This window comes from Chelonoidis abingdonii, chromosome 25 (assembly GCF_003597395.2).
Source record: "Chelonoidis abingdonii isolate Lonesome George chromosome 25, CheloAbing_2.0, whole genome shotgun sequence".
Classification (NCBI taxonomy): Eukaryota; Metazoa; Chordata; order Testudines; family Testudinidae; genus Chelonoidis; species Chelonoidis abingdonii.
This window is the reverse complement of record NC_133793.1, coordinates 8364262-8501638: the sequence shown is the minus strand read 5'-3', so window position 1 is coordinate 8501638 and position 137377 is coordinate 8364262. Positions and strand designations below refer to the sequence as shown.

Here is a 137377-nt window from a genome sequence, read left to right as displayed (position 1 = left end):
CAATCGATTTCGTGATCCCACTGTGGACGCGCTAAACCGATTTTATTAGATCTGTTTTGTAATATCGGTTTAAGCTAATTCGAAATAATCGTGCAGTGTAGACGTACCCTCACACTTCAAAGCGCTGCCGGGGCAGCACTTTGAAATTTCTAATGTAGCCATACCCTGAGTCAAACTGAAGGACACCACCTAGCATCCCTGATTTGCAGAACAATGTTTCCCAGCTGATACCACACCTTCCCCCAGGCAGCATGCAGAATTTTAGAAAGAACTGTAGTAGACTTCATAGTTTTGTAATTTAAAACTGGAAGGAAGTTACAGATCAAGCCCTCCTCCATTACATTAACGGTTCACATTTCAGCCATAGTTTGCTTTACAGAACTCATTCGCTGTAGAAGATTCTTCCTGATAGCCATTAGAAGCAAAGGATAACTACACATCTGACTGAATAAAAAAATAAGATAATGGCCCAGAGAAGCCCTGTTTAGATTAGAAATTTCAGACCACTTTCAAATCGTTATTTCTTATTCATTAAGTCTGACAAAGTATACTGTGAACCAATACTATTCTTTTAACAGTGATCCTTGTCCTGGAATCAAATATTTAAGTCCTCCCTGGACTATAAAATGTAAGGCAGGAAATCTGCATGGAGACGGGCTATGAAAAGTACTACAGCCATACCACCAAACTGAGATGCTAGAAAGATTTTACACTACTAGCTGTTTTATAGTAGCAGAGTCCAATTTGAATTTATTGGCAAGCAGCATTGAAACCAATTTGAACTCATTGGCAAATCTAGTTATTTTTCACCTGCTAGAATAAGTAACAACACTGAAAATCTGGACAAAATAGGCTTTAACTACAATTGCACCAATTTAGATCACTATACCCTATGTACTCTTACCTTTTCTTCTTGTACCTCAAACACAGCTTCTGGCACACTGCAAGCAAAGAGTGAGGTAGGCAAGTCACTTAAATCCATCATCTCTTCCAAATCATCTTCATTTTCTCCAAAGATCATTTCTTCTTCCTCTTCTTGGTCACTGCTGTAAACGTCTGTCTGGCTGTCACTCCAGGATTTCATAGTGTCTCTGAGTATTGTCCACCAAAAACAACTCTCTTTTATGTGCCAGGGCTTCTAACAAGAATCTGTTAAGAGAGAAAACGGAGGATTACAAGTACTGAATTTACCAGTAAATCACATTTTCCTGCTACAGTTATTTTTTGAGATGAATCATTTTATGCAGAAAAGAGAAATCAGTGCGGAGGCTGCCTACAGCCTGCAGTACAGAACCATTTTATCTCATTCCTATAAACCTGAGACTCAACTGTTTGAGCTGTGAAAAGGAATATAAGAAACCATCCATTCTAACAAATGTAAACAATTTTTGTTAAAGTAACAGAAAATTAAAGTATTAGGAAACTGTTTTACAAGCTTTCCTCAATGCCATAACACTCTGCATTTAGATAGCAATTTTCTCTCGGAGTATGTCAAAGTATTTTATAAACAAGCTTCACCCAGCTAGCGAGAGTTGTAAAGTCTCCCCATTTTACAGATGGAAAAAACACACACACTGTAAAGTTAAGTGTCTTGCCCAAGCTCCTTGCAACTCAGTAGCACAGCCAGGAACAAAACCCAGTATTCCTGACTCCAAGCCCCTTTTTCTAACTGCTGGATCAATGGTGTCTTCCACAACAGACACTGTAGGAATAGAAAAAAAAAATAAAATAGTCTAATCTGTATGGGTAGTCTGCACAGTGCTATACATGCAATCCCCAATAAATGTGAAATGGAAATAAAATGCAATGCAAACAAGATATCACATAGCATACTAAACCAAAGACCTTAGAATATGAACTATTTTTGCATAAGCAACTGCATTTTATATAACACATGCTGTCAACTCTTGCTAAAACACAAGAGCACTTTTGTGGTGAGAAAGGAAAAGTTACATTACTGTATATTAATGTGTAATCTCTGGAAGAAGGGATATTTGTTTGGGGATGGGGAGTAAGTTCCGCAGAACACTGGAAAAACTGGCACCCAACGTATTTGTTTACTATCTGCAGTTGTTTGTTTTGAATATTTTATTTGCTTAACTAGCTTATTCCTTTGAAACAGTCAGCTAAAATGCCATTAACTGTAACCAGTATGTGCATGGGGGGGAGGGGGGGAAATCAATCCATGCTCACTCATGTGTTTGTTTAAAGCAAGCATAACTGACAATAGCCAGATACCCTTAGGAAAAATTTTTTGGAAATGAGGAAAAAAATTATTTGATATCCCCAGTTACTGATGCAGATATTTATAAAGTGCTTGTGCACTGCAGTACTGAGGCGCCACATCCATGTGATCACCACACTTCTAAACACATTAGGACATTTTTGAAACATACATGGAAGTTGGCATTGGAGTTTACATCCAATGACCTGATGTAAACAAGCCTGTTCACACACAGAAGTTACAAAGGTTTAACCAAACATGTGATGTTAACTTATTTAGTTAAGCCAATGAAACTGCATGTGGATACATTTATAAACTACTTAACGTTCATGCACAAAGTTGCATCAGCTCAACATCATGTCATTCAGTAAACCAATGCAATTGTGTGTGTAGATCGGACCTAACTTGACCAGCAAAAGTGAGTTTTACACATGATTTTCTGAATAAAATATTCCAAATGCATTGATTAAACAAGACCAGGGGAAAAGAGATGTCATGCCAGAACCTGCTTGTGTAACTGGTGAAGAATTAACGATTCCCTGAGGGCTAACTCATCTAAAAGTGAAGGAAAAAAAGTCATAAAGATAGACTAAAAAACAAAATACTGAGTGGCTTGGAAGCTCTGAATTTTAAGAGATCCTTCCAGGCCAGCCAGCCAAGGGTATTAAGAGGGCGAGGGTTCACCAAGTCAAACTGAGTCATGAGCAAATAGCACTGAAAATGCCAGCTGTGTTAGTCATAGAATGACAAGGGGACACACTCCTTTTACAAAAGGCTTAAACCCCAGGGACTCCGCACCTCAAAATTAACAATTTATCTGACAAGTACTTATCATGTGCAAAGGAGGAAAGAGAGGGTATTTGGCACAGAGAAATGGGACTTTGTAAGGGTGACATATGGGCAGACACACACTAAATATGGCTGAGTTACTGAAAGCCTTGAAAAAGGTCAAGTAACTTGAACTTGACACAGAAGAACCAAGCAAGCCAGTGAAGTCTGAGGGAAGGCAAAGAGGGTAATAAAGGAAAATTAACTAAATTACTGTAACACAGGCCATGTCTACACTACGGGATAATATTGAATTAGCTAAAATCGGTTTTATAAAACTGATATTATAAATTCGATTTCATGCGGCCACACTAGGCACAGTAATTCGGCGTTGTGCGTCCATGTCCGAGGCTAACGTCGATTTCTGAAGCGTTGCATTGTGGGTAGCTCTTCCGTACTATCCCATAGTTCCCGCAGTCTCCCCGCCCCTTGGATTCTGGGTTGAATCATTATTGTCACGGGTGGTTCTGGGTAAATGTTGTCAGTCATTCCTTCCTCCGGGAAAACATCAGCTGACAATCCTTTCGCGCCGTTTTTTCCCTGGATTGCCCTGGCAGACGCCATAGCACGGCAACCATGGAGCCCGTTCAGCTTTTTTTTTCCGGCACCGTATGTGTACTGGATGCCGCGGAGAGAGAGGCGATACTCCAGCGCTACACAGCAGCATTCACTTGCTTTTGCAACGATAGCAGAGATGGTTACCAGTCGTTCTGTACTGTCTACTGCTGGAGAAAACTGGCAATGAGATGACGGTTATCTCTCCCCCTCTGTACTGTCCGCTGCTGTCATGAGTGCCCCTGGCTGAAATCGGCCAGGGGCGCAACGCAAAAGCAAAATTGGGATTGACTCACTTGGGACTGAGTCAATCCCTCCCTTATGGTTTCTAAAAATAGAGTCAGTCCTGCCTAGAATAAGGGGCAAGTGTATTAGAGGACCAGTGTATCAGAGCACAGCTGCTCCGCCGTGTCAGTATTCACAGGGGGTGCCCCTGCAACAACCCCACCCGTTGCTTCCCTCCTCCCCAACCTTTCCTGGGCTACCGTGGCAGTGTCCCCCCCCCCCATTTGTGTCATGAAGTATAAAGAATGCAGGAATAAGAAACAGAGACTTGTTAGTGAGATAAAATGAGGGGGGCAGCAGCCTCCCGGGCTATGACACTCCAGGCAGTAACAGAATCTTTTTCTTTACACAGGAAAGGGAGGGGGCTGATGAAGCTCAGCCCCCAGTTGCTATGATGAAGACGGTTACCAGGCGTTCTGGACCATCTACTGGGAGTAACTGGGCGTCATTCCCATTTTCACCCAGGCGCCCCCGGCAGCCTCACCTGAGGCCAGCCAGGAGCACTCACGGGCTGATGGCGACGACGGATATCAGTCATATTGCACCGTCTACCACCAGGGAGGGGGAGAGGAGCGGATACTGCTCTTCACTGCTGCAGCATCGCGTCTACCAGCAGCATTCAGTACACATAGGTGACATTGAAAGAAGTCAAGAAATGATTTTCTTTCCCTTTTCTTTCACGTGGTGGTGGGGGGAAAACTGAGGAGCTATTCCCTGAACCACGCCAGACACTGTGTTTGAACCTACAGACATTGGGAGCTCAGCCAAGAATGCAAATACTTTTCAGAGACTGCTGTGGACTGTGGGATAGCTGGAGTCCTCAGTACCCCCCTCCATCCATGAGCGTCCATTTGAGTCTCTGGCTTCCCGTTACGCTTGTCACGCAGCGCTGTGTATCCTGGAGATTTTTTTTCAAATGCTTTGGCATTTCGTGTTCTGTAACGGAGCTCTGATACAACAGATTTGTCTCCCCATACAGCGATCAGATCTAGTATCTCCCGTACGGTCCATGCTGGAGCTCTTTTTGGATTTGAGACTGCATCGCCACCCGTGCTGATCAGAGCTCCACGCTGGGCAAACAGGAAATGTAATTCTAAAGTTTGCGGGGCTTTTCCTGTTTACCTGCCCGCTGCAATCCGCGTTCAGATTGCTGTCCAGAGCGGTCAGTGGTGCACTGTGGGATACCACCCGGAGGCCAATAACGTCGATTTCCGTCCATACTAACCGTAATCCGATATGTTAATATCGAATTTAGCGCTACTCCTCTCGTCGGGGTGGAGTACAGAAATCGATTTAAAGAGCCCTTTATATCGATATAAAGGGCATTGTAGTGTGGACGGGTACAGCGTTAAATCGATTTAATGCTCTTTAAATCGATTTAAATGCGTAGTGTAGACCAGGCCACAGAGAACATAAGAACGGCCGTACCGGGTCAGACCAAAAGTCCATCTAGCCCAGTATCTGTCTACCGACAGTGGCCAATCCAGGTGCCCCAGAAGGAGTGAACCGGTAACAGGCAATGATCTCTCTCCTGCCATCTGTCTCCATCCTCTGATGAACAGAGGCTAGGGACACCATTCTTTACGCTTCCTGGCTACAGCCATTTATGGACTCAGCCACATGAATTTATCCAGTTCCCTTTTTAAATACTGTTATAGTCCCAGCCTTCACAACCTCCTCAGGTGAGGAGTTCCACAAATTGACTGTGCGCTGTGTGAAGAAGAACTTTCTTTTATTTGTTTTAAACCTACTACCTATTAATTTCATTTGGTGACCCTAGTTCTTGAATTATGGGAATAAGTAAATAAAACTTTTCCTTATCTACTTTCTCCACATCACTCATGATTTTATATACCTCTATCATATCCCCCTTAGTCTCCTCTTTTCCAAGCTGAAGAGCCTAGCCTCTTTAATCTTTCCTCGTATGGGACCCTCTCCGAACCCCTAATCATTTTAGTTGCCCTTTTCTGAATCTTTTCTAGTGCTAGAATATCTTTTTTGAGGTGAGGAGACCACATCTGTACACAGTATTTGAGATGTGGGCGTACCATGGATTTATATAAGGGCAATAATATATTCTCAGTCTTATTCTCTATCCCCTTTTTAATGATTCCTAACATCCTGATTGCTTCACTTACTTCAGAGAACGCCTTCATTTTCTCTCTCTAAACCCCTCCTCCCATAACTTTTAAACAGTAAAAACCATCGTCACCAGTTAGGTTTTCTGCCGCGCTTCTTGCCTAGGAGCTGAAGGAGAAAATGCCAGCACTTCCAGGAACTGCCTGAGGTAAGCTCAGCCCAGAGCCCGCAACCAAACTCCCTTCCACACCCCAACTCCCTGCTCCAGCCCCGACCCCCACTCGCACCCAAACTCCCTCCTGCACCCGCACCCCTCATCCACAGCCCCACCCAGAGCCTGCTCCCTCAGCAGAGCCCTCATGCCCCCTGTACCCAGGGCCGGTGCAACCATTTAGGCGAACTAGGCGGTTGCCTAGGGCGCCAACGATTTGGGGCGCAAAAAGCGGCGCCCCCCCAAAATTTTTTAAATGGTTGCAGCGGCCGCTGCGTAGTCTGAGCTGCCGCGGCGCACCTGCCTGCAGCCCGTGGTGGCTGGCAGAAGTAGGGCTAGGCACACACGCCAGCGAGAGAGCCGCAGACGCGAGATGCGCGTGATAGCGGACCCTGTCCCCGCCGCGGACAGCCCGGGGTGCCCCCGGGGTCAGGGAGCCGCGAGACCCGCGCGGGGGGCGGCGAAATGTCCCGGCGCCTAGGGCGTCAGAAATCCTAGCGCCGGCCCTGCCTGTACCCCAACCACCTTCCCCAGCCCAGTCTCCCCTGTCACCCTGAACACCTCATTTATAGCTCCAACGTAGAGCCCTCACCCCCTTCCACACCCCAACCCTTTGCTCAGCCAGGTGAAAATGAGTGAGTGAATGGAGGGGAGATCAAGCAAGGGGAGGGGAGAGCAAGCAATGGAAGGAGGGAGAGTGGAAGGAGGGGGGGTGCCTCACAGAAGGGGCGTGGTAGGGGTGGGGCTTCAGGAAGGGGCAGGGCAGGGGGCTGGGTAAGGCTGTTCTGCTTTCTACATTCGGAAAGTTGGCAACCCTAACCACAGTGGTAAGAAAGCCTTCTTTACTCCACAGATTATCAACATCAGAGTCCATGACAGCTCCTTCAGAATGGTTACATTCTACTGTGTCATTTAAGGAGTTCTAATATGCAGATTACTGACACTAAACAATGTAATGACTGAAAAGCAGATGGAGTATTTAAATTTTCTCTCATATAACTAAGACAGTGTGCATGTGTTTGTGTATGCTCAGCATATGGACATATTAAACTGAAAGGAGGCACATGCAAAAAGGCATGGGACTGAGCAACAGGAGACCTAGGTTCTATTCCTACATATGCTAACACTCACAGTGTGATCTTAAGGGTAAGTCTACACAGCAAAGAAAAAACAGCGACTGGCCTGGGCCAGTCGACGTGGACGCAGGGGGCTGTTTCATTGTTGTGTAGGCTCGAGAACCTTTTAGGGTGTGAGGGTCCCAGAACTCTGTACCACAGGCTTCCATTCTGTAAAATATGGCTTTGTACGGAAGGGGCTTTGAGATCACGCATGAAAAATGCGATAAAAGAGCACATGTAAAAGATTGTATACAAAAGTAGTCACGGAATATGTACCATACCAGTGATTTAAAAAACTAACGATAGTTGTTTTAAATTTAAAAACAAAAGTAAATATCCTTTAAATCAATCTTTGTTTTTTGTTGTTGTTTTTAATTACAGGCTGATAAAAAAGCTTCTGAAAGTATAAAACTTCCTTTTCTGGCCAGGCTGAGAGTTTGAAACACACACACTTTCAGAAAAGCAGCATGCTACATTTACAATTTGATGCATATGCTGGGCTTGTGCAGTACAGCACTCTGTGCACTAAAACTGTCAACACAGAACGGTCGAAAGGAAAAAGACCAGATCTGTGTGTCCTGAAGAGTCCAAGAAGAAAAACAAAAAAGAAGCCTACATGTTGGTTTGATCACATCAGTAGGATAAATCATGTTTGTTAAAATATTCCACAAGGGTAATTCAAGCAAGCGGAAATTCATTCTGCTCTCTGGTGGATGGATATCAGTGGTTTCCTTCACAGAGGTAAGCAAAGTTGGTATTTGACTGGCTACATATTTGTAGGTCAACTGACCAGCAACTAGTGAAATATCTTTAACACACAAAACTTCCACATGGTTTAAAAATAACTATTGTCTCTCTTGCAGAGAGTCTGGATTTAAAAGAAAAGAATGGAGAGTCAGGAGGGCTTGGTGCTAATCCTGGTTAAACTCCAGATTTGTAGCGATACCTAGGGCAAGTCACTTCAAGCATTGTGCTTTAGTATCCTTAGCTGTAAGTGGAGATTTCCTACAACACAGTGGTGTTGGGACTAATCTATTACTGTTTGTAAACTACTATGAGATCTTTGAGTGGAAGGCACTAGAGAAATGCAAAGTACTTGAGAACAGATTTTTGCATATCATACATTATATAGAAGTCTGAGCAATCAAATCATGTTTTGTTTCTAATAAATGTGAAAGGTAGTGTTATCTGATACAAATCCAATTACAAAGCTGTACTTGTAAAAGTTACTTCATTCCATTTAAACTTGAAGTGATTTAGCATTATTTTACTAATCACAGCAAACTTGTTCATATAAAATCAATGTTGGTAAGTTTCATTATGTCTGAAATACAAACAGGAGTGACAAATTTAAAAACAAATGCCAAATATTTAGAACTTATTCACTGAAAAAACATTATAGCGTAGGCCACAGATCAACATTAGGCACCATCATCCCACTCTTGAGACAAACTCACTCTTACTCATTAAATTGTGGTTATTCAGATTCATAGGCATAAATCCTGAATTGGAGAGAAGATGAAGTGAATGAAAAATCTCCTTGAATCAAAATCACCACCCTCACATACTTTAAATCTTTGTATTTTTTAGTCTTTACTTTAAGAGTCAGGAGCTGGTGTCAGAGTTTAATCATCAAGCAACTCTACATTTTAACAAAGTCAGTAAAGAAAAAGCAACTGGTATGACTGGTAAATAGTAGGCATTTAAAATCAAATATAAAATAATCAATATGTCATTCCTAGCAGTCAAGTGGGGGGAAAAAAATCAACGTACAGAAGTTGAAGGACATGCATTCCAAAAGACACCTTTAAACCAGACTGGGGAGTAAAGGGGAGGGGGGAGAACCATCTACTCATGATTAGGCTGAATTCCAAAATTCCAACACAGACAAGTTTTAAAATCCTAAAAGTTGGGTTTTATAACTAGAAATAACATTTACTCCTTCACAACACTGATGTCATCAGACGCTGCAATAATCAACTGTGACAGTAACACACAATGAGGAAGTGTACTGTTACTAGGATACACAACAAATTGTTTAAAAGACAATCTGCACTATGTAAACAATGTATGTACATAGTAAAGCAACAAAGTATAATTTAAATACAGATAGAATTTTAGGGTGCAGTACAAAACAACACACAGTAAAGTGGTTGAAGTATAGCATGAAGTGATTCAGCTAATATGATGCAGATGGAAGTAAAACATAGTAGCTGAAAGAGGCTAAATGTCACAATGACCTTGCACTGTACCTAAACTGGTCTAGTGAAGTTTAACAATATCATACAATAAGTATCTTAACATGGACACAAGGACCCATTTGTAAGTGTTTTCACGTAAGACCGTCATTTAGCACTGAACAACTTAAACATGGACTGGTTCATCCTCACTCTGAGGTGAGGCAGACAATCATCATCCCTCTTCTGCAGATGGAAATAAAACAAACACATGCAGAAGTTAAAATCAGTTGCCCAAGACCAGCACAGCTCAGAATCAGAGCTGAGATTAGAGCCTTGGAGTTCCTGATTTGTAGATGTGCGCTCAGCCCACTACATAATCACATTTCCCCATTTACAGCATGAACACCTTTAACGTGAGGAAAATGCTGACTTTTGCTGAACAGCAATTTAAGAAGTTATTAAATATATTAATGCTATATAGATATACATTATTACTGCAGAAAAGGGAAGCTTGTTGACTAAAGCACAGTTGGGAGACTCCCAGCTTCTCTTTCCAGCTCTGCCTCTTGCTCAATTGAGGTGATGCCTTGTTACTCAATGTTTGTTACCTGTTTCCACAGCTATAAAATAGAAGATTGCCACTTACCCACTGTCACGAAGTACTCTAAGATCCTTGATTACAGGTACCAAAAAAGGCCGTGATCCTGTAAAGACAGGCACTCAACTTTACACACTGTGAATAGCTCCACCATCTTCAAGTGCAGCATTGTTATAAATGAACCTCAACATGTTGTGAATAGTTCGGTCGCAGCAACAAAAATATTATACATCATTTTCTGGTTTGTGAAGTGAAAGTTTAGCACCGTACTAAGTTATTCTGGGATGATGGTGGTAGCTTACAAATTCTAGTACCATGATGCAGATAACTAGTTTCCCTAAAACTGACAAAAAATGAATCAGGTATAAAATTATGCATCTGGTAAGTTCAGGTATAAAAGAGGATGCTTGGGTAGTTGTAAGCAGCAGAGGAGACCGCAGTTGTTCCCTTCAGCTACTGCAAACAAGGTCTGTGTAAATGAGGGTTTTCTACATTAGTGCCAATTCTAGCCAAAAACTGAGTTTTAACAAATCTTTTCTGCTCATTTTATTGGGCCACAAAGAAAACTCCTAGCAGCAGAGAGCAGCAGTTCTGCATTATTTGCACTACTACAACCTTCTTTGCTGGTGTAAAAAATAATCAGAAAGGAAAGTGTCAAGTAGCTTAGATCCATAGCTTGAACTATTTTTGTTTGAAAAAAAATAAGAATGCCTCCCCTAATTCTAGTTATTAAATAACAAACCTACGCCTCTTAATTTTTATAGGATATTTATTTTTTGCAGACTTGCCAAAAATATCAGTACCCAAACACCATAGCTGGCATTGCAGCAACCACTAAACTCTATAAAAGGCTAATCACAAAGCCATTCAATTCTCCACTAAAATTAGAGTGGGATACCCAAATAAACTAACTGATGTACATATGGTATTTAAGAATTAATTATTACAAGCAGGGTAGAGGGAAGTCTACCCTTTTAAAAGACTATATACAAATATTTTACAGCATTTTTTTAAGAGACTAGGCAAGACAGGAAAGAGAAGCACTGTGTAGTGAGTAAGTGGTCTGAGCACTACATTGAGACCATCAAAGCTCTAAAGCAGGCTTTGACCCTCATTCATTGAGTGACCTTGGGCAAACAGCAATCTCTATTTAGGTATTTTTAATGGGCTCATGAGCGTGAAGCACAAACTCTCTACCTCAGTTTCTCTTCTATAAAAAGGAGATAAAATAATCTTACTTACCTCATGGTTAGGCACTTCATTTTTGGTTTTTACCAAAACCACTTTCTTGGTTTTATAAAAGCTATTCTTTGGTTTTTACCAATTTTCGCCTAAATTTTGGTCCACTCAAGTATGTGAAAATATTGATTATGTTACAAAAATCCTACACATTAGCTAGATATGTTTATGTTAACAAATTAGTTTAAGTGTAAATGCAAGATGGTACCTTAGAGTAAGGCAATGTAATGGAAGATATATACATGTGTGTTATGTCCGTGCTCAACTCCTAACAAAATGAAGCCAGGACCAGAGAGATCTGGCTTCCTGTTCCAGAAGGAAAGATGGTAATTCTAGAAGGAACAGATGGTGGCTTGGTAACCTGAACAGGGAGCTGGGTCAGAAATACTTTTATTTTTCTCTGTTGTTGCTTTTTTCCTGTCCTTCCATCCCCCAATATTAACCCAGAAAATGAGAGAAATGCACAGTATTCAATACAGTTTGCGTGTAGTTAGGCATCCCAAACATCATATCTTCCTTTAGCTAATGTACATTGTTTGAATTCTCCCACGTTTTTAGATGCTTAAGTGATTTCATACACTAGGTCTACATCGATTCTGTGAACCAAACCAGGAGCCTTAGCCACTCAATTGAGCTTGACCTCTTATTAATTCCTTTATTCCAGTGAGAAGTCATATGATCTGGTTAGCACACTTAGATACCAAGGTAATAAGCACTTTTAGAAATACTGACAAGGTGTTTAAAAAAAAAAAAAAAAAACAAAAACTTTATACAGCCTTGTGAACAATGAGGATTTTTCAAAATTCTCCCCTATTGCTCAAGCAATAGAGAGAAATAACAGGTGGTGACCATGTACCACCAGTGCTTTTAATATTTTTTCTAGACCTGCTCTGAGCACTGTTAGATGATAGAATGGAAAGAACGCCAGCAACAGGTGATTTACATTAGCATCTCCTGTCTCCTACCATTACAAGTGCAATAGTCAGAAAATTTCCAGAAGTCTTTAATATTGACAAGGCTAAAACATTCATGGCACTTTACAGACAGAAATATCTGCTCCCAAAGTGTATAGCCTAAGACGAATCTTGCCAACACAAACACATGTGTAACTTTACTTACCTGAGAAATCTCATTTAAGTCAATGTGTTTGCAAGATCAGCACCGAAGTTTAGAAATAACATGTTCTGTTATAACAAACAAGAGGAAATGAAGAAATCAAGAATCAACTAAATGGTTAAGTAGGTTGTTTTGGTTCTCAGACCACAAGAGCATTTAAGACCCTTTCAAAACATACAAACACAGGAAGAAGCCAAACAAAACACCTTAGAAAACAGCACACTGAGCATGTGATGCCTAACCACTCCATGACTGTTGATAATAGGTTGTATTATATCACAGTGTACTGAACTAGAGATAAATAAATGTAACCTTACAACAAAATGCCTATTTTTATGTCTCACATCATCAATTATAGCTGCAAACAACAGCAAGTTCCGGATCTTATGAAGTGCAGTGCAGAAATTGCTTTGAATATGTTGCTTTGGAGCAAGAGCTTCACAAATAAACTTTGATTATTTTAGTAGTCACCATACAGGTGATTTTATAATTGTTTAAATTCTCTACACGCACAACTGAATATTGGAGCTCAAGTATTCCGTTTGCGCCGGAGACATCAGAGCAATCGGTGCCACAGGCAGGATGCAAACAGGCAGGCCATTCCCATTTGAAGGAGAGAAGCTTTGTGGAGTTGATCCACCATCGCATGCCTCCAGAAGAGATCTGCAAGCTTCAGAAGTTGCAGAAGAAAGCACAGCAAGTGCTGCATCAGGGAGAGGGAGAGAGATGGGGGGGGGGGGGGGCCTCCAAACTTTGGGCAACTCCTGCTCCTGTGCAGTACGTCGCCCATCCCCACCCACTTAACCCCCACACCTCCAGCTCTCCTCGGGGCCAGGCAAACGGGGGATCCGAGTGGGAGCAGGCAGCCCAGGAAGCTCTCCCCGCCCATCGAGCCATTCCCCCTTCACACCCAGGGCCTGCTGCCCGCAGCAGCACCGAGGGATATGTCGGGAGGGGGTGACACTCAGATGGGCAAACAGCCCATCCCCGCCCTTTAAACGCAGCGGAGACCGCCCCTTACACGGGGCGGCTGCGAAACCCACCGCCGCCCCAGGGCGGCTAACTGCCCGCGCGCGCGCGCGCGTCCGCCCCCCCCCGGGGAAGCGGCCACGGAGAGGCACGAGGCGGCTCCCCGAGGGGCAGTTGTGAGGGAGAGGGGACGGGGGAGAACATGGAGGGGGGGGCGGTCTCCGCGCGGAGGACTCACCGTCCCCGCCTGGGGTTCCCGTCGGAGCCGCGCAGGCCTCGCAGCCCTCTCGGAGGAGGGCGGGCAGGACGCAAGGCGGGGGGGAAGCTGGCAGCGACGGCAGCAGCTGAGGGAGCGGCCCCCCCCGTCCGGGCGCGCGCACCGTGGTTCTCCCCGGGGACGCGCGAGCGGGCGCGCTCCCGTCCCCGCATCGCCAAAGCTGGAGGGAGGGAGTGGGACCCGGATGGAAAGGAGCGAGCGGGGGGGACGCGATTCTTGCGCATGCGCCGGCTCTTGCCTGTCCGCCGTCGCCAGATATTCGCCTGACTGTGAGGAGCCACTCCCGTGGGAAGGGGTGTGTGGGATGGGATGTAGCCCCGCCCCCCGTACCCTCTTGGGGGCAGTGTGGGGGAGGGGCTGCGTTGAGGGGACATTTCCTGGGTGGGGCAGTGTGGGGGAGGGGCAGCGTTGAGGGGACATTTGGTGGGGGGGGGGGCAGTGTGGGGGAGGGGCTGCGTTGAGAGGACATTTCCTGGGAGGGGTAAAGTGGGGGGGTCTGGGCTATAGGAGGCATTGCCTTGGGGCGTAATATGGGGGATAGGCTGGGCTATAGGGGGCATTGCCTTGGGGCGTAATATGGGGGATAGGCTGGGTTATAGGGGGCATTGCCTTGGGGCGTAATGTGGGGGAGGGGTGGGTTAAGGGGGGCATTTCCTTTGGGGGGTTGGTGGAGGGTTCTGGGTTAAAGGGGGCAGTGCCTTGGGGCGTAATATGGGGGATAGGCTGGGCTAAAGGGGCCTTGGGGAGTAATGTGGAGAAGGGACTGGGGAGCTGGACACATTAGAGAGGGCAGAGCTCTGGCTGGAGTGATGGATGAAGCTGGGACAAGCTGAAGTTGCAGCAGCTCCATCCCTCGCCAAAGGGCTGTGGGGGTCCCTGGGTTGAGCCTGGGTCAGTGCTGAACACTGTAATCACTAAAGACGGGGTATCCGGAGCTAGCAAACCCTTAAAAATAATTCTAATGTACTCACCACACTGTTGTTGCAGTCTTTGGGACTCTACCGCAGTGCGCATACAGACACACAGGAAGATTTCTAGGCCCCTATCATATTCTGTGTATGTGTAAACACCCCCGCCCATATTGTGTGTTCATATACACACACAGGTTTCTCTTTCCCTCTAATCTGCTGATCCATTCTGACTTCTTCCCAGTTTCGTTATTTATTTATTTTTATTACAATACCATCTAGAGATCTGCACTAAAAACGTCACCATTGCCCAAGGTGCTGTACACACATCGTGAGAGTCAGTCCCTGCCCCTAGGAACTTAAAATTTATATTAGGCCTGTCAATTAATTGCAGTTAACCGGAAAAAAAAAAAAAAAGAATTGTGTTTTAAAACATTAATTGAGATTAATCTAAGTTTTAGTAACACTGTTAAACAATAGAATACCAATTGAAATGTATTAAACATTTTGATGTATTTCTATATTTTCATATATATTGTAACCTGTGTTGTAATTGAAATCAAAGTGTATATTTTTATTACAAATATTTGCACTGTAAAAACAATAAATAGTATTTTTCAGTTCACTTCATACAAGTACTGTAGTGCAATCTTTGTCGTGAAAGTGAAATTTAAAAATGTAGATTTTTTTTGTTACATAAGTGCACTCAAAAAGAAAACAGTGTAAAACTTCAGTGCCTACAAGTCCACTCAGCACTACTACTTGTTCAGCCAATCGCTAAGACAGACAAGTTTGTTTACATTTACAGGAGATAATGCTGCCCTCTTCTTACTTACAGTACCACCAGAAAGTGAGAACAGGCATTTGCATGGCACTTTTGTAGACGGCATAGCATAGTATTTATGTACCAGATATGCTAAACATTCGTATGCCACTTCATGCTTCGGCCACCATTCCAGAGGATACACTTCCATGCTGACGACGCTCGTTAAAAAAATGTTTTAATTAAATGTGAGACTGAGCTCCTTCAGGGAGAATTGTATGTCCCCTGCTCTGTTTTACCTGCATTCTGCCAAATATTTCATGTTGTAGCAGTCTCAGATGATGACCCAACATATGTTCATTTTAAGAACACTTTCGTGGCAGATTTCACAAAAAATGCAAAGAAGGTACCAATGTGAGATTTTTAAAGATATCTTCAGCACTTGGCCTAAGTTTTAAGAATCTGAAGTGCTTTCCAAAATCTGAGAGGGATGAGGTATGGAGCATGCTTTCAGAAGTCTTAAAAGAGCAACACTCCAGTATGGAAACTACAGAATCCAAACCACCAAAAAAGATCAACCTTCTGCTGGTGGCATCTGACTCAGATAATGAAAATGAACTTGCATCAGTCTGCACTGCTTTGGATTGTTACTGAGCAGAACCCATCATCAGTATGGACACACGTCCCCTGGAATGGTGGTTGAAGCACTACGGGACGTATGACTCTTTAGTGCATCTGGCACATAAATATCTTGCGACACTGGCTACAACAATGGCATGCGAATGCCTGTTCTCACTTTCATGTGACACTGGAAATAAGAAGCAGGCAGCGTTATCTTCTGCAAATGTAAAGAAAGTTGTTTATCTGAGTGTCTACTGAACAATGGAAGATTCTCTTTCCAGTTGAAACTGTGTGGGAAATGTTGCCAGTGCCCCTTTACTATATGTTTTAATATTTTCACTTTCATAGTTTAAAAATATAGTATGTAGCGACTCCTGCCAAAAGCCTTTTCAACACCAGGACATATGGCTTCCAGTGCTTTTTCCACTGGTATATGAGTCCCCAGTGTATGCATTTAATTGAGTATTCTCAGGGTTAACTTCTACTTATCCCTCTGGAATATGGATCCCATATGGTCAGGATCAATAGATTGGCAAGCATTCAATTAAGATGTATTCTAAATTTATCATCTGTATTTCATAAAGGCAGTGATAGGAAATGCTGATAGCTTTCAAGTTGGACTTGAAAATGTAAGACATGATATTCCACAAAGACGGCATCTCCAGTCATCACAGCAGGGTAATGGATGGGTACCACCTCAGAGACAAGAGTGCCACTTCCTTAATCCCAGTATTGCCAATCCCAAACACTCAAAAAATCATGACCCAGACCCTCAAAATCATGAGATTTAAAAAAAAAAAAAGGTCAAGAACCAGAAGTTAAATAGAACTCTGTAGTACACCTGAGTCACATTTTCAAGCTTTTCTCCAAAATCACAAGGGCTAGATTTAAAAAAAAAAAAAAAAAAAAAAAATTAAACTAACTTTCTTATGTAATTACATGAATCCAAGAGATAGGGCTTTCCAGCTAAATAATTCCAACCAACACCAAATATTGTGATACTTGGCAACACTGCAATTCCCAACCTAGTCTCAGTGCCATGGATTTTTTCCCCTATAAGTCACGCATCCAAAACTAGACTTTTTCTCTTTGAATGTATGTATCAGTCATTGCTTATAATGCTCCACTGTCATGATGTCTCTCTTAATATGAACAGAATACAATCATAAGTGTTATCTTATTGGTCAAGAAAGAGTTCCATATATTTTACTAGAACCTTTTATTAAGTCTCATTTTTGAAGAGCTTACCTAAAGAACAATTAAATAAACATGCAACATCTCTTATGAAAAATTAAGTTATTATAGTTCATAATGTAAAGCTCTTTATTTACATGTTTTAATGTGAACAAAACTTCACAGGCAAATCAATTTGTATATCTGCCAACATCAGGCCTGTATTCCACAGTATAAAGTTACAAGTGAGAGAGACATTTAGAATATATTTAAGCGCATGGTACATTGAAAAGCCACATCGTTTCCATTGCGGAGACAATAAGCGTCTCTCTCACATTCTGTAAAGCAGTTTTTAATTCTAAGAGTAAAGGAAGGAGTTAAGGGATGATTACAGGAGCAGTATTCCCACACACCACCATTTTAGTAAGAGAGAGAGCAGTCCACTCGTTTCTGTGCACACTTTAAGGGCTTGATTCTGAGAAGTTGTGCGTCAATGGGTTTCGAAAGTGCTCTCTACATCTCAGGGCCAAGCCCTGAATAAACTGAAGCTCCGACAAAAATATACTGCTTAAACTATTCTAGAATAAATAGACTATTTTAGAGATTGCAAGGAGGGTTGGGATGTGTGGAAGGTGAAAGTGAGGTGGAGATGTACTCCTTTTAAATTCTAACCGTTAGTTGAGCTCTAAATATTTGCTGCAACCTGAATTATAATCCGTGGCATCTGAGCCCTAAGAGTATTTTGTAAAGAAAGTATAAATTGAGATTAAAACCAATCTACAAGACCTGCCCTTGTAAGCATGCTCTAAGCTGCTAAGTGGGTGGGGGAAGTTTGGTTTGATACCTAATTGTGCCCTGTAACTGCTGGGGCTGGAAGACTGCTTAAGTGGAGGGCAGAGTTTCTGCAGAGATGGCATGTGGCTTCTGAGGGAGTGCCATGCACTTCTACTTGGTTAACAGGGACGGTGGCTGCAACACGGAATTGAGGAATAATGCAAGGGAGGCGATTTATGAAGCCATTTTAAATATCAAGCATTGAACACATGCAGCAAGTACTCATGAAGTACAATCTATTGGCCATGTTATGAGTTGCAATAGGACCAACATAATAAAAACAAAAGTTACACTGGTGAAGGTGCTGCTCCTATGTTAGTGTGTTTGGTCACAAATCTGCATATTGAGATCACCCAATGCTGCCTTAACATGGTACACTGGAGCAGCCCAAGCGATTATTTTTATACAGATCATATATACACACACATCACACCTTCACTAGAGCCATTTGTTAGAAAGTTTTAAAAGCGAGTTTTATTGAAAGCAAATGCTATGAACATCTAAAAATGCCCCATTAACCCTTGAAATGAGGCTGAACTGCTTAAATCTTTAGGGCAAGAGACTGTGTGGACTCTTTATACCCAGGAAAAGGGTCAGAGCTACATAAAAATCTGAAAGCCCCCAGGATCTGGCCAGGGATGGATTTCCCCAGTGCAGGATCCGCAGAAGACAGCCACATGCTGTGCCAAGAGTCAGGGGCAGGAGGGGTGTGTCGGGGTGTGGGTGCAGCACTGTGGAGATCTGTAGAAGTCTATCTATTATTTTTTATGCCTGGGGACAGTACAAAAGGTGACAAAGTCACCAGACCCCTTTTCTCTTGGGCTTAGAGTTCTGTGCTGTGTCTCTTAGAGCCACAGTAGAGAATCTCTTTCAGAATATCAGTGATAAATACAACCATGTACTAAAGAGCCTAAATATTTACTCTCCAGGAATTTTGCGTATTGCTCAGCTGCAATTTTTTATTTCTTTTTAAATACCACTAAGAAACCCCAGAAGCAGCTATGAAAACTACATCTGAGTAACACAAAGGGCTGTATGTAGCCTATGGCAGGATCAGTAACCCAAACACTGAAGTCTAGTGGTGGCTAAGTTACATTATTATAGTAGGATCAAACCTATTAAATCAGACACTAGTTTATGTCATTTACTGCAGAGGGCTCCAGGATAGAGAGAGTTTTAGAATGTTAAACATTGAATTTGCATGCATTTGTGGTTTAGTGCTGATCTATACTGAAGTAATATGTTTCTGTGGTTTAATAGCCACAATGTCAAAACACCTACTGCCTCAGTGATTAAAAGGGAAGAGATATGAGAAGCGAGCATTCTTGCCTCCTCCCACACACCTTCCCTTTTACCATTCTCCTTTGTAAATTTAAATGAACAAAAGCCCAACATACATTCACAAATCGTTGACTACGGGGATTGAAAGCCAATGGTATTAAATCAATGTCATGGGGAAATCTAGTAAGTTTAATGTTCTGGCAATACTAGTCCATTAACTTAAGCACGATGGGCAAAAAAAAAACCCCCAAAACAGACATTTCTCTAGGTTTCATAAGCTCAAATGTACAGGATGCCAATGATAAGCTCTGAACTGTCAGATGTGCCAAGTTAGTGAAGCAGCTCTGTGTAAAGTAAAAATATAGACAGTGGCTATCCACCCTTTAGGAGGTCTTTTATACAATTTTTTTCGAGCCGCTCAGAAAGTACCAAAGCAGTGGCAAGTATTTGCAGGTGTAAGTAGTGTTTATAGCCAACAAAGCAAACATTGTATCCAGAAGGACCAATTCTGTTCTTATTTCCGATATATTTTACCCAAATCAATGGAATTCTTGTAGATTTTTTGCTAGTGAGAGCAGAATCTGGCCCACTGTATATAAATACACAAACACGCTTTTGCAGATCCTAGGTCCTCTCAACCCAGTTTGTGTAGGAGTAACCTTGTGCAGTGCACAGAAAGCAATTGCTATTGACTTCAAAGCAGCTTCTGCTTGTTTGTTCAGCCACACTGCTATGAAGATAGGCTGAAATGCACAGAGCGGACTTAAAATTCCATTCTTTAGCAAGACAGATATATTTAGAAAGGAGACCAAAAAAAAAAAAAGTTAAAGTGCAACTGCTTGAAAAGCAGATGTAATTTACATGCAGCTGTAAGCATTATACTCTTAAAAACAAATATTTTGACCATGTCCCTTTAATCTGACAGAATTTCTCCCTACCTACTTCTAAACACCCTTTAGAAGATAGAAAGTTAAATATATTTTCCCCTTTATCATGAATGAATGCACACTGCTGTGTTACTGTTATCCTGCTCACAAGTGGTGACCCATGCAGGTTCATTTATTCTTCTTGGGTAGCTCATAAGTAATGGGCTGCTGCCTTTTTACTTTTGAAGAAAACAAAACCTCACAACACGGAGGCTGAGATTTTTTAATCTGCCAAAGGGATTTGGACCCCATTGAGCATCCAAATCTTTAAGGCAGCTTTGAAAAATCTCAGTCTGACTCTTTTGTTCAGGAAACATAATTGAATTTAGACCTTACAAAGAAATACAAGAACTCTAAGAAGTTGGTAAATCTAAAGTTTGAACAACTACAATGCCATTTTAATTTCTTGCACTTCACTGTGTCAATTTCTGCACCATCTAATCCAGCCTGTGGCAAATTCTCTGAAATCAGAAAAACTAGTGACCATCATCTGTGTCCTAAATTGATGTGCAATCTAACACAACGGTGCTACAAAAAAAACAACAACATGTAACATGCACATCTCATGCAACACTAGACACAGAGTGGCAGTTATTGAGAAATGCAACACGTTTATGGTCTGGGGTGGGGGAGGAGGAAGGTGGATCAGATCATTTACTTCCTTATTCTACTGTTTTATACCATTCCTAACACACAACCTTCTTTTGTTTTAGTTCAGTGACATTTTAATGCCATGTTAAAGAAGTGTTCATGAGGTAACCAACACATCATGGTCCAACTTTCTGGAACTCCTTCATAATGGATACATGAGAAACCAAATTTTGCCTTTCAGTCCTGTTGACTTCAGTTTGTGTTGTGCCTACTGCTGGCCGAGCTGAAAAGCGACGGTCCCTGTACTTCACATAGCTTCACAGTGCCAGCTGTCTGGTAAATATCAGAGAGCCACAATACTGCCTGTCATTGCATGTTCGAAGTTAGTCTTCCTTTTAAGGTGGCTATGATTTACTGCTAGCTTAGGACAAATGCTTCCAAGTTCACACCTATAGAGAGTCCTTTATTCAAATAATCCGTCTTGAAAGTTAAGTTTGAGACTAGTTTTAAACCATACGAAGTTCAGCTTTAACATACTCATTTATATTTTAATGGATCTAAAAACCAAAGCGATAAATAAATAAAGACCACACTCTTGTTGCCCTAAGTCAGTTTCTTAAAGAGCACTCACTCCTTTTTACTGTGCTCCAGCACACGGTAGGGCAGTGCAGAAACTCTTTTGGAACCATGCTCCTCCTGCACTATTGGCAGTGTGGCTGGAGTGTAGATCTCTGCCATGCTATCATTGTTCTCCAGGGCACCATAGGAAAAGGAAGCTTTGAGGTCAGGCTGAACTGCAATTCCTTTGTCGTGTACATTCTGCATGCCTGCAACAGGGGGAGGAAAGGCAGGGATTCAATAGTTAGGAAGAGAAGTCCCTTCTTCCTCTGCCCTGTTATTGACAAATCATACAATTTCAGGGCTAGCAATATGCCCTATTAGCTGTGTGAATGTTAAACAGAAAGACAGAAATAACCCTGGAAAATTACAGTGGCTAAGCTCCTTGTGGGCGGGTGATGGCAGTCACCTATCATTAATTTGAACATCATTTAGTCACAATCCTCTCCTTTCCCCAAAGTTTATTCTTACTTTTTTGAATTTCTGGAGCCCCTTTCATGAGAGGGGCATTGAGTGCTTGGAACAATTAATATTCAGGACCTACAAATTGATTACTTCATCCTGTGCAGTATAATTATGTTCATTTTTCAATAATGGCCTGATTTTTCAGAGGTACGGTGCACCCACAACTCTCCCTGTGGTTAGTACGAGTTAAAAGCATACAGCATTGTGCAGCATTGCGCCCCTACCCTCTCTGCCTCATCCATGAGGACAGAGCTTCTCCCTAATTGGCATTTGTAAAGTGATTTATAGGTTAAAAGATCTGGTTTTTATTAAGATTGCTTCAGATTCTAGATCCGATTCTTATAGACACTAAGGCCACATCACACCACTCTGGCAGGGATACACTCCCATTTTAAGGTCTCTTTACCAACTAGAACAGTGTAAAGCATCCTTAGCTTAAATGAGGATCAGACCCTCTGTATTCCTTTTAAAACAATTTGACGCCAAAGCTGCATTCATCATATCAACCTCATCGTGATCATTTACACTGCTGAGCTACCAAAGATATAGACGCAACCCATCATGAAGAGAAAAAGTTATGGATGCATAAACACTTTAACAAATAAAAATAATTAGAAAAAATACCACAGCAGCCCAACAGGTTGCAACACTGAACAAAGTGTTAAAATAAAATAAAATTTAGAGAGAAATCAAAACTTGACTTTTTATTCTGACAATGGATGTTTAAGAGGCAGAATGGCAAAATATTGGACTTTTCTTGTTACCTGGCATAGCATCCATGGAGATGTAGGGTTCAAATGGTATGGATTTCTTCTTGTTTCTTGTGATTAAGAAGACACCTAAAAATGCAACGAAGCACCTGAAAGAGAAGGAGCAGGGGAAGAAGAGGAGAAAAAAGGCCTAGTGAAGTGAGTGGAAAAAAAAAAAAGAAGTCAACAGTTGTTGCTTCTTCTGAATGTCCATCATGCACCAGAAGAACAGAACACAGAGCTGGAAGAGACTGAACCTGCAGAGCAGAGTTACAGCCCTACTCACCAGGAAGCAGTCTCTCTTAGTTGAATAATGACTGTGTTCACATTATTGAGATCCATGCTGTGTGCAACTAGTAATCAGAACAAGTCAACCTTTCCCTTGGCAAAATGCTCAGTTATTAATTTGCACTTATGGGAAGTGCTGAAGTCTTGACAAATTACAGGGGAATGGTAACAGCCCAAAGTTTGATTCACTTTTACTAAATTCCAGGATTCAACAGTATGACCTTTTAGGCATGTCTGTAGGTAAATGCACTGACAGTTGTCAGCCCTAATTTCTGCAGTATGCTAATGAAAAGAGACAAGGTTAATTAGTACTTTCAGTGAGTCTGTGTTTCTGTATTAATTTGTAAGATAGCTTAATGTGTCCCCTGCTTAGAGAGAGCTATTTTAAAAATCAACGCATTGTAACAAGACTCAGTACCGAGATAAGTAAGTAAGAGCTTTACTAATCCTGTCTGCACTGTAGGAGTACCCAAGCAGTACTTGACTGGACTCCCAAAACCCTGTCCTCAGCCCAACATAGGTTCAGCATAAAATGTGGGATGGGTTCTCGGAGGATGGTCATTTATTTGGTTGTTCTAGTCTTGCTTACAAATTAGGAGGGACACCTTTAGTCCCTTATGCTAAATGTTAAAGGGGATAAAAGGTAACTGGTATCAAGATTGATGCTTCAGGGCCTAAGCTAATCTCCACCTATGGTCAGGAAGACATTTCCCTGCATAGTATAGTTGTTGCACAAATGTGTGCACAATAGAGCTTTTATACTCTTCTGAAGCATCTACCTTGGGCCTATGTCAGAGACAAGATATGGACTTCATGGGCTATTTTACATTCTAGTAGGACAGTTTTCAGAGTCAGTTATCCTACACATCAACGGATGCTAGAAGACAAAGCAGTAGTATAATGAGTCCCAAACAGGTTTCAATAAAATAATTCCTGCCACAGAGGACAATAACCTCCGCCCTCCTTTTTTAAAAGTTTAGCCATACAGAGAAATAAATTTCAATTTGCTAACACAGTAAGCATCTGTGTAAATCAGCAAAGTTCCATTCATTTCAATAGCACCATGTCAGTTTACATCAGCTGAGGATCTGGCCTGGTATTTTTAAAAACATACCCTAGTGCAAACATGCATATATGGAGAACATCTTCACCAGTGAAGTCCAAGTAGAAGGTTGCTCCTGAGACAAGAGGAGATAACATGAACAGGTTTTAGCTTAAATTAGATTCCCTCCCCCATGTGACTTAGCAAGTAGAGGTACATCTTAAATCACCACTTCCTCCAGCAATCAAATCATTTTTAGAGAGGAAGGGAGGGAAATCATGAAAAAGACCCCAAAACTGAAAATTGTTTTGTTTATTTTTCCCCAAAGAAGCTTTTTTAAAAAGGAGGGGAAGTATAGGAATGCTGGCTCCACACTTAAAAGTTGTATAAACGTGTCAGTTAGGGATTGGATATTTTACCAAAATAGTTATACTGGTACAACACCCTCGTGCGGATGCAGTTACACTGTTATTATGGGGCGTTATGCTGGTAGAGTTCACTCCTTTTCCTGTACGAGAATAGCTCCACTGGTATGAGTCCCTTTAGACACCAGCATAACTCCATGCACACTACGGGCTTGTATCACTTTAACTACACCAGTATCATTAAAACAATACCATTTTTATGTTTAATCGAGACCCAACCCCATTTAAAAAAAAAAAAAAGCCACAACTAGGAATTTTATTCATCTGGGGTAAATCTTTCCCTTTATGGGCAGACACAACCTTCCTTGTGAAGTTTCCTTTACACAAGTTATATGCTAGGATGGAAAATAGTGATACTCCATTTGCCGCAGCCAACAATGATTTGTATTGCTATCAAACGTACTTCACAACCACCTCTAAGGCTGCTATGCCAGTGATTTGGTTGAAGTTATTAGCACTGAAGAGCAGTACCATATAAGCAATATTGAACATATTGCCCGAGCCCTGCCCTGAATGGCAAGACAGGTTGAGAACCTCTAATGGCAACAGGGACTGAATTCCCAACTAATTGCCTATGGCTCAGTTCTGCCAAGTGATCTCTGCACCCACTGAAGTCAACAGGAGTTGAGGGGACAGATCACCATTCAGGACTGGGCTCAAAGCGTCCTGGCTCCTACTCACTTAAATTGATCATTGAGGCATATCAAAATAACTTGCTGTGTCTGGTTGCAATATCTGTCTGGGAACCCAAGAGTAGAGAAAAATCAGGCAGAAAAACTGAGCCACAGCCATTCAGGATCTTGAATGAGACGTCCACCACCTAAGTCAATATGTAGTTTACAAAGGCACCAAAGACTGAGGCTCTGTCTTCTGGGAGGGTTTTACCAGCTATACAGGAATAACCCTCATAGTTATACAAGTATAATCCTTTTGTTTGGACTCCAGCATAAAAATGGCTTTCATTTTAGCTTAAATCCCTTCCCAACTGGCATACTCTAAATCAATCAATGAAAAAAGTGCCACTCTTGTAATAAAAGTGTCCACACACGGATTATATCTATACAGCTATATGAGTATCAATTTATACTTTAGGTTATGCTGATAAAACTTTCCCATGTAGAAAAGGCCTGAAACAGGAATATGTCAGCCCATAAGGATGGGAGCTGCAGCATCCTATATACAATGTGAACAAGAGCTTTGGAAAACGAATCACAGCAGACTCTTCTTGAGAAAACAAAAGCTCTTCTCAGTAGCATCAGTCCCACTCTACTGAGTGCTGGTGAGGTTTCACAAACAGTAGAGGAGTTTCAGCCCTGGACCTAAGCTACACATCTAGCAAGCATTCAGATTGCAAGACACTCACTCTTCTATACTTTAGGACAGAGTGAGTGATCCAGTCTCAGACATAAGCACCAAATCAGTGGTCAGATCTTAAGAGAAAAAGTTTTTTCAACAGCCTAATGGGAGAATTCACACAAAATGAAACTGACTACAGAAAACAGCAAGAAAATGCAAGTTATCTTCCTCAGCTAGAAAAATCAGGATTTTTCTCCAAAAGTCTTTTGCCCTTATTTTAAGAGAACAACAAACCTGATAACATTGCACAAGTGTTTACCTGCTGTAATCGCTGTTGCTGTGGACAGGATGTATCCTATGCTGGCAATCTGAGATGAGTCATACAGCTGCGAGGCTTGGGTTAAAAACCTTCAACACAATGGCAAACAATGCAGGTTGATTTTTTTTTCTTTTTTAGAAGAATTCTCAACATGTGTTTAGAAGTTGCTTCTGTAGGAGATAGTTCTTTCTCTGTTTCTTTCCACCTCTCAAAAGAATGCTCTCTAAAGATTTTAGAGCCTCTTCTTCCTCATACCTTCAGTGGAGTCACTCTATCACAGCAGTTTAAAAGGAGAGTCAGACCCCAAAGGGAAATCCTGGCCCCACTGAAACCAGTGGGAGTTTTCCTACAGCTGTCAATGGAGCCAGATTTTTAAAAAGTTTGTATTCATGTTGCTAATATCAGGGTCAGAGGAGAGTGCTGGTAACACTTCTTTCAGTAGCGTATAGCAGACTTGGTCCATAGTGTTAGCACAGGGCTAACAGTGTTCCCACTGAAGTCAGTGTCAAAACTCTCATAGGGTTCAGTGGGAATAGAAACAGGCCCTTAACGATGAAAGCTGGCGTATAGGTACTGGCAGACCGTCAGCATCTCGTTTTCATTAACATTATGGTTTCAGAGCAATGGCCACTCTTCAGTTTTTAATTACAACCTTGTACCTTTTTTTTAATTCTTAGTTCTACAGTTATTATGAAGGATGTGGTGTTTACATAGCAAAGAGATGAAGAACTTCCCTCTTTCAGGACCAGCCTAACAGTAAGCAATTTAATTACCTAGTCTTGTCCCTGTGGGTTGCTTTCTAAACATTTTAACTACATTGTACTGCACAGCTGTAAACCACAATAGGAAGAGAGACCATATCAACTCACCTTGCTTGAAATACTGCTGTTGCAACCATGCATACCAACATGATATAGAATATAGGGTAGCCAAGCTGGAGGCTTCCTTGTATTGAGACAACAATCATGCCTGCTATAGCCTTCACGGTCACTACAGTCATAGACCCTGTGAATATGTAACAAAGTTCAGTTGTAACATAGCAGCACAGATCACTGGATTGTTAACTGGAATCTCCCGCCACAACAGGTGACTGCTAACAAAACAAAAGGTGACAAGAGTCTCAGCCTTCCTTTTGCAAAGGACGGAACAGGGGAGGAGTGAGATTCCTGACCTCTATTCTCAGTTCTGCCACTGGTTCACTACGTGACTTTGGGTGAGTCACTTAACCTCTGTGTGTGGCTGCTTCCCCACCTGTAGAACGCAGGTATTTACCTGATCTCCATTAATGTTTGAACAGCGCCTTAAGATCAAACAAAAGGGACTAGAAAGGTGCAAACATGCCTTACTTCTGATGGTATACCAGTTTTATTACTAAAACGGAGGAAATTTCTAAACACAGCTCAAGAATTAGGATTGAGAAAAGCCAATTCTCTTCCCCTTTTCTGCAAGCACAAGTCAAGGCAACTCAGAATTACGGTAGTCACCCTGTCCATGATTTGGTTGCCCTGTCAGGCCTGTAGTTATTAAGCTAGATACCACAGTGATGGATATTACATCTATAGCAAAGCTTGAGGGAGTACTGCAGCACACTGCATACTGCTTTCAAAGCACTGGATCATGGAGCTAGTTATACACCAAGTGGAACCTTCAACTCCAAACTCTTTAGCATGTTGGTGTCTCTGCCTTTCTATTATTCCGTTTACTTGGTGTTTCTTAAGACGACAGATCAATAGGAAGGAAAACGCTAGGGGCGAAATCCTGGCCTTAGTGAAGTCAATGGCAAACTTCCATCAACATCGATGGAGCCAGGATTTTGCCCCACCTGCAGAGCTTCTTCTAGATTAAATGTGGATCTGTTGACATAGTATTGTCTTGGCGCCCCAAGAAGCCATAAATACAACTGCAGTGACAGTGTCGCAGCTCTTCCTTTAAAACTATGATGGCTCATATAACAGTCACAGTAATCATCTTCCAGCCTCCTCCAGCACCTGGCAACTGAGGAGCTCAAAAGCAAGCAATTCACAGACATTCATGATATTAAGTTTCCCCACCATCCCTGCCTCCCATTTTACAGATGGGGAAATGGACACGCAGAGAGGTCAAATGCCTTACAAAAGTCACACAGGGAATGAGTGTCAGAACCAGAAAGATTCCCGGACTAAAAATCCTGTATTTTAGCCACAAGATCATCCTTCCACCTCAGCTGAAGCCATAGGACACCTCCCAGTGTTTTGCATACATGAACACAACACATTGTCATTAGCAGGGTTTAGAATCTGACACATCCTCTATTTGGGGGACTAGATCCTGCCTCCATGAGGAGTGGACTGATGGGCCAGTAGGTCTTGTTCATCTCTGCTTTGAAATGCTATAGCAAGATTCCGGCTTTATTTGCTTTTCATAAACATTTCTGGAGTTAATTACTGTGATTAGCGACGTAAAATGCATTAACATTCCCCAGCGGCAGGAGCTCTTCACTCCAATTCACGGTATTAAACCACTGTTAGAAAATTTTAAGCACACATTTGAACTTACCCAGCAATGCTACCAGCAGAAGAATAACTACTATGTAGTTTGCATTTTTCCTTTTGTAAAAATATAGCAGCAGGCAGAACAGTATGATTTCCACAAGCTAGGAAAAAAAAAAAAGGCAGAAATAAATATTAGAAAGTGAGGGATGGCATGGGAAATCCTTTTTCTTGCCGTGTATGCGGCTTTGATGCTCATGTCGGCAATGGTAATAAGACCTAGCTCCTTTCACCATTAGAGCTCAAAGCTTTACAAAAGGAGGTCAGTATTATTATCCCCATTTTACAGGTAGGGAAACAGAGACAGAGGAAGTGATTTGCCCAAGGTCACCAAGGTAGGCCAGTGGCAGAGTTTGGAATAGCACCCAGGTCTCCGGAGTCGCAGTCCTGTGTGCTGCCCACTAGGCCACACTGCCTCCCATAAGCTTTGTAATACTATAGCTTTATTTGATGCCACAGAACTGCCTAGTCCCATGAAACTTGATGGATGGAAATGACACTCTGCACATCGTCTCATCTTGTGGTACTGCTAACATCCCTCAAAGCTGAGGCAGGATCTAGTAAGACCATGGGTCAAATCATCCCTGATCTGAATGGATGAGATCTTCAGTGACTTTTGCAAGAAGAGTGGAGTGGGATTTTTTGGGGATGCTGCGTTCCGTAAAATAAAACGAACAAAACAAACAGGCCAAATAATGCCAATTGTGCACCCAGGTCACTGTTCTCATTCAGCTTTTCCTAAAGCGATTCCTGCATGAGGACCTAACCCACCACCCACTGAAGTCAGTAGGACTCTTTCAACTGCCGTCAAGTGGGACTTGGATGAGGTCCTAATTATGAGAACATGAGGTTTTTTGCCCTTCTGGTAAAAGCACAGATCTGAGTCACAGTATATGGGCATCTTAGGCACAGTTGATGCCAATCTGCAGTCTGTTACCAGGGGTTAACAGTGGCAGGTTGGGGAGGGGGTGGAGTATTTTGGATAGGTTTGAATCCTGGCACAATAATTCAGAGAGGGAAGGGAAGCTGAAGACCAATCCATTCTAGAAAAAACACACCCTCTGCTTTAGATTGTGCATACAGATGCATGCTCTGAGCTAGGGAGACAATTATGGGAAAAGCTTTTAGAGTCATTAACAGAGCCAAGAAAGAGCCATGAGAATGATTAAAGGATTCAAAAACCTGCCTTGTGATAGACTCAAGGAGTTCAATCTATTTAGTGTAACCAAGAGACGGTTCTGGGGTGATGTGATCACAGTCTATAAGTACCGACAGGGAGAATAAATATTTGATAATGGGCTCTTCGATCTAGCAGAGAAAGGTATAACATGATCCAATGGCTAGGAGTGAAGCTAGACAAATTCAGACTGGAAATACGGCGTAAATTAACAGCAAGAGTAATTAACCTTGGAATAACTTACCAAGGGTCATGGTGGATTCCCAATCATGGACAATTTTTAAATCAAAATTGGATGTTTTTCTAAAAGATCTGCTCCAGGAATTATTCTGGGGGAAGTTCTATGTCTGTGTTATACAGGAGGTCAGACCAGATGATTACACTGGTGCTTTCTGGCCTTGGAGTCTATGAAAATGCAGCAAGTACCTATGAAAATCCATTTTAAGTGAAAGCCCCAGCCAGACAGATTTCAGAAAGCATGGAATCCATCCCATATTTTACGGGACACCTTACCATATACAAAAGAAATGGCCAGCTGACTAAATGCTTAGTTATATTGTCTCCTGTCATCATCTCATGACTGTTGGGTCCAAATGTTATCAGCAGGTAAGTTCCAACAACCGCCAAACCACAGCCTACGAAGGACAAAACATAACGTCCTTTGGCAAACCAAGGACAAGAAACAGAAGACATGTTAGTGGATTAGTACAGATGCATGGGTTACACACTGCACATGCATCTAACTACAGATCATGCTTCCCCCTGGAAATGGTTCATTCCTCCACCCTCCGTGCCCTCTTTCAAAATATTAGAGAAAACATGCAATATATGTGCTCTGAGCTGAGAGCCAAGAGTTAACTCAAGAGAAAAAGTCTTCTAAGCAAATAGGCGAGGGTGAGTGCTAAATCTTAGGCCTAGGCTACCTGGCAATGCCTCTTTAACAGTGCAGTGTTCATTCTGTCAGGAGGCAGAAAGTCTAAGGCCCCACCCCGCCCCCCAGCAAATACTTGCACATCTCTGTCGTTCCATTGAACTTCGATTGTGTTGGTGACAGACTGACAATTTCCTGAATTAGGTTTAATATCCTTTGGGGTCCAGCATATTAAACATGCAATTGTGTATGCATTACTGTGGATTGTATGTAACTTCACTAGGAGACTGACTAATGCACCCTAAGGTATCAGGAACTTCAAAGTTTAAAAAAAAAAAAAAAAAGACGTGAGGTACATTTCCTACAAAATATCTGGGAGTAAGGGGGAACGCAAATGACCCATTTCAAATCCACCTTTTTGAAGCTATGCCTAAGGAAGGAAAACCTATTGTCTATTAACTACCTGGTCCTGGAAACTCTCAATCAAAGACCCTGGAGCTGTATAAAAAGGTGAATTAAACACATAAGCGTGCTTGGCCTGAGCCAAAGCTGTGAGTCGCTTGAAACCACAAGGAAACCCCTTGGGTGGGGTTTGGAAGGACTGCTCCAGCCAGAGCTCACCTTAGGGTTGAGGGGACCTCTAGTAGACTTATTAGCATATGAGTAGGGTTTTTTATTGTTTTTAATAGGTTCTCTCTGTAATGCTTTTTATGTTAAGAATAAAATGGGCTTGCCTAGAAAGAGCTGTGGGCTACTTTATATTGGTGGGCAGTCAGTCTGTCAACTGTCTCCGCAGAGAAAGTAAGCAGGCCTACTTTGGCAGCCTGTCTCTGCTAGGAATAACACAGTGAAGGCAGGGAACTGTTCATCCTGGAGATACCTTGGTCAGAAGGGAGAGAGACATGGGTCTCCACCCAGGAGAGGTGATGACAGAAGCCTGAGAGTGGGAGCCCTTGCTGGACCAGACAAGGGGGAACACAGGCACAGTTAATCTGAACTGAGACAATATTTAAGGCAGGGGTTCTCAAACTGGGGGTCGGGAGGTTATTATGTGGGGGGGTAACGAGCTGTCAGCCTCAGGGCCGGCTCTACAGTTTTCGCCGCCCCAAACAGCGCGCCAAATTGCCGCCGGATGGCAGGGGCAGTCCGTGTGCCCTTAGGGCAGCAGACGCATTTCTGCAGGGGCGGCAATTCAGCGGCAGCTTCTGTGTTTAGCTGAAGCCGCCGCGGACAGCTATACATAGAAGCTGCCGATGAATTGCCGCCACCGCGGAAACACGCCTGCTGCCCTAAAGGCGCACGGACTGCCCCCGCCACCCGTGGCGGCAATTCAGCACGCTGCTTGGAGCGGCGAAAACACAGGGACTGCTGCCCCTTGTAGATTGCCGCCCCAAGCATCAGCTTGGAATGCTGGTGCCTGGAGTCGGCCCTGGTCAGCCTCCACCCCAAACCCTCCTTTGCCTCCAGCATTTATAATGGTGTTAAATATACAAAAAGGTGTTTTTAATTTATGGGGTGGGGAGGTTGCACTCAGAAGCTTGCTATGTGAAAGGGGTCACCAGTACAAAAAGTTTGAGAATCACTGATTTAAGGGATTTTCAGGATCAAGGCCCAAGGATGTGCCATCAGATTCCTCCAATAAACCCCACATCAAACTATTTCTAAGATCAGTAAGCAAGGAGGGGACCTTACAGGTTCATTTTCAACAATCAACCCAAGATACGGAAAATCCATTTGTAAAAACAGCATTTTAAGAATTGTGTCCCTTTAATAACTGTCATGCTATATACTATGAAGTAAAACTTAAGCCACATTCAAAGCAGAACTGAAGAATAATGGAAGTGAAACTTACTCAGAAAGTCTTTGGGTTTCCACTTTTCTTTAATGAATATAATTCCTATGATTGCGCTAGCTATTAAAAAAGACAAAAAGTTACGTGCATTGCATTTTTATGAGCAATCTTACATAAATATAGATACAAGAGTCCTTTTCTTTTACCTATAACAGACACCGCACTGAGTGGCACAATCAGTGAAAGAGGTGCAAAGGCATAGGACGAAAACACCCCCAGTTCTCCCAGCAGCAGAAAAAACAGACCACACCACCATGTCTTGGTCCTGAAATAGGCCCGAGGGTCTCTGGAACCTGCCAGACGGATGTGGCTATATTTCTAGAAAGGAAAAAAAAGCAGATACTTGGGGATCCTCACTGTTTTTCCTGTATAGGACACTTGGAAAGAGGTTCAATATTTGTTTCATGATACTCACCTGGAGGTTGAGTGCAATACTGATAACTAGATGACCAAATATAGCCAGTAATGCACCGATCAAGTTTTCCTGTAAAGCAAAGCAAACGTGCAGATATTAGATTTTCTCTGTGAAGCCAGTGGAAGTTTGGGAAGGGAGAGGCAATCCTGATAGAAAGCAGATTCTTGAATACCTCTCTCGGAGTCCTGTCTCCAGATCTAGATACTATTCCTATATGATCGTGGGCAAGTCATTTAGCCTTTTAATGCCTTAATTATCCCATCTGTAAAATGGGGTTAATACTTTCCTGCCTGACATGGGCGTTGAGATGCTTAGTTGAATGTTTATGGAGCTCCTTGAGATCTCCATCAGGAAGGTGATGTAGCCCTGCACCACACTCTTTTTTCAGTAAGCGGCACACCTAAAAATCCATTTTCATGGAGGATCTGAGAATTTGGTGTTCACCAGAGTACAGATTAGGCAGGTTCTTCAGTACCTTTCTTTAATTCCAGGTTCAGCCTCTAATAAATACCCTGACTGACCTCCAACTGTCACAACAACTGGCCAGATAGGAGCTTGCAGGAAAGAGATTTAGAATGCGCTTTTTAAATGAACCAGTTAGTCATTCCAGAGAAAAGCACAGGCGGTGGAAACCACTCCTGACAGACTAGTGTTTACAGCCCAGCAATACCTTGAACAAGCTAGAGGCAGAATTCAGAGCAACAATGAATGAAAGGATGAATCACAAAAGAGATGCACATCACGATGCTACCAGAAGAGCTTGAAGCGATCTCTCTGTGTCAAGTAGGGACATTTACCCTTTGCGTTCCTCTAGCAACAGTCTAAATCTCATTAAAGCATCATTAACAGTTTTCGTTTCAAAACACAGATATCCAAGGTAGAGCTGGTACTTCAGGGTGATTTATTTGGGATAGCTGAGCCCATGTTTGTCCCTCTTTCCCCAACTATTGATATTAAAGACATTGGCATTATTTTTCCATGCACAGTCAGGCATTTAAAGTAACAAATTACGTGTGTAAGTGGGACAGAAAGCCCTTTGAAAAATTGAAGGTGATTAGGGTGCAAAAGGAGTTTAATAAGCCACGAGTCTCATCAAGCCAACTTCTCCCAGAGTATCCAAGGGCATGTCTACACAGCAATGAGACACCTGCAGCTGGCCCCTGCCGGCTGACTCAGGGCTTGGGCTAAGGAGCTAGGTACATCGGCCAAACTGGACAGTCACTACGGAAAAGGATAAATGGACACAAATCAGATATCAGGAATGGCAATATACAAAAACCTGTACTTCAACCTCCCTGGCCACACTATAGCGACCTTAGGTGGCCATGTCCTGCAGCAAAAAACTTCAGGACCCAGACTTCAAAGAGAACTGCTGGAGCTTCAGTCTTTGACACCATCAGCTCTGGACTAAACAAAGACTGTGAATGGCTTGCCAATTACAGAACCAGTTTCTCCTCCCTTGGTTTTCACACCTCTACTGCTAGAACAGGGCCCCATCCTCCCTGATTGAACTAACCTCGTTATCTCTAGCTTGCTTGCTAGCATATATATATATACACCTACCCCTGGCAATTTCCACTACCTGCGTCTGACGAAGTGGGTATTCACTCACGAAAGCTCACGCTCCAAAACGTCTGTTAGTCTATAAGGTGCCACAGGATTCTCTGCTGCCTGAGCTAGGGACTGTGTACAGACATAGGTGAGGCACAGTCTCCCTCCCATCTCACAGGGTCCTTGAGCCTGGGCTCCAGCCTGTGCCCAAATGTCTACACTGCAATTAAACAGCCCCTTACCCCAAGCCAGCTGGCATGGGCCAGTCATGGGTTTTTAATTGCAGCGTAGACATGCCCCAAGAGAACATCCCACTGCAGACAGCAGGAGGGGACCAATATTATAACCCTACTGGATTCCAGGCTAAGAAGCTCAGCAGGTTCCACTGGTTCATCAACCAAACCTCAATTTAGAAAGGCATGGCAGAGGCACTGCCTCCACCACACAGCTCAGAGTTGCCAGCTCGGGAGGGCCAAACGTACTGAAACGTGCCCATGCCAGTTCTCTCAGCAGCACTTAGACTTGCGCGGCACCCAGATCTGCATCCTCAGCAAGACCCTTGCACAGTGTTCAGAGTCATTCTAGCTGGGATTTTCAAAGGGGCCTTTGAGTCAGCAGCCCAAATCCCCGTCCTAACTCCATCAAGATCCTCTGAAAATTCCAGACTCAGGACCAGTTAGAGAGGAAGGACGGGCTCCTGGTTAAAGCACTGGGTTCACTTCCCAGCTCCCCGTGTGACCTTGGGCAAGTTAGCATCTTTGGCCCAGCTCCTCAAAGTTATTTAGGCTCCTAACATCCAGTGAAGTCAGTGAAAGTTAGGAGCCTAAATATCTTTGAGGATCTGGGCCTTGGTCCCTCAGCTCCCACTGTACAAATTGGGAGGTTATAATCCTTCCTCTCTCACTTCCTTTATCTCACTGTTGGTCCTCAGGGAGGTTCTGTGCCTCACTAGGTCTAGACACAGCACCGAGCCCATGAGGGCCCCATGGCGCTGCTGTAATACAAACACACAGCACATGATCCAAGAGCTCAGCACACTCAAGACAATATTTATATTTCCAAGCCGGCCATAAATCCCAGCGCCATTCAGGTCAAGTTTTAGGCCTACTAGGCAGTGCCTTTGGTGAACATCTGACCTTGTAAGAATAGGGATCCTCATGGGGCAGTACAGATATAGCAGCTGTTGCGAGAGGAAGCTGCTGGAGCTGCAGATCTGGGCCATTCCCTCCTTCCATTTTGGTTTATTCATGCATCTCCCTTGCGGCTTCCTCAATATCCGCAACCGCTGTTTAGAGAAGAGACTTGGGCACAGCCGGTGCCTCCTGGCCCATTACTTCACACCACTTCTCCTTTTCCATCTTGCTCCCCTGAGCTAAAGAATGGGCTGGTCAGTGGAATCCGAGCATCCTCACAATTGCTGTTCTGCTGCTGTCTCCTTTTTTCCCCACATGACAAAGCAGGGACAATCCAGTCACTCCAGGAAGAGGTGTGGATCAATCCGTATTTCCAATAGGTCACCAACACAACAGCTTATCTTTCCCAAGATGTTAGACACTAAGAAAGATTTAAAAAATAAAAGGTAAATCAATGAACAATCACCACAAAACTTGCCACCTGAGGGCAGTGTATTTATAGCGATGTACATACACACGAGTCGGGGAGCCAGGTGGATGGGATGAGAAATTCTGGCCAAGTACACCAGGCAAACCTTTACTCTTATAAGAAAGTCCCCAGAATCAAACTGACATTCATACATATTAGACGGTACCTCAGTGTTCAAGGTTTTTCCTCAAGACACCCACACAGCACCAATTGCATAGAACTCAGTTTATCTGAGCCGATACTTAAACTGCATGTTGTCCTAAAAGTAAATGTTCCTTTGGGTGGTATTAAATATCAGGCCATCCCATTTGGAGAACTGGAGTCAAAAAGCTCTGTCCTCCAAGTTGTGTTTAATGCTCCTTTAGTGCCTAGTGTCCTTGTGTTGTACACTCAGGAGACACAACATCACAAGTCCTTCCACCACCACACAACGGAGATAATAGTGCCGCTTTTCATTTGCTCTAACCAGGGGGTCCGAGCCTGCTCCCATTTTACTGAATGGCAATGCTCCCATTGACTTCCATGGGAGCAGGATCGGGCCCTTAGAGACTTCAAGCTCTGGGGGCAAGCCCCACTCTAGCTGTGTGGGAAACACCATGCACACCCCAAGGACCTAGCAGTAGCCAGCACTTTGATAAGCACCTTTCACTGGAGAATGTCAAAGCACTTTACAAATACCCAGGAACAGAGACTCAAAGTGATCCCTTATTATAGCTGGGGAGGCTAAGGCACAGAGCAGTTTAAGGGCCTGATTTTTCAGAGCTGCTGAGCACCCACAGCTCCCAGTGAAACCACATGATCCTGAAGCCAATATGGGCTATGGATGATAAGCACCCCCAAAACTCAGACCCTAAGTGAGTTGCCCAAGGTCACAGAATAATTAAGTGGCAAAGATGGGACTAGGATCCGGTAGTTCCACTGCTCAGTCCCATGCTTGGCTACTAACCACAATCTCTTTCCAAGCCTCAGGCCTATAAAGGATTTGCCTGGCCCACCCCCAGTGATAGCGGTTAAAACAAATGCAGCAAATGCCCTTCACACGCCCAGCTGAGGAAAAGGGAGCCACCGAGCAAATCAGCTGTCTCGGGCTGCAGGGGGGAAGAGCAAGATTTTACTTCTGAATGACCATCCAAGCACAATCCAAATCCGGAGCTTTGCTACACGAACGGAAAGGCTCTTCCGTGTCACTTCCTGATTTAGGCAATCCACCTTGCCCTGGGTGGGCCACTTCTGAGCCTAAAAACGACACCGCTGGCTTTTCAGAGTAACGCCCAGCAGGAACACATCACAAGCGAACACAAAATACATTCCCAGCCGGACAGAAAACACGCATCAGACCAGAAATTACAGATCGTTCATGAACTTCCTATTGCCCACGCCAAGCCATTGATATCACTCACCCAGGCTGACTTTCCGCTTCGGCTCAGGGATCTCTGCTGATACCCTGCACCCAGGGATATGGATATACACAAATTGCTTTTAATTTCTCACCCAACTTAGGGCTTCCAGTTTGCTGCAGTGTTTTGCTCTTCTCAAGATACTGCGATTTGATGCTGGCCCTGCCAGTCAGCTGGGAGGCGCGTGTAGGATTGAGATTACTGGCTGCTAGGCAGGGGTTCAAGGCAGACCCAGCCTATTGGTTGGGAATGGTAAAGCTTGTTTGAAGTGCAAGATACTAACGAGAGAGAGAATGAAAGCAGAGGCCAGGAGCTGTGTTTTCCAGCCATTTAGTGGGGTGGCCTCTAGTGGTCACAATTTTGTATTTGCACGGAAGCCAACAGACTAAATGGGCTGATGGTCCAAATGTGCGAGATGCTGAGTACCCTCATCTCCTCTTCATTGCACTCAGAGGGGAGGACCCTGGCTTGAAGCTCTCAGAATACATGCAGTTTTCTTTGTTAGAGGCCCGATCCTGTGAGATGACGAGCACAAACAAACCCCAATGAAATAATTGAGAGTTACAGGTGCTTGGCATCTCTCCAATGCAGCCCAAGATGCACTGGTTAAATGCATGTGCTTTGGATTCAGCCTCCTAAAGCCAGCCTGCTGCACCAATGAGGAGGATTCTGTTGCCAGTGCATTGACTACCATACTAAAACAATAATCCTAGTAATAGTTAATGCTTGTTAACTGATCCGATGATCAAAGGAGTCTTAAGTGTTCTGTATCAGAGGGGTAGCCATGTTAGTCTGGATCTGTAAAAGCAGCAGAGAATCCTGTGGCACCTTATAGACTAACAGATGTTTTGGAGCATGAGCTTTCGTGGGGGATACCCACTTCGTCAGATGCATTAAGTGTTCTGATTATATCAATGTTAGACACCCCATGGGACAGATTTCCAAAATAAATCACTACCCACTTAAGTACTTTCATAAGGGTCAGATTTTTTTTTTTAACATGGCACCTTGGCAGCTGCTGGGTGCTGGTGAGCACTTTAAAAAAATCTGACCCTTATTTAGGTGCCTAAATGGGAGATGAGCAATTCTGACTACAGATGTGGATGCTGAGCTTTTATTTATATCACAGTAGCCCCTAAAGGTTCTAAGATCAGGCCCATTGTTGTAGAAATACATAGCAAGAGGCAGTTCCTGCACCAGAAAGCTTACAGTCTGAAGACCCAAGGAGGGAGAAAGAATATCAAGACAAAATGACTTTTCCAAAGGATACACAACAGGCATCAAACTCAAGTCTCCTGATTGCTAGGGCAGCATCTAGCTACTGGGCCAGCTGATGCTGAAGGCTTCTAAAAATCTGGCCCAGGAGCCTGCACAATTGCAGCTAGTGGATGTCATGCCATTAGGGTGATTAGATAGCAAGTGTGAAAAATTGGGGCCGAGGTTGGGGGGTAATAGGTGCCTACATTTAAGAAAAGCCCCAAATATCAGGACTGTCCCTATAAATTCGGGACATCTGGTCACCCTACACACCATTGACCTCAGCAGGAGCAGATTCAGCCCCTCTTGGCCAACATAAAACCTTGTTAACAATTAGAGCAGGGGTGGGCAAACTTTTTGGCCCAAGGGCCACATCAGCATTGCAGCCGTATAGAGGGTCAGGTAGGAAAGCCTGTGCCTCCCCGAACAGCCTGGTCCCCAGCCCTTATCTGCCCCTCCCACTTCCTGCTCCCTGACTGCCCCCCTCAGAACTCCAGACCCATCCAACACCCCCTCATCCTCACTCGGGACCCCTGCCCCTAACTGTTCCCGTGGGACCCCATCCCATTCAACCCCCACTGCTCCCTGTCCCCTAACTGCCCCGACCCCATCCACACCTCTGCCCCCTGACAGCCCCCCCCAGGATTCCCACACCTATCCAACCCACCCTGTTCCCCATCCCAACTGCCCCCCCAGAACCTCCACCCCATCCAATCGTCCCCTGTCCTGACTGCCCCCGCCAGGATCTCCTGCCCCTTATCCAACCCCCACCCCCTTATCATGCCCCTCAGAGCAGCAGGAGTTCACAGCCCCGCCACCCGGCTGGAGCCAGCCATGCCACCCGTGCTGCCCGGCAGGAGCAGCAGGCCACAGCTCTGGCGGCACGGCGCACTGCGGCTGTCAGGGAGGGGCTGGGGACTCAAGAGCTTGGCAGGACGGGCCCGTGGGCCACCGTAGTTTGCCCCCCTCTGCTTTAGAGTGATTAGTCTGCGGAATTGTCTGAAATCACCCGGAGTGGGCTTGGCTGGGCTTTGCCTGACAAGTTGTGTTTCTATCTCAGTGAAGAGCAGGCAGACAAAGGGGCTGCTCCACTCTTCCCTGCGATCCCTTTGTAACAGGGCCTGCGGGGGTGAGCACAGCTGCCTTAAGACCCATGTGCAGCAGCGGAAGTGATGGTACAGGACCATCTTAACTAGGGGAACAAACCAGATGCCATTTTGAAAGCTTTTCTGTGATTGGACGAGCATGTAAAGCACCAAAGTAACAAGCAAAATAATTGGAGAATAGCTGGTTCTGCTGTTGTCTAGGCAACCAAGTGTAAACTTTCTCAGAGTCCTTCTCTAAAGCAGCCCTGGCAGCCAGGTAGGCAGGGATGGCACCACAGGGGTGGTAGGGCCCAGCATACAATGCTTCCTCCCTGTGGCCCCACAGAGACTAGGGTCTCAGCATGCAATGCTTCCTGTCCTCTGGCTTAGCAGAGACAAGAGTCCCAGCAGGCACTGCTTCCTCTTCCTTGACCCAACAGAGACCAGGGTCCCAGCATGCAATGCTTCCCCTCCTCTGGCTTAGCAGAGACAAGAGTCCCAGCATGCAATGCTTCCTCATCCTTGACCCAACAGAGACCAGGGTCCCAGCATGCAATGCTTCCCCTCCTCTGGCTTAGCAGAGACAAGAGTCCCAGCATGCAATGCTTCCTGTCCCCTGGCTTAGCAGAGACAAGAGTCCCAACATGCAGTGCTTCCTCTTCTCTGGCTTAGCAGAGACAAGAGTCCCAGCATGCAATGCTTCCTGTCCTCTGGCTTAGCAGAGACAAGAGTGCCAGCATGCAATGCATCTCCTCCTCTGGCTTAGCAGAGACAAGAGTCCTAGCATGCAATGCTTCTTCTCCCTTGACCCAATAGAGACAAGATTCTCAGCATGCAATGCTTCCTCTCCTCTGGCTTAGCAGAGATGAGAGTCCTAGCACAGTGGTTCTCAACCTGTGGTCCGGGGCTCGCCTGTCTAAGGGGTCCATGAAAGACTTAGACTGGAAACTGAATAGAATTCAACTATATAGACAGACAATAGATTTCCAAAGAGATCTGCACCTCCATTTGAAATTTTGTAGGGGGTCCGCAAATAAAAAAAGGTTGAGAACCAGTCCTGGCATGCAACGCTTCCTCTCACCTGACCTAGCAGATGCTCTTACAACTAAACACAGTACCTGAGCTTCACACTCCTCCTCCAGCGTTATCTTTAAAATAATCTTAAAAACAGAGGGCCAGTGTGCGCCTTTAAAAATTAAAAATTCCCAGAGCTTTTCTCATAACAACAGGGCTTTGCCTCAATCTTTCCTGATCAAATCATTTCCCTCCCTCTCGGCTGTGAAGCTGGATTGGCATCATGTCACCCCAGCCCAAAGGTGGTAAAATGGTTGATGTTTATGTGTAGGGCCCGCACCTGCAGCCTTCATTCACCACCGCAGTCCCCCTGAGGTCAGGATTGCAGGGATTTGGGGAATTCTTGGTGACAGATTCTCTATGAATGTAAAATACGATAATCATAATCTGAACAGGAAGTTCCCTTGTTTATTAAATCTTTGCCATTCCAGCCTTGTTTAGAAATTCTGACAAGTTTTTTTTCTTCTAAATTCATATATATTTTGATATTTCCAATTGATGTTTTAGAAACAAAATGGTGACCCTGAGAAGAAGAGTATTTCCAGCCAGTGGGCAGTAGTTGCGTAACATGGCTGCCTGCTTTGAGAACTTTTCTGTAGCTACTAGTATCAAAGGAACAGATGCTGTGCAGATCGGGAAAGCGTCAAGAGGTACAGTACTATGAACAGGATAATAAGCACTTTGCAGTTGAGAAGGGGAAAAAATAGCCACAAATATGTTGTTCTTTGAAACTGCAGCATCAGTGAAGCTAATCAATAGGAAGTGAGATCCTGAACAATTTATATCCACAGCCAGTTCCAGTCATTTCAGGATCCAGTTCAGAATTGCTCTCCTTGGGCTACTTAAATCAGTGCAAGGTGAACATAAAATGACACCACTTCAGAATCTTCCACTATGCAAATGTGTAAATGGTGACACGAAGTGCAAGGCAGTGGACAGTCATGCCCCTTGCTTGCAAAACTTCAGTGGATTTGTATCATAGTCCTTGTGTCTCTGCTCCTTCAGCACTTGCCACCTCTCCCTCCACACAGCCTCGCTACTGTTGGTTTGAGAGCATTCTCCCTTCTGCAGTTTCTCTAGAACAGACCTCTTGTATCTCTTCCCTTCTTTGCTCTTCCCTTTAATTTCAAAGATCATCTTAAAACACTTCCTCCCTTTTCAACAGCTTCTCATTGTTGCTCTACTCCTGGTTCAGCTCCACTATAGATTGCAGTAGAGGGAGCTCTAGAGTAGACAAAACGCTGGCAGTTTTACCACGTCAGCTAACATTACTCAGATGGCACAGTGGTAAAAACACAGCAGCTGCTGGCTCCTGGCTCCTCTAGACCTCCCAGCTGGGCTACCAAAGTAGGAACTGGTGGGAAATGTCAAGAAAATCTCAGGGTATGGCTACACTGGCACTTTGCAGCGCTGCAACTTTCGCGCTCAGGGGTGTGAAAAAACACCCCCCTGAGCGCTGCAAGATACAGCGCTGTAAAGCCTCAGTGTAATCAGAGCTACAGCGCTGGGAGCATCTGGGCTTGAGTGTCTCCTGGGAGGTTCTGAGTAACCTAAACTGTCATTGTGCTCAATAGGATCTGAGGGTGTGCAGCATCTTCCAGAAGGCGCTCAGCTTTTTGCAGGATCAGGCCTATGAGATGGGCTGCTAAAATGCCCCACTTCAGGCTGTCTCAGCAAAGGTCTAAATAAGAAGATGTGGCAAAAGTGATTTAGCAGCACTGAGTGAGCCCTACAGCTCTTCATGGACACTGCAGCACCTTTAAAGTGCTGCAGCGATCGTTTTTTCTTTTCTTCTTAAATAAAACAGGCAAATTCAATGCAAAAACAAATGATTTCTTGCCCTGAATATTGCATTAATGATAGATTTGCATTTCATTTCTGTTTCCAATTTAAAATTAAATCTGGTGCTACAGTTACATATTTCCTGTATCTCCACATTCAGGATCTTGTTTTTATCGGCTTTACCTTTTAGGTTACAAGGTCTCCTCCATTCCTTATAAATACCAGACAAGAATGATCCCAAACTCAGAAAAAAAGGGATTTAATTCTCAAGCAAAGCGGTTTCAGTATAACCAGGTAGGTAGAAATATTTTGAGATTTATGACCTTTGCTGTAAATCTTATGTTCCTGTTATCTCTTGGTGATCCTGTTTATAATAAGTTTGGTTAAGTTGAACTGGACACACAGCGTGTATACATGTTTTAAATAGGATTCCATGGATCAGGCTTTGGGGAAAAAAACCCACTAACAGCAATGCAAAACAGAAGTGTTATTGAAAATCAGCTAGGAAAATGCTGAAGTAGTTTGATGAAAAAGAGTCATGTGACCTTGCTGATAAAGAACTGCATGAAACCACTTTTTTAACACTCAAGAGCCTGATTCGCCCCTGAGTTACACTGTACAATACCAGTGGAGCTACCACTGAATTTCAATAGGATTTAGGTACCTAATTCTCTTAGGCTCCTTTGAAAAATAGCTTTTGTGCTTTTTTTTTTCCCATTCCACCCTTCCTATCTCCGGTGCTAAGTGTGAAAGATACTGTGTCTCATCACTGAATTGAATTGCCAGTTTGTTTTCCAACCTAAATATTATTTACACCTAGTCTCTTATTGATTCTAATACTGCCAGACCACCAAGACCCCCATTCTACTCTCATTTACACAACTACCAATCAGGAATGATTCCACTGAAGTGAATGGTGTGAATGAAGTGAAGATTTACACTGGTGTAAATGCATGCAGAATATGACCCAACTTTTTAGGACTTCTTTCTTTAATCCTGAGCTCTTTGTGCATAAACTCGCTAATACTGACTAAAGACTATGATGTCTACTCCTCTTTGGCCAGAAGGGGGAAGCAGTAAGATACTGTAAAACTGTACAAGTCAACCAGACAGCTACATGAATTCATTTTCTCTAGCCAATACAGATGACCCATCCTCTGTGTGCAAGGGGCCTGTTGTGGCCCAGCTTCCTAACTACTTCCTCTTCTGATGGGAGGAGAAGTCTCCATGCCTCCTGCAGAAAGTTCCCTGCTCTCCATCTGGTGAATAACACTGCTATGGCTCCTTAGAATGCCATGAAAATTAAGTCAGTTGAGGATTTCTGTAGCTTCGTGAACCCTCTTCCAAGTGGGTAGATCAGAGTTATTTGGTATCTTCTCTTTTTCTTATTCTGCCTTTGATCTCTTCCTTCTTGCTTGTCTCTCCCATCTCAGCGATATCAAGAGCACATTATCTCAGGCCTGAATAATAATAATAACCATTGACATCAAGGACCAAAGATGAGGGGAAATGATCAAGGTGGAGACATTGCTTAACTGCCTCATGCAGGCGCCGTCTGTCTGGTCAGCTTCCAAGAGTTCCAGATGACTTGATGCAAAGTTCTGACTAAAAAAGAAGAGGTAGAGTCTTAAGGTAGTTCCACAAAACACTCCCTTCTACTCCAAGCATTTCCTGCCAGAAGGATGGAGCAGCAAGTGGGTCAAACCACAAGCAACACAAGACCTTAGTAGACTTTTGCTTAAGCGTTATCCCCAGGGAAAGGTTACTGCATCAAATATTAGCTCTTTCTAGGGCTGCTTTCTGAGCTTCTCCTTCCAAATGCGCCTGATCATGTCTCCACAGAACTTCAGCACTACACACTATAGAGTACATTAACACGTACAGGGATTCACTCCCCGCTAGAACTTTTATGTATATTATTGGGTGTTGTATGCAAAATATTTCTGATCAACTAATACTGTGACCTAGTGGCCTTCCATACTCCTCAATAGAATATGATCTCAAGGAGGAAGAAGGGCCTAATGGTCTGTAATCAGCTTGAGGAGTGGGGGGTAGATTTTCAAAGGCACAAATGGCAATTAGGTGCCTAAATCCCTATGTATCTTCCATCCAGGAAGCGTTAGTCATGTAGTGACCTATTGAAGTCTGGTGTAAGTAGGGACAACTCTATTGAAATCAATGGAGTTGCACCACTTATATCCGTCCTCAGCGCATCCTATAGTTTCTGTCTACAAAGAAAAGTTTGACGAATGTTTACATGGCCATTCACGCTGTAACTCTCATGCCCTTGTTTACAAGGAAGGCAGTGGAACTATACATGGAAATAATAAGAACTAAAGTCTCAGGGCCTGATTCCCATTTTGTGACACCAGTTTTATACTTGTATTATTAGCATTATGGTAGTGCCAAGTGAGATCAGGGTCCCATTGTGGTAGGTACTGGATGTAGAAGTGGTAAAAAGCAGTTCCACCCCAATCTACATAGGGTGGGAGGGGAAATGGATGAACGGAGAGGTGAAGTAACTTGCCCATGGTCACACAGCAGGTCATCAACAGAGCCAGGAGTAGAATCGGATTCCTAGTCCAGTGCCACAGCCAATGGACAACATGGTCACTCGTTGAACTCAATGGGGTCACACCAACTTAAAACTGGAGTAATAGAGAGGTGAACCAGGATTCCCCCCTCATCTCCTTAAGGAAAACGGAATGAAGCGAATACAGGATCTCTGTTGGGACTGTCAGACTGGATTTGACCCATTGTTATGAGGATTTCCATGATGTGGATGGAAATAGTGGATGCTCCCCACTAGTAACTGGATTGTATCCACCAGCACACAGCAAGCAGCTAGCTGTCAATCAATAATGCGTTTCATTCGTTATTCTCAAGGCTCAGATTTGACCTGGTGTCCTTGTAAAGCTCTTCACAGCCAGTCCTCTCTAATCCGTCCTGCCTCTTTAAGTGCCCATTAGTATCTGAGTTCTAACTTGCCCTCCCCACATACCTCCCTGTACCATGCTGCCTAGCCTTATAAGTGAAGAGATCCTGTCAATGCCATTCCTAAACCAACCACGAGGGCTTAGGGTTAGGATCTCTCGCTCCTCAGGCCAATCAGACCTGCATAGCTCCTGGCTGTGGCACGAAGGACCTAGATCAGGTCCCAAAATGTGATGTCGTGCATGGTAGCACATTACCACTGGAGTACCAGTCTGACCACTTGGAGTGGTAGCCTAAGAAGATGATGAGGTCATTCCTTACTTGCCTCTGCCTTATTGCCATTAATGCAAACTCTGCTTGGATGCTGGGTTTTATTATTTATATATTCCTCCTACACCCTCTCCCACTGCCTGTACCTCTCCCACATCTCTTCTATTTTCTCCCTTTATCTCCTTTTCCCAGTCCCAGCTTTGTACTTTCTTTCCTGTTGCCCGAGTCCTGCATGGAAGGGGTTGAGATGCCTGCACTCAGGTGTAGCTCATTGCAGGATTGGGGTGTGTGGCTGGAATTGCTCCTGATGTCCTCTGCACCAGCTGCCATCTCTCTCCTCTTCAAACCCATCTCTTCTGTGTTATTCCCACACTATCTTCTCTTGTGTATTGTATATCTCTGTCTGAATCTGAGCATACAATCCTCAGGCCAGCAACCGGACAGGACAGGACCTCTTTATGTGCTTATAAAGTCTCATGTACTTGCCCAGTGCTCCATCCAAAATAGTTTCCACTGGTAATTGACAGACAAGGTCACATGACGATGATATGCTCTCCGGGGTCAGGAGTCTCAGATATTTCCATTCTTACATACCTAAATCATTTAACATTTGTGTTGACGTGAGGCTATATTTCTCTCTAGGGGTCTCATCCCATACAGTCCTGAGCCTCCACAAATCCCATTGACATCCCTTGGATTAGAGGGAGCCCAGCACTTTACAGAAGGTGTTCAGTACTTTACGGGACACTGAGCCTCAAGAGGTTAAGATGTCATCACATAGAACTGAGGCTGGTTTTGGTTTATTTTGCTCTATAAATAGAATCCCGCCCAGTTCTCTTTCTGAAAAGCCCAGGAGGAGAGCTGAGTCATATGCTGAATTCAGTCAGTCAAGTCAGATGTACAAGTGAGATTTCAGACTTGCAGTTGCTTTCAACTCCCAGTCTGTATAAATTGCCTGTAGGAAACTTAATCTCCCATTTCATATTCATTTTTCTGTGCAATTTGAGACTCACATTAAAATAAGATTATTATTCTGACACAATGAAAACATCTGCTCATTGCACAATGACACCTACTACAAAACATTCAGGTGTCCAAGGAATGGAATGGAAAATGATACTGAAAATATGAGAATGCCATTATTTATGTCCAGGGTACGCCTTCACCTGGAATGTTCTGTTCAGTTCTGGTTAGCCTATCTCAAAATGAAAGCTGCAGCACAAACAGAGGGGGCTCAGAAATAGCTGACAAAATGATTAGTCCTGGAGAGAGACTGGGATTGTTTAGTTTTGAGAGGAGAAAATTAAGATTTGATCTAATAGATGTGTGTAATAGAGGAGGTAAATTAGGAGCTCTCTCATCACGTGAAGACAAGGGCCAGTCAGTGAAACTGAAAGCTGATAAAAGGAAATAATTGTCTACACAATGCACATTCCGTGCTTGTACGGCACTTAGCACGATGGCGTCCTGGTGCGTATTTGGAGCACCTATGCACTATGGTAATAGCAAATAATACCGATAACCTGTAGAACTCACTGCCACCAGATATAATCAAGGCCAAGTGTTAGTAGGATTTTAAGATGTTTAGATCCTTTCACTGATAACGAGAATATCAATAGTTACATTATGGAAGACAATATTTATAAGGCGTGCTTCACTGTGATAGCTCAGTGAGGGGGGAGGGATAGCTCAGTGGTTTGAGGATTGGCTTGCTAAACACAGGGTTGTGAGTTCAATCCTTGAGGGGACCACTTAGGGATCTGGGGCATAAAGAAGGTCCTTCTGGTGAAGGCAGGGGGCTGGACTCAAGGTCGCTTCCAGTTCTGGGAGATTGATATATCTCCAATTATTTGGGGGGAGGGATAGCTCAGTGGTTTGAGGATTGGCCTGCTCAACCCAGGGTTGTGAGTTTAATCCTTGAGGGGGGCATTTAGGGATCTGGGGCAAAAATCTGTCTGGGGATTGGTCCTGCTTTGAGCAGGGGGTTGGACTAGATGACCTCCTGAAGTCCCTTCCAACCCTGATATTCTATGACTGTGTAAGACTCAGGCCTTGGCTACACTGGCGCTTTACAGCGCTGCAAATTTCTCGCTCGGGGTGTGAAAAAAACACCCCCCTGAGCGCTGCAAGATACAGCGCTGTAAAGCGCCAGTGTAAACAGTGCCACAGCGCTGGGAGCATGGCTCCCAGCACTGCAAACTAATCCCCACGGGGAGCTGGAGTACATGCAGCGCTGGGTGAGCTCTCTCCCAGCACTGGTGCTGCGACCACACGGCAGCGCTTTGAACTTTCGAGTGTAGCCAAGCCCTCAGTGACATTAATGCTGGTAGCATCCACCTCCTCTCCAGCATCTAGTGCCATTGTCTGCCAAGGATGATCTTCCAGCTTGAGGGCATGGCAACCTGGTTTACATTTGGAGTTCCATCTCCTAGGCCGGCAGCCTACCAAGGCTGAAGAACCCTCACTCGCCTTTCACACCCCCACTTTTCACAGAAACACCTCTGCAGCATGAATGCTAGTGACGGGGTGTCTGGCTGTCAGAGGTGATTGATTTTGCTCGCCATTTGGGGCACTTCCTAGGAGCTGTGAGTTCATCCCCAGCCCAGCAATATCAGCCCTTTTCGGCTATTCCATAACTGTCCATTAAGGCATTCTTGCACCTTTTCTGGATGCATCTGGTACTGGCCACTGAAAGAGAGGATAATGGACAAGTTAGATCTCTGGTCCAATCCAGCCTGACAATTCCTACGTTCTGCTGTCACAGCTCTGAAACTTCCTAAATAATGTTTTGAGTGTGTTCAGAAGGATGATTGTTGCTAAACGTGTTATGTTTCCTTCTTAGAATGAAATTCCAGGCCCAGGATTCTATAACGTCATTCACCAGCCTGCAGAGATTAACAGCACTTCACTGTCGAAGAAGGGAACGGGCTACTTTCCTTCCATGGTAAGGGAAAGAAGTTGTATATTTTAGAGCCTGATCCACAGCCCATTAAAGTCAATTAGGCCTAGATCCTCAAAAGTATTTAAGTGCCTAACTCCCACTGAAATTAATGGGAGTCAATTTAATTTAATTTCCCTTTAATTTCAATGGGAGTTAGGCACTTAAATACCTTTGAGGATCTGGGCCTAAGGGATTTTCTATTGACTTCTATTGCATCAGGCCTTTAATGATCACATCTTATTTTTCATCCCTTGCTGCCTAAATTTAGGGCACCTCAAGTCAGAGTCTTCACTTGGGGTTAGGTATCTAAATACCCTGAAGGATCTGGGCCTGAGATACAACAGGGGTAGGGCATCTTACAGCTATACCAGTCACTGGAAGACGTTGCTATAATTAAGGCTGAATTCCATCCTCCATTTTAACGTTCTTTTGCAGTTGCTCATATAACATTTAAAACAAATTCCTCTGGGGCTACCGTTTTCTAAGCTTGATCTCAATCCAAAGGTGTTTTTTTTTTTCCTTTGGAGTAGAAAATTGGAGCAAAATTGGCTGAGTTGTGTTTGAGTTGTGGAAGCGTGAAGAAAAAACCCCACATTTCCCCTGAACGTGGGCTCACTGAAAATGTTGCGCTCACCCTAGCTTGAAAATGGCTAAAGCTAGTGACAACCAAGTGAGTTCTATAAATCTCAGTGAGTTACAAATCATAAGACGAATTAGAAGAAAATCTGCTCAGTCCTTTTAATGATCTAATTTTGCACAGGATTTTAAACCCATTTTCAAATCATCACAATGGAGGATAATCTAATGCATTAACAAAGTGTTCTGCTGAGCATCTTCTCCCAGTGAAGCCAATGGGAATTAATGGTGCTCAGCACCTCACTGGCAGGATCAGACCCCTTGCAATGGAACTTCCAACCATTCATGCAATTTAGTGGTGTTCTGCTGTATGTAAAATACAGAGGATATCCCCTACCAGTTATAACAATATGTAAAAGACCAGAGGTCAAAGATTGGATCCAAGCTGTTCACCAGTCTCCTTCCAGCACTGCTGCTCAGCTGCTATTGATTTCTTTGATTTGTCTCTTTCTAGGATGCTCGTCTCCCACACAACAGAAAACCCAGCTACCCTGCCGCAAATGCCTACAACCTCTCGTTGGCATTTCAATCCAAGCAAGATTTCAGCACTGGAAACTCCAGCATGTTTCAGCAACCAATCGCTAAGAGGAGAGAGCAAACCTCCACCCCAGCGCCCAACCAATACAACGTAAGGGGCAAACACCAGGAGGTTAAAGCCAATGTAAAACTAACTTGAAGGGATATATGGGGAATTATACGGAAATCATTGTCCTGTGTTTAATCCTGTTTGGACTAGAGCATGGCTGGCCCAGCAAGGGTGTGCAAGGAGAGGAGAGGGCGTTTCTCCTTGGGCACCTGTGGCTTCCTCCTGCTCCACTGAAGTCAGTGAGAGTTGTGTCATTTTTCTTCACTGAAAGCAGATCAGACCCCCGTGCAAGGAGCCGTCTCAGTCACCGTGAATCCGGAGCACATGGGTCACTGAGACAGCCAGTAGGCATCCAGGATCTGCCACTGCAGCAACCCTCCGTCTTCCCACTACAATATAACCTGAGGTATCGAAAGACCCCACAGGATCCCTTGGGTAAAATCCTGGCTTCGCTGAATTCAACAGGAGTGTTGCGGCTGCCTTCAGTGCAGCCAGGATTTCACAATTTATGTTTTATTTCCAATAGATGTGTGGTCTGATGGTTGAAACACGGCTGGAAATCAGAGCCAGATCCTCTACGGATGTAAATCAGCATAGCTCCACTGACTTGCATGGTGCTCTGCCAGTTTACACCAGCTGAGGATCTGGCCTTGAGGTTCTGTTCCTGATTCTGCCAGTGACTCACTGTGTGATCTTGAGTAAAGCACTAACCTTTCTGTGCCTCCTCCTCCTCCCATCTGTCACCTGGTGACAATAATACATGCTTCACTGGGGTGTTGTAAGTCTTACTCCATGAATGTTTGCAAATTCTTGAAAGGAAGTTATTAAAGAAATGTGAAGCATTATGAATAGCTGCCTATCAAAATATTATCCCTATTGGTCATGGATTTCACTGTTCCCTCTGTGCTTTGCCAGTGCTGATTTATTTGTCAGCTGTCAGATCATTGTTACTTTAACTCATTCTCTCTGTAATTTTTTCTGCAAACCATGTCTGCTGTAGTTCCCTGAGTGTCTGTCACTTAGCACAAAAATCTCTTATATTGACACAATGCTCTTTTCACCAGGGTCTTCTCACACTATATACTCACTTCAAGTGTGAGAAACATCCAGTGGGATGCTGGGGTGGAATGTGTCTGGTCTCAAATCTCACAGTAACACCATGCAACAGTTTAGGCTAGTGGGTGAAGAAGAAAACTGCAAAGGAGTTTTAGGTTGTTTATGCAAAATATAATTACATTTGAATTTGGCGAGGACACTGTAGTTAACTCCACTAGTCCAGTAAGGAGAGCCAGAGGACTGTTAATGACAGTAGCTGGTCAGGATCATCCTGTCTTATTATTTATATTACAAATAGTGCCTAAAGATTGAGTCCCCATTTTGCTAGGTGCTGTCCATACACATAGTAAGCCTGAGTCCCTGCACCAAAGAGTTTACCATCTCAGTAGACAAGATAGACCGAGGGAGAATGGAAGTATTATCCCATCTTACAAGTGGGGAGCTGAAGCACAGAGGTAATAAATGACTTTCCTAAGATCACACAAGAAGTCTGTGGCAGAACTGGGAATCCAGCTCTCTTGAGTCCCAATCCAATGCCTTAACCATACACCATCCTTCTTCTTGGAAAGACAGCCCTTCCGCAGCACAGCCACTGCGCTGGGGCATTGGTTCAGAATTCACTTACAGCGATGAGTCCTATGCACAGAATCACTCAAAGCATTTCCCCCGTTTTCCTTGATTGTCTCCCACGCAGGTACCAATCACGCTCAATTCTCCTCCATGCTTTAGACGTGACTAACTCCCCACTTAAGGTGGCATGGCTGAAGATTCGAAATGAGTTTCCATTGATGTGATACATTTATAGGCTCGGTCAGAATCAATGATCATGTGTCTTCATTGTTTATAAAGGGATCAGATCCTCAGCTGGTGTAAACCAACACAGCTCCACTGACTTAACAGGATTTTGGTGATTCTGTACACTACCCCCCTTTCCCCTGAGTGAATTCTGAACCAATGCACCAGTATAGGGATCGTGCTGTTGCGGAAAGGCCGACTTTCTCGAAGATGGCCTCTGGTTAAAACACTGGACTTTGTCACAATGCCTTCCAGCTACGAGGATCTGCTTCAACAAGTTTTCTGTTGTTTAAGCTAGTTTGCAGGTCATAATTATTTGACATATCATAGTATAATGGGTTCGTAGCATGTTATTTCTAACATTGTAAAAATTTGCTTCTGGGATTAACCTTCCTGGATAAATTACTGTCTTGTGATTTACTGTAAGTGATTGTGTCTAACCTTCAAGAAGCACAACAGGAAACAATCCATTTAAAAGATGGCAGTGCTTGATAATTTATGACCGTAGGCAAAGAGACGGTCTGGGAAGAAACAGAGGGCCCAATCCTGTGCACAGACAAAACTCGCACTAAAGTCAGCAGGAGTTTTTCCTTAAGACTGCAAATCAGGCCTTATGTGTAATCTCAGCTGAAATTAATAAGTGTTGATAAAACCCAGGCTTGCAACAGAAAATAAAGCTGAAGCAGTGTCCGAAACTGTATGCAATAATGTTTTCAGTGTATGGGCCAAATTCAGCCTGTCACAACATGTGGTGTACACCATCCAGTGCATTAAACGCCCCAATAACAACTATGTGGACAAACCCAGACAATCACCGTACTCCTAAATGAACTCACAGAAGGAAAATGATAAAAGACAAAATGCCACATCACTTGTGGGCAAACACTTTTCACACAATGCTTGCTCTGCTTCTGACCTCTCAGCACTCCTCCGCAAAGGAAATCTGCAACCATCTTCAAAAGATGAGCCGTGGAGCTTAAATTCATAACTTTGCTAGACACTAAAAATCATGGACTGAAGAGAGATGCTGGATTTATGGCTTATTAAAACAATCTATAACCCACTAACAACCCCTGCCCCGGCTGCCTTCCCCCCCGCCCCCGACTTCTTTTCCCCCCTATGACTGGAGGGGTGTTACGTGGCCACTTCACTGTGAATAGTCCCTTGAAATATGTGTTAACTACTCATGCTTAACAATCTTTTCACCTTGAATTTAGTTGTGACACTCTGAGGTGCTTGTCTTCAGGTACACGGCCCAGCTGTAGCGCTTTAGTGAAGACACAACCACGCCAGCAGGAGAGCTTCTCCCCAGTGTAGTTAACCCACTTCCCCAAGAGGCAGTAGCTCTGTTGACGGTAGAAGCTCTCCTGTTAACATAGTGCTGTCTACACAGGGTGGGGTTAGGTCAGTATGAATGTGGATTTTTCACACCCCCAAGTGATGTAGTTATCCCACTCTAGGTCTGTAGCATAGACCTGGCCTGAGTACATTTCCCAGTCCTGAGGAAGAGCTTCCCAGTCAGCTCAAAAACTCGTCTCTCTCACCAACAAAAGTTGGTCCAGTAAAAGATATTCCCTCCCCCACCTTGTCTCTCTAATATCCTGGGAGCAACACAGCTGCACCACCACTGCATAGAACAATGTATTTTTTTTCAGACTGTTGAATTTCAATTGATCTCAGTTTTGCAGAACTATGTAGGCGGCAGGGCTAATCCAAATGCCCATTGAAATCAATCGGATTCCATGGGATGGAGCAGGCCTGGTAAAGTTAGCCTGATCCAATTGAAGTTGATGGGAATTTTGCCATTGGCTTTGAGGCATGCAAGATTAACCCCTAAATGATAGACTTGATCTCTTTGAAGAGTGATTTGGGGCTGGGTAGAAAACTAGAGGCTACATTTTTGTCATTCTAGTCGACCCTGAAGGGCAAAGTTGCAACTGTTTGTTTATGCTCTTACAGGTATTATCATGCAGATTACCCTTTGGGTGTACTAGGAGCACTACTCCAAATGCCATGCTTGATTCTGTTATTTGAATGAGGCCAGGCACTTTACGATCAAGCTGATGCAGCAAAGACTGGCTGCAGCCACCAAACAAATGTAACCAAATTTTCAGTGGGAACTGCTGGTCGGCAGCACCTCTGATAATAAGCCCTCACAAGTTGAGCAATCAGAAACTGAGACACAGAAAACCAGTGCACTCTCCTGAACATTTGGCCCTAATATTGCGTACATTTGTATCATTAGAGCAGTTCTGATTCACCATGGAGACTGGATCTAAAAAACCAGTTTTTGTTACGTTAGTAAATACCCAGGAGGAAAGTCAATTCAAAGGAATTCATGGAGACTTCATTTTGTACAGGCCTGTCTAGATTTCTGCAAGCAAAGGAACAACCTATGTGCCCGGGCGGTGTTTTTGTCCAAAACGGCAAGAGGATTAAGCACTGATAAAACAGAAAAATGGCCTTCTCCGTGTAAGTGAGCTGTTGAGATGGGAGGAAAGGCATCACCCATGAGTCTGAGTCGGATCTTATCAGATGCTCACCACTGTCACTGACATCCATGGCTACCCAGGCACTCAGTATATCACAGAGGATGCGCAGCACCTTGCTGGTTTCAACCCATTATGACATTTTGCATATTAGTAGGTGACACTTCTAAGTTCTACAGGATGGGGCCCTGGGAATTATTACTAAAGCACCACTCAGATATAGTCACACCCTGGTAGATTTATGGAACTTAGGGGAATTGCCAGAACATACTCGGGCTCCCTCCAAGGTGCCAGGGGCTCAGGGAGTGGTGTGACGTAGCACACCATAATACACCTAAATCTGTCGTGCTACCATAGAAGGAAACTTCTTCCTGGCCTCATGAAGTTTACACCCTGAAGCATGAGGATGGTTGGCTCTAGTCATTTTTACATTTGGTGGCGTCACTGCAAGTGATGTTCACAGTCAACATCTCATCTGGTTTTTTAATTGCTAATTTTCCTACCTGTATGTCCTCCCTGGATGCTCCCGTGTTCAGGATTAAGTCGCTAGAGTAGTCACTCATCTTCTATGCCCCAGGAAGCAGTTTTTATCATCTCAAGAAATGCTTTCCCCTCCAAACACCCTGTTGTACTGTTTCCTTTTACTTTCATTGACTTGTGCCCCTTTATGCCTACCCCAGTGCGATAGCTGAGACATGGTTTGGTTTTCATATCCCTTTTCTTGTCGTATTATCAGGCCATTACAGAATCAATGACTCCCTCGTCAAGAAGTCCCCCAGGATTCTAGTGTCTTGCTTCAGATCAAATACTCATCGTGAAACAAAGGTGAACACAATAAGCCCAGGGCCTGCAGCGTATCAGCTCAGCAACCCCCCTAAAGCAGCAAAGAAGACCCCTTCCACGTGAGTCCTAACCTGTATGCTTTTCACTGCCAGGCGTTGCTTGTGAACACATCAGATTGCAGGAGGGTCCAGCAGCTGCAGCAGAGGAGCTCACACTTGGCTGTCTGCAAAGTTCTTCCACCGTAGCACAGTCAAACCCGTACTCGGTTGCCTCTGTTGCCATTGGTTTACAGCTGGGGTAAAAGATGGCTCCCTTGGGAAGTGAAAGATCAGGCTGCTTTGCCTGAAAGGGGAGGTGAGCTGATAACACTGAAAAGCAAAATACACAAACTGTTATCAATACCACTGGGCAGTAGGTATAATATATGATCCCCATTTGACAGATGGGGAAACTGAGGAAAACATGACCCAGTGGCAGAACAGGAAATAGACCCCACATCTCTGTTTGAATAAAGCTTAGATGCTTCTCTGAACTTCATTGAGTCTGCAAAACTGAGGTGGACAATAGGCCTTCTTCCTGCAAGGTTTCAAGCACTTGCTCCTTCAGTTCAGGCCAAAACAGCATAAAGGAAAAGCCCCTTTCTTTCCCCTTTGGCATCATTCTGAAAAGGCAGATAAATCTGCCTATCAGCAGGTTATTCAAGTAGATTTATTATGACCACCCAGTGACAGTGACATTGGTTTGCCTGAGATAAGATTAAGATCAACAGTAAATTCTTGACCAGGGAAAGGTATGAGGAGTATATGGGCAAGTCTGCTGCTCTCTGCCCACAGGCAGGTGTATCTTACCACAGAGGTTTTGTGAAAGGAGGGGAAAGCTATAGGGAGGGAGAATTAATGCCAGACGGCGTGTGCTAAACACAGAGGGCTAAATTAACCCTCAAGTGAGAGAATCATCGATCTACATTATCAGCAACCATCAGAACGATCCATGTCCAGATGCCCAAGTTAGATTGTGGCCACACTACACTGTCAGGTACTGTAGCTACACGCTCCAGTGAAAAGCACGTTACAGTCTGTAGCTTCACGTGTTAGTGAAAGGGGCTGGCGGGGAAGGGACAGTGGTGAAAGGCTCCAGCAGCAGGAAGCTAGAGGAGCCTTTCCCTGTGGCCTCCCCCTTGCCAGAGCCTTTCCTCACTGCCAGGGTCTTTTCCTGTGCTGGGGAAAGGCTCCACCAGTTGGAAGGCAGCAGGACACTACAGTGCTAAACACAGCAGTGTAAATGGGGAGGGATGGTGTGGGTGAATAGAGAGCCAGGGAGGGTATGTATGTGAGTACATAGCCATGCCCTTCAGGTGTGTCTTAACTCACCGAAGCTGTGCTTCATGGTCTCTGCTATTTCTGTCTGTGCTAAGGGCTACTCATGTATGTACCGTGTAGTGCACCCCAGTTCCCATTTAAAGCACCGATTTATGCATATGAGGCCACATGCTCAGCTGGAAAAAACTGGCACAGCTCCATTGACTTCAGGGGAACTCCCCTGATTTACACCAGCTGAGCATCTGGCTCTTGCTCTCAATGGCAGCAGGATCAGGCCCATCATCGAGTCAGTCTATTTTGCAATAAAGTGAAGAGACTTGATACGTGGCTTTGTACATGTACCCAGATTTGCAAGGCATGTGATCCGAGAGGCTCCGGATAGTTCTTTTCTAGGTCATTCTTTAAAGCTTTTAACTGTGATTTTTGAAAGGATCCTATGTGATTTGAGCACTTACCACCTCTTGAATTTCATTGAAATGTCAGCACCTAACACCATTAGACATCACAGCTTTTATGCTCAAACTTCAAACCCCATCAATTTACAATGTATCTCAATTCTCTTTTCTTCTGATAGGCGAAAGCAAAACTTGAATTTCTCCGCCCCTGCCATACCACCAGCTAAAAATCCACCTTTGCCTGGGCCAGGGCAGTATGAAGTAGTGGACTACGAAGGCCCACCAAAGCATTACATCTCTATTGCTGTATTTGTCTCAAACACGGGGCGGTGGAGAGGGGACACAGCTCAGCAAGGGATACCTGGGCCAGGTAAAAATAAATATATAGATAAATACTTTGTATTTACATAGCGCTCAAAGCACTTTCCATAACTGATTAAGCAGTATTATCCACCTTTTTACAGATAGGGAAACTGAGGCACGGAAAGGCTAAGGGTCAGATGTACAACAGTATCTAGGACCTAAAGATGCAGCCAGGTGCCATAGTGGGATTTACCAAAATGCCTAAATGATTTGGGCACCTAACCTACTTAGGAGCTGTTATAAATCCCAGTAGGCATCTATCTGAATCGTTAGGCACCTAACTTCTGTTGTAAACATGGAACTAAGTGACTTGTCCAAGGTTACACGGAGAGTCAGTGTCAGAACTGGAACTAGAACCGAAATCTCCTGCGGTCGGATCACTAGACCATTTGTTTAAAATATTTTGAGAATAGCACAGATGTTTGCACTGCGATTGCCATTCAGGTATCGCCAACTGTCAGCATGTTTGACAAACAGCTTATGGGAGCTACGTTTTATTTGAAAAACTACCATTCAACTCTTGTTATTACAACCAAAGTTTTACCTGTCCTGCCTTAAAGCCATGTGTGGGCGGGGGGGGGGGGGGGGAAGAAGCAGTTAGAGGAGAAGGAAGAAAGCTGACTCATGAAACTGCAAAGCGTTTGCATAGCCCAAACGGAAAGCAACATTACAGGGCATCATAGCCCTGAATCTCCTCTGGTCTAAGTCTGACACTGGTGTAACTCCGCTGAGTCCAGAGCAGTTGTTCCTGATTTACATCAGCTCATGTGGGAGATGAAGCAGGTCCCATAATTGTATCCAGAAAATGCTTGGAGAAGGTGGAAGGAGGGACCTACTCACAGAGACGCATGGGTTAAATGTACTAACGTTTCCATGAGTGTGATGCACTTTGCTCTAATTACCTACCAGTATATCCAGTGTGCATGTAGAGGAATAGATTGTGCAGTCCTTACTCACACATGCAGTCCCAAAGGGCCCGCTCACCTCCCCGTGTGCTCAGCAACGCTGGGGATCCAGAGCTGCCCCTTTTGGCATTACGATTGCTAACATACAGGGAGACAAACAAAGGGCCAGATTCTGCCACCACTTCCGGATATTCCCCTCACTCTGCAAGTGCATGTGGAGTAGGGAACTGCTGAGGGTGAGCAAGGCTAGTGGAATCTGGTCCCGAGTGCGCTGTGTGCAATTAATAATAATTGCCATGAGTAACACTATTTTCATATAGTGAGTAAGTTAGGTGTATTCAAGGAAGTAAACAATACAAGAAACATGACTCTAAGTCCCTCTGACAGATGAATGCCTGGTTTGGAAAGCAGACAATAGCAATTTTGCTATTATTTACAGTAGAGTATATGGTTTTATTCATCTGTAGAATTTGTACATCCACAGTGTAATGGGGAATGTCTACCAGGCTAAAATGGTGCCATCATTTTCCCCAGGGGTCTTATGGCAGCAGAAAGAGAGAGACCGATTCTCTTAAAGGATTGCCTGATAACCATTGTCCATGTTACATCTCAAAGGCTGAGCATGCCAAGTGCTTGGGCATAAATGCTGATGTCCCTAAATACTGGTCTGCTTCTTAGATGTTGGGCCAGATCCTCAGCTGGTGTAAATTGACGCACCTTAATTGAAGCCAATGAAGCTGTGCTAATTTACGCCAGCCGAGGATCTGGCCCAGAGTCTCCCAGAATGGTTAAAAATGAATTAAAGATGAAGTGAGTGGGGCTAGAAATACTTTCAACAGAAGGTAGTAAAAGAGTCTAAAGTTTCTCCTTCCCATAGTATTAAATTGAAAACCGTGCACGTGTATTGTTAACTTGTGAAAAGTCAGGACATCTCCCATAATCACAAATCCACTCAACCCTGCCAGCGTCCTTTCTGGCATTAGAAAAGATCAGATCCCATTCTTTTTAACCTTTTACCGCTAGCTCTGAAGTCACAAAAGAAACTTCATTGGGGCAAAGCTCCCTGCAATGAAATCTAAAGTAGCGTTAGCCCATGTGCACTATTAATATATAATGCAAAATCGCTCAGTACTGTATGACCTGCATGTAATACAGATCTGCAGTGCTGTGCATGTACTTTGTAAGGAACAATGACATCAGGAAAAGAACAATCTAAACACTGCACAGTTTAATTCGTAGGGCTATGTTTTTGCAGTAGCCATATTAAAGGATGGTTGGATACAAAGTACTTGTCTGGATTTTAGGACGCCAGATATTTAATAATATTTCCAGGGTTTCTCGTTTATCATTTAACCTAAAACCCACCGATAAAGATACAATCTGTCAATACAAAAAACAATCACAATGAACTTTGGATCGTGGTAAATAGTAAAGAAAGGTCCAAACACAGGATCTGGGGCAAACTTTGGAACTAGATCCCAGTGTCATAACCCAGACTCATCTCTAATTGCAGTGCACGTTAATAAGGATGTTAATGAAAGCACAGCTTGCCCATACCTCTGTCATGTAACAGCAGATACACGCATATTAGCGAAAGCCCAGGAGGCCAAGGCGGCTCGCTTTTATCTCACTGAACTGACATGTCATACAAATTTGAGGCGATACTCAAGGAGGAAAAAAATATCTTGCTGTCCTCACTAAACCTTTCAACACTGTGGGCCACCTTGGGCTGGCTTCACTATCTATCTAAGGTGCTTATATGGTCTCATTACCATAGTATCTGAGCACCCCACAAGCTTTTATGTATTTATCCTCACAGCACCCCTGTGGGGTAAGGAAATGCTGTTCTTCCCATTGTATTGATGGGAAATGAAGGCAGAGAGAGACTGAGGCCCACATCCTTAAAGGTTGATTGTTCAGTGGGAGTTAGGCACCTAAATGCTAATCTGGGCCTAAGTGACTTGGCCAAGGTCATACAAGAAGTCTGTGGCAGAGCAGGGAGACTAGCATGCTCTCCTCTCATCTCCTTTACTCATGCTGAATATGTCCTTACTCCTCATGCAGTACCATTGACTTCAGTGGCAGAGCTTGGTATGAATAAAGGTATAGGAATCTGGCCATTATTTATTAACAATCAGGGGTGAAAATAACTTAAAGGACTTAACTTAAACTGAGCAGGGGCGGGGCCTTTCCAGATTTAAAGGCCCTGAGGCTCCGGCTGTGGCTGGGAGCCCCAGGGCCTTTAAATCACCCTGGAGCAACCAGCTGCAGAGGCAGCTGGGAGCCCCAGGGCTCAGGGGTGAATTAAAGGGCCTGGGGCTCTGGCCGTCATGGAGCTCCGGGCCCTTTAAATCCCCACCCGAGCCCAGCTGCCCTAGCTCAGTGGCGCTTTAAAGGGCCTAGGGCTCCCCACAGTGGCTGGAGCCCCGGGCCCTTTAAATCACTGCCATAGAAGCTGGTCCGGTCCGGCACAGCGTCTTGGCTCTTGCCGCTATACCGGACCGGACCAGCTTACTTTCACCTCTGTTAAAGATGCTCTATGCAGCCAATGAAAAATACAACCAAGAGTTTATCACCCTTTCTCTTATCCCCCCGCCCCCAGCAAACAAGACACCATAGTTCCTACATTAGTCAATAATCTGAAATTTGCATTTAGCTCATTTATGTACCTTTCTCGTTATAGCAGCAAAGAGTCCTGTGGCACCTTATAGACTAACAGACGTATTGGAGCATGAGCTTTCATGGGTGAATACCCACTTCGTTGGATGCATGCATGTATTCACCCACGAAAGCTCATGCTCCAATACGTCTGTTAGTCTATAAGGTGCCACAGGACCCTTTGCTGCTTTTACAGATCCAGACTAACACGGCTCCCCCTCGGATACTTTCTCGTTATAGGTACTTATCTGCCAGAAGTACCAGGGAAACAGTCCTTTATCTACAATGTTGATAACAAGTGGATTCCAGTACTGTAGGCATCAGAGCCACCATATTTTGGAGAAATTCTGCAAAGACTGAACCTCATTCAAAACCAGCAGTGCAGTCGCTAACGCATGGGCAAGCTATGGTGTCCCCAGCCCTCATGCTTTAACTGTCCTTACAGTCTGGCATCTGCGACTGGTATTGTGCACATATTGCAAACTGAAAGATGATCATTAGGCTGAAATTGACCTAAGATCTTCCAATTAAGTTGAACAATTCATGCAAATATTGTTTGATTCTTTTTTACCCTATGTAATTAGTGGTCATGTATCTTTGGCACTGATAAATTCTGGTCATATATTGGCCAATCACATGAAACACAGTATACTGGCAGTAATCTATATCTTACTTTTTATCCCCAGTTGTCTTGGTTGGAACTGCGGTTCCCCTTATCCTCCATTTCAACCTCTGGCTTTTAGAATGCATGTGTGCTGCTGGATTAGGTGCACTCTCTCCCTGTAAACACAAAATAAATCTGGCTGTGTCCTAGGCCTGACATAATACAAATAATAAATAATAATAGCATCATCTGTGGAGCAGTCTCAGCTAATCAACACCACCACAAGGAGGTGGGGGTAGGCGCAGCTGTCCAATACTGAGCATTCGATCAGAGGTTTGGAAATGCTCCTGTCTGTCTTCACCTGTTTCTCCTCTTACTCGCACAGTCATAAATCAGGAAAAACTCCACTGAAGTCAATGAAAATATGCAGATTTACTCCAGCTCAGAGGCTGGCACCAAAAGGGCCCCATTTGGTACCCACTTTGCACTGATGTAAATGACAGCATACGCGGGCATAATGGCCAGGCTGCCCCAGAGAGTATGCTACCCTGGCCCAGTGTCGTGTAAGTTTCATCTCTCCAGCAAAGCCCTGGGCAGTCTGGGATTTTAGGAGATCACATTTCCCGTAGCAACAGACAAATTACATGTAAATAAACCTACAGTGACATGAAATTAGGGTGAGGAGGGTAGATGAAAGATACATGGAATTGAAAGATCCAAGGGAAAGCAATGAAAGTGACAACATTCTTATCGGCACTCTGCAAAGAAACCATGGAGTGGCAGACTGACCTTGTTCCTAGCAGATGGTACAAATAGCTAGGGTGACCAGATGTCACGATTTTTTAGGGACAGTTCAGATATTTAGGGCTTTTTCTCATATAGGCTCCTATTACCCTCCACCCCCTGTCCTGATTTTTCACTCTTGCTGTCTGGTCAGCCTACAGATATATAGCTCAGTGGCATTCAGGATTGGGGACATTGGGAGGGCAATATGGGGAAAAGTTTGCATTTCTGTGATGTTCCTTCTCTGAGGACAGAGCACTTCAATTTGTCACGCAGTCAGGTCTTGGCATGTGTCCGTGTGATGCACTTGCAGAATTTGTGCAATGTAAACAGCAAGCTTTCAAAATGAACAGACAGCTGTGGGTGCATTTTTCTGATCTGGAAGTGAGGATAAGTCAGAAACGTTTGAATTAATTGGTTTGGTTTTTGTTTAAGTCAGTACAAACCAGCCATGGACTAGACCTAGCAGAATATTGCTTCAGTGGAAGCTTCTCTCATTCATCATCATGAACTCCAGGCAAACACAAGTGGATTCATACTTTCACATGACCTTTATCGACCCTCAGGACTTGCTGCCCCAGAGCCTTTTCGGTTGCACTTTAATCTTTTCAAGGTGCTGGTGGGCTCTGGGTGACGAGTCAAGAATGCTCTTACAGGCTTGTGAGCTGTGCTTTGCACAAGCTGTACGGCAATTCGCCTTTGCTGGAAGGGATGAACCGATACTGAGCACGCCAGCAACGTCAGCGAAACACCCACCCTGTGCAGGACGGCGGAGGTGGGGGGGCTGGGCTTGCTCTCACGCTGTTGTGAATCAGCTGGCATTTGCTGAAATCAGTGGCGTTTCCTCGATATGAAGTGGGTGTGAGATCAGGATGAAGGCAGGTTCACATTTTGCTTGCATCAAAATAGGCTCCTGATCCTCCCCTGCCCTCCACGTCGTGTGGCCACTTAGACCAGCACAAAGCGAGTGTGAAATGTGGCCCACTCAGAATAGTGGAGCTTTGGCTGCTCTCGTGCAAAGGGCTGCAGCAGCTCCAGAAGAAGCAGTTCCCATCTGGCAAAACTTCAGGCCGGGTTCCCAGCTGGTGCAAAGTGGCACAACGCCGTCCAATTGCTTGCAACCTTATTCTGCTCACTCGCTGGTGAAAAGCACGAGGAACCCCACTGGAGTCCATGGAATTGCACTGGTGTGAAGAAGAGAATCAGATCCAAGGGCAGATTCATCCCTGGTGTAACTGCATTACTTCAATGGATTTACACCATGGGTACATTTGACTCCTAGTCTCAATTTACCTGCCACAGGCATGGGCATAGCCAGTATGGATGAACCACTTCCCGCCATTCTCTACCCCCCTCCCAACTGAAAAATGGCTCTCCCCTTTCCTCTGCGCCATTCTGGATGGCAGGGGTACACCTCCGCGTGCCCACTGCCAGTCAGTTGGGCGAGAGGACGGGCAATAAGGAAACACGCTGCACTCAGATGGTGGGCAAAACTGGATTTTCCAGCAGAGCAACTGACTCACTGAGGGATTTGTGATAATCACAGAAACCTTGCAACATTATGGGTGGGAAATAGAACCATGTTTTTCTTGCAGCTTCCAGAAATCTGTACTGTGCCTCTCAGCCCAGCCCCTAACCTGATCAGGCAACTTCTCTGCAGGCTCTGAAAACTCTGACCCCGCTTCCACTGCCTCTGCTCCCCTGATCTGCACATGGGTGTATCCCCTGCCCCTCTCCACAGGTGATGGCAGCTATTGAGAGTGCAACTGAACTACATGGGAGACTCATGTCACCAGTGGAAACTGAAGGAAGATGGTAACCACTAAACTAGAATTAAGGCAGGAGAGTCAGTAGCTGAGGCTCTTTCATGGCCACAGGAAACGTTCATTGAGACCCAGCATTACCACTGACAAGCTCTGACCCAGGGAGCACGGCGCGCTCCGGCACCTGGCTGAACGTTTTCCATGGTTCTGCCTGTTGTTCTTACTGATGATCTGCATTCGGATGCCACCTGAGTCAGGAAAGAGACAGCACCTACCCTGGACAACCAACAGGCCAAATTAATCCCTGGGATAAAGGAACCAATAATCCGAGAGTCCACAGCCCTCGCCCCCCCCCACACACTCCTGCCTGGCCCACAGGGTGTGTCTGCCCAACCCCCCAAACTGCCAGAAGCTTAGTGGAAACAAATTGGGCATTTACTTTTTTTTATGCTTAGTTCTTCTATGGCACTTTCCAGCTATGAGGCCACACAGCCGTTTCCAAAGGCAGGATTAATGCTCACTCCCACTTTACAGGTGGGGAAACTGAGGTAACTAAGCCAGGAAGTGAGTGAGTTATGGGCAGAGCCAGGCACAGAACCCAGGAGTCCTGACTCCCTGTCCGGTAACCAGGATCCACAGAAAGACGCTGCAGAGCTTTAGAAACCTGGTTGATGGGCTGGGGAGGATTTATTCTAGACTGCTCCGGATCCCCGCTTATGCCCCTCTTTTCCCACCGCTCACCCACTTCCCCCTCATCCCTCTCCCCCGCTGTACCCTTTTATGCTCCGCTTCTAACTCACATGGGAGAGGGACGGGACTAGATGGGACGGGGCTGGCAATTACCAAAAAGCAGTTTTTGGAGAGACAGAGCTGACTACTATTCACACGGTCCCCCACCTCCTACAGGCTCCCTTATGGCCAGCTCATCCTCTTCTCCAGCTGGGCCCCACTCAAGGCCCCATGCCTGTGGGCCCACTTGCAGCAGCAGGGTGCCTCCCCTCCATCCCCACAAAGACAGGGACAGGGCCAAAAGCCTCATATGCCCCACCCAGGAGTGGCAGCAGGGGATCTCCTCACCCTCCATGTCTGGAGCAGCAGCAGTGCCCCCCATCCCCACTGGCAGAGGCCCTTCGGTACTTACCTCAGCAGCTGGAATGTAGGCAGGTTGGGCCTGCTACTCACTCCTGATGCACACTGAGCCCTCTGGGGAAATGGTGGCAGGGAGTCTTGGAGTTAACACCCCACTGAGATGCATATGGGCAACTCATGTTCCAGGCTCTCAGCAGACTCAGATAGACATTGCTGCCTGGGTTACACTTGGGTCATGTTTTCACACTTTCCTTCCGAGCCACAAGGACTAGACATTTATGTATTTTTTTTTAATGAATGCTGAGATTCTGATACAATAATCACAGGACTCCAGGAGCTGAGGCCCTGGGCATGGGCCTATGACTTCATCTGGCACAGAAGGACCCTACTGAGGGAGGGCTGTTGTCTGAGGATGGAAGACCATGGAGCCTTGTGAGGGTTGGGGAGAGGAAGATAGTGGAATTATCCTTAGCAGGAAATAAGTAGGGCTGATGCCTCAGTTTCCCAATGCATAGAATGGAGATAATCCCCCCATTCGACCCCAGGGGTGTGTGAGGGTTACTGAATGGTTCTAAGCACACTTTGAGCTCTGTTCAGGAGCTAAGTGTTAATTCTGTAACATGGACTTGGAGGGAGGCGCACGGGTTGCAGGAAGGACAAGTTTGGAGGAGACACCTGGAAGTCAGTCTGTGACCATATGGCTAGAATGCTGGCTGCAGCCTCCCTGTGAACTGTCCTCTTAATAAAGAACCAGTTCAGTTTTACAAGCCTGAAATCTTCATGTTATTACCCAGCACGTGGCCCATGAAACAACTTCCAATCCTTTCTGTGCCTCCCTCCCCCTTTCCCAGTGGGTCCTGCCTAGTCCTCCCAAAGCCCCACAAGCCCCACCAAGTTTGGCAAGAACACATCCACTTTCCATCTCCGAACCTTTATTGCTATGGAATATACAAAAAACTCAACACGGTTATAAAAACAAGTTCCTGGGGAAACGTGAAGCAGCCCGGTTTTGAAATGTTCTCAGTGTCCCGGTGCTGGGTCAAATATAAAACGAGGCATATTTATACATATACAAAATATAAAAGGAAGAGTACATTAGAAACATATAAAACAAACGGCTGACGCGTGGTATTTACATCCGGGGTGAGGTGGAAGGGCCGTGCCCAGAGCCGGCAGCATCTGTTTAGCAGCCATGTTTCAATGCATCTGAGAAAGTCTCTTTGGAGTGAGGAGCTGCCGGCCGGGATCAGCCCTGTTTGAAGGTTCTGCATGACTGATGGTTTAGTAGAAAGCTGCTGCCTGTGGTCGATTCAGCAACAAGCCAAGACAAGGGGTGAACAAAAGCGTTTGTTTGTCTGTGCATAGGCTGCCATTGGACAACCCTATTAGCAGATCTGCTATCCCAACCGTGAAACAGAAGCTCCGACCTGTTGCCTAGGGGGAAGAAAATACAAAATACAAATAATAATAATAATTAATAATAATAAATTCAACGGCGAGAAGTTCCACGTTCACATTGAGAATGGATTGTCCAAGCACTTCCTCGCGCTGAGCGTCTCCTCCCCAGGGGAACGTGTTCAAGTACAGGCAATGAGGTGTGGCATGAGGTTGTGTTCCGTTTGGGTCCAGCTCGCCGGCTTCGGGAGAGAAGTCCCAGCGTAAGTGCAGCCCTGGGTTCTTTAGAGCTCCTTGAGGATGATCTGGATTTTGTCCTCTGCTTCCACTATGTCCAGTAAAAAAGCCATGTGGTTGCTGTAGTGCTGGATGATGTTGTTATCCATGTTCACCAAGATGCTAGGAGAGGAGAGAGATTGGATTAGGGGCATATATTTCAGGCAGTCACTTCAGCTGAGGAGCGGTGGGAACTGGGACATGCTGAGTTCTCGTCCTGACTTTCCCACTGACTTGCCACGTGGCCTTGTGCAAGTCCTAGCACGTCAATGTGCCTCAGTTTCCACCTAGGTGCAATAATAGGACTGACCTGCCTGGGCCACAAGGGTGCTGGGAGGATCAGATAGTCTTTTATAGAGAGCTTTGAACAGGCAAAGCACAATACAGACAGTCCATGTTCTTGTTACTAACCCGTTTGCAATCAGACCCATATTGTGACCGATTGGTTCCTTTCTGGGGCTCTGCAGTAAGCAATCGGGGGCTCATTTCCACTTGGGAAACCCGCTTGCTCATTTAACACCAGCAGCGGGTGAGCTGGGAGGGCACACATAGAATACTGCATTGTCCACTTTCTCCTACCCTGGGCTTCACGGCATTGCCAAGTTGGGCTGCAATGCGGAGAACTGACCGGGTCTTTTCCACTTATAACCGCCAAGATCCCTGTGCAGAATGTAAGCGCTGTACGCCCGTGCTCCCAGAGAGGCAGAGGCAGATTAAGATTTTGTGGGGCCCTGGGCCAGAGCAAGTGGGAGCCCCTCCCCATCCCTTCCAGCTGCATTCCTCCCCCAGCCCCCCCATCAGGGCGAGGGGCTTCCCCACCTCTGCCTGGGTGCTCCTGCCAGGGAGTGGGGTCAGGGTGCAGGCACTTGCCCCACTCCACCTGCCTGGCACTGCTGCCAGGAGGCATGGTTGGGGCACTTCCCCTGCTCTGCAGCAGGAGTGCCAGGCAGACGGAGTGGAGCAAGCCCCTGCAGCCTGACCCCAGTCCCTGGCAGGAGTGCTAAGTGGGCAGAGCGGGGTGGGGCGCAGGAGCGCCCATTTTTCCAGAGCCCCCCAATTGGCCAGGGCCCCTAGGCACAGGCCTCGTTGGCCCAGTGGCTAATCCGCCAAATGCAGAGAAGAACACATGCTGCCTGAATATACTGCATCAGCAGGAAAGCCAGCACTCCAAATTCTTTGCTCCTTCCACGCGGCCACATCTTTCCTGGCCGTGGACTCATTACAACTTCAGTGACAGACATAATCAACTGCTTGGAACCAGAAATTACAAAGGGCAGGGGGAGAAGCATTTCAACAGCTGATTTAAAGCCATGGCCATGGCTCCCCATCATAGCAGAGTTCCTCATTAAAATATCATTGATGTCACAGGGCGTCGCACAGCTTCGTTCCCATAAATCACAGAAGGCACTTGGAACCATTTGGAAGTGGCAAAAAGAACAAACCATTTTTCATTGCACACAGCACGTTCCCTCCAGATTTCTACTGGGATCACTGATGGGGCAATAGCATTAACTGTGCAATACTCAGAAATAAAGAGGCTTCAGTTTCTAGCAAAGCTTGTTATTTGTCAGGCACAAAGAACAGGTCAGACCCTCAGGTGGTGTAAATCACTGAAGTCCCTTGGCAGTCAATGGAGATACACCAATTGACAGCACCAGAGCATCTGGCCGATCCGTTCTAAGACAGTGTAGAATTCAAGGAATATCAGATTGCCTTTGAAACAGGACGCGCACAAGCAAGTGAAGGGGCAAGTTTTGCCTTTTCATTCAGATTTGTTAATTACATGCTTTAGAATTGTGACCAGTGCTCAATAATTTACTCTTCACTGCACTTTTCAGAAGATCTCAGAATGCTTTATAAGCAGGTTGATTTCCTATATCTAGGGCCTTTCAGTGGAGGGCATTAAACACAACACATGGGTAAACTAAGGCACAAAGTAACTTGTCACACAAACACAACAAGGAGGCCCCAGCCTCTGGTAATGAACATGAGAGAGGACAGAGATCCAGAGGCTGTGGGGGCAGACAGAAAGGTGAGTGGATGGGCAGCCCCAGAAGCAAAACAGTCGTGGAACAGGATGACATTCTACCCAGCTGCCAAAATCCCCCAACCCTCCTCTTAGATTCTTCAATTGCTTGTCCACTTTTGTAGTAGGAGTTCTGCTGTGTAAGCCCATTCCAGTCGTCCCAGATGTAGACGGCTGCATGCTGCTTTAAATGCAGAGTGGAAATCTAGGGCTGTGTCACACAGGTGTGTCCGACCCACGCTGCTGCCTTATGCAACCCAAAACCACGGTAACTTTAAATGACAAATGAGGCATCTCCAAAAAGTCTTTCATATTTCATCCATCTACAGCTGGGAAAGGCATCCTGTTTAGAAGCGACTTGTCCCACTCAGCCTTATTTCAGCTTTGAAAAATGCTACCTACTGACAAGAGTGGGTGAACACACCACTTCCCAGCTCTGCCACCAACTTCCTCTGTGACATTGACCAAATCACATCACCTCAGTTTCCCCATCTGTAGAATGGGGACGCTACCTGCCTAAGTCAGGCATTTAGCAGCTGCCTGGTGAAAGGTCCACTATAGATGCTGAGTAACATTAAAACTATTAACTGAATCGAACCTTCATCTAGGTGTGTATCAGACACAAGCTTTCTTGGGGACTGGGCAAAGTTGGATCAGCTTTCTTCATCTGCTGTTTTCATGCTGCTCTGCACTTTTGACCAACATAGAAAGAGAACCCAAAGTTACATGGGTTCTCTCCGATTCATCCTAGACATGAGGCACCGGGAGTCATGTGAACCTTATGCTATTGGGTTTCCAGTCCGATTTCTCAGTCAAAAAGATTCAGGTAAGTCCTGAAGAGAAATCCAGACCTTAGATTGCAGATCCAGACCAAGCTCACAGTTCTATGAAGTTTGCCCATTACTTCTACTGAGTCATCCTGAAACTCATGTCATCTGCTTATGAGCTGAATGGAGCATGTAGGTTGCCATGCTGATAAGCAGGGCCGGCTCCAGCGTTTTTGCAGCCCCAAGCGGCAGAGGAAAAAAAAGGCCGCGATCGACAGCACTTCGGTGGCACTTCTACTGCTGCCGCTTCATTCTTCAGCAGCAATTTGGCAGCAGATCCTTCCCTCTGAGAGGGACTGAGGGACCCGTTGCCAAATTGCAGCCAAAGAGCCAGACATGCCGCCCCTTTCCATTGGGCACCCCAAGCACCTGCTTCCTGCGCTGGTGCCTGGAGCCGGCCCTGCTGCCAAGGACCACTTTGATGCCATGTCTTCAGATGGCGTAAATCAAGGTTGTTCCACTGAGCCACACTGGTTGATACCAGCCAAGGCCCACAGAGTAAATGCTAAGGAGAAAGAGAATTGCTTAGGGTGAAGCAATGGGATGAAATTGTGCAAAAGGAAAATTAAGGCTAGGAGAGCAGGAAACATTTCGCAATATCCTAAGATCTCGTAGATTGTAGCAGAGGTTGAATCTGAGTGAGGTATTTGCTCACCAATAACTGCTGGCAATGAGTTCCAAAGGTTAATTACAAGTTGGATATGAAGGTATTTCATCTGGTCTGCTTTACATGTGTTGCCTTTTAATTTCCTCCTTCCTCCGTTTTGGGCAGGGATAAGAGCCCCTGGCTGATTCTATCTCCCAAGCATTCATTACTTCATAATATTAACTTCGTATCAGACAGAGTAACAAACAAAAATCAAGTTACAGGTGGTTCCCTCAACCAGACAAGACCCTTTTTCCCCCTGCCTCACAGGAACTCATCTGCACAGGGGACTCAGATTCACACAGCTGGGGAGCACAGTCAGTTCCAACCCAAGTTAGCAGTAACAACGTAGTTACCAGCTGATGGCTGTTCGGAGCCCACCTCACAAGAGGCATCCCCAAGATCAGTCTTAGCAGAGAGGCCATTGACGGTACGAACAGAGGACAAGCTACCCTGGTCTTCAGAGGGGGCTCCACCATGTCAGAGCTGAGGAGGGCAGATGTGTGTGTGGGGGGTGGAGACATGCACTGCCACTGCCCATGCTGTCCTTGGTCTTTGGACAGAAGATGCCAACCTCGGGGGCTATCAAGGCCTTGATTCAGGAACATGCTTGGGTTCCTTCCTAACTGTAAGCATGTGATCGGTCCCAGTGAAGTCAGGGCTACCTGTTTGCTGAAAGCTACACACAGATTTAAGCACCTTCCTGCATCCAGCCCTTGAGCCATGAAATGGGATTTTCAGATGCACTTGGGGCTGCTTGTTGCTCTGTTCCCACTGACCTCAGTATCAAACTCCCAGACAGATGCCAGTGCAGAGTGTGTTAGAAGATCCCCCTCGAGAAGCCCACTTCACTCAGACTTTTTCACACGGACATCAACAGAACGGGCCAGCAGCGAGAGTCCCTTTCAACTCCCCCGGCACACCCTGGCCGCTGCCAACATTCTGGGACGGTTTCTTCCGCCTTGTTAGACGCTTGTCAGGAGCCCCGTCACCAAAACCACCGAATGCACAAACTGGGGTCATTCTAATTCTCCTCTCTGCCTCCCTCTGTGCTAAAACCTGGCCCTGCGCCAGTCAAAACAATTCATTCATTTTCCAGGCAGTCACTGGTGCTTGCAAAGCGCGATCATATCTCTGTGCGTGGAGGACTCGCTGTCTAGATTTATGAAAATAAGCCTGGCAGCGGATGAGTCTTTCCCCATTCGTCAGGGGAAGGGAGTGGTTCAGAGTTCTTTATTTCAGAACGTGTTCTGGAAAATAGCAATTTGCTTGTTCTCAGGGATGCACCGATCCACTGAAGTCAATGGGTCAGATCCCCCGTTGGTGTAAAGCCATGTCGCTTCATTAAAGTCAACAGAGCTACGCCATTTTACACCAGTGGAGGATCTTGCCCATTGTTTTCAATGGGGATCAAGTCCCGAAGGGTTTTTGACGTAATTAGCACGTCCTCAATTGTACAAGAGACGCCAGCTATAACTCAGTGTCTCTGACTGCTAGGAAAACTTAGAGCAGGAGCTGGCTTTATTTGCACATATCTCAGCATGTCTGAGTAACAAGGTCTGTTTAAAGAGTGTTTCAGCTAATGCCCCAGAGCTGCACAGGATCCGCAAAGTAGTTATGTTCAGCAAGTGCCATATTGCCCTGCAAACTCCCAACAAAGCAAAACTCTCCCCCCACCAGCATCTTGGGGACAGTCACAGAGATTAGGTGTTTCTAAGGTTACATAGGAAAGAGAATTTCAGAAGCAGCAGCTTTGGAGCTGAACCAGGAACCAAAAAGAGAGCAGCAGTAGGCATGCCCGGGCAGATCACTGACTGGGGTTTGGATTCACCTTCTGCGGGGTCCTCCAAGAATCACTTACAGTCTGAACTAAGAAAAGGCTGATTCCCAGAAGCCCTTCCCCAGACTCCCCCAACCCTGCCTAAGCACAAGCACTAGCTCTTCCACTTAGGGGAGGCGGAGGGGGGGTCCCTGTCAGGTCTGATTATGCCTCAATATCACACTTTGCACATGGTTTGGTTACAAAACAGCCCAATCTCCCACCTGCGGCACCAGCTCCAATCTTCAACTCCGAGGGTGTTTTTCTCTGGGGTGACTTAGCAAAGAAAGCAAGACTCTGTACAATAACGTCAGGTGAAATTCTTGAGCTCTTTCAGCAAAGGATCACCTCGTGGCTAGGAGGCACCCTTCAACTTCAACAATCAAAGCCTCCCTTTCAGACAATGGCAGATTAACAAAGCTATTCGCTCCGTCTCCGAGGACAGCATTGCTATTATTTGCTGTTCGTTGCTCCCAAGTTATAATTACAACAGTACACAATAACGTCAAGCTGCGTCTTGGTGGCCCAGGACCACGGTTTTCCAGACATAACAAGTGCCTCAGCGGGGGTAGGGCACAATGAAAGTGCACTCGACGTATTCTTTGTCTGGCAACATGAGCTCTTTGACAGAAGATTAGTGAGAATCCTGCTGTGCGGCAAACCCGTTCTCATGATCTGCTTACAGTATCAAATGATCAGCTGAGAACGAACTGACCGCGCTGCATACCCCTCAAAGTGTCTATTCCCATAAGAGCTGCCACAGTGGGTCACCCATTGTCCATCTTGCTCAATATTCTGTCTCCAACAGTGGCCTGTACCTGAGCTTCAGGGGGAGTGTAAAGAACAGGGTAGTTTTGGAGTGAGCCACCCCGTCTTCCACTTCCAATTTCTGGTTGTCAGGTTTAGGGACCCCCAGAGCATGGAGTTGCATCTCTGACCATCTTGGCTAATAGCCATTAATAGACCTGTCTGCCATAAACTTATCCAGTTCTTTTTTCAACCCAAATAACATTTTGGCTTTCACAACGTCCCATGGCAATGAGTTCCACAGGTAAGTTGAGAGTTGTGTGAAAAGTCCTCCTGTCACTTTGTAGGGCAGGGTAGGGACAGGGCTGTCCTTGAAGTTAATCTCCCACAATGCCATGGCAGGATATGCAGGCACCACCACTACAACACGGTTTTACTTTTCTGGAGCCATTGAAGGAAACTTTTAGACAGTTCAGCCCTGGCAGCTAAAAAGCCACCTGCGTGTTTCCGGGAAGTCATTAACGAGCCCTCTACCATAGCTAACAGGCAAAGGTATGAATTAAAAGTACCAGAGTAAAATACTGTCCAACACTGACTAAAGCTGCCTTCACTAACCCTGCGTGATTATCAAAGACAGACTCTAAGGGTACGTCTATACTACCTGCCGGATCGACGGGTCGTGTTCGATGTATCCAGACGAGACGCAATAAATCGATTCCCGAATCAATGCCCGTTCTTCACCTCGGCAGGAGAAGTAAGCAGAGTCGACGGGGGAGCCATGGCAGTCGATTTGCCACCGTGAGGACGGCTAGGTAAGTCGAACTAAGATACCTTGGCTTCAGCTAAGTGAATAGCGTAGCTAAAGTTGCGTATCTTAGTTCACACCCCCCACTAGTGTAACCCAGGCCTAAGAGGAATTTCCCAGTTTCATTCATTCCATTGTTAGTGGAGATGGAGCCCAAAGTTCTTGAGTTTTCGGAGAACTCTTGGAAATTTTTTCCATTGCCCCTGAATTTTTATTTTCCATTGAATTTCATATTGGATTGACAGCTCCAGAGACTGAGTCCTTTATTTATCCACAGAGCACTATGGGAAATGAGCCAGATCATCAGCCAGCGAGAATTTGCATAGCTCCATTCATGTCAATGCAGCAACACCAGCTGATGATCTTGCCCAATGTACCTTAACAATGATCTGGAGGGACCACCTATAGGGGAGAGAAGGGAGTTCAGTCTCTGGGTTAATCAATCCTTGGGACTATGAACACTGGGAGCCAGCTAGTACCTACAGAGGTGGTGCTTTGTGATGTGAACACACCGGAACCAGCTGAGACGCATCCCACATGAGCCACCAGACAACCAACAGATAGTAACAACCTTCATCACCACTGACCTAGCTCAGGCTTGGATGGTTGCTCTACTCAGGGCCTGTTGCCCCAGCGCATCAAACCAACGCACCAAAGAACAACACGTTTTCATAGCGATGCCATCAGCAGGAGATACAAATCCTAATCAAGGCAAGAGTTTATGTCTAAAATTCCTGTTAAGGTTCATTCTGTCCCTGGCGTCTATAAATTCAGGGTTCGTGTTCATACGTAGGGTCTGACCATCACCTATCAGAGTCAGGAAGGACTCCCATGGCTGTGGATCACTCCACTAGTGAATGATGGCTGATGAGTTGGCAAAACTGGGAACAAAGGTGCCCTGTTTGTACCTAACCCTTGAGAAGAGTCAGTGGAACACAATGCAAAGCTTCTAACCCTGCTGTTCTCTCTGCTGCCCAACAGTCTCCGCACTGGTCAGTCCTGATCCGGGCAAGGCCTGATGCCAGTTATGCACACTAGTTGTGAGAAGCAAACATTTTGTACCTTGCAGATTGAGATAAGATAAGTTCTCTCTAAGCCAGGCTTTCACTCTGAGAGTTCGTCAATTAAACAACCCAACCAGCTCCTCCCCTCACCTTTCCCGAGGAGACTTCACCACTCAGAATAAAGTTAGTACAAACAAACGTTATCCCAAATCTTTAAAGGCAGAAAGAGTTCTGTGTTTTATATGCTCCAAATGGCACAGACCTCTCATTGCTTTGGTATTTATTATCTTGTTAAAATACAGTTTCATCTCATGGCAGGGCACCAAAGGGTACAAAGATCCTAGGCACGCAGTGCAAATGCAGATCGGAGATTTGCTTACCCTCGTTTGCACTTTTTATAGACTTTATAGATGCTTTCTTCAGGCAGCCCATATTTTTCTGAAATCTGCAGGAGAAAACGTTACACTTTAAAATCTTCTTTTTTTTGCACATTCAGAATGAAATCCCAGGAGATAAAATAAAAGGGACCTTTGCCGTAGAGTCATTCCTCACTGGAGGAATTTTCCCCCCTCCTCCTTATAAATAAATGCTAGAGCAATAATGTAGCTTATACTGGGGTTACTACGGTAACCTGGCCTTTTGCTGCTTGATTCCACAGGACTCAGGAGACCTGGGTGATAACTCCCGGTTCCATCACTGAAGTGGTACGTGACCTTGGGAAGTCACCTCCCGGGCACAGGGAGAGAGAGTAATGCACCTGTGCAAAGCCTCTGCACCTTCCAGCTTTTGGTTTGATGCTGCCCATTACCAACAGAAAGTGCACGTCTGACTCTGATAGCCCTGAATCCCTTGCGATCACGACTTTTGCTGAGGTTCTGGGTCAAGCTGCAAAGGTTTCTAGCATCATAAGCGCTTTGATGACGCTTTGAGCAGGTTTGGAAGTTGAGGGAGAGTTTTACATTCATTCTGCAGCATTTTCTGTGAAGGTTCTTGTCTGCTTGGCTGTATTGCCATGGGGAGGAAGCTATAACCCGACATTCTGCAACCTGTCTCTGCTCTGTTTTTAAAAGTTTGCAAAAGGAACAACCCCTCCCTCCCCACCAAAGAGCAGCCATAAAGGCACCATTGGATCATTTAGGTTTATTGTTTGTTTTATTCCACCCCCCAAAGAGGAGCTGGGGTTATCAGGGATTCTTCTGATAATCATCACAGAAATATGCCCTGTGTGTTCCTCAAACAGAAAATTCCATCCTAAGGTGGATAGCAGGTTGACTTGCCCTGGCTTCAGATCCCCCGGAGATAGAGCCAGGGAACTGTGAGGGATGTTTTACAGCTGAAAATACTAAAACACTGTAATAAAAGGAGAATCCTAGGGCTTTTATATTGTGATCTGAATAAAAGACTGCGCTGATAAGGTCTGTGCTCCTGGAGAGAGCTCACCTCTCATGCTACAGATCTCAATGCATCCGCTGACTTTCACTGGGGTGGAATTCTTAGCACATGGCCTACGCAGCATTTAGCTCCTCCAAACAGGGCAGACGTGAGATAGAAGTGGTGCACCGTCCTTGTGCTGAGCCCCATGCACAGGGAGTTAATTCTAACATCCCCTCTCCCCTCCCCAACCCCTGATTTCCGAGAACACACTGCAGTTTATGTGGCACAGTCACAGCGCAAAACTTACAGCATTCCTGAGTCCTTGGAGATCTGGTGTCTTCAACATGAGAGCATCAAATACTTCCTCGGATTCCTTCCGCACATATAACAAGACTGGGACAGACAACAGGCAACTTTTAAACCACCGGTTGCACATTTCCAAAGCTTGTAGGATCCCATTTAAATAAAGATCCCGAATGAGTTGGGCCATGTGATGAACCACTTGCCAAAGGAATTGAATTCCCATTGGAGAGGTTCTGGAAGCTGTTTGGGGAAGGGACCCTTATGTTCTGTGTTTGCACCGCACCTAGCGACATGGGGGCCTGGGCTGTGGTTCAGGCTGCTCAGTGCTACGATAATCTCAATAACAACAATACCTCTCTTGGCATCTTCTTCTTTGGCTAGTTTGGAAGGTGAAGGATCAAACTCTTCCGAAAACGAAGGACAGCTCCGTTTTAATGGCAACCTAAGTAAACATGACAGGAGATCGTCAGGAAGACGTATGACAGAAGCAAACATTCCAACAGTTAAAAGGGAGGTTCCCAAACGCCGGTGACAGAAGCATTACCGGAGTTGGACTGTGGCCAGGACACTGAAGATAACACCCCTCTCCTTGAGTGCAACGGGCTCTCCAGCGATCACAAGCGGCGAGGGGTTTGGTTTTATATCCCAGACAAAAGACATGTAACGTCTCGGTATTACTGGGCCCGGTCCAAAAGCCACTGATGTTAATGAGAGTCTTTCCATTGACTTTTGGATCAGGCCAAGGCAGGCATCTGAACTTCCCACCTCCGCAACTTTGAAAGTGAGGGTTTCTCTCTCTTTCGGCTTCCTTTACAGCTGCCTCTGCCTTTGGCTATCTTAGCCCTTTTGAGCCACTTCAGGGATCATTCTGATTTTTAAACATGTTCTGTCACCCAATTAGCATGATAAGCACAATAGCTTTTTGAGGTGGTCAAGGAAACGTCACAACAGTCCTTTTTGGGGGGTGGGGCTGTGTGTTTGAGAGTCTGTTCCACACTTTTACATGAAAGAAGACTTCAGTGCAGGCAGATGGTGTGCCCGCAGTTAGCTGGTATGTGTGCACATGCTAAGCTCAACAGGTACCAGAACAATTACTGGCCCAAAGAGGTGAAAAGATTGATAAGTCCAAAAAATAAAAAAGTGTCTTTTCCTACCTGTTTACATTGTTAGGAACAGCAGCAGCAGGAAGCACCTTGAATGAAAAGAAAGAAAAACAAAAGATCGTTTTAGTTTAAATTTTGTTTTCAGGAGCCCATAAGATATCCCTTGATGGGCTCCCCACTAAGATGCTCATTCTCGCCTTAGCTATCCCGGCCCGATCCTGTCCTTGGCTACAGCCATGCAGCTAAAGGCAGAATATGCTGTGTAGGGTTCAGGGGAGGGATGTGCATATATGGGATGAAATCTTGGCTCCATTTAAATCCAGGGTAGTTTTGCCATTGACTTCAGTGGAACGAAGATTTCAGCCATGGATTCTTAGCATATCCTCTGCTGCTGGGGCCGGTGGGAAGTTTGGCATCACTTGTAGAGCAGCATTATCCCCTTTTCAATGGGAAGAGCCTACCCAACTGCAGGACATTCCGGAGTCTGGGGGCCCGTGAAAGGCCTTGTTGTGATGTGCCGTGGGGTGATGCAGCATCATGACAATGATGTCATCACTGGAATAGAATAATTCAGCTGGGGATGGAACAACATGAGCTGGTCTCAGGTTTGCAAACCCGGCTGATATTTTTGTTTTAAAGGTTGGATGATTTTTTTCCCCTTATACTGTCATTTTCCCCCAAGAAACTGTAATTAAAGAACAAACACACATCCACGTTTTTCTGACTAAGTGAAAGCCTGACAGAGTCTCATCCACTGCGATTTCTGTCCCACAGACAACAGTCCAGAATATACATCTTGTCAGAACCAAAAGGTGCTTGAATCTCGCAATCGATTCTAAATCCAGAGCCCATGGTTTCTCAGCAGATTCTGGTGTGGCAGACCAAGTTCTCCTGACCCCTAGCTTCAACACTGTTGCACCAAAATATGATCCTGTTGCAAGAAGACGTGGTGCTGACACCCCACAATGCTGTCCTGGCTGAATTTGCCCATTTGGACAAACTCAGACAGGTGGCAACTCAACTTCTTGAGTGATGGCCCCCAGAGCACTACTGATCAGTTCGGAAGCCCAGCTCTTCTCAGCTGGAGGGAGGATCATTGGGAACAGAGAGAAGCCGGGGAGAAGCTGAGGGATATCCCACAGATGGAGGTGTTTTGAATGGAAGAATTTTGCTAGGGGTCATTTTCTGCAAATGCTTTTGCTCTTTCCAGCTCAATCCACTGTGCAAATTTGCAGGTAATTCTTATACAACCCTTCTTGATAAAACTTTTCCTCAAGGGAGATTTAATTTGGGGAAATGTGAACTTGACCTTGAAATTGTTAGTTTAATAAAATTGAAGTTGTGGGTTCTTTTCCTCTACACGATGCAATTAGCATCTCTAGGACACACTCCACTGACCCAGCTTTCAAGTTGTGTGCGCGCGCGCGCGCACGCGTTCAGGGAATGTTTTTACAAGGACTTACCACACCACATCTCTGAAGATTTGAAAAATGGATATTTGGAATAAACAAGACTGGCTCGGTTTCTAAATCCGTCTCTGGCCTGAGGAATGTGATTTCGTTCCCTCGAAAGCCAGACAGCAAACAGCCTTTCAAACCTACGGGAACAACAAGAAATCTCATTTCAGAAAACCTTTGCCAGTCTGCAGCTTCATCATATCGGTGGGATCTGTCACATTATGACAGAGATTTACGCACATGCCCTGAGAACCAACAGCCCAAAGCTTTAAGAGTTACTCACGTGTTACACAGAGTGCATGAAACACAAATATTTCGTAATGAGCAGCGAATGAAGCCTTAACTCTCGTCTGTAGTGATCCTATCCATCTGTGCAAATTTAGGACAGTTCATGGCCTTTACCCTTAATGGTTTCCAAGGGAGGTTTTATTTTATTTGTCCTTATTGGAAGAGCCATTTATGCTGGTGAGACACTAGCTAACCTGATGAGGAGGAGCGGTGGATGGAGTCTACCAGACCAAAAGGCCCCACTGACACAGGCGAGGGATGGACCACAGAACCCAGATATCAAAGGAGCATAGGCAACAAAAAATAAAACAGGAATGGGGACGCAGGTCACAAGGTCAAAATGGGCGAACTGGAAGGAGACACTGAGCAGAGAACCCAGACAACACCCACTGCACCGAGATCAAGTCCAAAGAGTCCGTGGATGCTGCCCAGAGCAACTGTGCTTGGATGCACGCATGGACATGGGACCAGAAAAAAGTCCCACAGAGACAGAGGACCCTCCTGCTCACCCAGCCCCCTCCTCCTGGGCTGAGAGACGGACAGTGTTGGTCTCTGCCAGGAGGAAGTTAACAGCCCTGAAGACAAGCCCCGTTTAACCTCAGAATGGGTATCGCAGTGCGAGCTTCCCCACTGCGCTCTCACACTTCACTCATGCCTTGAAGGAACCACCTCTAGATGCCCACTCAACAGGCCCAAGACCATCTCATTGCCCATGGACCCCCGGCCATCAGACAGGAACTACGGCCCTTGGAACCAACACCCGGGGAGTGGGAGGGGACAAGTGGTGTGGTGTGCAGAGCCTGAGACACCCAGCCTCCCTGGAAAACCCTCCCTAGAAGCTTCTCTTGCATGAAGGAACCATCTGCCTTTTGTTACCCCCCACTGTGTGTTGGCTCTAGTAGGTGCCCCACCACTACCCCGCTCAAATAGACTTGCACAAGCAACAAAGGACAAGCCGCAATTGTAGAATATCACATTAGGAAGGACGGGGTGATGGTAATTAACATAACAAATCCCTGTTTCACACTCTCTTCACCCGCGTTAAATTATTTCACATTCCAATGGGAGCAACAGTTTAGCCCAGTTCTCAGCTCTCAGACAGTGTGCAACATTTTTCAAAGCGTTCCCAGCCAGGACAAATACATCCTCCCAACACCTTGCTCAGATAGGTATCATCATTGGGACAGAGAAAGGTTCGGTCTATGTCCATCTAGGCACTTAATCTCTGTCCGTCTCTGCAGGATCTCAGCAAATTGCTCCGGGCTACACAGAGAGCCCAGGCTCTCCTGTCTCCCTGTCCTGGGCGCACACTGCTTTCTGGCTCTGATGGTAGCTTGGGTAAATCTCATCCTAGTACACTGTTTAGCGACTGACTCTGGGCCTGATCCAGAGCTCACTGGAGTCAGTGGAAAGACTCCTATTGACTTCAGTGGGCTTTGGATCAGGCCCCTTGTTCCCTCCTGGTCACTAGTCCTTGTACTAACCGTTGTTATTGGAGTCCAGGCATTTTCCTTTCCTTCTGAACTGCTTGCGCTCATCGTCCCGCATTTTCCTCTCTGCTCCCTGTGGGGAAAGTTAGGCAAAACTTAGCTCCAGCTACAGTGTTAACAGTACTCCCCTTTACATTAAACATCCCTGGGAAACTGAGGCCCAGAGGGGCTAAGTGACTTACCCAAGGCCAAAGTATGAGACTGTGTCAGAGCTGGGATCAGCACTGAGGAGTCCGAACTCCCCAGGTCTGGTCTCAGATCACATCTTACCTTTACCTTTTAATATGCTATGAAGATTGGGGTAAATTCCCTGCTGGTGCAACTCTATTGACATCAGTGGAAATTGCGGCTCAGCAGAGGATCTGGCCCATTGTTGTTTATATTGGACATTTGCCTCTTAAATGGAGAGCAACAAAAGGCAGCTAACCCCGTCAGTCTCCATAACAGCAGCACCGGCGCAGACACAATGTGCTGCTTGTGAGGGCACAGCAGGATTTGAAAAGGTCCTGTCAGCGAGCCTTTTGTGAACATAAGAACAGCCACACTGGGTCAAACCAAAGGTCCATCTAGTCCAGTATCCTGTCTTCCGACAGTGACCAATGCCAGGTGCCCCAGAGGGAATGAACAGAACCAATAATCATCAAGTGATCCATCCCCAGTCACCCATTCTCAGCTTCTGGCAAAAAGAATCTAGGGACACCATCCCTGCCCATCCTGGCTAATAGCCATTGATGGACCTATCCTCCATGAACTTGTCTAGTTTCTTTTAGAACCCTGTTAGAGTCTTGGCCTTCACAACATCCTCTGGCAAAGAGTTCCACAGGTTGACTGTGTGTTGTGAAGAAATACTTTTTTGTTTTAAACCTGCTGCCTATTAATTTCATTTGGTGACCCTTTGTTCTTGTGTTATAAGAAGGAGTAAATAACACTTCCTCATTTACTTTCTCCACATCAGTCATGATTTTATAGACCTCTATCTTATCCCCCACTTAGTCGTATCTTTTTCAACCTGAAAAACCCCAATCTTATTAATCTCTCCTCATATGGAAGTTGTTCCATACCCCTAATCATTTTTGTTGCCTTTTTCTTTTAATAATACCACTTTGTTCTTACATTGCACTTTTCATCAGTAGATCTCAAAGCAGTTTACAACAGGACAGAAGTGTCATTTTACAGATGGGGAAACTGAGACACAGACAGGGGAAGTGACTTGCCCAACATCACCCAGCAGGCCAGTAGCAGAGCAGGGAATTAGAACCCAGGTCTCCTGAGTCCCAGTCCTGTACGTGCTTCATCCACTAGGCCACAATGCCCCCCTGTTGAGTTAAATATGACACGCTATCTACCCATCACCATGGTTTCGGAGCACCTGACCCACCTTGGATTGGAAGACTCTGTTGTGACTGGAAAGTAGTGGAATTTTTAAGAGTGTAAAATCTGATCAATTGAAAGGGGACGGAATTATTAGTCAAATTACTTAAATCTTTTTTTAATTAATACATAGTTAAATTCATTGACTAGTTAACACTTAGGATAATGGAAGCCCTTGTTAAAAAGATTCCACATCCTAAGGGGCAGGAACTCACAGTAAATAGCCTGAACACCTCCCAGAGGTCTTTCAGGAAAATAAGACCAGGCCTTCCTGATATTTCTAAAGTTAAGAAAAAACCACTCCCCTTTAAAATCGAAAATATAGGCTAAACATCAGGAAAAACCTTACATGGTGTCAAGTATCAGGGGGTGGCCGTGTTAGTCTGTATCCGCAAAAAGAACAAGGAGTCCGGTGGCACCTTAAAGATCTCAACTGAGCTTTTTACCCACGAAAGCTTATGCCCAAATAAATCTGTTAATCTTTAAGGTGCCACCAGACTTTAAGGTGCCATGAGGAAAAACCTCAAATCCTGAGAGCTACAAAACTGAAAATCAGCCTCCGAAGGGAGTGGAGAAAATCTCAGATCTTGAGTCTTAACATTTGACACGGACAGGACTAGAGAATAAGTTACAGGGCAGAATCCTACTTAGGCCAGGGATGGATAAGATCCTCCATCAGTTCTGTCCATCTCTAACTTCTGTGAGCTCAGTGATCCAGACACACTGGCTAACTCAATCTCCTCACCCCAAGATGGCTGAACCTGTCTATTCAGTCATGCCCTCTGGGTTGTTCTGGGTATTCATCCCCTCCAACTCAGTCAGTGGTTCCAGGTCTTTTGTGCTAGTTTGGAGTGAGTATAAAATTCCCTGGAAGCACTTCTCCAAAGGGAGGGAGAGGCTCTACCTTATCACAGAAGATCTTGATCTGGCAGACAGCTCGGTGCACCAGCCGGCTTGTCCCAGGGCCACAGTCGTAGGTGTCGATCTGGAGGTTTAAAGGGACGCCCTTCACTCCTTTCTGGGAGGAGAAGTCTGTACTCAGGCAATTCACCCCAATAAAAACCTGCAGATAAGAAGGGAGAATGTCACAGCTTGAATGCTTACCTGCAATCCTGGGATTTTAAATGACAGAGGGAAGGATGTCATCAGAGGGCAATCGACTCTTCGGTGCTTCTGAGATTCATCCATCCAGCCTTCTCAACTTTCATCCAGCACGTACTCAACCACTCCTCACCAGCTTAGATCTAGCAGATTCTCTGCTGCCCTGCACTGTCTGCATGCAGTGACTTACACCAGCCACGAGTGAGTGTAATGCTCCCATTCCAATTCAGTCGTGCCTCATGCCCTCTCTGCACAGGTGTAAATGGCTGCCCCAGATGCAGGGCGATGGGGAATCTGGCCCTAGGGCTGCACTCACTACATTCCCCATCACAACCACATGCTGCCTTCCACCTCTATGCTATAATAAAGAGATCACCCCTCCTTGCATCTTCCCATCTGCTCTTCACATCCTACTCCCTGCAGATAGCATAGTCCATCTAGAGGGACACTTTGGTTTGGACAATCTTGATGTTCTAATGATGTTGCAACCTGTTCGTCACAGCCCTGCCAAAGGCCTCCCTGAGCACTATTAAGGCAACAGAAACGCTCCCGTCACCTTCAGCGGGCCTTGGGTCAGGCCCCATGCCCCTTTGTTAACACAGACAGGAGCCAGTTGCAGAGATGGAGGCAGGCTAGATCACCTCAGCATCACGGTTTGGCTCACTTTGGAAATCAGTCCTTGGCAGGGGGGCTGGACCAGTTAGGATAGTGGTGGGTGCTGAGAGCCATTGAACCAAACTCTAAGCCCTGGATATGATGGAAACCATTTCAAGCCAGGGAGTGCGGCAGCACCAGGGGGCTTCTGTAGCTGCTGTACTGGGACCCATAGTACTGTTGCAGAATTCCAACAGGACTGTCAGATCCGCTAGTTCCAGCACCTATGGTCCTTGTTGTTAGTTAAATAAATAACTCGTCCTGAAAACCGTCTCAGGCATCACTGTCTGACTAGAGTTACCTATGAAGAAATATGAAGGGAACCCTGGGTACTCACACAGCCTTAGTTCTACTTCCAAACCACAAACTAATCTGTGCAACCTGGATGTTTTCCCTGGAGTTTCTGGAGACAAATACTAGGCCCAGATCCTCGGCCGGCATAAATCAGCACAACTTAATGGGGCCTGTGCAGAGGATCTGATCCTGAAGTCAGGTCTAGCCAATACTTCTAGACCGAAAAGAAGACATCTGTTGCATTAAGCTTAGCAGCAAGAAGAAGAATGACGAATGACAATTCATGTCAGAAGTACTATACTACAGACAGCCCTGTATCGCTGGCCTGTCTTGGCAGCTTCCAGACCTGTCAGCTCTCTGAAGTCTCATCCTGAAGTAGCCCCAGGCCAGTGTGCGGACAAAGTTTCTGGTAACAGCTAAATTGTGTTTGGCTGAGGTGCCCCCAAGGGCTTGCTGCATACCTGGCATATTTCCGTTTTTGACAACTGCGCCTTGAAGACATTTGTTAACCTCTCGGGGTTGTAAAAGACGAAGGTTGCCTCTGGGCTGAAAGCGGAGTCTGTGGAGATCCCAGAGCAAACCAGAGTTTTCCCAAGCTACTAATTTAAGAAACCCAGTTTTTTTTTTTTCTTTCTGCCTTGTTTTAGCTGGCGTGTTTGTTTCCTGATGCTCCTTTCACCTTCTGACTGAAACCGGTAACACACAGTACTAATGAGGACCTGGCCTGAGCAGACACATGGGAAACCAGAACTTTCCATGGTGTGTGAAGCTCAGATGTTGGTAAGAAAATGTCAGAGTTTTTAAGACCAAAAGGAATCATTGGGACAATCCAGCTGATCTCCTGCACAGGGAGTGCCACCTGGCTATTGCTACATCAGTCTGCAGGAGGGTTCTTGTTCCTGAAGCTTTGGGTTTTTTTGTTTTCTGGGATTTTTTTTTAAACAGGTTTTGCCTGTATGCCTGGCCCTGATCTATGATGAAAAAGGCTTCCTTCAGATTAAAACTCCATCAGCACTAGAAAAACAGATCCAAGCCTGTCTGAGCTGTAAGCGGGATCTTAATTAGGTAGTGGTGATGCTTAAGCGCACAGAAAAGCAGGGGGCTCTCCCCTACTATCCTGGTAAATAAACAGTGTCAGTGACGAGAAATGGTTTTGGATTCGAAACTCCATTTCTTGTTCAGCTGAGGGGAAGATGACATGCGCAGCTCCGAGACAGCTGGCCTGTAACTGTGCCTCAGAACAAGCCCTCTCCTTTCCCCTCCGTGTTTGGATCATACCTTTGCTTCTTCGTTAGCATTCCACACGAAGGACAAGGCGTTGTATGCCATCTCCTCAATGTGCTGCACTGTGTTGAAGTTTTCTTTACAGTCGGCTGAAATGCATTTAACGAGTGATTTACCCTTTGATTGCAAAATTAGCGTCACTTCAGTGGCAGCAACGATGTTTTTAGTCAGATATGCAATTCTACACAGGCGTGCAAAATGGTGTCTTCTGTGTGGCGTGACCTCGCCCATATAGTGCAGGGGGGGTTCCGCCGTGCGGAGGGTGCCCTTGTGTTCTACAAAAGGGCGCCTTCAATGCACGTGTTCAGGGGGCCAGACAGAATCGTACCATGGGCACAGCCGGTCGTGGGGTATACAATGTGTGAGTAGCGTACACAGACGCCACTGCATCACAAGCGCTTTGCATTTCTAAAATAGCTGTCACCCAAAGATCGCAGCGTATTACTTCAGCCTCCCCACGCAAGAGAGAAGTGTTTGGTTCTTTATACAGTTGGATCGACCCAGGTACATAGCGGATAAGGAACAGACCACAGAAGAGCCCAGGGTGCAGAGTGGTTGAACCTGTTATTTACACCTGTGAAAAGTGACTGCAGAGCTCTGCTAGATCAGAACAGCAGCTTTTTACAGGTGTAAATGACTACAAGAACCTGAGCCAGTGGCAGGACATGGACTAATTCCTAGGGCCAGATTCTCTGACTCACTCTGCTCCTTTTGTGCTGCCTTAGGTGCAAAGGGAGTGGAGGCTGGCCATAACCGCCTTGCTGCAGAGACCACCAGCTTGGGAAAGACTCCAGCAGGCACAGAGCAAGTTCATGAACCTCCCCCCCCTTCCCATAGCCCCATGTGCAGGTGATGTGTTGAAGGTGGAAAGGGTGGAGTTGAGGTGGGAGGGAGTAACGGTTGGAGTGCAATGTGCTCTATCCCCAGCCAGCGAATGGTCTCTTAGGAACATTTGTCAGCTGGAGTAATTTAGAGCAGCCATCCAGGCTGTTCTAACCTACACTGCGGTCAGTGCTAGAGTAGAGTATCAAGGAGTCATAACCTGGTGCTCAACAGCCCCCACCTGGCTCTGTTGCACACAGCAGAAACAAAGTGCAACAGAGAATCTTGCCACTAGCCTCCTGCTCTAACCAGTAGGCAATGTTTTAGGTACATTACTGGATGGACAAAACACTCGTATATGAGTTGTCAGGTCAAGTTCAAAGCACTGTAAGAATAATCATGTTCTGGCAAGGGAGAAGATCTTTGCCATCTTGGACTTGTACGACTGAACAGGAAAAGGGTAAGATTTTTCAAAAGTATCTAAGTAATGTAGGATCCTAAGTCTCATTGACCTGGCTCCTATGTCTGTTTGGAAAATGGAATTTAGGCTCCTAAAGTCATTTTGGTGCTTTTGAAAATTTCAACCTAAACCTCTAAAAAGTACCCAGACAGAAAGACATTGACATGCACAGGTCATTCTGCACCTTTGTAACAGAGCTGGGAGGGAAAAGGTTTTCCCAGCCTACGAAAATTTCACAGATTTAAAAAACATCTTCCCATCCCAAGGTAGGACAAAAAGGCAAAATCTTGAAATTTTTCCAAACTGAAAATCTGGGGAAAAAAATTGGTTTGAGTTAATCAAAAAAAATGTACAGAAAAACTGGACTTTTCCATTTAGAATGATGTCAAAATGACCCATTGACAATTTTGAAACTTTTCTTTTTTCCAGAAAAATTTCCAAGTCAATAAATTCATCAAAACTTTTCCCATTAAAGCTTTTGGTTTCGCCAAATTGGCATTTTTCAACAAAAAATGTTTGGTCAAAAAATCCCTGCTCAGCTGTTTCCTAACTCCTCCAGGCCAAACTCTGTAGCTGAAGTTGCCTTATTGTGCATTAAAAATGGGCAAGGAACTTATCCTAAAAATAGCTGCGAGCACCCACACATTGGACGATCACCCCCGGGAAAGCCCCTCTGCGTACCAACGTCAATGACTCTCTGCTTGGCAGTCGGCTGGCGTGAATGCCAGTGCTTCCAGAACTTTAGCTGCTCCATTGGATTCTTTTCATTGTCGAAAACAACCATCACAGTGCTCTGAAAAATAAGCAGAACAGCCCCCATTAATATGTTGATCATACTCAGCTCTGGGATTGCCCTTTTCATCCATAGGCGTAATGCACTTGGCAAAAAAAGGATAGTATGATTCTCCTCATTTTACTGCTGGGGCAATTGAGGCCAGAGCAGGGAAAGGACTTGGCCAAGGTCACATGGTAAGTCAGTGGCAAATCTGGGAATCAAGCTGTAGAGTCCTATCTGCGTTGTGCTACTGCATGCATGGGGCTGGGGTAGCCTAAGGGTTAAGATATTTACAGGACCTTTAATTGCTACTAATGTTCTGCACTTAACTAGACCATTTCCTCAGAACTTCCCAGCACTTCCTACACCTTCCTCAGTGCACCCTCCCATCACTGCTGGAGGGAGAGGACCCAACTTCTAGTCAGGGAGACCCTGGAGAACATCAGGTCCAGCTCCACCAGAATTGCCATCCAGCATCTATCCACACAGAATGTCAGGCTGTGCTATGGACATGGAGGTTGACTTATTTGTAAAGGACCAAATTCATCCCTGTGCAGGGGAGGCAGTTTATACTTCCCCTTTCTGGGGCTGCAACGAACTATCTTGGCACAGGTCAGAGCACCCTCATGGCTGCTCTAACTTGCCGTAATGGCCACAATGGGTCATTTTGGGACAGCAGGATTTCAGGGATGCAGGTCTACTTTGGCTATGGTCTGTCTCCCGCCACCCTGCCCTGGAATGCCCCCTTCCCCCGGTGTGCCAGGCACAGGGGTCCCCTGCTTTGGGTGATATTGCTCTTAGGAAGGGGTGCTAACCCTGTACTGCAAGCCTTTTGCTTCAAACTAGCTGATGTAAAGGGGCCACACATCACTGATGACCGGGACCCACCTAACAAACAGCATTTTCAAGGCAGCCTTTTGCTTCCGGTGTTTTGTGGGAATGTCTCTTGGGCACCTCCCACCCGAATGATAAAGTTAGAGGAAAAGTCTACGGTCTCCAGCTGCTGGGTAAGATGGAGTCTGTTGACATGTCCTGAGCCTCTCTGGCCCATTCATCACTTTAATAGACTCACAGAACTGGGAAGAGACCTCGAGAGGTCCTCTAGTCCAGTCCCCTGCACTCAAGGCAGGGCTAAGTATTATACTTTACGTACTTTAAGCCAACATGAGCCACAATGCACATTTTCTCTCCCTGATCCAGGGCAGCACAATTGCTTGACGTCCGTTTACAGCGTCTGTCAGCAAAACAGCCAGTGGGTCTCTTACCTTCACTTTATTGGAGGACAGGTGTAAACATTTGCCGTCTCCAGCTGTCCTCAGCGTGACTGGGTAGAACTGTCCTTTGTTGAGGTAGGCCATGGGCGAGTCCCCAGATTTGATGTGAATGGCTTTGGGGGAGCCCAGGATATATTCAAAGTCACTCCTACGGAACAAAGAAAGAATGAGGAACAACCAGCCAATACCACTGCAGTCTGAATGGTACTGAGAGGGACCTTAGCTAGCTCAAGAGCTGCAACTTTCCATTGTTACAGGGTGGAAACGCACAAGCACTTGTCTCTTTTCCACTCCCCCCATCTATCTTACCCCACATCTAGGGCCCTATCAAATTCACGGTCTTCAAAAACATGTCACGGACTGTGAAATCTGGTCTTGTGTGTGATTTTACCTTATACTATACAGATTTCATGGGGATGACCAGCGTTTCTCAAATTGGGGGTCCTGACCCAAAAGGGAGTTGCAAGGGGGTCACAAGGTTATGTTAGGGGAGGTTGCAGTATTGCCATCCTTACTTATGCACTGCTTTCAGAGCTGGGCAGCTGGAGAGTGGTGGCTGTTGGCCGGGATCCCAGCTCTAGAGGCAGGGCTCCAGCAGCGCAGAAGTAAGGTTGGCAATACCATACCAGGCCATCCTTACTTCTGCACTGCTGCTGACGGCAGCTCTGCCTTCAGAGCTGGGATCCTGGCCAGCAGCCACTGCTCTCCAGGTCCCCAGCTCTGAAGTCAGGTATCTCAAGGGCTGAGCTAGTGCCCTAACCACTGCACCACGCTTCCTCTCTACCTGCACTTTGTGCTAACAAGGTAGGAATCTCCATATGTTATTGTATCTGGTACTTTGCAGAGCTATGGCAGGACAGAGAGTGCTTCGATGCCTTGCCAGAATAAACCATGATAGAGACAGGACCAAGACTTCCAAAATGCCTGAAGTCAGGCCCCGCCAGTATCCCTGTGGGATGATGAGCAGCAGCCTGATTGCCCGCGGTGCTGCCCGCTTGCGTCTCCTGTTCGACTGAGTGGGAGTTGCAAGCGCTCTGAACCTGGGGCTAGAATTCGGGTCTGTTGCCTTGGGCAGTGAGTGTGTCCAGGCCTCTGCTGCCACCTAGGACTTTGTACACACAAAGCCTGAACCTCGTTGCCATCTGAAGGTGACCAAAACTCACATTTTAGGTGCTAAGGCTTTTCTTTTACCCTCACTTTCATCCCCTCTGCTAGCAACACCGAAACCCATTCTAAATGCAGCACCTCTTGGCTAGCAAAGGGTTATGCCAGCAAGTGACGGCCAGATGCTCCACTTATACAAATCAATAAAATGTTGGGGTCTCCAGCAAACAGAAAGCCTCTCGCCTATTAAGGTGAGCTGTTGTCTGTGAGAAAGAGCAACGTGTCACCAACTGAGTCACAGTGACTCACGAGATGAATGAAAACCGGGAGGCAGGATCACCTTATCTAGTCACAGATTTCATACTGTCCACAGAACAGGAAAGATCTGTTTGTGGGGAAGGGCAGGAAATGGAGGAGGAAATGGCCCTGAGGGGTGTTAAACTTCCTTATGCCTTAAAAACACAAGGAGACAGCAATGAATACGACTGCTGCCTGAAAGCAAGGACCCACAATGCTAGCTCAGGAAGGACGTGAAGATTTGACCCCCCCGGCTTGTGCTTTCTCTATCATTTTCCCCAAGCATTGGGCCTGTTTCCTGGCAGTTTCTGAAGATGATATGCAGCCAGTGAAGCTACTGGCGCAGAAAGTGCCCAGATGCCAGGTCAAGGATGTGGAATCCGCGGCAGCAAGCATGACTAGCGTGACCACGGCTGTGAACTGTAAGGGAGGCATGTTTGTCAGAGGCAGCAGGGGATTCAGAGAGCAGCTTCTCCACTCACTCACACCCGTGTGCCTGTACGAACCCCCTCCAGGGATAGAACCAGGAACCTCTCTTGAGCTAAAGAGCTACAGTCTGCCACACATTCATAAAGGGGGACCTTCAACACACACTCACCAGTGACTTCCATAACCCCCTGATGTCAGTGGCTTACTCCTGATTTACACTAGTGTAAGCAAGAGGAGAATCAGCCCTCTGGAACCCTGAATGCATGTGGTCTCAACCCAAGAACGCAGCAGGGACTCTGTGCAGTGTGTAAACGCCCCCTGGCTGGCCACAATTGCAGCAGAAGGTCCTTAGCAGGGAGATCGGGGTTCAAGCTGGATTGGGGTTGGCTGAGCTGCGTGGGGAAGCCTGCTCAGCATCCTCTGCCTCTGTGCTCCCTATGGACAGGGGACAGGCTTCTAAAGGCCCATCACCTGGCTGCTTTATCCAAAGCAAAGTCAACAGTGTGGTTCCCTGAGTCTTGCCAGGGTGAGCGGGGAAGCTCATGACTAGAGAAGGTTCTCTTGTGTTTGCTGACACGTCAGGTTTCCAGGTGGAGACAGGGAGAGGGAAAAAACACTTCCCTGTGAAGGCTGATTTGGATCTAAGGTTTTGGTCTAGACCCTTTCTCTACAAGCAATATCTCAAACCCTAACCAATGCTAAGAGCCCTTTGCTTTCACACGCACTGAACTCCACCCCTCGTGACAGCACGCTCATCCTCAGTACACTAAGGACATTATTCCAGACTGGATCACCCTTGTGGAAATATTCATTTTGTAACTCTGCCAAGGTGAGTGCCCACCCAGATCGGCAGCTGGGCAAAGGAAATGAGGGGAAGTGACTGCTGCCAGGTGAACTGGAAACCAGGGGACAGGCCAGACTAACGAACTGTTGATTACCTCTTAGCGCCATCAGCAGGGTAACCCTCGGAGCACGTCTGGTCTGGCTGGGATTTGAGGATATCACCGAAGAGCAGTGACTGTAGGGAAAATGAACCCAGGATAAATGAAAGTGGAATCTTTTCCCACTTCCCCCCTGCTGCACCGGTGATTAATAATAGGAGCTACAAACATTACAAGCAGCCAGTCCTGGAGTCTGAAGGCCTGATTCATCTCCCAAAGTCAATGCAAAGACTATTGATTCAATGGGAGTTGGATGAGGTCTCTAATGCAAAGCTCCAATTGACTCCAGTAGGTAAGGACTGCATGATCAGGCCCAGAATTAGAGACTCTGCTCTGAAGTCCACCTCTCAGGTGGGGACATTTTCCAATTGAGGCAAACCAGGATGCCTCTAACTAGCCCACAGTTAACGCTTTTCCCGGAAAGCAGGCATGACTATTTGTGGTGTCTCAGCCACAGAGAGTAGGACTCTTTCTGAATTTTCTGGTCAAATCCTGAGCCATCACGAGTAACATGCTACTGACAACGGGTCAGGGCCAACTTCAGCAGAGATGCAAATGGTGGCGTATGACGCATGAGGGGAAGTTGCTGAGGAGATGGGTGTGAGCGCTTACGCAATGCAGTGTTCTCTGATCAGGCCTTCCATGCACAATGAGTAATGTACACACCTCGGGGCAGAAGGGTGTAGCAGGGCAAATGGGCAGGTGGAAGGTTAAGAAGCCGCTTCACCCATTCTTCTTATCACACCCACTGGATGTTGCTCCACACCCCTCAGTGTGTCACACTTGTTTTATATACCCCTCACATGCCAATGCTGTGCAAATCACACTCCCAGATGTACCAGGTGCGTGACTTACTCCACCACTTAAGTCACTGCTGCATTTGATCCAAAGACTCTGATGGGATCTGTGCCCACTTACACCAGGTCTGAATTTGGCCCTGGGTCTAAACTGGAGCCACATCCCACCTGACTGCATTGGATTTGTTCCATGTGGATGCATATTGCAGCAGGAGGCGCTGTCTCACTCATTGGCAGCTGCCTAGATGATGATGATAAGCGTCTCAACAGCAGATCTCAAAAGGCTTTACAAAGGAGGACAGTATCCCCATTTTACAGATGGGGAAACTGAGGCACAGAGAGGTGAAGGTCACCCTAGAGATGCAGGAGGTGCAGCAGCACCCCTTGGCTTGAAGTGGTTTCTATCAGATACAGGGGTTAGAGATTTGTTCAATTGCTTTCAGCACCAGCTCAGTGGTTTGCGCATCGGCCTGCTAAAACGAGGGTTATGAGCTCAATCTTTGAGGGGACCATTTAGGGATCTGGGGCAAAAATCTGTCAGGGATGGTTCTTGGCCCTGCTGTGAAGGCAGGGGACTGGACTCGATGACCTTTCAAGGTCTCTTCCAGTTCTATGAGATAGGTGTATCTCCATATTAAGCTAACCCCCACTATATCAATGCCACTGGGCTACCAGTAGCACAACCAGGACTAGAACCCAGTCTCCTGAGTCCCGCTAGCCACTAAACCACACTGCCCACAACAGCGCCTGACCTCCTGCGGATCATCTTTGAAAGTGCTGTCTGGCTGCCACCTCTGCTGCTGTGGCACCACATGGATGGTCTCGAAGAGGGAGCTCAGTGAGCCATTGTCGTACACATCCCCCGAGGCGATGGCGTAGTTTTCAGGGGAGGGCTCCAGCTTGCTGGTGCTGGGGAGCAGGATGGCCGGCTTGAGGGGCATGGGGACACCCTCTAGACTCAAGCCATTTTTCTTAGGTAGGTCGGAATATTCTTGGGTCCCAGAAATGTTTTCGGCCAGGAGCTTCATGAGGTGGGCAGACCCCTCGAAGGATGAGATCTCGGGGTCGTACTCCATTCCGTGACAGTTCCTAGGGAGAAAGGATCCCATCAGAAACAGGGGCAGGAGACACTGAGCCGTGGGTTTGCAGAACTAGACCCGAGATGAAGAAGCAAGCTGTATATTGGGGGGTAGCAGACTCCAGGAATCCTAGTACAGCCAGCCTGGAGAGCCCTAAATAAGGGACCCCCTGGCTTCATCCCTTTGCCTGTAGCTGCAATGCTGCAAGGTGCAGAGTCCCCCATCAATTCCCAATGGCATCAACGGCCACTGGGGGCACTCAGCCCCTCGCAGGATTACAAGGTTCATAGGAAGTCAGAGGATAAGCTTTTAGCAGCAATAGCTGGTGCTTAGAGACAGGCCTGGGTTTTAGATCAGCTCATCTCTGCTTGGGATATTAAATATTAACAACATAGCAGCAGGGCCAACCCCAAGCATTCAGAAATCATGAGTCAGCCCCACGAGAATGGCTTAAAAATCATGAGATTTTTAAAAAAATTGGTGGTTTTATTTGATTTCTGGGTTTTGAGCCTTTAGGGTTTGCATATTCAGGTGCTCTTTTGCAAACACCAGGGCTGGAAACTTACTTTATGTTTTAAAAAGAAAGCTGAGGTTCTCATACATATTCACATGACTCCAGGAGCCAAAGCTTTGAAAAACGCCCCCAGCATTGTGAGACTTGGGATAAAATCATGAGAGTTGGCAACAGTGAAGTGAGATAGATAGGGGCAAACTTCAAAGCAAGAGCAAAAGGGACAGAGCCTGGGAATAAAGCAAAGCTGAAGACTCCATAGTGCCATTGGGCCAGAAAAGATTATTATTTTTTTTCTTGCAGAAGAATAAAATGCAGCTACCCTAGGCTACCAAGCAAACAGCACTTCTACCGGACAGAATCCTGTCCCCCTCTGGGCCTCAGTCTGATACCGCCAGGTCTGCAGCCCCGGCCTAGCTGGTGGTGATAAATTATCACCCCTGTTTCTGTTTCCATACAGAGAAGAACACACACACACCCGTGCTAGTAACCCACACTCCTCTTGGCAGCCCCAGCTGACCCCAAGGAAGCGAAGGAGGAGCAGCAGCTGCCATCTTCTTTGCTTCACGAGCTTCTATTCAGGGATCCATGGAACACACAATGGCTCCTCACACCCGTGTTGAGTACGTCAGTGCTCAGACAACCAGTAAATGTCCTGAAAACTAACTCTTCCCCTACCTCCTCTGCTAGTGAGGGGAGGGGAGTGTCACCCCTTTGCAACAGGTCAGCAGGGAGCCCGAACCCCAGCTGGAAAGCAAATATTTAAATAACCTACAGGTCTGAAATGCTGAAAGCAGCCCAGCCACCAAATTCGTTTGGGGGCCAGATCCTCAGCTACTGCAGAACTCTTAGCTCCATTGAAGTTGAAGGTGCGGCGCCGTTTTACCGCAGCTCAGGGTCTGGCCCTGCATTAGCACGTGCAGCTCTGTTGCCATTATTAAAAACTATACGTGTACCCAGCTCCTACAAACAGAGAGCACTGCTGAAAATAATGCACACAGCCCATCCGCCGGGCCAGGAGAACAGAAGGACTTAGCTGCCAGGAAGGAATAAAGTGTCATACAACTGTCCATTGTAGGTCAAGTGCTTCAAACATAGTTATGCAGAGCAGATTGCCAAGGTACACAGTGTCCAGCAAGGGGCACTGACTTCCCTGAGCCTAATGGGCCTTTACTGTCTCAGTGAATTCTCTGAACAGCCTTGAAGCCTATGAGGACATCAGAGGAGAACGCTGGGCAAACTGGAAGCAGTTGAAATGGAAAACTCTTATCAAGTCAATAAGTCCATGCCAACTCTGTGATTCCAGCCCAGCAACAGAGAAATAGTCCCTCTGCCCTGGCCCAGTGTCACAAGGAGGGACACAAAAGAACAGATCCTTGGCTGGTGTTAGCCTGGTTCTGCTGAATCCTGTTGATGTAAATCAGCATATCTCCACTGACTTCAATGGGGCAGATCCCCAGCTGCTGTGAATCAGCAAAGATCCATTTACACACACTGAGGATCTGGCCGCAGGAATTTTAATGTGTGTCTCTGTTAATAGCCTCCACTGTTGTTAGTAATAACGCTGTGCTTTGAAGTCTGTTTTATGCAAACTAACAGATCCATCATGCATGCCAGCAGCAGACAGACAGCAAGACTCGGTCTAACCTTTTTCCCAGTTCATTGCGTCCCATCATACCAGGTGGAAGGATCCTCTTCTCCTTTGGGACCTGCAAAAGGGCAAAGCAACGGCTCCCTCACTGCCACAGATTTACATAAGTGTAGTCTAGTGGCTAAGGCCCTAGACTGGGACTCAGGAGTCTTAAATTTGCTTCCCTCCTCTACCGAATTCTGTGTGAATTGTGCCTTATTTTCCCTTCTCTACACTAAAGCAGTGCCCCACCTCCCCAGGGTGTTGTGTGGATCCAGATGTTCACAGCTGTGAGGTTCTCAGATACTTTGGTAATGGGAGCCATGAGAAGTACCTAAGGGTTTTGTCTACACTGGCACTTATGTCGTTAAAACTTTTGTCACTCAGGGGTGTGAAAAAACACACTGTCGCCAGGAGTCGCACTCCTAGTGATGAAGCTACCGCCCCTCGTTGGAGGTGGTTTTATTTTGCTGCCAGGATCAAGAGTGGCTACACAGCGCGCTATACAATGCACCGTTGTAACATGCTTCAGATAAATCACTGAGCACTCATGCAGCCTCCCCCAGGCTGCAGAGTAACAGGCTAACCACAGGCACTGGCTCTGTGACTGCTCTGGGCCTAGAGCACACACAGAAAAAAAAAGACGAAGCAGCCACCAGCCACAGCTGTTTGGCGGTGCTGCCGATCAGCTGTTTGGTGGCACCCTTGATTAGCTAACCGGGGGCAACATCAAACAGCTGATTGGGGGCTCGGGGAGGAGTTTGGGGGATGGTGGAGAGCAGCGAGCGGTAGGCGGAGGCCTTGGGGAGGGGGCACAACTGGGGCAGGAAGAGGTGGAGCGAAGGGTGGGGCCTTGAGGAAGGGGTGGGGTGAAGGCAGGGCATGGGCAGGGCCTTGGGGGAAGGGGCGGAGTGGGGGTGGAGAACCCCTGGGGAAAATGAAATGGTGGTGCCTATGAGGCTAACTGAGGGCACACGGTGCCCACTAGGAACGTACCATGTAGTAATCGTAGAGGAGGCTCAGGGCAGCTACGCTGTCATCATCTCCATTCACCCTCATCATGGCCTTGGTGGCGGCTGTCAGGGGGTTCTCCAGGTAGCTTTTCCAGGCTTCGTCTTCATTGGTGTAGGAGAATTTCGGGAAGTTCATGCTGTCGTTCTTCAGGAAGCACATAGACCTGAAACTGAGCCAGTGAGGTGGGGGTGAAGGCAACCAGTCACGGCCAGGACGTTTCCCAGCGCTCCTTTCAACGGGCACAGAACCAACGTGGGCTGGGATTCTCAAAGGAGCCACTGGAACTCAGTGGGCAGCGGACGCCTACTCCTCTCGGCTGCTCTGGGAAGCCCATTTGCGGCTGCGTTTTGTGCAGTGTTAGGGCCACGGCCTATCCTGACAGGCGCTATGGAGGGGAGCCAGGCAGGTGCCTTCTGCTGCAGCCATCCTATTGGCCACAAACGGATGCCTCAGCCCCAGCAGGGGAATGGCAGCACAGCGGAGCAGCCTTTGCTAACGCTCTGACCACTAGAGCATGCTTCCACCCGGACATCCCCACCCAGGGCACATCCTGTGCCTGTGCGGGGTGGCACACGGGCTGCTTCGCACTCACTTTCTTTTACTCAGTGCAAAAGGGTAACGTGACATTGCGAGCTCGTTGTTTTTCACTTTTTGCATTGCGGCAACGGGGGTCCGCAAGGAGGAGAAATGATCCCTGGGGAACCACGCCATGTGGTCTCACGGGATGAATCCAAATCCCTCATGGTTTCCTGACTTTGTAAACTTTAAAGTCAGTTCTAACATACTCTTTTAAAATCATTTTTGATGTGATCAACAGAATTCCAGTTCCAGGGAGGAAATTCCACTGGTCCGATTGTGCTTCCCTCATGTACACTGAATAGTGCCCCATCTGTGTTCTGCGCTTTCAATTTCCCCAGCTCTCTAAATTCTGCCTCAATAGGCTCTCAGACACACAATTACCTTGCTGTGAGATACACACCTCGGGCACCTTTCCTTTCCTCTTTCAACCCATGGTATTATTCAGTAGATCAGAGCCAAAAATGTCTAGTTGTCCCTGTGCATTCTGCTCAGCTGGGCTGTAACCACTCAGAGGGGACGGGATGAGTAGCAGACCCAGCTTGCAGCACCTGCTGGGCCCAGTGGGGCATTTTATCCCACAGAATCTGTTGATCATACCCCTGAGATGCTGACAATCCACCCCTCCATGACATCACCACTACAGCTGGTTGACATTTTTCATTTAAAACATTTTTTTGTTGTTGACAATAAATTGCTTTATATTTTAACATCAAAATTCCATGGGAAATAGCCATTTTCTATTAAATTGGAGGTAGAGGATTGAAAAAACAGCAACCAACCTCCCCTCCTCAGCTTTTAAAAAAAAACAAAACAGTTTTCAGCTGCTGAGAACTGGGTCATTTTTGGACTGTCGGTTTTGCAATGAAAAAGTTAGTTAATAGGAAAATTCAGCTGGAATCTCATTCTGGGTGAAACTTCCAGGGAAAATCGTTTCTCAACCAGCGCTACTCACTGCTGCTTTGACCCCTCTATCGGGCCCACGGGCCTTCTGTCAGTCCATAAGGAGTCCTCGGGTTTGATCTTCAGTGAGACATTGGTGATTCATTTTCAAACAAGTTTCCAGCTTTGTTCTCATGCCCCATCTGCACCTGCAAGACCCACTGTTGCTTCTTCTAATGGTTTTCAACCCTTTGTCATCTGCGGACCCATAGAAATTTCGAATGGAGGCGCGGAGCCCTTTGGAAGTCTTAGGCATAGTTTGCGGACCCTCAGGTCTCCGCAGACCACAAGTTAAAAACCACTGGCTTATTCAAACGGCTCTTGTGCTAGCTGAAGGGGGCTGCTACCCACTGGTGCAGGCTTCAGGAGCCCATTTTCACAGCCCTAGGCGTGACCAACCAGCCAGACCCATAGGCACTACATAGCTCATTATTATTATTAACAACGGGTCCTTTCGGCTCCCTTTGGTTCTGCGATGCAGGAAATCACACAGGTGTCCTGAGAGAACTCTTCCCCCTACGGGCCATGTGCTCAATGGCTGTTTTGGAGAAGGCAACCAGAGCTGTGGGCCTGCATCCAAGGGGAACATTTGGCCTGAATTAGCGTTGCTGCCTTTTGCTCCATCCTGTCTGGCAGCCCAGCTCTGAGATTGCAGGAAGAACAGGATGGTTTCAGAGGCCATGTCAGCACTAACCTCCCACTGCTGCAGCTCCACTGGTGGGAGTGGTGCTGAAGATGGTACACAGGCCTTTTCATCCTCAGGTCCAGAGCCCGAGTTGTGGGGACACTAAAGACCCAGATCCTCAACAGTATTTAAGCCCCTAATTTCCGTTGAAATCAACAGGCATTAGGTGCCTAAATGCCTCTGAGGATGTGGGCCTAACTTTCCCCCAGCGAAGCTGCGGCTGTAACAACCTAGCGGTGCCCAATTTCCCCCAGAACAGCACTGGACAGAACCATACTGGGAGAATAAGCTGCCTGTTCTGCTCTTTGCTCATTTAACACGCTGGTCCCATATTGCCCTATTTTTGCAGCCCCCCCCCACCCCCCACCCAGCTGCTGGTATAACGGAGATGCTGCATTTGCCCTTCATTTCCTCGCCCTCGCCGGCTGGGCTGATGCTCTAACCTTGGTTTCACTCTGTACGTGAAACTGCACCAGGTGTTTGCGAGTTTCGTTGTCTCTGGCAGTTCTCACGCAGCCTTCCCTCCCCTTCAGTGCTGCTCTGCCTGTCTCTAAGGAGAGGAGCACGGGATGACTCAGATTTCATGGCTGTCGCCGAGGCTGTTCAATCCTGTCTGGGCAGGAATCCTCACCCATTCTCAACCCAATCTGCTCAAGGAAGAACAGTCAGCAGCACAGCCTACTCTGGGGGGTGAGACTCAATTCCTATCGCTTGGGATCAGCAGAAAGAAACGCACCACGGAAAGACGAAACAGTAAGGTGCAGAGGAGGTTAGAAAAGCACCTCTGTTAAAATAAGAAATGGTTTGGAACCAGCACCCCAGATCCAAACCCTCTCACACTTTGGGAAAACACTCATCTGGATCCAGACCCTTTGTCTCCCCTGCACCGCCCGCCATTAACGCCTGTGCAAAGGGATTTCACAGCAGGTGTACAGTGCCACTGAATCAGAGTGATACCATTTTTACACCTGCTTTGCCCTCCAAAGAGCAAGGCAGAGGGAGAACCAGATTCCTCAATCTTTGCAGCTTGTGCCCAGCTCTTGTCTACAACAGGTAAAAGTTCCAAAAATGCCTGAGGAGCCTAAGCCCCATTTTTAAAGTGACAGGTACTTAGAGATGAAAGTCACTTTCATTTTTTTAAAAAAACTTTCTATTAAGGCCAAATTACAATAAACTGTTGACACACCACATTGTACACTGCCTGTGGAGGGTCAGGAGCTAATGGTTCCATCTTGCTGGCTGGCTGGGGAGTCTTCCTCTGAGCATGCTAAAAAGGGCGACTTTTGAAAATGTTACCACGTGTCAGTGGCATAACAGTGGTTTACACTAGTCGAGGATCCAGCCAACAATGACATTTCTGGGGCCTGTATTTCTTCTCTCTCATTTGCTTTCCAGCTCGGAAGCGTGGCGCTGATATGGTTATGGCTGAGAAGTGCTGGCACTAAAAGCCTGCATTCAATGCCCTTTGTTTACTGATAACTGAAACAATGGAAACCACCAAAGTCTGGACCAGCAGCTTAAGGCTGATAATGGCTTAAGGCTGGGGCTGTGTGTGTGTGTGTGCGCGTGAGAGAGAGAGAGAGAGAAGCACCATCAGAACAGATTGCGGGTATGTCTACAATTGAGGGTATGTCTACACTGCAGCTAGGTGTACAATTCCCAGATCAGACAAACGTACGCACAGACACTGTGTTCAAACTAGCCTGCTACAGAAAGCAGTGTGACCACAGCAGTATGGGCTAGCCGCCCGAGGACACACACAAGATCTTGGATGAGGTTGTGCTCAGGCAGCTGTGCCACGCTACTCTACTATTTTTAGTTCACTAACTTGAGCAGAGCTAGCACAGGTCCATTGTCTCTCAACACCAGCGTAAACATACCCAGAGCAAGAAGTGGCTAAGAAAGCCAAGGATACAGCCAGAACAAGCATGGCTCTGAGAGACTGAGCTTTTGGGTTAAGTGCTGGCTGGAAAGGGCTTGGAATTGTGAGCAAAGGAACTCTCTCCAGTTGTTTGGCTCCTCCTGTGTTCAGGGAAGCAGGACTTTGTACATTCTTTGTAATTAAAAAGGACTGCATTGAAGACACCTGACTCCATCATGAATTTCTCCTGTTTATGGAAACAACCCAAAGGATGCTGAATTTTGGCCAGATTCTCAGGTCAAAAGGCGTAACAGTATAATCCAAAGCTGATTTTTCTAACCATCACTGATAAAAAGTCAACCTTGGATCTGAAACAGAGAATTTTCGCTCTTACCCTCCATTGAAAAGGATCTGCAGTCAGAATTCATCTGACAGTTCTGTGGATGATGCGTCAAGCAGAACAGAATCCAGCTCGCTCTCCCACCTGTGTGGGGGTGGGGAGGGATCAGCAGGGTTAACTAAAATCTTGTCTACACTGCAAATGCTTTGCCCATAGAGCTACACCAGCAGAGATCCCGAGTGTAGATGCAGCATATGTGGACAGAAGGAGCAACACCCCCTCCCCAGATGAAATTAGCTATCCCAGCAGAAGCACTCTTCTGTCAGCATAGTTGCACCTACACTGGGGGGTTTTGCCAGCATCACTATTTTAGCTAGGGACTGTTTTTTCCACACCCTTGACCACTATAGCTATGCTGACAAAACTCTGCAATGTACAGATGGCCTCATATATATAACCACGGGCTTGGGCTAGGAGAGAAGCAGATGTGTCATCCAAGGAGCAGGTGCCATTTTTAGGGTCACTTTTCTGCCTTTTGGTGTGCTTGGCTGCAATACACCAGCATGCCCTGCTGCTGCGATTACTACAGGTTGTCTCCAGCCCTGCATCACAACCTCCGTAAATCTGGGTGCAGGCAAGAGATGAGCTTGATCCAAAACCCCAGATCCAAACCCCCATGAACTTTGGATCCAGATTCACTCCAACCACCACCCTCGAAGGCCCACACCCTCCTTGTTGCATTTGTCAAGCTAACGCTGAGCCCAGTGCAAACGGTCTTCTTTCTGTTTGGTAAAACAAACTTTCCTTTTACAAGCAGCTGCCTTTGTGTGGCCCTCAGACTAAAAGGGATCAGCTATTGAAACAAACACACGGGACGGAGGGCGTCTCTCCCGGTGTGTGCAGAGAGCTGTCCCTGCTAAGCAAAGCAGTGCCTGAGTTTTGTGCAGTCTCTTTGTTTCCAAACCATTTAGAGTCTGCCACCAAGTGACTCCCTGCCCCATCCCACTCAGTGACAGCTCCATCTTCCCCCTTTTATTTCCGTACTATCCCAATGCCGGCCTTCTGACCACGAGCAAACATCGGGGGCTATGCCCAAAGGGGGCGAGATGGAACAAGCAGCCAAGTGGGGAAAAAAACCTCCCCATTGTCTGCCTTTCTGTCTGCACTCTGGTAACCTGTTAGAGCCACTGCATAAATACGGGTCACAGCAGACGCTCATGCCTGTACAGTACACGAGCAGGAACTGAGCACCCACAGCAGCCAGTGGTGAGCATCCAAAGCTTCAGCACAGAGGTCTGGGTCTAGCCATATGCCAGATTATTCACATTGGGGCTGCCATTCAGCCATGCTGTACCCCACAAGACTGGCCTTTTGCTGGAGTAACCTTGTTCCTCCCATTCAAAGGTCCAGTCTACAGCAACCTACACCAACAAGGGGACTCGGATGGGATCAGCATTGCAGCTTACAGAGCAGGCAGCATAAAGAGCATCGGTGAAGCACGCCTGCATCTGGAGGCATGCAGGTTTCACCCAGCCATGAGCAAGGCCCAGTGAGCCAGGCTTCCCCCCAGAGCAGAACAGCACTCTCTGAAACAAGCTAAGTGCAGAGCTGCTGGAGACGAACCTCCGCTCTGATTCCATCCCTGCTCAGGAGTGTTTGGATAAAATAATAATTAACAAATAAATCGAGAGGCAAAGCTCCGATCCAGCCTTTCGGCAAGCATGCAGCCACAAAGAAACACACACAGGCATACCTGCAAAGCACAGACACACAGAAAGAGACAGACACTTAAAATAGACGTATACAAACGAATGATGACAGTTTATTCCTGTATTTTTACAGTTGCCAAGTAAGCAGTGCTAAGTGCAGTGTCACTTCCTGACACAGAGAGTTTCCTTCCCCAGCACAATCTGCTTAGAGCATGTTTCCAACTGGGGCAGTTTAGTGCAGCAATTAGAAATTCCCCGCTCTGCCTCCTAGCAGGGCCGCCCAGAGGATTTAGGGGGCCTGGGGTCTTCGGCGGCGGAGTCCTCGCCACCAAATTGCTGCCGAAGACCTGGCACTTCGGCGCCAGGTCCCGGAGCAGAAGGACCCCCCGCTGCCGAAGTGCCGCCAAAGACCCGGAGCGGAAGAAGCTCCAGGGGCCTGGAGCAAGTGAAGGACCTTGCTCTAGGGGCCCAAAAACACTCTCGTGGGGGCCCCTGCGGGGCCCGGAACCTGGGGCAACTTGCCCCACTTGCCCACCCCCCACGTGGTCCTGCCTCCTAGCTCCCATGTGGACTCTCAGAGAAGACAACCTTTTCCGCTTGCCCCTGGAAACGGGCGACCTGGGCACCATGTGCGTGTGGAAAGGTAGCTCACCCCAGGGATGCACCGGCCTAGACACAGCACAGGCATACGTGTGAGATCAGGCAGTGAAGAAGGGAGGGGTAGGTGGAAAACGTGTTGGGATCTCAAGTGAAGAAACGTGACCAGTGCCAGCAGGAGCTGTAGGCACTCAGCACCTCAAGGGATGGGCCTTCAGTGGAGCAGGATCTAGCAAAAGAAAGGCCTGGCACACCCAGCATGCGGGAGGGAAGAGGGCAGGGCCCTGCTGCGGGGGCAGCCAAAAGGAATAAACAGGCAATGGGATGTGCTCCACGTAAGCCCAGGCTCAGATTAGCCATAGCCCCACTGACCCACCCACGGCTCCTTTCACTGCAAAGTCACAACAGCTGATGGGCCTGATCCAAGTCGTTCCCCTGGGCAGTCCCTACCTGTGTAATGTAATAGAGCAGGACATGCTCCCCAGCCCTGCTGGGTGTGTGTTTGTAGCTCAGAATCATTTTGTCTTTTGCCCTTTTCTGGCCCATTCTCCCTCCACCCCTAGGAGCGAGCTCATTATCACAGGTAGGGAAACTGAGCCATCGAGAATGTTGTTAAGTGACTTTCCCAAAGTCACCCAACTAATCAGTAGCAGACCCATGGCTAGAACCCAGGAGTCCCGATTCCTACTCCTACCAGACATTTCCTCCTTTTCTCACATGAGAGGAGCTATATAGAGCAATCCCATAGCCTAGTGACAGAGCTGCGGGCACTTCTTACTTGCTAACACTGTTACTGAGGGCTCCATACACAGTACCAGCAGCAAGCAGTCAAGTTACCAACTACCTGATCCGAGTTAACACAACAAAACTACGCATGTTCTTTAAATCCTTTTCGATCTAATCTGAGTCCACCAAACAAGCTTTCTGGTTCGTTAACATTTCTGCCAAATACCTGTGTATCATGTGAATGAATTAATTGTAACAGCTTACTATCTGATACTAAACACCACCTCGTCACATGTGCTAAGGACATTTCCGTGTATACAGTAATTATTAGAAGATATTTCATAAACCATCCTATTTAAAAAAGAACGCTACAAATCCATAGAAATGAAGCTTCAATGAAATAAGACAGAGTCCAGGACATTAAACCAAGGAAATAGCTCACAGTTAAGAAATTAAGGTGAGCGTTCCAAAAGCGACCAGTGATTTTGTGTGCCTGTTTTTCAGGGCCCAAACTGATGTTTGTAAGCACCTGATTTTCAGAAGGGGCTGAGCACTCATCCTTTGAAAATAAGGTTCCTTTAAGATACCTCTAATTGGGCACCCAAGATCAGTAGGCACTTTTGAAAATCTGGGTTTGAACCTTTGCTGACTGTCTCTCTCTTATTCATATTCATTACAGACAGATAAATATACAACCTTGAAGGATGGATTGAGAGACAGAGAGATCCTTATGTTAATATACACACACATTCTGTATTAATGATGAGGGGGCTCGAGCACATGACCTATGAGGAGAGGCTGAGGGAACTGGGATTGTTTAGTCTGCAGAAGAGAAGAATGAGGGGGGATTTGATAGCTGCTTTCAACTACCTGAAGGGGATTCCAAAGAGGATGGATCTAGACTGTTCTCAGTGGTACCAGATGACAGAACAAGGAGTAATGGTCTCAGGTTGCAGCGGGGGAGGTTTAGGTTGGATATTAGGAAAAACTTTTTCACTAGGAGGGTGGTGAAGCACTGGAATAGGTTACCTAGGGAGGTGGTGGAATCTCCATCCTTAGAGGTTTTTAAGGTCAGGCTTGACAAAGCCCTAGCTGGGATGATTTAGTTGGGAATTGGTCCTGCTTTAAGCAGGGGGTTGGACTAGATACCTCCTGAGGTCCCTTCCAACCCTGATATTCTATGATCACCAACTCTAAGCATTCAAAATTCATGAGAACTCTCCCAAACCACAAGATTGGCTTAAAAATCATGAGATTTTAAAAATATGGTGTTCGGAGTGTTTTTTATAGGCACTCTCATTTTGGAGCATATAGGCATCACATTCTCAAACTTATCTCTACAACCAGGAGGGCTAGAAGCTTACTTCTTTTTTAAATGAAAACTGAGATTCTCATTTATTAACCTGACTCCAGGAACAGGCACTTTAAGGGGAAAAAATCCACCAAATATATTCTCACAGTAATAATCATGAGAATAGGCACAAGTGGATTCACAATCTTTCACGCAAAATTGAATGTTTTTGACAGCTCTTCAGATGACCTGGGTTTAGTCCAGTCATTTATTTATTTATTATTTATATTGTGATAGCTGACAGAGATCAAGGCCCCATTCTGTTCTATTCAGGTTCCTGTTCCACCCTCATCACCATAGCATTCAAGGACTTTGAGTGACATGACTAGGGTGACCAGATAGCAAGGGTGAAAAATCGAGATGGGGTGGGGTGTAATAGGCACCTATATAAGAAAAAGCCCCAAATATCAGGACTGTCCCTATAAAATTGGGACATCTGGTCACCCTAGACATGACCAGCTCCTGAAGTCAGGTGAATTTGTGAGAATCTCAGCTTTCATTTTAAAGAAGTACAGTACTAAGAATAGCAAAGGCACAGACAGGCTAAGTGACTTGTCCAGGGTCACACAGGAAGTCAGTGGCAGAGCTGGAACTTGACCCCAGGTGTCACGCTTTCTCTCTCTCACACACACTACAATTACCTATGTATCTTTCTTTTTCCTCCTTCCTTCCTTCCTGTTTTTACTTCCTCTCTGGACACTCCTCTTTCCTGCATTTCCTTTTTCTTCCTCCACCTTCGATTCTCTCCCCAACCCCTCTCTTTTTTCTCCTCATAGGTAAGTTACACTTTGGCCTGGCTCGGGCTACCATAATCCCTTCCTGAATGGCCTTTTCCAGAAGCCCAACTGGTAGCTGGTAAGGTTTCCCAAAGCTGCCCGTACACGCTGGGGCACAAGGATCTCCTGTGAGCAGGTCTCCCCCATGCTGGGAAAATCTTTCTTCATATAATCAACGAATGTCATGATATTTTTCAAATAATATATCTGTTGAACGAATATGATTCACCCAGTCCTAGGTGTAACACAATTCAACCACCTGTTTCCTGGAGACAGGGCATCATGGATGCCGAAGACAGAACAAGGACAACGAACAAGAGCTTGGCCACTAACAGTATGTCGACTAGTGTCATCTCATTGTTTCCTTGTGCTCCCCGCCTGTCTGTATCCCCCTGTTGTCTCTTGTCTTATACTGAGATTATATAAAGGACTGTCTGTTTGGTATCCTGATCCATAATTGGAACTCGTAGGCACGAGCATGATACAAATAAATGACAATAATAATCAAACAATGGAGCTTAATCTCTGAGCTCATTGAGAATAATGCATTGGAGGTGGAGTTTTAGTCTGAATTTGATCACTGGCTAATTAAGACAAATTGGGGAATATTTTTTCAATTGTGTACCATGAGCATAATTGTCCTTGAGTGTTCAGTCTATGAGGACTTCAGGCTCTGATCCTGGAATGAGCACCATGCAAATCAACAGAACTTAAGCACGTGCTTAAGTGCTATGTTAAATCGGGTCCAAGTGCAGAATATACATTTTAGTGTTTTTTGGATGATAGTTTTGATGATGATCAAAATTCCAAAGAGTGGCTCTCACAATACAGAACCAGATCCTCAGTAAAGAGTCTTAGCTCTGTTGACTACGCTGTAGCTATGCTGATTTATGCCAGCTGGGAACCTGATCCACAATATATAAATAGAGAGACTGTATAAATGTTGATTGAACATTGCTCTGACTCTAAGGTTTACTCAGAATGGTTCTAGTTCCTTTACCATGCATTGTGTTGCAGTTATTTGGGTTTTTAATTTACAAATCTCTCACAACATAATTTTATAAAACCAAAACCCATGATTTGCTTGAAAATATACATTGCTGCCGGTACGGTTAGCCCTTCTCTGCTTTGCAGCCAGGATTTAATAAAGGGCTTTAACTTTTCATTCACCAGGAGCATAACTCAAGTTTTAATAACACACCTTGTGCATGACAAAAATTTGCTTCTGGCGATCATGGTTTCGACCACAAAACCACAGCTGGGAGTAGCTCTTGGTTAACTCTTTCAAAGCCACATGCTGCAGCAGTGCCATGTTATACACCTGCTCAACAGAGATGGCTGGGTACGTTAAAATCTTATTTATATCACATGCGAAAAGGCTCATCTCCCTTGCCAAACTGGCCCCTTTCCAGACCTTCTTTGTGCTGAAAATTGCTATGGAGGAAGAGGGTTCCTTATCATTTTGGGCCAGATCTTCAACTGGAGCATAGCTCCACGGGGAGTTTTTCACCTTCCTCTGCAGCATGGGGCACAGATCACTAGTGTAATGGTGGATTCTCTGGAACATGACATCTTTAAATTATGACTTTAGAACATCAGTAACTCAGACAGAGGTGGGGGGCCCGTTACTGGAGTGGGTGAGTGAGGTTCTGTGGCCTGCAATGTGCAGGAGGTTAAGCCTAGATGATCATGATGGTCCCTTCTGGCTTTAGAGTCTATAAGTCAATAAAGCTGTGCTGATTTACACCCCCTCAGGACGTGTCCCCTCCTCTTTGTGTCTTTGAACAGTGTGTCACAGGCGTGTGGTGATGGGGAGAGGATGCACACCAGAAAGGACCAGGTGAAAGAGCTTGAGTCGTGCTAGCTGGACTCACCACTATCCTCTTCAGAACCGGGCTGCCACCCTCTAAGTGCTTGGTCCTGAGATGCAAGAGCCCACCTCTCCCCTTGACCTCCATGGATAATTGTGGCCCAATGGGATTAACCCATCATTAAGAAGTTCACTCTCTATAGCAAATCTTCCACAGGTTCCTCTCATTCAGTGACCCAGCTTTCTCCTATCTCTGTGGCAGAGCCAGAATCCAAACGCTGTACTTGATTTCCGAGAACGTTTCATGGATGACTTTGATGTCACACTGTTCTAGGGTTACCAGATAGCAACTGAGAAAAAATAGGACGGGGGTGGGGGGTAATAGGTGCCTATATATGAAAAAGTCCCAAAAACCAGGACTGTCCCTTTAAAAACGAGACATCTGGTCACTTTATGCTGTTCCCATCTCCCTTATCTCCCCCTGCATGGCCCCAGGGGTATTTTCAGCTCCAGGTACTCCAGGCCCATTGTTCTCTTAAATTGTTTCTCTCTAGAGTCCCCTGCAATTATTGCCCACCCCTCGGCCCACATGCAGCGCACGACAGGGCATCAGCACAGGGCTTGAAACTGTAGCTTCCAACTGCCTGAGCTCTTGAGCCAAACTTTGTGGTATCTGTGGGCGAAATAAGTGAAGCTGAAGTCTCCCAAGGTCTGGAAAACTATCCACAAGCTTAAGCAGTAGGAAAGTTTTCAGTTCACATGGATTCAGTTAAAAGATTCCTTTTATCTGATCTGGAGGCAACTAGACAAAGCAACAAACAAGAGATGGAGACCAGATAGCAACCTCCGCATTTTTATCAATCACAAAGGAGATGGAGCTTTCACCAATTCCCTTTGTTTCATCTGAAGGACATGGGGCGGGGGGTAACAGTCCGTTAGTAAGAGAGGGGTCAAGCAACCATGTAATTCGCTAGGTAAGGTAATCCCACTGCTCTACATTCAGCAGAAAAATCTAATTGTGTGTGTTTGTGCGCACGTGTGCGCATCTGTGCACACACAAAAACAAAATATAGTATTTAGGGAACAAGCCATATGACCTACCTAAAGAAAAATCAAAACAACTTTAAACTACCCAAAGAGTTTAAAAGGGGAAAAATTAAGACACTTCTATTCTTTACTCAGGTCTGTAGCAATGTGTGTGTGTGTATATATATATATATATATATATATATATAAATAATCATTAGCTCTTTACTTCTGCACTGTTCTTTACAATCATTAACAAATTAATTCCCAATACCTCTGGGAGGCAGGTCAATCTCTGTGTGTAAAATTATACACATTTTTAAATGCACATTTCCTAAGCTCCATATATATCTTCTCTATATACATTAAATTCTATATACACACAGGTGCACACATAAAGAAATGTGTGTGTGTGTATATATATATATATAGCCTCTTCAACTTCAGTTGGACTATCCATTTGATTAAGGGAAGCCGAATTTGGTCTCCTGCTTACCCCATTCCCCTATACCGGTCCTATCTCTATCACATAATTTCACACAAATGGGCCCATTAATTATAAAACTCATCCTTTGCCTACAGTGCTACGGTCCCTTGGCTGTTGGTCCATGTGCTACCCAAAATGCCTATTAACAGTACAAAGTATTTTCAATCCCAAACATTTAAGAGTTCAAGTTTTGGAGGAACAGCTACTTGTCTATGAAAAACTGCATTACAATATACTTGTCTGAATACTTTTTTCCTTCCCCAAAAATCAAAATAAATGGGTCCACATCCATTTCTAAGGCCTTGATAAAATCTATTTAGTTAGAAGAACCCAGAAACTTTTCCAGGACTGATTATTGATTTATTTGGGGAACTGTCTAATTAAAAAGTACTCCATCAATTGTACCATAGGCTGGATTTTTATTTTTTTTTGTTTTGTTTCAGGGCAAAGGAGAGGAATTTCTGAGGCGAATCCTTGTATGTCAAATTTCAGTCTAAGGGGAAAATTTAATATCAGTTTTAAAGAGGTTTGCTTTTTTATTAAGGGCAGTAATGACTGACTCATAACAAGCATAGCACTGGGTTACCATAGAATAGAAAGACTGAGAAAAAGGCTTGATTCACTTTTTTAGCTTCATTTGTAAATAGCTAGACAGGCAGATTAAACCTGTGGAGTCTAATTCATTCACAGCAGAAGTACTTAAATCCTGCCTCAGATGAAATACTTAGGGGATTAGTTAAATAAAATTAAAAAAATGATCTACTTACTCAAGTTCATTAGACATGTTTCCCCAGGTTTCCAAATCTTTACAGACAGCAAATTCTGATGACTTCTCTCCTCTAGTACCTGCTAACTACAGACATGGCCTGTGAAGTGAAGTGTTTGATTTATGTTGAGGTTTTTGTGTACAGGTATTTTGCTGACAAGTAGGTTCCCCAGAGTTCAGCCACTGATTGGCTGATGAGACAGGTGCCATGGGACAGGTACACCTTAAACAGGTGCAGCTGTTAACCCTTTGTGTGCTGAACCAGGTAGACATGTGGAGGAGGAATCTACCTGTTTCTAAAGTGGAGGGGGGAAGGAAGGAAGGAAAACCCTCCAGGGAAAAGGTATGACAAAAGTGGGAGTGGATTCATTTATGTGATAATTAGTTTCACGCTCACGTTCAGTACTGGGAATGCATTTCATACGCTGCAGAGCCAAACCGGAGCATCTGTTTTTCTCATGAAGCCAGGGACATGATTTGCTCTTTGCTGTGTCTATTTAGAAGCGCGCGCACACACACACACACACACACACACACACAGAGTAAATTATGCTTGATATTTTTCTGTCAATTTTTGAAAGATACAATCATTTTACTTACACATTAACCCTGGGCTCTCCTTTCCTCACCTCCTCTAGTTGTCCTTCCCATAAGGTCACTGGTGTTTTTTTCCTCTTCAATGAACCTCTTTTTAAAATGTTACTTTACTACGTGTCAGCACCCCTCTGCAGCACGTGGCCTCCCAACGTCAGAACATACTGGATATGGGGATCCTTCCATTGGCTTTGCTGGGCCCACTAGGTAACAGCAGCTCTGGAAGAACCTTTCCACGTACTGTTCATGCATTGCTGTCCTGTTCTCTGAACTAATAATGACAGCACAGCTCCAGCACACGCACAGGAAGGCAAAGAGTAGCCCAGGCATAATGCCGCTTTACCACAATCTGAAAGGACTTCCCTGGCAATAGCTGTGTAGCAACTTGTTTTATGCAATAAAAGAAAACTCATTGAGGATTTGAGCGCTCCCAGTCTCGCTGGATAGTTTCTGTCATCCATGTTGCAAGGAGTAGGCAAAGGATGGGCTCAGTGCGTGACTCATGTTAGCTGGGCATGGAAGGCAGATGAGGATTCCAGGAGACGTGTTGGTGCAAGCCTGAAAAAGAAAAAGAAAGGAGGAAAAACCATTTCACGTCTCCCTTTCTCACTCCATCCTGGCTATTTATCGGCCCACGTCAGCAGGTGAATAAAACAAGGGAGCAAGATCGGTTACCATACCCCAGTGTTGGGGTGAGGGTTGGGGCACTAGGAGCTCAAGGCTCCCACTAAGTGCAGAGGGCAATGCCTGGTCTGACCCCACTAGTGTTTGCTCACCCTTGTCCTGGAGTTCAGCAGCCTTGGCTGTGCGGGGACTGGCTGTGCCAGGTCTGCGCTAGCCATTATCTATTGCCTTCCATTCCACTGTAAAAGCTCCTACCGGCCTCAAACCTTGAATGTGAATGAAAGGGGTGGGCAGCCTAGTGAATGAAAGATGGGGGAGCCTAGAGCACCAGCTGTAAGAGTAGATTTGTGGGCCAGTGCTTGGAACCCACCATAACAGAGGATGACTCACCATTCAACCAACGTGATGCTCCTTAGTGAGATGAGGTGTTGAAATGTCTGGGTATCCCCTGCTTCCTGAACGTAACATGGTAACCTGCCCTGCCCAGGGAAGGGATGCAATGTCCAAAGGGTAATCTCCACCTTATAACAATCTTGAATTGGGCCCAGGATTGGTGTCCGGCACCACTGGGGAGAATGTGAGGAGGTCAAAAGAGGAGAGGGGAAAAGAAAAACGTCTCTCCTAACTGACCCATGGACAGCAGTGGCAAAGCTGGATTGGTGGCATTGTCCAATCAAATGTTTTCTGATTGGGACTCCAAATACAGAAATAACGTTGCTCAGTGATCAGTGCTGAGGTCCTAGGCGGTTTTTCTTCACCCAGACCCGCTTAAAGACAGCAATGGTGCAATTCACGTGCCAAACCAGACCAGGGTGCGATGTATGTTGGGAGTGTTTCTCAGCTCACAGGAAGTCCCAAGAGCAGTACCAACTTATCAGAGGATTTGTCGAGGTCTCTCTGGCTTGCTAGAGAGAAGGACCCATTAGGTGCTGGAGTTGAAGCAGCAGCATTGGCAGTGAGAGAGAGCAGACACTGCTAAGGGAACTGGCTGGAGATCTGGCTGCAGATGGCAGCCTCTGACCAGAGCTTTGTGCCAAAAGACGGGCCAGGTACAGAGAGAGAGTGCAGAGGAAACTGGGAATGTGGAGTGGTGACACTCGGTTGGCAGGGGAATGGGCTTCATGTAGGTTATACCTGCACATGGATGCCAGATCCTGGGTTGCTGGATACCACCCATTGTTTTATTGCCAGGATGGCATAGTCATGAGGCATCAGCCATGACAAGGTCAAGGCTGTCTCTGCAGGAGGTGGCAATGATATAAACACCTGTATGGACCCAGGCCACCAAGTTCACCTGACTTACCGAGCTTGGAGTCAGGCTTGGAGCGTTGCTTGAGATGCTGGCGTGTGGAACATGTACTGGGAATCCTTTGCCTCTTGTTGTCTCTGCTCCAGTTCTTTAAGGATGTCACAGTTCACAGGAGGGGGCAGCGGAAGCTGAGGTAGACCATACTACTACTGGTGCTGTCCAGCAGACTTACCGAGGTCCTGGCTCAGGCTGGTGGCCAGTAGCCGTGATGCTACCCACACTGAGCTGCTTCACTGCACGAGGCATCCTGCTGAAAGACAATCAAGTCCCCTCATGAAACAAGCTGAGCTGTGATCATCGCAACACAATTCTCCAATGAGCCCAAACCCTGGGATCTCAAAGTGGCGGCTTCTTTGTCTGATTTTTATTACTTTTGGCCTTTAGACATCGCTTTTCCCATAACTTTATTGTAATTAAAATAAACTCTGAATTTTTCCAGCCTGTAGCCTAGGGCAGTGGGCTACAGAAAGGAGACCTCGCCAGCTACACAACATGCACACACACACAGACCACTTCATCCACACGTGCAGTCACATACACACATCACATACACATGCATGAATACATACAGGCGTGCAGATCTACACATGTACACAGATACACACACGTACACAGTGTGCATGGCCACAGCTCAGGCTCTGGCAGGTACAACTGCTTGTGCAATTAAATCGGCATCTCTGCAAGCAGCACTGGGGCGTTATCCTAACCTACACAGTATTCGCAGCTAGGTGAAGGTCACAGAAAAAGCCAATACCTTTGTGCTGGCACCTTTGGTAGCAACCCCACCTTTATGTGCAAATGCCAGTTTGTGCATGTGGTGAAAACTGAATTTACAGATGCTGCTGATGCACTTGTAGAGGCCTGCTGAAAATGGGGCTCAGTGTGTTTGACTCTTCTTCCTTCGCATCACAGATATTCCTCATAATATGATGTTACTCTCTGCACTTTTCATGCCTTTAATCCAAAGCTGTCAGCATGATTCACAAACATTCAACCAATGCTCACAATCCCCATTGAGATAGGGAAGCATTATTATCCCCATTGGACAGATGGGGAAACTGAGGCACAGCATGGTTACAGGTAAGTGGCAGAGATGGAAATAGAACCCAGAACTCCTGATTTTAAGCACCACCCCCTTTTCTAACTGCTCGATCCCCAGAATTAGTGTATATATTAGAAAAGAGGAAGAGTTTATATGTAATGAGACCACCTAGCTTAGATAAAACTTTGCACTAGTAGATCTCAAAGTGCCATATAAAGCAGGTCAGTATCATTACTTCCATTTTACAGGTAGGAAAACTGAGGTGACATGACTCACCCATGGTTACCCACTAGCAAAGCTAGGACTAGAACCAAGCCCAGTCCAGAGCGCTAGACACTAGGCTACGCTGTCTATAGAAGGGGAGTGCAGTCAGCACTGCGCTACTCCAAGACACACTCTAGCTGCTGACAGAAGCGAGACCACTCCTGCCCCACCTTTTTCGTGATTTTGGGCACCGTGCCCTATTTGTGCTAATGTATGTTTTAAGGCAACCAGAGGCCTCCAGGCCTGTGCACCTAGACTATGATTTCAGTATTTTTAATTATTATTTTCTCTCTTTTTTTTCATTCACACTCCACCCTCCAGGAGTATCGGGCAGCAGGGTGGGTTAGAAGAGAGAGACCAAGTGACACATTCCCTATACACACAGCCCTCCCACTTCCCCTTCCACTCCCCTACTAAATATACCTTGGAACAAAAGCCCTTTATGATACTCTAAAAATAAAGCATGCAGCACAGTCAAGATAAACTGCAGAACCTTCCATGCCCAGATTTCCAAGAGCTCTGGAGTTAGAGGGTGAGATTTTGCCCACAGTTGCATTCCCTCTAAGATAAGGGGGTTGCACTTGGGTTTGTTCCGCTCAGTCCACTGGAATGCTCTGGGGTCGGATTCTGGTCTCACGCGTTGCCGATGGAAGCCAGGAATCGCTCCACTGAAATCAGTGGCGATACACTGGGGCAGTGGTGTGAAAGAGATCAGAATAGGGCTTCTGGTGCCTGCTCACATAGGATGTAATTGGAAAGCTGCCTCAGAGGCAGCCTGGCCCAAGAGACAGGACGCCATTCTCGTTCTCTCTCTGTGCTTCTGTTTCCCCGCCCACTTCTTGTCTACACAGATTGTTCCCCCCCAGTGACACTAACACCAGATTTCTCCACATGGACCCCTGTATCACCCCAAGTTTGTTAGAGGAATTAATTTAAAATAATTGCACCAGATATATTAATATGCTAGTATTATCTTTCCAATAAGGCTTCTGAAGACCAGCCCAACTTTGGACACTGTCATAAATGTCCTTCTCCCAACCTAGCCCTCTCCTCTTGCTAAATTGATAAGGATTATTCTAAAAAGGCTTCACACTGTTCTACCTGGGTGGGGGCACACTATGCATGTCTCCTCTCCAATTAATCTCCAATGGACGGGGGAGATTTTTCTTGAATGAACTTATGGGGTGCGGGGGGAACATTGTATTATCTTTCCATCTGCAGGACATAAGGCATTTCCTAAGGAAAGCTGTCAACTGTCCATTCCAGTAGCTCTGTGACATGCTTGCATTTTCAGCTGCACTCGACCAAAGGTTATTAAAACACTCCAACAATTAATAAAGTGTACGAGGAAGTAGCCTGAACTAGGTTGGAGCCAGTTGTCCTACGCCAAGCTGAGGGCTGGCTGCTTCAGCTGCTTTCCCAGCACTCAAATGGCTTTTGATATAAGCCACAGCACCAGAAATCTTTGGGCCCAAACCAGATATCCCATTGTGGGTAAAACTCCCACTAGTTTGTTCAGGAACTTTGTATGAAGAAGGACAAGTGAAATCTGAGCATGGACTGTCATAGATTGTAAGGAGGCAACAACTGTCTTCTGATTCTTTGATTGTACAGAACCTAACATAATGGGGTCTTGCTCCAGGACTGGGTGGCTTGGCACTATTGCAATACCAATAACCACCACCTAGGTGGTAGAGCCAGTCAGTGGGACCTGTAACACACACTCACGAAGGGGTTACATTCCCCCAATATAAATAATTGCACACACTACAAACATACAAATACATCAGCATCATGAGGAGTTCAGCATTTGGCCCTCTGATTTTCACAGTTCCTTCCTTCTCTCCCCCTTCATTCTCTCTTTCCAAATGACCCTTTGCCACTGGGTGTTTTTCAGTTCCTCAGACATTCCTGACAGCAGGATACCCAGGAGGTAAGCTGCGTCTGCCAGACCCTAGCATCAACAAACAAGGTGACCCTTTCCTCAAGTGGCTTTTTAATAGAGACGGGGCCCTGTTTGTTATTATCTGTTGTAGCCTGGGGGGGTGTAGGAAAATTCCTGTTGCTTTCAGCTAGTTCTACCAGTTTTTACATGGTAACAGATTTGTGCTGTAAACAACTGACCCAACCGTCTCGGGGCAGCCACTTTCAGCTTAAATAAACAAACAAACATGACCCCCCTTTGCTCTCCCCTAGAATTGCCAGCTTTAGTTTAAGACATCAGCCGCAATCATGATCGGTTATAAAGCAACCTTAGCACTGGGGAAGGTGTCCGGTGGACAGCCCTGGAGACCAAAGTCCTATTTATCCACAACAGCACGGGCAAAGTCCCTTGTACCTCCTGACCTGGAGGGACCACTGAAAAAGCTCTCAGTATCTCCATCTCCACCCGATTCTTAGCCTCTGTCCCATGCCATCTAGACCATTTAAAAGCCAGCAATCATGCCAACCATTTACCTGGCTCCCCTCAGCCCGAAGGCAGACGCAGAGCTCAGCTAAAGCAAACCTGCCCAGCAGAGCCCAGGTCCCAGGCTGGGGAGGAGTCAGTTGGCTTGAGGCCTAGTGGAGAAGCTCTGGGTTCCAGCCGGGGAGGTCAACCTAGGCCACAAGGCCCAAACCTCCAGTGAGGTTTCACGACATGTACGTGGAGGGAAGTAGGTTGGAGCCAAAGTTTGCTTTGCTCATCACTGCGTCTGGAAATTGGTCTCAAGCCCCCAAATGAATTTCCGTTAGTCTCCCAGCAGAGTGTTACCTTGTGCCCATGTAACAGGCTGGTGGGTGTGTTTTAAGGGTCTCTTGATGTGCCTGATCCACAGAGGATGAGCTGGTTACAGTCCCAGTGGGGAGGGTTGCGTATCTTTAGCTCAAACTGTAGCAGCTCATGCGTTCAGCTTGGGAGGTCCCCAGTTCAGTCCTTGGTGTGTCAGTCAAGACAGCAGCAGTCACAACCCCACATGCTTACTCCTCCTTTCTCTCCCATCAGCTGGATGTCCTTTGTGTGCAGCTCCAAGCAGAGAGACCATTTTCCTCCTACAAATCAAAGTGGAGGTGACGAATTTTCTCCCAGTAAAAAGAACAGGAGGACTTGTGGCACCTTAGAGACTAACAAATTTATTTGAGCATAAGCTTTCGTGGGCTACGGCCCACTTCATCCCAGTAGTTATTGAACTACAAGAGGCTGCTGCCAATAGCTGCGATGGAACAAGGGGCTCAGGAACTTGCCTGGCCTGCTGTTTTGTGGCAGCTTGCTCTTGTGCCTGGAAAAGCTTTTGTTTAAAAAAGAAAGGCCATGTCCAAATGTAAAATCAGTCATTGCTCCTGACTGTCTTCACCACCATCCCACCCCAGCCACAGTTTCAAAAGGCCTGATTTGCCCCTCCTGTAACAACTTTTAAGTCAATGGAGAGTTGCACCAGGGGTGAATTTGGCCTCACATGGGCAGTGCCTTCGGACTGGCTCACCATTCATCACTCATCTGGATCTTCCACTGCAGAGTTACAGGCTCACTGTCCCAGAGCTGCTTGGCCTAGCTCAGTTTGGGGAGGGATAGCTCAGTGGTTTGAGCATTGGCCCAGGGTTGTGAGTTCAATCGTTGAGAGGGCCATTTAAGGATCTGGGGCAAAAATTTGTCTGGGGATTGGTCCTGCTTTAAGCAGGGGATTGGACTAGATGACTTGCTGAGGCCCCTTCCATTCCTGATATTCTATGATTAAGATGGGCCTCAGCAGCAACATTTGGGCTCCAGTCTCAACTTTCCCAGAGTGTGGGTGATTTCAGTTCAGCCAGTTCCAGAGATGCTGCCGGTTACAATGTTCTGAGATGGATCTGAACTCTGGGGGCCTTTTCAGAGCTGGGATTGGATTCAGGCCCATTTCTGATTAGCAAGTTAAAAAAGAAACATTAGAGATGGGTCACAGAACACATGCATAGGCCACTCCACATGGTGCCCTCCTTCTGCAAGCTCTTCCACAGCCAGCTGATGCTGCATGACTCTACCAAACCTGGTTAGAGAACCCCACATGATGTCCTTATGTGGCAACAGGGTTTTCCTAGCAAGCTGAGAGATGAATTTAGGGCTTGTCTACATTTGCATTTGCAGTGCTGCAGCGCCTGGTAGGAGAAGCCCTCCCCTCAACACAGCACTGTCTACACCAGGCTCAGGTCAGTGTGACTATGTCACCGCAGGATGAGAGATGTAGTTATACCAACATACATTGGTAGTGTAGACCAAACCTTAGACCAGCAATGTATTGATGCCATTTAGCATAAACCCTTAATATTTCATGAATTTATTACGCATCTTGTAACATTTAGAGGTGGTAGCGGTTTTGGCTGGATTTATTTAAGCCTCAACTCCTGCAGTCATGGGATTATGTAAGAATCTGAGCTTCCATTTTTTTAAAGTACATTTCTAGCCCTTAGGGTTGCAGAGAAAAGCTGGAAAACATGACCCCCTAAATGCTCAGAAATCAAGAGGCAAAAAAAGAAAAACACAACCCCCAATTTTAAACAAAAACAATCTCACAACTTTTTAAGCCAATCTCGTGATTTTTGAATGCTTGGGGTTGACAATACTGACGTCCTTCATTAATCTTCACATCACTCCTGTGATGTAGTTATAAACAGGGAGACGGGAACAGGCCAACATTAGAACTCAGAAGCAGCTGAAGTCCAGTCAGTGCTCCTGCCACTAGATGAGACTGCCTGTACCACTGAAAGAGACATTCTGTTAGAGAAAACACCTTAATCCTCATGCAATGCTTTCCAGGGAAAATCTAGTATAGGATGTGAATCAAAGTCTCTCTCACTCTGACTTTCTTCTACCCTACTGTACTGGGTTCATGCTGTGTGATCATTTATCTGCAGTGCCAGAGCCAGTCTTTATATGTGCTATGAAAAGACATGCCCAGAGGAGGCATATTAAGTCCTGTTCTCTGAACAAAGCAGCCAGCTGGGCTGGCAGAACCCCTGGCATGGTAAGAGGCTTGACACATTTCAGATCCAGATGTTTTTAGAGGGGGAGGACGACGCTGGATCTGGGATCCTGATTCAGCTCAATGTGAAGTTAGGAGCCCCTTGCAAACACCTCCAGCCATTAGATTCAGGTCCTGGTTTGGAACCATCTCTAGCTGATTAAGTATTCAAATGAAATGAAAAATACAGAGAGGCTAGGAAGGAGCAGGACAAGCAACAGGAGGTGGGAACAGAATCTCATTTCGAAAGGGAAATCTTTGAATCTTGCCAAAAGGCCCCGCAACTCACGGAATGCTATGGTCTTCACATAGAACGAGACTGAACTCAACTGGAAATACATGAAAACATCCAGTGTGGGAGAAGCGGCAGGCACAGAGATCTGGTTTGCAGCTAGTTCCAGGAGTGCAGGGACAATCTCTTTGAAACATGCAAATTCTCAGTGAGGCTCCCTCCCCCACCATCCCATTATTGTCATGCTAATGCATGGTCATCAAAGCGAAGAGAGAATATGCAGCTTCCACCATGTCTCTGATTCTGCACCAAGCCCAAAGTGGAATTTTGCAACACGAAAGGTATTATACCCACCATTCCCATCAAAAAAGACAGCTCAGGGCTTGGAAAATGGGCTACAGAGCTTCACAGTATCCTGCCAAAAGGTGAATCAGGGAAGTAGCTGCAGAACATTATTGTAGTAGGAAGAGAGCCTGAGACATAAGCCCTTGTATGAGCCCTGGTATGAGGCAGGACCTGCTTACAGAATTTGGCAAGAACGGGGCTGATATTGCAGAAATACACATTTCTAAGGAGAGGTAGTCACAGAATGCTCATGCAAACACATCCTGACATCAAGTGGTACCAGAACATTCCAATATCAAGGATGGTACAAAAACATTCCCCAAGGGAAACAGGAACATACTGACTCCTCCTAAAAGGTAAGGTCGGGATGACCATATGTAATAGAGATGTTTTGATCGAACCAACATGTACAAGATGATGGGTATAACTAGCAACATCAGGGGGCAGTAACTAACTACATCAGAGGGGCAGTACTAACTTGTTTGTATCAAGGTATAAAGATGTATCTCAGAGGGAGTATCTTTATCTGGCCTAGGGAGGAACAGAAAGTCCCCCCGTTCTCTGAGCTGGTCCATTGTTATTGGATACATGTATTAGTGGTCTGGTAGAGTCTGCAGGATGCTAGTACCATGCTTTGTCAACAATAAACCTGGCTGGGTGCCTTCATCCCTTAATGGATCTTATGGTCATTGAGTGGTTTGCTCGACGTCTGCCGTGCCAGCTGTCCGCGCAGGGCTGGGGAGGCACACAGAGGGCACACGCACACACGGCCAAAACATCGATCAACATCTAATCACAGTTACCATCATTCGACGAAATAGTTCAATCATTACATTATGTCACGTCAGTAGCAGTAGTGCATCTGATGGACTGCTGGTACTGACACTTCATGAAATAATGTAAAAATCAATAAAAATATAAAAAGCAAACAAAAAACCAATACAATTCCACATGAACTTTCAAAATTCCAACATGAACATTTTCCAAAACCAGGGGATTTTTCCTCAGAATTCCTATTTTGTGGGAAATTTCAAAAATACCTGCTTTCATTCCAAATTGGAACAAACACAAATTTCAAAAGGTCCAAATTTCCCGTTTAAATGAAAATCCCGAGTTTCCACCAGCTCTCCAGTGAGAAGACGTCACAGCTTCTGTACCCCAGAACTTACAATGTAATCAAGGCCCAGGCACCACAGTTAATTCTTAGTGCTCAGGTGTCTGCATCACAGAAAACCACCATCACACCTGGCATGGACTGCGCTCCTTGTTGGTAGTGCTAGGGGAGATGCCAAGAACTCAATGGGCCATGGAGACTGAACTTGTCCTTACTGTTCTATATGGGACCTCTTCTAAATTCTCCCTTTTCTCGATTAAGCATGTACAATTCACAAGCCTTCCTCACAAAGTAATCCCGATAGACAAGCCTGGCTGGCTAACAGCCTCTGTTGGGCTTAAACTCTCACCTCTCAGCACAGGTGGCTGGAGAGGAAGCTATAGGAGGTTCAATGCGAGGTGCTTGTTATCCCACGGAATGAAAAGCCTAGAGTGTTTTGCAATGTTTAGGTAGCAAGATGCACTAAAAACATCTCAGGTGGCAGTTAGCAAATGCTGGCCCCTAGGGGTGTGGGGATTTTCCCTCCCTGTGGAAAGTGCCTGATATAGCACATGGGCTTGATTACAAAACACGCTGTTCTTTTTAGGTGTGCAAACATGTTGTTTTACATCAAGACCTGCTGTGGGCTTTGTTTTTCTTCTCATGAGAAGTCCTGTCCTCTTGACCAACACACTGACGTTTTCCCACAAACATGATGTAGCACTATGGGTCACTCAGTGACGATTAGTGGTACATGTTCCCCTGGAAAAAGACAAATGAAATTAATCTACAAACTGAGCTGCTGTATATGAAAAGGAATGCTGTTAGTCTATGATTATGGTCAGGTCCATAAGGCACTCAAGCTGGGAGAGAGGAGGGCAGGAGTCTAGTCAATTCCCTGCTCCGTGACTCAGTTTCCCCCTCATTCTTTGTCCATCTTGTGAATTTCAGTTGTAAGCTCTTTGGGGCAGAGACTCTCTCAGTACGTATTAACGCAGCTGCCAGAACAATGGAGCTCCGAGCTCAGCTGGGCCTCTAACCACAACCGTAATGCAAATAATACTATGGAAGTTTTATAAGACCTTTTTCCAGTGAGGAGTTAGCCACCAATGCAAACCTCTAATGCACATGTGACATAGCAGCAGTGTGGTTTTACCTTGGTTTGAAACTGAAGTCAAAGTGCACCAAGACAAATAGCACTGCATCAGTGTAAATCATGTCTATCCAAGGAGGCTGAACTTGCGCTGGTAGCTAAAATCCCAGTATAGACCAAAATAATAGGGCTGTCAAGTTAAAAATATTAATCACAATTAATCGCGCTGTTAAACAATAATAGAATATCATTTATTTAAATATTTATTTAAAGGTTTCTACATTTTCAAATATATTGATTTCAATTACAACACAGAATATGAAGTGTACAACACTCACTTTATATTTATGTTTTATTATAAATATTTGCACTGTAAAGAACAAAAAAAATAGTATTTTTCAGTTCACCTCATACAAGTAGTGTAGTGCGATCTCTATCATGAAAGTTGAACTTTACAAATGTAGCATTATGTACAAAAAGAGAACTGCATTCAAAAATAAAACTATGTAAAACTTTAGAGCCTACGAGTCCGCTCAGTCCAATGTCTTGTTCAGCCAATTGCTCAGACAAACAAGTTTGATTACAATTTGGAGGAGATAATGCTGCCTGCTTCTTGTTTATGTCACTTGAAAGTGAGAATAGGCATTTGCATGGCACTGTTGTAGCTGGCGTCGCAAGATATTTATATGTCAGATGCACTAAAAATTCATATGTCCCTTCATGCTTCAACCACCATTCCAGAGGACATGCAGCCATGCTGATGACAGGTTCTGCTCAACAACAATCCAAAGCAATGCAGACTGACTCATGTTCATTTTCATTATCTGAGTCAGATTCCACCAGCAGAAGGTTGATTTTCTTTTTTGGTGATCCAGATTATGCAGTTTCCACACATCTGAGTGTTGCTCTTTTAAGACTTCTGAAAGCATGCTCCACACCTCATCCCTCTCGGATTTTGGAAGGCACTTCAGATTCTTAAACCATGGGTTGAGTGCTGTAGCTATTTTTAGAAATCTCACATTGGTAGCTTCTTTGCGTTTTGTTAAATCTGCTGTGAAAGTGTTATTAAAACAGACGTGCTGGGTCATCATCTGAGACTGCTACAACATGAAATATATGGCAGAATGCTAGTGAAACAGAGCTGGAGACATACAGTTCTCCCCCAAGGAGTTCAATCACAAATTTAATTACCACATTATTTTTTAAAACGAGCATCATCAGCATGGAAACATGTCCTTTGGAATGGTGGCCGAAGCATGAAGGGGCATACGGATGTTTAGCATATCTGGCATGTAAATACCTTGCAATGCCAGCTACAAAAGTGCCATGTGAAAGCCTGTTCTCACTTTCGGGTGACATTGGAAATAAGAAGCAGGCAGCAAACTTGTTTGTCTTAGCGATTGGCTGAAGAAGGAGTTGGACTGAGTGGACTTGTAGGCTCTAAAGTTTTACATTGTTTTGTTTCTGAGTGCACTTATGTAACAAAAACTCTGCACTTGTAAATTACACTTTCATGACAGAGATCGCACAACAGTACTTGTATGAGGTGAATTGAAAAATACTATTTCTTTTGTTTATAATTTTTACAGTTTTATTTGTAATAAAAATATAATATAAAGTGAGCACTGTACACTTTGTGTTGTAATAGAAATCAACATATTTAAAAATGTAGAAAAACTTCCAAAATATTTAATACATTTCAGTTGGTATTCTCTTGTTTAACAGTGCAATTAATCGCAATAATTTTTTTAGTTAATTGCGTGAGTTAATTATGACGAATCGATAGCCCTAATAAAAAGGAACTCAGTTTTACACAACCCTGAAGAAGATATAAAACTTGACAGCGAGATGATATTTTCCTTTGAGCTCCCATACAAGCGCAAGACTTTAATCCATTGTTTACACAATGTCTAGAGAACCCGCTACCAGACAGGCAGGAAGAGAAAGTCCTCTACCCTGAAATTATTTCACCATGAAATAGACAGATACAGCATCTGGGATCAGATCAGGGACAAGAGGGGTAGAAGCTGGGTAAAATATGGAGGTTTTGGTTCACTGGCAATTTCAAAAAGTTGAAAAAAAGTTCTTGGACCAAAATAATTTTTTTTTTCCAGCAAATCCAAAAGAAAAAATATAGTTTCCAGTCAAACAAAAGGTTTAGTTTTAACCAAATCAAAATGTTTCATTTCAACATTTAAAACAACATGGAAAAGTGCTCAATTTTTAATATAAAATTAAAAGATACTTTGAAACAAAAAGTTGTTTCGGGCAAAAATAATGAAATGTTTCAAAAATGTCAGAACTGGCCATTTTGATTTTTTCAGGTTTTTTTTTAAGTGCTTTTTTTCCCTAAACAAAATAATTCTGCAAAATCAATACATAGTTGCGAAGCTTGTTGATGTTGCCCAATTGGTATTTTTAACCAACAACAAAAAGTGCAGGGTGAAAAGTTTTGCCCAGCTCTAACCCCTGGGAGTAGCAGCCCCCAGGATCAATGGAGAGGGAAGGCTGCGGGCTGAGACAAAAGATGCGAGATGCTGATAGAAAGGCTAGTCATGGTGAGTTTTATTCAGACCAGCGCTGTGCAAAATAAATGAAAGACAGAGGCTAATGGAACACCAGGCTCCCACCTCTCCTATCTCATTGTCTATCTCAGGTTCTTTCACTCGCTCAGCTAAAGGGCAGGTTATACAGAGGGGGTTTCTTGCCTTAGGGACTTCACTGCCGTTTCACTCTGACTGATGCAGATGGGATTAACTGTGAGCAGACACTCCCCTGCCCCTAGATAATCCCACAAGGGGTCACATCAGGCCCAGGATGGCAACTGCTGGGAGAAGGTAACACAGGTTGGGGCCAATTCTGACCCCTTTCCTGTATGCACAGAGGTTGGGTCTTACCTGCCACCCATTTGGGTCCCACTGTGTGGGAAACAATTTGGGGAACCGCCGTAGTGGGTAGATTCAGGCCAGAGCTGGCAGCTGTATCTCTACATAAACCCATTGCCCTGACTGCACAATGAAGGGGGAGTACAGAGGCCAAAGAGGTTGCCTCCAGATGGGAGACTGAAGTGAGCTGCAGAATAGATCTGTGGCCTTCACGGGGGAGATTCCTCTGTGGCCTTGAGGCTCAGGTAATCCCAACTCCTCACCCACCAAGAAGCTCCCCCATGCAGAGCCCAGCCACTCAGACTGGGCATTCTGTATGAGTTGGCATGCAGGCACTGGAACACTTCCCATGCTGGCCCAAGCATGAAATCCCTCAGGCATCTCTACCATGCCCATCACCGTGGTGTCAGCCACTTTTCCTTTTCCTGATCTCACCTAGGACGCTCCACTACAGGACACCCAATATAGCACCCGTGGCTAATAAAGCCAACCCTCAGCATTTACTCCCTGAGGTCAAGCTATAAAATTAGCAACCCAAAACAGTCCACAAAGGTGGATGTCCTAATTCGTGCAAACCGGGATAGCCCCAGTGCAGTTCTGAGCACAATGCTTTTAATAACAGCACAGATGCCGAGACACTAATAATTCAGCTGATGACTCTCTATGAGGCTGAGGAACCCAGATGTGTAATAAGCAGGACGGCCCCATGACTGTAGTTTCACCTCCTGGGCTTGGCTTATTATCTGATTTCTTTCCCCAGTGGGAAGGTTTCTGGGGTGTGTAGTCTCTCTGGCTAGGTGGCACGAAGACAGTATTTCTCAACTACAACCAGGACTCAAGGAAGCCCCATATTCCAGAGCCTTCTCTTCCTTACTCAGGACCTGTTGGCAACCAGTCAAACTTGGCTTGGTGTCGGTTAAAGCATAAGAACAGTGAGTAATATTTCCTTCCTGACCTTCAGGTGAGATGAACCCTGCAGCAGGGGAGGTCACAAACAGCAGAGAAGCTTCTGATCTGTTTAGGATTGTAAATGAACGTCCATGGGCACTTTAAGACTCCAGTTCTTCCAGTTGCAGAGATAGGGGTAATGGAGAATCCCCATGAGCAGGTTAGAAGAGCAGGAGGCTCTCTAGCCCTAGTATCCCAACTCCTCACAATGCCCCGGTGAAGTAAGGAAGTTCTATTTTCCACAACGTTCAGATGGGATTGGAGGCACAGAGAGATGAAGTGATATTCCCAAGATCACACGGGGAGCCTGCAACAGAGACAGGAATTGAATCCAGGTGAGCTAAGTCCTGAGCTGGACAGCTAAACACTGGATCATCCCTTCCTCTCTCAAGTAAGGCTTTAACTGGATGTCCAAAAAGAGTCTTAATATGGTGGGGAGAAAGGGTCTGCGTTCTCTGACACACTCCTCAACCCACCCCAACCCAAACAGGGAAAAGAACCAAACTGAGGGTCGCACCAAACTATTAGTTCAGGGAGCTGGGAACGATGTGAGACTGGCTGCATTAGCATCAGTGTTGTGTATCCCCCTGGCCTTGTCATTTCGCATAGCTGATGTCAATCATTTCCCACAGTGAAAGGGAAAGAACAGCAGCTTGGGCCAGAGGATAAATCTAGGTCTCTAAGGAGGAACTGTTCCTCAGAATGACACACATCATGGCTTGAGAGGGTAGGATGCTACGCTGGGGAATCACTACACCACTACCTTAAAGGTGACCGGCAAAGGACAAAGCAGTGGGTGCATCCTCACTTCCCCACTCTCTGTTCAAATGAGCGAAGGCCTGAAAAGTTTGGGAGTTTAACTTAAGAAAACTTCAGCTTGAATTTTTTAACATACAAATGTCTTATCTTCCCTGTTTTCCTTAGAAAAATCTATGGGTGACTGGAGCACTGGTAGGATATCATCATCACAGGTATCAAAGAAATGAAGCGTGGACAATTGAGAATGGAAGGGAGTTTTTTGGAAAGACTGTTTGTTAACACATATTTAACTCAAACACCCAACAAACCGTCAGGGGTAAAGATTTCTGTTAAAGAGCCAACCTTTCCTTTACTTCTCACACTTGGGGGTCACTGGTTCTCGACACAAACAGGGATGATCAAACATGGTATACCAACTACTGCTAAGATTAAAAAATAGCAAAAATAAATCCCCCCAGTCTCATCACAAAGCAGGAAACAAAAGCATAAAGAGAATATTCCCCCAACCCCACCCCGGGAGGGATATCTTGGAGGACAATGGAAAGAGCTGGGAGGAGTTTTGCAGATGTCCAGGCTGAGCCTGGTTAGGTTGTGTGTGGTCTTTGTTGCTTTATGAGACTTGCATAAACGCCGAATGCTTTGTTCCATGCTGAATAGGAAAGTTAGCCCCAAATTAGCACTAATGTGAGGTCATTTAACCCTTACAGGAGGTCTTTGGATGAAATCATAATAGAAGCAGGCAGGAGTAGGGACAGGCCAATCATGGAACCCGCAGAGGTTTTGTCCGACACTGACAAAGTGCACTATTATCACACTTAGTGGAGGTCAAAAATGTAAATACTCCAAGTGCAGCTGACAGCAAACATCCCCCTGCTGGGCTGATTATTCCTTGAACAGGTGCTGCTCACAAATCCCCCTGCAATGGCTGGAGATTTCGCTCATTATTCCCACTGGGTTTCGGCTTGATGGTCAGAATTCGAGGTGAATGAAGCTGAATGGGACCATGGGGTCTATCAATCCAGTGTGTTCATTGGGATAATGGTTGCATGATCTATGCGGCTCTCTCTGCAGTTTCTTTGTCCTGCCCTTGAAACAGGATCTGCTCTTTCATTGCCAGTGAAAAGGATTGTGTGTGGTTTTCTCTGGGCATGTAGAAACCTGTGAGCAAGTGGAAGCTCCCATAGGCACAATACAGACACCAGTCTGATCTCTTTTCTTGGCAGAGTCTGGTTTGGGGGAAAATCCCAAGCCTGCCTGGATTCTGGCGCGCTGTAGCCCATGGCACCCGAAAGCAGGCTGCTGAAGCAAGACATGGAGCCCAGCAGGAGTGGGTTGGTTGGGATGGATGGTATGATACAGTGGCAGTTGCGTGGCAAGGCAAATGGCATAATATCACCTTCGGACACTGGTGCATTCTAGCCTTGCATTCTGGGACCGCATGAAAGGAGCTTACTGTTAACACTGGCAGAGCAAAGCAAACTCTTACACTTGCCAGTATCTCTCTGCTTGTGACAGTAGCACTTTGAGGGAAGAGCTTGCAGTCTAACTAGACAAGGTCAGCACCATTATCCCCATTTTACAGATGGAGAAACAAAGCTTGGAGAAGGGGATTAATTTGCCGAGGTTGACACAGTGAATCTGTGTCAGGGCACGGAATCAAACCTAGCTCTCCTGAGTCTTAGTCCGCTACCTTAACCAGGATTCATCTACCTTGTGATCTGGTATCTGCATCTCTACATCCCATTATTATGTACTCAAAAACCACCTGCATTCTGTAGTGACACAGAGAACAGAGCCACAAGCAGGTGCGCGGAGAGACTCTATGCTGCCTGGGAATAAGGAGCTGGATCTGTTGCTGACACATCAAACTCCAGCTATGCATCTCACTCGAGGGCAGGAGCACCACATTCATTGCAGCTGGTTAGTCACTTCCCTTTTGCTCTGCTCAGCTTCCTTCGCTGAGTGGTTGTGCCGAGGGATGGAAGAACTGATTCAGACAGAACCTGGAACTCTCCACCCAAAACTCAACACTGAGCTTTCCCGAAGGGTGGGAAAAGTCTTACTTCCACCAGAATCACCAGTCTCTCACCCACTCAGACACACACCCCTCCGGTGTTTGCCATCTTCTGGACAGGACCTGGAGCATCAATACAGAACAGTGAAAGGAGCTATTCTGGCAGGACTGGCCCCTTTAGTAAATCATGCCATAGCGCTCCACAGTCACAGCAGGAGCTGGCTGGAAAATGGGAGGGGAGAAGAAGGTTCCCTTGGAATTTTTTGAAATTTGATTGAAAAAGCCAAACCCTGATCATTTTTTGGCCCCAAACTATCAAAAACTTTAAAAACTTTCTGGTTTGGGGTTTTTTATTGCTTTTCTGATCAAAAATAAATAAATAAATCAAAATTGTCCAAGTAAAGCAGTCACATCCTGTAAATATTTTCATTTTGTCAATGCCCTCCCTGAAAAAGAGGTGATAGAATATTTCCATCAGTCCTAGTATGAAACACAAGAGGCTGGATTCTGCCCTCAGGCCTGGAACAACACCATTGACTTCAGCTCAGGGCTTGTCTACACTTAAAATGTTACAGCAGCAGAAGCTGGGAACGGGTGACAGGGGATAGATCACTTGATTCCCTGTTCTGTTTGTTCCCTCTGAGGCACCTGGCATTGGCCACTGTCGGAAGACAAGATACTGGGCTAGATGGACCTTTGGTCTGACCCAGTATGTCCGTTCTTACGATGCAGTGCTTCAGTGTAGACACTGCTTTTTCCGACAAGAGGGGCTCTCGTTGGTGTAGGTAATCCACCTCCCTGAGAGGAGGTAGCTAGGTTGGTGGAAGAACTCTTCCTTTTTGCATGGGGACTGAGGTCAGCTTAACAACGCCACTCCAAGTCTCATCTCATCCACTCTCTATGATTAACGACAGCACAAAGCGGGGCAGACTCAAAGAAGGAACAAACGTTAACATTTTCAAGGCAGCATCCTCAGCTAGTACAAATCTGCGTCATCAATGGAGCAATGCAGACTTACACTAGCTGGGGATCTGCCCCATTGACTTCAGCAGAGCTATGCCCATTTACACCAGCCTGAGGATCTGGACCATGGGTCCAGTTCAAGAGTACCTGATCTAAAAGGCAGGATAGTTGTCACTTCATTATATGCTTTCTCCCTTCCCCTTGCAAATTAATCATGGGGAATTATGGAATACAAACACGCTATCGGGCAGGTGAGTAAACATTTGGGGCTATTTTGCAACTGTTAATGATGGCACCAGGGTGTCTGAACTTCTGGCTCACTGTTTTGCAGTTCACTCTGACCACACCAATGCAATTAGGGTATCTATGCAGGAGGTGCAAATTACCTAGATTGATTTAACAAGAATAATTCATTTCCTTTCTGGAGCTGCTGGCAAGGAAGCATCACTACTCCAAGCTCAGCCTGGAATTCACTCCATCAGCCCAACACACATGTACAATAGTGGCCAGCAAAGGGAAATTAATTGATCAGATACCTACCACGCTGCTGTTGACTTTACTCAGGTACTTCCTATACTTAGGATGTAGACTCAATTACCACACCACACTACATATTGATTTTTTCTAGTGGCAACCACTACACAGCCAGCAAACCTGATTCTCTTCTTGCTCAGACCAGTTTTAAATTGGTGTAACTCCACTGGCTTCACAGGAGTGAATCTTAATTCACAGCAGGTGAAAGTGCCAGGAGAATTAGACCCACCATTTTCAATGGAAGATCTAAAAAAAAAAGTCCACTAATTACATATTTAAGAACCTTTATTTGCTCATGCAAATGTCTGTCTGTGCCCGCAGATCAGGTAACTGTGCACCAACCAGCCAATTTGTATGTATAACTGCAGGGTTTGCAGGCACAGGGGTGGTGAATGCTTTTTTGAAGATGCACCCATTGCAATCTTCTTTGGACAATCAGCAGATCTCTTATTTCTTGACAGAACCCCATTGCTAAACTGAAGGAAAATATATAAATGGAGGACAAGTGACTTTTGTCCCACAGTTGGGCAAGGAAAACAGAAGACTGACAATTCCTTAGTCACCAGCATAAAATGGATTATTGGTAATGTGGATACTGCTTAGCTGACTCGGGACTAAAAGTCAGAAAACTTTAGAATGAAATCTGGTTTAGTTCCAAGAAACTGAAGGGGTGGGGGTCTATAGTTCCCATGCTGTTTATTAAAACAATTAATATAGCAGAAAAGGAAGAACTTTGAAGCAGGTTTTGAATGAACTGGCTTACTACAAGCCAAGGTGTTGTTCTTTCAAAGGATTTCCCAGCTCTTAGGTTCCTTCTGATGTAAATCACAGCATCTGAAACCTACGGGCTAAAACCAGACCTTTTGAAAATTCAGTGGGTTCCAGGAGCATTCCTGCAAGTTGACTCACCCCTGGAACACCTCCACAGATGCAGTCAAAGAGAAATTCAAGTAAATTTCCAAAGTCTTTACTGAATCTTGCGTTGAGTATTGGCCAGGTCTAGCTATCTAGATACTTACATTGTAGCATCCAAGTACCTCTCAAACCTGAACTGAGTTCTAAGAATCAGCCGGAATTCACCCCAAGCTGTTTGGTTTCATTTAATCATACTTAGCGTTGTCACAGCATTCCACACATTCAACCTGTGCCGCTGAGGAGATGAACTTTTAGGTTTGAGGGGCTTCCCCCAGCTTGAAGTGACCTTCCTGAGGTCCAACATCTCTAGGAAAATGGAATGATTATTTATACAGTGCCGCAGGGGTGCCCAGTGCTTTGTAATGGGAAGAAGAGGTCAAGCAACAAGCAACATCCTGCCCCAGAAAGGCTTCAGACCTAACAGGCACAAGCAGGGGCCACAAAGCCAGCATGGAGCGACTGATTGTCACTGCAGCAGGAATGAGTAACAGGAAAAGATGGTCTCCTCCTCTAAGAGGTTTTTGGGTGGAAGCTGGAGAGAGAGCACTTTGCCTTCATGAGCTGGGAGCTGGAATAGACAAAGGCATGAACTGGCAAAAGAGAAAAAAGAAGAGGCTGGTACAGAGGGATGGGTGGATGGATGCAAACATTGCAAGTGGCAGGAAATGTTGGGGGGGCTGGAATTCTGGAGCACGTCTGCAAGGTGAGGAGACATCTGAAAGAAGAATGGATGTGAATAAGAAAAGGGGGGATCCCTGGCTGAGCTGCGACAAAGGGATTTGGGAAACACTGAAGAAGACAAGGAAAGTCTGGTGGCACAGAAAACCTTTGTGCCTTTGAAAACTCTCCCCCTTAATCTAAAGCTCCCATGAGGTAAGAATGGACTAAGAGTGGGTAATAAACATCAGCCCTTATTTCAAACGTAAATGCTCCAGCACCTCAGGGTCTGAATGCATCTGTTGATCTCGGAGATTGTATGTAGGGCAGCTAGCTACACCCTTTGTTATTAAACTTCCTCCCTTCCCCATCTGATCATGTAAATAAGGGTTGCAAACGACAGTGTTACCAGGACACGGCATCTGAGCTGAGAGTCTTGGGACAGACTGGGGTGGATTTGCTTACAGGTTCTGAGTTTGCTCCTCGAATGGCATGAAAGGACCCCTGGTCCCATCTGTGGAGCTCGGTAAAATTAATAAGGTAGCACAAGGATATTTTTATTTGAGCTTCCGATGGTAAATACAGAGGGCCAGATTCTACATCTGATTTACACCCGCTGAGGACCTGGCCCTGATGATTCAGGTTTCAGCTGCAACCAGACCCTGCAAAGCTGAGAGCCCTCCCTGAAAATTGATACACTCAGACATTTCTTTTTCAATTTTTCATGGAATCTGAAACAAAGTTCAGTTCTGGTTCAGTCCGACTTTCTGGTGTCACTTCATCTCGGCCCCGATCTTCCCCAGGTTCCAGCCCACCATGACGGGCAGAGCCGACCCTCACCCTAACACGAGTTGCATGCAGGGCAGGCTTCCTGCCACCGCAGCACATCGGAGATGCGGGATATGCCTGCCCGACAGATTAGCCCAGCCGCTGTGCTCTAGGCCAAGCCCTCCCTATACCCTTCCAACAGTGCCTGGAGGAAAACGACTTCTTGACCTGCTATCTGACCATCAGTGTAACCCTGTGCTTGGGAGCAAGAACCAGCCCAGGTAACCATCTAATCCCATTTATAGCCAAGAGTGAGACATGCATGGCCTGCTGCCCCCCAGCTGCAGGACTAGGCCAGAGGGAGGGAAAGAGGGAGCAAAGCAAATATATACAAAGGGGGGTGCGAGGACATGACAGCCCCGTTGGCTTCAAGGCCTGCATCTCCCTGTATGTTGGGAAAAGGCAAAGCTGGGCAGCAATTTCCTTCCACAGCAGTTGATGGTGTTTGGAACAGCATTAATCTCTGCTCTGTGCCTGCCCCTAATCACAGAGGGGCTCACATCCCCTGTGATCCCAGAGAGACAGCCATGGGTCTCTGGCCCCAAGGAGTTGGCAGGCCACATGAGGAAAGCCTTCCTCATTCTCCGCTCTGCAGAGCCACCAATCTCCACCAGTCCATCGCCGATAGTACCAGGAGAAAGAAAAGCATTAAATAAACCAAACCATGAATCACTCCATAGACCTGTTTCGAACACACATGCTGGCAGGCACAATAGCTTTCCTAGCATCATCAGTCTGAGCCCCGTTGGCTCTCATTCGGCAGTTGCTCTCAGAACAATGACATTGTTGCAGGATTCCCAAGGTAGCTAAAGTTACCCCCCACTCCAGTAAACACAAGCATCTTCCAATCCTCCCTGCCTTAAATGCTGAATCTCTCTTCCCCCCCCCACCATGGTCTTGTAGACCCAGTGTCCTGCATCACTGTTACAGTGGGATCTCACATCCTCGGGACTCATGTCTTTGTCACGGTCCCAGAAGCAGGAATAATCAGGGACCAATGCAACCAGCTCCACTTCTCAGCTTCATTTCTTAACTCCAGCCACACAAATACAGGGAGGCCAGGAGGGAGCTGGGAGTCAAATCACTAGATACCTTCATGTTTCATTACATCTCACAATATCACCTTCCCTTAGGGGCAAGTTACTTCATAAAAGCGCCTGCTATGAGCCATCCTGCATCTCCTTGTTTAGCATCTGGGAACAGGAGGCACGATGCTTGCCTAGATGGATGGCAATTCCCAACTTCCTGAGAGAGCACCCACCTCATGGTACTTGCTGGAGCGTGGCATATTAGTGTGGGAGGTGTGTGTGGGGGGTAGTTTTTAGTCCTCGTGGCTGCAGAGAAAACTTGCAAACGTGACCCAAGTGCACCCAAAAGACTCAGGAACCAGAAAGGCAAAAAATTAAATAAAATAAGAGAACCCATTTTTGTTGTTGCTGTTGCTGTATTTATTTTTTTCCCTAAGGATATGGATAAGAGGAGGATGGAAATTTCTAGCCATTGTGGTTGGAGGGAAAAAACTTAAGAATCTCGTGGCTTTTAAGCCAATCTCGTGAGTTTTGGGGGCGTGACTCCTGATTTTTTGCTCACTTGGGGCTGGCCACACTGGAGTGGGATTGAGGCTCAAATACAACAAAGATGGTCAGAGAGCCAGCGAGATTTCCCCGGCGCATGGCGAGAGTTCAGAAGTCAGGGTGGACTCGAGGGAGGTCAGCACGGTTATGAAGGGCAAGGTGAAAACGGAGGGGCTAGTCTCTTTTCCCAGGACGGCCTTGGACGCAAGCCAAGCAAGCGGCTGCTTTGGGCTGCACTCTTCAGGGGAGACCCCAGCTGGCTCCCTCTCTGGCAACGTGTCTGGTGGGAAGCAATTCAGTACTAGACACACCCACTCTTGATGCGGGGATTGCAATGGGCTGACTCAATCCCCTTTCTCCCTTTTCCTGGCAGCATGGGGCCCCCTCTCCTGCTTAGAACCCCTGCAAATTCTAAGGTCGCCCCTAAAATGCAACCTTGAGCCTGACTCCCAGTGAGTCAGCGGGAGCAGAGGGGGTCTCTGTGCCTTGCAGAGCCAGGCCTGATGAGAACAAGGGGGCCCGGAGTGACATTAAAGAGCAGCGCATGCATCACTCATAGAAGGAAACTCCAGCATGCCCAGCACATAACCAAGCTGGGGAATTCACAACCGCAGGAGTGTCACAAAGGCAAACAACATGGCTGGGTTTTAAAACGGGCTGGAAATTTTTATGACCACAAACAACATTTGCAGCTATATACGCTGAGAAAATAGAGGTAATGAAAGCTCTTGCTTCAGGGCATGAGCGGATGGGCCCCTGGGGATGAGGAAGGAATTCTTCTCCTGTGCACAGCGTTGCTCAAGAGGCTGTGTGCATGCTGAAGGGGTTTTACCTTCCCGAGAAATGCCAAGTATTGGCCACTGATGGAAGAAAGATATTGGACCAGATGAGTCATCAGCCTGACCTGGTGAGTAAACCCAGGAATAACTCCAGAGTCAGTGTAGTTTCAGTGGGGGGCATAGAAGGGGCAGGAGAGGAAAAGCGGGTCCTCTAAGGGATCTGCAGTGAAGTCTTGCAAGAATTGTAGATAAATGAGAAGCTCAGGTCAGAAGCACCAAGAGTCTAAGCCACAGAATTTTGACTCTGAGTTGGATCACTGTTCAAGGACATTTAATACAGAGGCAGGGGCCAGCTGACAGATTCAGCACTGCACCTTCGAAACCCCACCCAAGTGCAGGGATCGGTAGCCGGGGATGTGGGTTTGGCTTTGACCCATCTCCAACCAGGCTATCCAAGCAGAAGCCCTGTGGAAACCACTAAGGCATTGGGCAAATCTTTGAAGTTTGCTGGAAGTGGGCAAAAAGAAGTCACAGCGCAACATTCTCGGTGGCTTCCGCGTGCTTTCATCATCTTAGTGACGCCTCTGTCACAAAGTCTGGAAATATCATCGGGGGGTTTCAAAGGAGTCTAGCGGAGTCAGGTACCCAGCCTAGCCGACGGATCACTAGACTGGAATTCAGGCAATTCGTGATTCTGACGCTGGCCTGCCGGGCAACCTTGGGCAAATCATGTCATCGCTCTGGTCCTCTGTTTCCCCATCTATAAAATGGGAATGATACTGACCTCTCTTTGTAAAGTGCTTTGAAATCTACGGCCAAAAAGTGCTAGATAAGAGCTGGGGATTATTATTAGCACAAATCCCACTGAATCCCTAGCGCCCTTTGAGCTCTTGAAAAAATCCCAGACTCCAGTCCTCCCTGCTGGTGAATGAGCAGCTGCTCTTAAAACTAATTGGATGGACTACAAATAAGGCCAAGGAAGAGCAAATACATCACACTCTTCCCAGCCTTTCATTAGTCAGCAATCATCAGTAGCTGAGTGTGGGGAACCCTTAGGATGTCCTCTTAGTGCCTAGCTGGGCAGATGCAGCCAAAGAGTTTTATGACTTGAAAGAAACAGGGTGACTCACAAATGACTTCGCCCAGCCTAGTGGCTGAGGCTGTGGAACGTAACCATTTGTTTTCATTTGCTGCTAATCTTTTTGAGATGGGGATTTGTAGTAAGAATAATAAAAATAATAATTCCCAGCTCTTTTCACCCATAGACTTCAAAGCACTTTGCCCAGGAGGTCAGTGTCATTATCCCCATTTTACAGATGGGACAATTGAGGCAGGCGACACCAGTTGATTGCGCAATGAGAAGATGGTGCTGTCATGTTAACACGAACAGTGATGTGCTTTAATGGGGATCATAACACTGAGCCAGGGTGACATGAGGCTGAATTCAGTAATGTTCTGAGGATAAGTTGAGCTCCTCGGGTATAAAGGTGCCAGAGAAGGGCAAAGCCTTCTCTTATTTCTTTCTTTCCCCAGGAACAGTAATATTTGGTGCATTTTTGTTTTGCAATGGCAGCGTCTCTATAATTAACCCGCACCACCACTGTGCTGCTCTGAAGAGCACATGGAAAAAAGTACTAGGAGAATGAATGGAGTTTAGAAGTTAAAGCAGAGGATTGAGAATCAGGATTCCTGGCTTCTATTCCCACCCCTGGTTGGAAGTGGGGTCTATAAGTCAAGGCAGTGGGATTGTGTCAGAACTCTAAGCTCTGCTACTGACTCACTGGGTGTCCTTGAGCAAGTCACTTTGCCTCACTCTACCTCAGTTTCTCCTCCTACCTCATGAGAATGAGTGTGTCCAGACAGAACTTCACTTTTATAAGGTCTCCAAAGACCCCAACACACACAGTATATCTGCAGGGAAGTCACTTTCCATACCTTGGAAGGATGAAGGGCTGAGCCAGCCCTGTTGGGATCTAACCTGAGCTTCCAAGCTAGCCAGTTACAGGCCAAGGTGTAATCTCCCCACCAGCACCCCTACAACAACTAGCTTAAAAATTCAGATGGCAGGACTCAAGTGCTAGCAAATGGGCATGAAAGGATCTCCTCTCCTGTAATACTTTCAACAGCTCAGACAGCGCTCAGATACAAAGGGATTAGTACCTTTATAGGAGCAAAGCTTGGCAGACTTCTCAGGGCTGCCCCCCTTCCCACTCCCACCCCCTCCCCCCTCCCTTCCCTCGCTCTGCTCTGTCGATCACCATTCCTGTCGGCTAGTTCAGACGTCTCGGGCCTTTACTCTTAGCGGATTAGGAGGTGCGGGTGGGGGTGTCTCCTGCTTTGTCCCTGTGAGTGGGGCTTGCAGACAGGAACAGATTACATCAGAGAAACACATTAAACTGTCATTGTGAGAGTCAGCTGAGAACCCTCCTCTGCAGGAAAACAGCCCAAAGAGCAAGAACGAGAGAAACGGACAAAAGAAGTCCCCGGCATCATTCATATTTATGGCTCAACCTGGATTTTCTTTGACTTTAAATCAGGGCCGAGCCATCATAACCAGCTCTCTCTAAAACACCCAGAGGATGCCATTGCAATCATGGTAAATTCACCAAGCAAAGGGACTGGCCTAGTCCCTGATCCTTGCAAGGTGTGGGGCACCCTTACCTTCCAGGGACTTCCTTGGGAGAGCTGATGCACCACAGGTAGCAGAGAGGAAGGATGGTTCAGTGGTTAGGCTACCAGCTTGGGACTCTGGAGATGCAGGTTCAAGCCCCTGCCCTATAACAGGCTTCCGGGGGCAAGTCACATAGGCCTGGTCTACCCCTAAGACTAAGGTCAACCTAGCTAGGTTGCTCAGGGCTGTGAAAAATCCATACCTGCCTGCAAGATGTAGTTAAACCATCCTAAGCCCTGGTCTAGACACCACTAGGTCTATGGCAGAATTCTTCCATTGACATACCTACCGCCT

The 137377-nt window shown here is 45.9% G+C and overlaps 4 protein-coding genes across 6 annotated transcripts in view; 1 reads left to right on the top strand and 3 right to left on the bottom strand.

The window, feature by feature from the left end:
• RCAN3 (RCAN family member 3) overlaps positions 1–13842 on the bottom strand; it is an 81562-nt gene extending 67720 nt beyond the window's left edge. The window contains exons 1-2 of the mRNA XM_032789537.2: positions 13641–13842; positions 905–1149 (exon numbers count right to left, since the gene is read on the bottom strand). Of these exons, the coding sequence (XP_032645428.2) occupies positions 905–1084 (180 nt within the window). The 5' untranslated portion in view covers positions 1085–1149; positions 13641–13842. The remainder of the gene's footprint in view (positions 1–904; positions 1150–13640) is intronic.
• Positions 13843–17175: 3333 nt separating this feature from the next.
• Positions 17176–37513, bottom strand: NIPAL3 (NIPA like domain containing 3). Of its 2 annotated transcripts, none has more exons than XM_032789539.2 (12): positions 37375–37513; positions 35509–35926; positions 32822–32890; positions 32553–32724; positions 32407–32466; positions 30197–30342; positions 28514–28610; positions 26848–26983; positions 25979–26067; positions 24011–24074; positions 22624–22718; positions 17176–21603 (listed from the first exon to the last, which is right to left on the bottom strand). In XM_032789539.2, exons 2-12 carry the CDS (start codon positions 35605–35607, stop codon positions 21404–21406), a joined length of 1227 nt encoding a protein of 408 aa, XP_032645430.1. In that variant the 5' UTR covers positions 35608–35926; positions 37375–37513; the 3' UTR covers positions 17176–21403. The 2 variants fall into 2 exon arrangements, with proteins under 2 accessions (XP_032645430.1, XP_032645434.1); XM_032789543.2 differs by having other exon boundaries at positions 30197–30318; positions 37375–37508.
• Positions 37514–41284: 3771 nt separating this feature from the next.
• On the top strand, positions 41285–61506 carry STPG1 (sperm tail PG-rich repeat containing 1). Its single transcript, XM_032789544.2, has 8 exons — positions 41285–41437; positions 42760–42863; positions 48616–48717; positions 49805–49978; positions 54148–54259; positions 55013–55178; positions 56953–57143; positions 60940–61506. The coding sequence occupies exons 1-8, from the start codon at positions 41356–41358 to the stop codon at positions 61014–61016; spliced, it is 1008 nt and encodes a 335-aa protein (XP_032645435.1). The 5' UTR covers positions 41285–41355; the 3' UTR covers positions 61017–61506.
• Positions 61507–65868: 4362 nt separating this feature from the next.
• Positions 65869–110836, bottom strand: GRHL3 (grainyhead like transcription factor 3). 2 transcript variants are annotated; one of them, XM_032789546.2, is made up of 17 exons: positions 110588–110836; positions 109989–110087; positions 96318–96504; positions 95339–95400; positions 92854–93190; positions 91302–91381; positions 88525–88681; positions 87166–87277; positions 85197–85291; positions 82774–82932; positions 80493–80571; positions 78727–78860; positions 77315–77352; positions 76514–76602; positions 76165–76250; positions 74864–74928; positions 65869–66732 (listed from the first exon to the last, which is right to left on the bottom strand). In XM_032789546.2, the coding sequence occupies exons 2-17, from the start codon at positions 110003–110005 to the stop codon at positions 66618–66620; spliced, it is 1812 nt and encodes a 603-aa protein (XP_032645437.1). In that variant the 5' UTR covers positions 110006–110087; positions 110588–110836; the 3' UTR covers positions 65869–66617. The 2 variants fall into 2 exon arrangements, with proteins under 2 accessions (XP_032645437.1, XP_074916903.1); XM_075060802.1 differs by having other exon boundaries at positions 109989–110074.
• Positions 110837–137377: the final 26541 nt, after the last annotated feature.

What these genes read in the sequence shown, in the direction of transcription:
- NIPAL3 (XM_032789539.2), bottom strand. Translation starts at nt 35,607, where the DNA reads ATGGAAGGAGGGAATGGCCCAGATCTGCAGCTCCAGCAGCTTCCTCTC. An exon ending in GAAACCCAAAGACTTTCTGA is followed by an intron (nt 30,343 to 32,406) that starts GTAAGTTTCACT and finishes GGTTTGCCAAAG; the next exon opens with GACGTTATGTTTTGTCCTTC. An exon ending in CTCCATGGATGCTATGCCAG is followed by an intron (nt 21,604 to 22,623) that starts GTAACAAGAAAA and finishes CCCCTGTTGCAG; the next exon opens with GCATGCAGAATGTACACGAC.
- STPG1 (XM_032789544.2), top strand. Translation starts at nt 41,356, where the DNA reads ATGGCTGCCTGCTTTGAGAACTTTTCTGTAGCTACTAGTATCAAAGGA. An exon ending in GATCGGGAAAGCGTCAAGAG is followed by an intron (nt 41,438 to 42,759) that starts GTACAGTACTAT and finishes TTTACCTTTTAG; the next exon opens with GTTACAAGGTCTCCTCCATT. An exon ending in CGGGCTACTTTCCTTCCATG is followed by an intron (nt 48,718 to 49,804) that starts GTAAGGGAAAGA and finishes GTCTCTTTCTAG; the next exon opens with GATGCTCGTCTCCCACACAA.
- GRHL3 (XM_032789546.2), bottom strand. An exon ending in ATGCTAACGAAGAAGCAAAG is followed by an intron (nt 82,933 to 85,196) that starts GTATGATCCAAA and finishes TCTTATCTGCAG; the next exon opens with GTTTTTATTGGGGTGAATTG. An exon ending in TATAAAAAGTGCAAACGAGG is followed by an intron (nt 66,733 to 74,863) that starts GTAAGCAAATCT and finishes CTCCTCTCCTAG; the next exon opens with CATCTTGGTGAACATGGATA.